Source organism: Centroberyx gerrardi, chromosome 10, assembly GCF_048128805.1.
Source record: "Centroberyx gerrardi isolate f3 chromosome 10, fCenGer3.hap1.cur.20231027, whole genome shotgun sequence".
NCBI classification, from domain to species: domain Eukaryota; kingdom Metazoa; phylum Chordata; class Actinopteri; order Beryciformes; family Berycidae; genus Centroberyx; species Centroberyx gerrardi.
Genome location: NC_136006.1, coordinates 16012686 through 16156864, shown reverse-complemented (window position 1 = coordinate 16156864; position 144179 = coordinate 16012686). Strand labels below are relative to the sequence as shown.

The following is a 144179-nucleotide window of genomic DNA, read 5'->3' as shown; positions in this document are numbered from 1 at the left end:
CTACTATAAGCTTTCACCTCCCGTATACCCCGACGCTCTGCCAACGACCTCCTCTCCACATGGGAGATGCACCATCTAACAAATGACCAGTAGGATTACACACTTTGAACAAGAGGGAAAATTGTTTTGTAACCACATGTTGGGCAGGCTCCACTAGAAGAAAAAAAAAAACATTTGCTTTTTCACTGTTTGGCCTCCATAATCCTTATCTAAACAAGGGATACAGTGCTCAAATCTAACTACTTCTGTACATACACAGTACATTTCTTTCCTCATGCATTACAGAATGGTCGTACACTCATTGGTGCTGCTGTTTAGCTGTCCGACACATGTGTGAGAGGGGATATTCATCTTGAGGCCCAGTAATATGATGAACTGATGCTGCCCCGGCTTTTAGAAGTTACCTTTTTGAGTTGACATCAGTGCAGTACAAGAGATATGAGGAAACAATGTAACATAAAGGGGCCCTAGGTGGCCTTCAGTATGAGTGATTGTATTTGAATAGGCTCCACATCTGTTTTTGTAAGGGGAATGGGAGAATAACATTTGCTAATGTCCCGCTCCCAATCCTGACCCAGTGCCCTCCTAACTCCGCCCTGAGCTCAAACTCTCACGTACATGTTTGACAGCTGAGATGAACTTAGGAAACCATCGTCCTGCATGCAAAATTACTGTCCACTGCCCCAATGAAAATAATCTTTTTACATCACGAGTCATATCGGAATCTAATAAGAGCGGCAATTTTTGGCCCACCTTAACCCACTGGTGAACTCTATAGTTAATACGGAGCGGTTATTATTTTACCATCAATCAACAGCCAGGCAGGCAGGGTGCTCTCTCACCTCACAGCACTGCCTTGCAATCTAATTGTGCCCGAGCTTCATCAGTTTCCAGAACAATCAATTCCTGCTCTCTCTGGATGCAGGCAGCCGTGCCCCGGACCGCTACACAGCCTTTAATATGAGCTCCATCTTCCAGGCCTCCTAACCAGAGAGCCAGGAGGCAGCTTTGTTGGCCTGCCGGGCCCTGGCTCCCATCCTGTGTTCCGTCATCCTTTTTTGTGGTATCTCTCTTGACAGGTCGAGTCTCTCCATAAAGCTTTGAAAATCAAGATGTGGTGAGAATGTGATGAGACCCTTGAGGAAGTGGCTGAACTTTTGAACTGGCGTGTGGGGACAGTCAGGGCTACACAGACAATATTAAGTGGCCTACTGCCTTGGAGCTGTCACTAATGGGGTAAACATTGACATACGAGCACCATCTCAAACAACCATTCATCTGACCAACTTCGCTAACCTTGAGAGGGTAGCAGAGAAACATCCTCCTGTCTGTGACAATTCAAAACAAACATAGAATAGATTATTTCCATAAACACATTTCCAAGAGGAATAACGCTTCACTAAGATGCATGGGGCCTGAAACCACATACTGTGTTTGTAGCATCAAGCTGCACTGTAAAGCTCATAATTGTTTTATTATATTGTATTTATTGCAATATAATAAAAACACACCTGTCTAATATGGAGTTCATTTGTATTTCAGTAACATACTCTTCCCCTCTGTTATTTATGGATGTGCTTGTCAGGAAAAAGGTTTATATTCATTTATTTTGCTAATTCATGCATGAATCGGACTATAATGACACTAGATGTAATGAAGTAACCCTGTGATGTGTATCAGAACCCTGAAATGTTGCCTTCGGGTTTTCAGCTTACACAATGTAGTAGTAGTAAACTTATTTGTTATACATATGTCATTGCTGAAGATGAAGACATATGGCTCTTTTAAAGCTGCTAACAATACCAATCAATAATCATGACTGTCTCAGTATTGTCATATTTCATAAATCAAGTCCATTGTTTTGAGATGACAGTGATCATTCTCTACAGAGTCGCAGCATGAATGCATGCAAATAATCCTTATCTTAATCACAGTCATCTGAACTGACCACAGGGAAATCAATTATTGTATGAGCGCACTGATGTTCCAAAGAAAACTGCATCTAATCCTGTACCTAGTCCAAGATTTTAGGATGTCAGACCTGCAGACCTTAATATGTATACAATAAAGAAAACCTTCATAATGTGTGACAGGAACAGTAAAGAATGGTAAATAACATGCAGGTTAAGATACATTACCGGTTCACGTGCAGCTAAGAGATTTTCTGGACCTCAACATTAAATAAATGTGTATTTCATTCAGGCTACATAGACCAAATTGTCTGAATTTCTAGCAGTTCGTATTTAACAGTAGATTTATGTTTAAGAGCACAGCAGGCTAACCTGCTTGGCAAACTGAGCTGGTTCCCAGCCAAGGCTATCTGTAGCAGTCACTTGGAATCAGAGGAATAGGTTGAGCAGGAAAACAAGCCAGAAAAAAAATATCACAATACTGTCACAAAGCGTGTATTTTTTGTACTAAATGAAGGAAATGTTCGTAGGGACACAAACTGGCCCCCGAGCTCGATGAAAGGTGTACTTCCTCTCGAATACAGTAGGCGATGATGGACAAAAGTGAAATGAATAGGCCTGTCCCAAACAGACAACACCTCACGGACACATTCATACACAAAAATAACAGAGAGGCTCTTCCTTGTGCTGCTACACAAAGCACAATTGAGAGTGATGTGTGCTGCAGTCAGGCAAAGGTTGAAGTACGTGGGAAAAAGCACAAGCGCATAAGTGCCGAGAGGCATTCAGTAGGAGAACTATCCGTCACTGGACTTCGCAGCGCTGTGACAGAGCAGCTAAAAATGACAATCTAATAGCTGAGATGACATTTTGTTTAAAAACGTGATGACAGAATGATCCCATGTCTCTGTAACTGTAGCTGCTGCTAGGCCAAGAGTCAGCCATTATTCTCTACTCAGCCGCTGTCTGTCTTGGTGGTCACCGTGAGTGCTGCTTGTAATGGGCTATGATGAGTTTGTATGACTTATGATAGGATCTCCCATGTCAACCCATGTCATGCAAATATTTATGTCAAGTAGGAGCAATTCGGTTTGTGAGCACAGCGGAGGCAAATGCCCTGATAGATGTCTATTCCCTGTTGGCGCTGGAATGATAGAATGTTTCTGAGGCAGTGGCCTACTTCCTCTTCCACTCCCCAGGCATGGCCACCAGCATTGTGCCAGGGCACTGCCCCCGCTTCCTCTGAGAGATCCTGTGATTGAGAACACTGAACACGGTGTTTACATTGGCCGCACCTCAGAGAGGAGCAGATGGAGAGAGAGAGAGAGAGAGAGGGAGGGAGAGAGAGACAGAGGAAAGAGATGAACGTAGAGAGAGAGAAAAAGAAAAAGATAGAGAAACAGGCAGGCAGGCAGACAGACAGGCAGACAGGACTCATTTCAATATGTCATTTCTCAACAATAAGTGCCTTCTCAGTGCGTACTTATGCCTTGATGCAGTGTTGTTGCAAATCAACATGTCATGAAAGCTTCACTCAAACAGCAGGCAACTAGCCAAAAAAAAAGACAGTGATATTATACACAGTGATATTATACAATGGCAGTCTGAAATCAAACCCACTGTTGGTTGGTGGGATTCTATGAGTCAGCTTTATTCATTCGCTGTTGGAAGCGGCAGTTAAAGGGAGTAATTTGAAGTGTAAGAGCTGATAAATACTAGTTGTATCCCCCCATTGTGAGGGAGCGGTCTAAGTGGTGAACTCTCTCTTTCATCCTCTTCCATTGCCTGTGGCTTTCTCAAGCGTCAACATTCTTCCACTTATCTTTATAGCCATTAGCGCTGTCAGCTTCCCCGCGTCTCTGCTTAGCCTCACTGCGAAGCCCTCGCCGAAATTCCATGAATATCAGTTGACAAGCGGATGCCTAAGATGTAAGGTGCAAACAAATTGAGTTATTTGTGTTCTTGAGGAGTAAACAATACAGAACATGATCTGGAGGGATGAGTGTGCTGGCCTTTTGCCACACCCCTGGTCCACCAGCACAAACACACACACACACACACACACACACACACACACACACACACACACACACACACACATAAACAAACAATCCAGCCTGAGCTGCTTCAGAGTGAAGTAGCTTCTCAGTGTATCTGCAGTGTGGATGTGTGTGAGGGACGTTCAGCAACTAGCCAGGGGCCTCGGGGCGGTGTGTGTGTGTGTGTGTGTGTCTGTGTGTGTGGGAGGGGATCCTAATGTGATGATTCATGTGATAACTGTTGACCTCTGCATACACTCTACTAGGTATTACAGTTATCAACTGTCACCCTAAACCTATATTATGTGTTCACTGGCAAAAGTTCATCCAAGAAAAACATGATTCTAAAGGAACAACATTTTGATACATTTAGATTTAACCCTTTACTTGCATATACAGTATAAATATATATATATACTGTATATAATATATAATACAGTATAAATACATTGCGGACCAGGCTAACAATACAGACCAAAACAAAACGAAAAATACTTAAAATATGAACTTAATAACAAAATAAGTATACTAACCAAAAAAAAAAAAAAAAAAAAAGTTCAAGAGGTGGTCACATTGTGGATCTCCCTGACAGTATCAGTGAGGACTGCTGTTTGCTGTTTTCCAGCCCCTCTCCTCTGTGTTGTGCAGTACCGGCGGCGTCCTATAGGGGGAGTCTGGCATCACCTCTGTGTGTCAGCAGAGAGACACAGAGGAGAAACACACACTGTGGACCACACACTGATGGAATGTGGATTCCTGTCATCAGCTGGTAATTACAGACTTTAACCACAATTCTCAGTCAAATGCAACCTTCAGAAGTAAAAAAATAAATTTAAAAAATGCATTCTTCTAAAGTGATGTCATCCGCACCTTCCCAATGTTCATTGATTACAATAGGAAGTGGCATACAGCCTCTTCATTTTAGACAATGTTGTGATGCTTACAATCAATTTAACTCCAATTACAATGAGAGAACCAGCATGTATTTTACAAAACCCCCTTACCTCAGCTGCCGTCAGCTATTGTTGATTGTCTAATCCCCTGGTGTAATAGAATTTGGAGCAGACAACATGAGGATTTGGCTAATCCCCTATTAAGGACCTCCCTAATCCTCTTGAAAATCCTTGTGTATACACCAGGTTAAGTACTTGTACTGTAATAACAACAAAGGTCGAAGGGATTAACCTTGACTGAAATCTATCCTATGGTGTTTTGAAAAAGACGTTAGAGCTAGTTCAAAGTTGATTCTTGGCTATAGTACATGTACAAAATTGTATAGATTTCATAGCAATCATAGATGTAAGTGATTCAATAATACAATTGCATATAAATTGACATATAAAACATTTTTTTTGGCACAGTATTACACCTTGTATTACCCATGTTAATTTCCTACAGATAAAATGGCACTACTCCAAAATTAGATAATTATTATAAGGGACAAAGAAGAATGTGATCCAACATAAAAAAGGAAATATAATGACAATAGTGAATATTTCGCTTTATAGATGTGTATTTTTTGCTATTACTGATCTTTCCCCTCTCTTAATCCACTACCATTAAGCAATCTTTTTTCCCAGTAATATAAATCCCTGTGCAATGTTAAAGTCCCTGTGAAATCCTCGGTGGATGGAAAATGTACATGCCCCATATGCTTTCTGGCTACTGATGTCAAGGTAGAGTGATTAGGTGGAAGTCGAGTTTATGTAAGCAATGGTGAGCGCAAATCGGCCCCAGATCTCCCCACAAGATGCTCACACTCGCTGAGCTCACAGCACTACATGGAGCATTGAGATATGCGATATTAAGTAGAAGGCCATAAAACCTTGTCTGGACCCATGTGGTTGACTACAAGTAATAGGGAACAGTCAAATATGTATTCAAGTTTTCAATGAAAGCCTGTTGAAAGTGTAATGATGTTAAAGTGCTGTCAGGGGAGCCCCAGCCTGATGTTTTATTGGCTGTTTATTTTATTGGAGGACTAGCCATGAATCTAGGTAGCCTTCAGTGATATTGCCACACTGTGGTTGAGCCCCTCAGTCTGCATGAGAGATTTTATTAGCCAAACATTTGTTTCTCCATACTAAAGCACCCAGGACCACATCTCTCCAGTTCAGTGGTGAAAATAGCAAACAGATGTGTGTTCAGTCTTTACTCTCCTCTACACATCAGTGTGTTACTTAAATTGTGCTTTTATGATGTTTCACTTACAACGCTAAATTTCATTTTTATTACCAAAAATATAGGCTACTACTTTTGGCTGCATTTGTAGCAAAGTTTTTTTTTTACAACAAAAAAAAAAAAGTAAAAGTAAAATGTATGGTTTAGTACAGCAAACACTTACTGTATGTATTGGGTGTAATTAATTCTTATAGAATAACTGTACTGTAGGCTGCTTTGAAGCCCAACCGAGCCTGAGTTAGTATCATAGCCAACATGAATTTCTGCTTGCATGGAAGACTGTATTATTATTTACGAGTGTTTCAAAGCCCCAGGGATAAAATAATCATTTTTCTCACAGTGCAGAATGCACAGTTCCACAAATGTGGATGGGAGGTTGGGCAATTTCTGTTTCATTTTCTCAGCTCACTAACTGTTGGCTACACTGCAATATGTGATAACTATGCCAGTAATATTTGGTCTATGGGACTAAATCCATTAGAATAAGCATTTGCATAATACAGTATTCTCATTGAACAAATGAGGAATATGTAATGATCCAATCTGTGTGAAAGAGAATGTATGCTGCAAGTAAATATAATGGTTTCCACATGGCTGCACATCCGGCAAGAGGACTGAAAGCCCTCCCTGTGCCTTTTGCGTGACCCTGATCATACAAGTACCAGTGTGGTCACCAGTATCTGTATCACCTCAGTACGGCTATTGGCAGGAGGTGGGGCGAATTAAGTAAGCGTCAGGTGTGCATCTTGAGAGAATAGCCCTTGGCAAGGCAGTGCAGGACAAGTAATCAGTACAATAAATACATCGCTGTTTGTGCAAACTGACAGGCAGATGACTGATGTGGTTCTAAGAGAGTGGGCTGAATGGATGGCACAGATCAGACCTATGAGGTCAGAAAGCAAAGCTCTTGCTGCATTTGGCCCAGCTGATCTCCAATTAAACAGGGTGATGACATCACACAACAGAGCAGACCATGTGAGCCACCTCTGGATCACTAGCCAAGACATGTCACACACACCTCTTAGCTTTCCCCACAAGCCCAGGAAGGGAAAAAAAAACACACACATAGAGCAGCCTGTACAGAAATGAGTCATGGTCATTCCTAATTTTGTCTTTAGATTCAGACTTGGTTTACAAAAGAGAGACAAAGCCACTGGAAACATGATGGAAGTTCATCCCAGGAGTCGTCTGCTCTGATGTTGGGAACATGATCTAGTTTCTGTGCAGGTCTGTGCTGTTCAGGCAGTTCCTGTGGGGAGGGAATAGAGAAACCCCTTTAAAGGCTTCCTTGGCTATCACATTTCTGGCCTCAAAATATGGAGGCCCCAGTCAATATATCTATGACTATTATCTATCAATTAATACATCTGTCTCCATTGTAGGGGTCCACTGCCCTGCTAGCGGCCTGACCAGGCAGTGAACTCTTGCATTCCTAAAAAACACGGTCATCCAGCCTCTGCAATTTGTCATGTTGGAAGTTGACAGTAAAAGGTCATCCACTCCCATCGCTGGAGGCAAGAAAAAGCACCAGGATGAAAGTGCGCGTTCAGACGATGGCTATTGCTGGGCTCTCCCTATTTGTATAAGACTGGGAAGACACACACACACAGCTTTATCTAATCTAGGCCACCTATCTGTCTTATACTTCCCAGACTATCTGAAAGCAGAAGCACTAGAGGGTGCATGAAAAAAAGCACTCCAGCTCCTAATAATCCAACTATAATAGGCCTTAAACAGAATTTTCTAAGAAGGCAATGGCCTTGAAAAATAACGAGTGTAACAGCATTTATAACAAACAAATGGTGCAGACATGGAACGATGTTTCTCTTTGCTGCAAGTCACATTGTGTCTTCTATTTACAAATTATATATTTACTTCCCTATTTTTTCACATTTAAATGTAGGATTTCAAGGTTCTAGACATGAGACAGTCCAAGACAAACATCCCTCTTGAGAGTAGTTTGAGTTGTGGAGGGGGCTACGTAACACCACTCATCTTGTTCATGTACAGTAGATATGTGTAGATATCATGACATATCACTAAGCGAACAACACCTTCCGCGAGCTGTATGTTTTATGTTGCAGTATAGTTACACATTTAGGTTTGAAGCCGACAAGCTATCCATTAAATTGGGCCACCTCTGACACCACTCCAAAGAGAGGGCAGGTCTGCCAACAGCTCATCCATCATGCACAATATCAATTGATTTCCAAACATAAACAGAGCATCTTTGATATAAGGGACAGCTGGATCGGGGGGGCACGGCAGAGGAAACAGACTTTACGCATCGCGGGCAAATTGTCAAGCTCCTGTCTGCTGCCCTCTCTCCCCCAGACTGGCATGATTTAGCCGGGTCCCTCGCTTCCTGCAATTATTTTACTTCCGAAGCACAACACTGCCGGAGTCTAGTGCCATGACACTGTGAGGTTGACTCTAATGACTCCTCCAGTTCATCTATGCCTGGACAACTATTAACCCATTACCTTCACTTGAGCACCTATAAAACAGCATAGCTATGCAAAACCAAGTTGGCCGCTAATAGCATGGAGGTTAAAAAGGGCATGTCTTCCAGACACCAGTAAAGACATATAGCAGTGCATTATATATGTATGGAGAGACCCAGTAGGTGCAACTGTGAGCACTCAGGAGCTGTGGTTGAACATGCTGCAAGAAGCATCCTTAGGTGAGAGTCATGTAATCACGCTGCCTTTGTGGTAGTAGTAGGGAACATGTAGGGAAACAGACAGGTTGGACAGATGGATTATGGACAGATTGTAACATTGCAATCCATCATAACCAGTTCATAACATAAATAACTTTCAATTTATTATACAGCAAACTAAAGCGATCAATTTGTCATCATCAGTGAATAGCCTGTGAATAGCCTGCACTCAAACAGCTTATACTTAGGGTATTACTTTCATAGTCTGCATTTGAACATTTAATACTTTGGCCATTACTCCCACAGTCCGCACTCCAGCATCTAATACTCATTTCTTTCAATTATGAAAAATGTGTACGTTTTATCAATTATTCATTGATAATCCTCTTGAACATGATATGGAGCAATTCCGTTAAGCTACACTGAAATATTATCAATTATCATGTTTTAATTTTTACTCAAGTGATTCCCCCATCTCCACTTACATTACCCTCCTCTGCTCTTCTATGCGGCATTAGAGAGGTATCATTAGCGAGGACCAGTGGGAAGGCTGCCCGCACTGGAGCAAATGGAAGTCGTAAAGCAGCACTACTCATCGCATGGACATTACACATTGACCCTCCCAATCCCTCAGCCACTGCAATTGGCTGACAGTGTGCACCAATGACACGGTAAACCACAGGCTTTTCAAACTCAATTTAGCCCAGCATTAATTATTCCACTAAGTATTCTATGCCCCCGCTCGTATTGAAATTCATAAATGTATAAGGTTAGGGGGGAACATGTTGTGGTACACTTACCAATGTGATGATACAATTCCCATTTGATGGTAGCTACCTAATTAAGACTAGCGAGCTGTGTACTCCAAGACTCATATATCTCTGTTATACCAGACAAATGCTCCCCTTGGTTCATGACCAGAGCAAGTTCAGAGAGTTTTTTGATGACTGAGACTTCCATTAACTTTCATTTAAAATTCACTAGCTATGAGAAACTGCCATACCTCCATGTCCATCTATATCTCTACATGCCGGGTAAAAAAATGCATTACCCATGGTACCCTAAATTGAATTTGTTGCTGCACAGCCTCAAATACTCAGAATGTTTGGAGCCATAATTTGGTTAAAATCTTCCCATGATGTACAAATATTCAATACAAATACTGGGACTCTCAGTTGCAAGGAAATACTGCACTGCCGATGCACTTCAGCCTCTGTCATCTTAGGTGAGAAGGGTTGAGATTTTCTGCCCTAGGGTCCAGTTGTCCATTTGAACCCCTGACCTTTGGTCAAGGGTTCAGATGTGCAGACTGTGCTCCATCTTACACGTTCACCCCACTGCTCTGTACTCCCATGACCTGATCTGGGGTCTGCTGTGGCTGCCATACTAGTATATAATAAATATTAGTGTATAGGCTATCTGTTTATATTCTAAATCAAAATGAAATAGAAAATTATAATATGTCTTAAAGCACTGTTGTCTTTGTGGTATGCTCACTGTTTAGATGAATACTCAGCCTGCAGTTGGAATGAGCCTCAGCTGGTCCCAAACATGTCGCAGTCACAGCAAAGAGGCTGTTATTTATAGCCATAATAGAGCCGGTTCCTCTTACATGACCTTTTTTAGAATGGTTGAAGTAGATGACACAGAAGCTGCCTCGCGCTATGACAACACTGACTTGAGTTCAGTCAGATCCAAGCCATGACTGCTCAACGCTATATGAGAAGATTGCAGCGCACACATCCTGATACTGTTGTGAAGCATACTTTTGTGCTTAAAATGGGCCAAGTGTTTATTTTTTTTAGTGATTGTGCATTTTATTTTGTGAAGCCCTTTGAGGCATGCTTTGCGATAAATAACATTTTTACTACATTAATATTGTTTTGTTTAATTGCCTTGTTTCATACAATAGGCAGGTAGCTAAAGATAAAGATAATTTTTACACATCTGTTGTACATTCAAGATATTAGATGCATCATATGGCATTAAAACTCTGCCCTTGTGTTGAATTAGTATATTTCCAGTATGTAGAGGAGGGAATGAGGCAAATGAGGGACGAAAAAGATGTTGAATTCCTTTCCTTCCATACAGTCTGTGGGGATCCTATTCTGCAATAATGGTGTAAGCTTTGTGACATTCAGTGCTGATAGAGGACATCATTTCACAGGAGACCTCACAGAGCAGCTAGACCAGGAAGAATGTGGCCAGATGGAACTGGGCTGAATTGTCAACATTTCCCTGTTGACTAGCCAGCTAAGCAAGTTCTACAATGCAGGCAGATTTTTACATTTAAGAGGCAGCAGAACCCCAAAAAAGACCCAAAACCAAAACTAAAGTGAGTATACACGGCCTCCTGAGTATCTTGCCTGAGAGGGAGAGGACAAAGGTGAGAACTGGCTGTAATAAAGCCATATGCCCGCTGTTAAGAAATGAAATGTAAAGCCATCGCCATGATCCATCTTCATTAAACAATTTCCCTCTCCCTTGCTTGTGAGGGTATCAGTTTCAAGGGGTCAGGTGCTATTTCTCCCCCTCTTGAGTGTCAGTGTGTGTTTAAATATACTGTAGAGCGCAGCAGCAATGCAATGCAGTGCAGCGGAGGAATGGGAGGCCAGCGCTTGGTCCCGTGCCGATTGGCTGCCATTCAAGGTTACTCTTGGAGGGTTTCCCATCACCCCCCTCTAAGTGATACATTGCAATCTGACAAATGCAAACTGTGACATTTAGGAAAGCACTGGGAGAATAACTACTGTTGTGTTGCTAATATGGTTCCTCACTGCCAAACTAGATTGTTGGGCAGGCGGTTTTACAACCCTGATGTCCATTACACAACAGAATCATTTCATAATACTGCATTAGCTTCTCTGTTTTTTTTCCAGTCGACTGTCCTCAAGCATTTTATACGTTTTTATTAGCCAGTGTTGAAAGATGTTAACCCATGTGGTCGCAAGTGCACGGTATTGAGAAATTGCAGTAAACCATCAAGAGACACCCTGCATTAAAGTTTAAATATTACACTGTGCAGATACTGGTTATTAGACTGTATTTTTGTACATTATATTGGTCATAAAAAGTTCCAGAGACCCACATCAAAAACTGGCTTAACATCTGTGAAGGCAACAGATTATTTGTTTTGGATGCAAAGTTCATGTTCTGCTTATAAGTCAGGGAGCGTGTGGCGAGTATGAAAACTAGATTAATTAGGAACTTCTAAGCAGAGCATAAAGATGAAAGTATTTTTTATATGCAAACAAAAGTGTGTGTGTGCAAAGATCAGATGCTGTTTTGACAATATAATTACATGATTTATGTAGTTTTTCTATTCTAAGGCAAGGATGGCCTCACTATATTTTGCTGATTCATAGGGAAAATACATCAGGACAGATCAGATGAATTGCCTTTTTCTGAAAACAATGTTTGTCTAAATAAAAACTCTGTGATCAATCTTCAGTTCTTCAGTTAAGTTTATTGTCTTGACTGGCTCCTTGTTGTCTGAGTAATAGCTAGGTATTTTAGGATAGCTGATTACCTCATCACTCCAGGGCAAATCTGTTCTAATATGAGTAAGCAGGTACATATCTCATTGCCTTGTGCAGCCAAAATAAACAAAGAAGATAAGACCTGCAAAAGCTTTTTGAATCTCAGTATATTTCAGTATGCATATTTTTCAAATCTAGAAAATCCATGGCAGCAAAATTGCATTGTATATTATACTGGAGAATTTAGGCTATATAGGCAAGAGAGAACTGGAAGCGTGGTGGGACAAATTTCTGTCTTTTCTCCCCAAATCTACTGAGCTGTTCTCCCTGCATGGTTGTAAGGCATACATTAATTATACTGCTCATAGGAATTACCCCGCTGCCATTGTCTCCGAATTACTGCCTTTCGCTTCAGATTGGCTTCCTCCTCTTTAATGTGCCGTTTAATGCAGTTTCTCCTAATCCAGTTCATAGATAGAGGTGAATGGAAATGGTACTGTGTGTTTTATGCAAATTGCAAGACTAGGTGATTAATTTATAATGGGTTTCAGTGCAATTGAAGGCAGCGGGAACTGATCAAGGGCAAGGACATTATAGAATGGTACAGGCTGCATAGGGGTGGCTCTGCTTGTTCTGTGCTGTACCACAGCATGACAGTATCTCATTGCATCTAGACAAAACGCCTCCCCCACTGATAATGAGCATTTTTCATGAGGAGGGACCATTTTTGTCTGTTGCTGTATTTTCCTGTGCTAGACTGCACATCATTCTTCATCTAGCTAAATCATGTATTGATCCAGTGCTATATCTCATATCCATACACTATAATGTGTTGTACATGTAGTGTGCCTGAACTCATACCGTTGTAAAATAAAGCCACTCTGAGGTTTTCATATTTACTGTATATGCTACATATGAAGTGCAATGCATCACCATCCTCTATCTAATTAAAATATGTGCTAAATCATTACACCGCCTAACTAAAATGTGTTTCACACTGACATAGGCAAGCTCTTGGAAAATAAACCAAGAACTCACATGCACATAAACTATTTCTCTCTCTCTCGTGCTCTCTCTCTCTCGCTCTCTCTCGCTCTCTCTCTCTCTCTTTCTCTCTCACACACCCACACCCACAGACAAATAGGCACACGCATGCAGGCACCATTATTAATGGAATAGCAGAGACCTGCCTGAGTATTATTTCCTTGCCCGGGGAAATAAGGCTGGAAAACTCTATCTGTTAGTATGTTTGATGTCATTCAATGCTGATTCTGAACTGCTGAGCGGGCCTGAACACAGCCAGCAGTGTCAGTTGTGATTTTGGCTTTAATTTGGTGGTGCTGAACTGTTAAGTAGACATTTTCAACCCAGCTCTGTCACTTATCCCAAAAGCGTTGGTATTATGTTTGTAACCATTTGTCTTTGTTTTCTTTGTAATTATCTCTCTTATAACTCTTTGGAGTTATAATACTGTTACAGAGTCTAATGCTATTTCAACCAGCAGCCAGCAGTATGCTAGTTGTCCCTGTGCTGTTTATTGTTAGTTGATCATGAGTATTTTTGTATTTCAAATAAAATTGCTTTGCTCCTTTTATTTAAAAGCATTCTACAACTTGAAGAAAATTGCCAAACAAATAGGGTTATTTTATTATCACCTGGAAGAATAAAAGCAACCTTTGATTGAAATCTTTTGCTATCTGTATCTGTTGTTTCCCTTGTTGTTTCCCATGTTGTTTAGAAGATAAGTAATATGCATTTATTTTGTTTGTGCTTTTGAAAACAGTGTAACTCTCGTGCTCGTTGAGAAATTGAGCGAACTATGTGTCAGTCATTAATCAATAAGGTGAGGCACTGCTCTCTGTTCTACTACAGTAGAGTTCCCACCATGGTTTAAATGCTGGACTGGCCTTGGATTGGTTTTTACACATGTGCAAATGCCAACACAGAAGCTCCGCAATTTGAAGCATGATGGGATTCATTCGACCATCCTCCCAGCCATGCTGCTCGGTAGAAAGGTGCGTTGTGTACTTACTGAAGGGAACAGGAGCCCGCAAGAGCCCAGGAGGCTTAGCAGAGAGACACAAAGCAGCAGTGGCAGCATTCATACCTTCAGCTGACAGAGTGCTGATGATTATAGCAAGGACAATGCCCTGCATGTGTCAAACAATTGGCAAATAATTTATGTCATCTTTTCCACTGTTATTTCCGTGGAGGGCACTAACTGTGTTGCCAATATCAAACCTCCTGCAGAGGAGAGGCAAAAAAGGGACGTGCTACAAAAGACTGATGGAGGGAGAGAGGAAGAGGGAGCAAGAGGAGTGGATTGGGGGAGGGGAATAAGTGCCAGGCTCAGCTTTTTCCTGACTGAAGATGCACAGCCATCTGTGAGGAGACAAACACGCGTATGGCCATCATTTGTCCAACATCTTACGTGATGTGAAGGCTTTTCACTCGCCATGCCAACCTGTGTGGCAGATGATGTATGTGTTTCTTCAGTCCCGTGATTACTAGCATGGAGCTGCAGAGCAATGCTCTTCACCTCATCAGTTCCACAGGCTGCGCTCCAAGGTGGGTGAGGGATTCGCTGCAAGATGGCTTCTGACACACAGCACAACCAAGGCGTACCAGCATGAATATTATACAGTGCATTTCACCACAGCCACCCACTGTGAACAGATCAATCGAGGTGGATGAGGAGAATTAGAATTTTAATAGAGTGCCTAGGTGCAGTAATTAAAAAGAATGATTATATTTTCGCTAAATGTATGAAAAAAGTGGACGGTTCATTGGGGTGGGGCTAGATGCTTTGGTCTTATAGAGAGTACATCGCCTATTTGTTCCTCATGAGTTCTTTGACGGAAACTTTTGACTCTTGACACTGGAATAACAATAAATATGGTAATGTTTAAGAATTATCTGTATTCTTTCTTTTCCTGATTATTGCTTGCTACCATGTGACAGTGGTTAATGTTATAGTTATTTTTATACACAGTGCCAAAAAAAGTTGTGTGATTATTGTGCTGAAAATAATGCGTGGTTCATGTGCAAAACAGCTGACTTGTTTGCACATAATATTTTTGCCTAATCTCCCCACAGCCATTAATCAATGAAAGGATTTAGGTGAGTCTTATTAAGTTTCACTTAATTTGGAACATCGGGCCCTTTGCTCCTCTTGGCCCAGAATTACCTTTCAGGACCAGTGGGTGATACATAGCAGGTTTGCATATGATTAATACAGCACAACCAAAAAGGTAAATAAAAAGACGAACAGGAGGAGGAGGAGGAGGAGGGGGGGGAAAGTAGAGAAAAGAAGCCGAAACAACAACATGGTGTTATCAAACAAGCTGAGAGACAAGTGGGTGATAATTGTTGTGGGAGCCGCGGGAGCAATAGGCTCTTTGAGAGAAGGGTAACAAACCAGCAGAACAATAGAGATGAATCACACTGGATCTGCTGCTGCAGTCTACCTTCCATTGAGGCCCTATTAGACTCGGCTCACAAGCTTTATGTTACAGCTTTGAAACCCCAGGCTCCGACTGACAAACTGTAACAGATAATATAAAAGGAATCACACTTTTTGAAGGTTTCAGTTAATGTAGCGATATTTTGTATGTTTTCTTGTTGTTTATTTTTTGTTTTCAGTAAAAGTCAAAGAGCTGACTTTTGTTTGGGAAACTGTGTTATTATTGTAATTTTAATTTCGGCATTCAATTACTTCTACAGAATAACTGAGTGCTAATGATGAGAAAAAATGGACAAATGTGGAGATCAGTGGTATTTCATACTCTGGCTGACCTGGTGACACAGACCGAGACTCTTGCTAAGTTGAATAACGGGGCAGGAAGGATGTTAATTGCTTCAAAGTTCATTGCAAAATATTACTAAGTGAGCCAAGTGAGCTTAGCCTCAATCAGAGCACCATGGGTTGTCTGTCAACAAAAATACCTCCATTGTTTGGTGGCTACATCCAGACAGAGAGCAATGTTTTTGTAGGGTGACCTGGGCAACCATCCTGTGTCAATTGGTGTCAGGCTACATGTGCGATATACCAGCTTGCCTGCGGGCTAAACCCCAAACGAGGCCCATTGTGTCCCAAACAACCCGGCCAAAGATAAGGTTCCAAGTCTCCTCCTTACCAAATACTTCTGGTTGAAAGGGCCAGAAGAGGTGACGAAGCCGCAGTGACTAGACAGGAAACTGGTCAGCCAAGCTCTCAGACTTTGAGAGGAGAGCCTGCATGAGGATGGTCATGCACGACAAGGATCTCCTAATCTCCTTGTAATCTCTGCACTTTTCTTAAGGAGTATCTAGTCCTGGGAAAGAAGCGGTTATACTAGTTTAGGGTGACATCAGCTAACATGATAGTCCTCTAATGTATGCTGCAAACGCTTCGCTCTTTTGTTCCTCCAGGGCAGAAGTTGAGGGCCTTACACCACAGAGGAAGCTTTGTCTCTCATCAAAGAAGAGGAAGTTCTCCGCTGCTTTGCTGTAACTACGTTGCTGTAACTCTGAGGGGCCTCAGAGTGCACGTTACAGACGGCCCAGCATCTTTCATGTTCCAATTAAGGGGAAAAGGGACAAGTGAACAACCCAACCTTTAACCCTCACATGACTTTTCAGAGCATGTGGTAATTTGTCTAGAGTTTTAGCCTTCAGAAACAATGACCAATCATTCACTGTCCAGGGCAGCAGACCATAATGAATTCTTTTGCTTGAATTTGGAATTGGGTGGATTTTTAGAGGGGCTAATTAATTTCCCATGAACAATGCAAGTTCTTATTTTTGCCTTTCAGATACAAACCAGGCCATCCAGTTCAGTGGTTCTTGAAATGGGACGCAGAAAAACCCATTAGGTTCCCCCTAACCTCCCTCAGCTGTGGGTGAGCTACAGCAGGTTAAGTGTCACTCAGAAATTAGCGTTCTCCTGGTAGAGCGGTGGACGCCACATCAGCTGCTACCATTTTTGTAACTACATTAAACAAACCCTCTGAAGGCCTCAATGATGCATGCAATCTTAATTTTTATTACAGCAATTTATTATACACTCCCCAAGCTTATGACAGCCCCGACTGTCATTAACAGATTAATTATAATTTCCCCCTGCGCTCAGAGTTAAAGAGAAACGTGAACGCATACAGACACCCCTTAAAAAAACAATGAGAGTTGGGTAACGGTGTTTCATCATTCCAGCGGCTTTACCCTTCACCCTTCTTGAAAGTAAATGAAATAAAGGAACCAGGGGTCTGCTCCTGAGGTCCTCCCTGCAGCCACAGTGCATAACAAAGCACTGAGAGAGACTGATGCACTTCAAAAGGGGAGTATCTCCTCCCAGTTTATCAGGTGCCGAGGAGCTCCAAAAGGACAGACATGAAAGCCGCCTCCTTTGTGTCACGGTACTAACAAATGGAAATAAACATGATAGCAAAATCAGTAGAGAGTGGAGATCAGACAAATGCCTCACCTGCATCTATAGGGGCCCCTACCTTCCATGAAGGGCCATAGCCAGACCCAAAGTTTTGGTGAGGTTGAAAAATCCAAACCCTTAGTAAAGGGTAAAGGACCCCTTTACCCTTACTAGCTCCCCCAGAAAAAATGTGGCAATTTGAAATTAATTTCTCGCAATTCTACAACATATTTGTATAATTTATGTCCATGAAAGTGCAAAAATTACTTACTGTCCTGCAATTCCAAGGATCACAACACCTCAGTTATTATTATGTTAAAATCAGGTCTGGAAATTTGCCAGGAAAACCAGCGCCTGAAGATCTACTGGGTATTCAGTGTTTTAAGCCCTGTTGAAGTCAGCTTACGAAGCATGTCTGTATTTGCAGGCACAGCAGAGGAATCTTTTAGAAGGTATAATTGTATTATTGTACTTATTGCAACAATTTATTGCTCCAATTGGTCACAATTGCTTTGTTACAAGCCTGAACACTGAAACACTGATGAAGTGCTGTACTTGAACAAGATATCATATTTCCCTGTCAATCCTCAGTAGGCCTATCCTATATGATCAAGTCCTATTTACATTATAGAAAGTCACAACTGGACTCTATTGGCACAGAAAGCATGTCAAGAAGACATACTGGGTGAACAGTCCTGTTTGACATGAACTCTGGAAACTGCTTACATTTTGCACAGTGTATGGAAATCGTTTTTAGTTATGCTAGCTAGCTATACCTCTAATGTTAGCTATGCTAGTTACACAAGCTAAAGGCTCTGTTGCATTACATGGCTTTACCAATGCTTGCAGCAGAGTGACCATTTGCAAATTTAGCCTACAGGAAAAAAATTACTGAGGTGTCCTGATATGTGGCTATGTCTTTGCTTCCATTGGTACTATGCTGCAGATACTCTGCTGAACTGAATTTGCTTCTCCCTGACCCCTTGACAGTCTATAGCCACATGATCTCATTTTAAACTGCTCCATCCACATTGCTTAAAATGTCAAATACAAACATACAAAAGCCTATGGTAAAGAACCAAGCTAGCATAGCATTAACATAACTAATGTAACTATGGAAAATAATGCAGCACTAATGTAGCTAAAAGTGTATAACTGCTGTAGGCTAATCAGCAATGTCTACAGTGATTGAATGTAAACATCATGTTGCATGTATGTTACAAGGATGCAAAGGTGCTAAGGTCAGCCAGCTAGCAGCTATAACTTACAGCTGCTATTCATTCAAGGTCCGATTGAGGTTAAAGCAAGTAAAAAAGCCTTCCACAGGTTAAGGTAAGGCAAGAATACAGAGCTGTTGGGGGAGGTTTAACTGTCAAAGTCTGAGGTTAGGCGAGATTCAGAACATCAATATGATTAGGGTAAGTCAAAATATTAGGCCAATATTAGTGAAAGGTGGGCATTAGACTCAGAACTTTCTTGTTTGCAGGCAAGAGCTCTTAATCCCCCTAATCATCCCCAACTCACACTCACTGGTAATTTGCACCTCATAAACTTTCCCCCAACAAATTTAACTGAGAATATCGTCATCTTGGGTCACATGGACATGGATGTCAAAATACAGCAAGATGAGGCGGGGTGTAGATGTGAGTGTGCGTCTATAACAAACATTTGCAATTAATAATATCAAATAGATAAATAATTACTAAAATGTTAAATATTTCAGAAATCCTGTTTGGATGATGCCTAGAAACAGGGTAGTGTCCTATTCTTCAGTGACAGAATTTTACAAATCTAATTCCCACCAGAGAACAGGGAAGGTAACAAAGGTCTACCACAACACTTATGGAAGCAATATGCTATATGTTCAACAACAGGCGATAAAGTCTACTGATCTGTTCCAGGCTGCTTCCTACCCAAATGATATCTTACACTTGGTCTGTAACCTTCAGTTGCACACTTCAGGCTGCAAGAGTGCTTGCTAGCAGTCTGGGAGATTTCTGTCGAACACAAATACCGTATCTCTCACATGCATAACTCACTGCAACATCAGTGCAACAATCCTAAAAACATATACCTCTACTTCAAAAGCCTCGTTTTAAGAGGCCAGCAGTTTTTTCAAGGGTATTGATTGGGCCCATACTATTGTAACTGGCGTTACTATTTGTTCCAGGATGTGTGTGCAGCAGGCTTAAATGAACAGTGTATGGAGCACTGTGTGACTAATGCTGCAAAGTACAATGTTTCATTTATGAGCTGCAAGACACAATAGTAAAGAGGGCCACATTTCATTAAATTTTAATTAAGATAAATGATCTGAGAGAGCATACCATCTCTTAGGTGGCTCTCCCACATCACATGGTAACTGGCTGGACACAGCTGCAGAGGACAGAAAGAGGAGATGAGCATTCAAACATACAGAGAAAGAACAGAGAATGATGGCGACCAGCAAACGGACGACAATGAATGTGTGAGTTTCCTATTAAGTTACACATAGACACCGGGACCAAAAACAGCAAAAGCAGGGATGATGGTGACAATTGTGTGTGAGGCAATATCTCACTGGCAGGTGGTTTGATTTATGATGGGATGACTGCAATGATAAAAGGTTAGCAACATGTCATTAATGAGATTCCACAGTGGCACAGTAAATGGGCATCCTAAATTATTGTTCCCAATTTGTACATACTGTAGGTACGTCTTTATATTGATTACCAATGGCCGGTATCACCTGAATTTCCCTGTAACTATGATAGGTTTGCGTTGCCATATACAGTATGTATATGGTGTACTGTCTGTTTTTTCAGGATTCATTACCTATTCAAGTAAAATACACTAATGAAGGTCACTCAGAGGCAAGTATACAAAATATTTTTGCTGATTTGGCTTTTTCGTTTCATTTGGATTGTCTGAAACAAAACACATAGCTGGGCTCGATGAGACAAAATAATGTGATATTGCTCTGTGCATGGATTCACTATGAAGAAAGAAGTAGAAGAAAGAGTTCTGAACATGAGTCACATTATCACAAAATCACATCCCTCCAACCCTTGACTAAAGAAGTCTAGTGTCAGCACTGCTCACAAGGAGAAAATCGTATCATTTATTTTCCTGTCAGTCAGGCCTGAGTACAGTTCTGTCAATCACCATAAGCAAAAGAGCCATGAACACACTGCTCTGCTACATACCATTAGGATCTCAAACGGTCACGTTTTTAAGAGCTACTGCACCCAGGTTGTCAGCAACACATTTTTCATGAGAGAGCTGCTCTTAGCCTTTTGGACACAATCCAGCCCTCAACATGTTGCTTTGGGACCGGCAGTCTGGGGACATAACACCATGTGGACTCCATGATTTGTTTAAGATACTGAAGATGAAAGAGCGAAGAGCTAGAGGCATTTTCAAACACAGCAGTAATAGTAAGTAATTCTGTATATATAGCAACTTATATACATTACTTAATGCAACATAAGCATGGAAAATAAAGAAATTACACCAAATATTCCAAGGAAACGCTGAATTTCATATCTAAGCACAACTCTTAGAGAGAGAAGGTGGTTGCGTTATGCAGCCATTAAGTCCTGCAGTGTGGGAGGAGATTGATGGAGTTGTGTAGCCATGTGCGGTCTCTGCTGCCTGATCATACTGAGGCGGGTTTCTCACAGTGCTTTTGCCCAAGTAAGCGAGAGTATTGGTCGAAGTTCAGATACAACTTTATTTTCTATGTGGATGAAATGCACCTTAAGGGCAGAGGCAGTGGGTGCAGGAAAGGAAGGGGGCGGGCAGAAAGTGGGTTTCTAGCTCAGAGAGATGCTCAGTGCGAGTCAGAGGCTAGGGCATAAAAGAAATCCATTGTAGCTGTGGAGCCTGACTGCTGACAGAAATTAAATTGTGTCCAATGACTTTTCATATAGCAACACAGGGTCTATGTCAATATTGCCAGAGTCTCGGTACCATTACTGAGCAGGCAAAAAAAAAGCCTTTCTGTTTGTACTCAACATGTCGACTTTTCAGTTTCCTTTATCTCTCTCTGAACAGAAATCTGTAATAAACAGCAAAATCTGAAGCAAAAACATCACAATTTCAACTAGTAAACATCCCTTTAACGCAGTCAAAATACTAACCTTGCTGTTAAACTGTAATTAATGCTCCATAGCTAGTAATAAAGGCGTATTTTATGTGTATGTAGTCTGTATTTTTCTACTCTGTATTTTTAACAACAGTACAGTTTGGTGCGCAGAGTCATAGTCAGTGTCTAGAGGAGTCTTTCTATAGCCACCCTCTGTGTTAGTGCTCTATCTACTCATCAGTCATCAGCATGTCTGATGGTCTACAGCTCATTAAAGGAAAAATCCAACCTCAAATACTCTTACACTGTTAGATATCATCGATTTGTGATGTTCATGGCATTTCAGGAGTTATTTTTTGATGAAATGTTGCAATTTACTTTTTCGGTGTACCCACTTTCCCTAAAACTGTCTTGTCTACTTCTACTTCAGTTTGCGATTTCCTACATTTCTCAAATTGACTTTCGACAAACCGCAGAGAAGGGGGTTTTCTGTGCTGTAGATGTGTTGGTGGAGAGAGCGATAGTGCTAACGATAGTGTTGAAAGCTTTTCTAGTTGAGAAAAAGTGAGAGAGGAGAGAGAACAATGCCATGGTGTGCTGTGCCCGGTTGTTCAAATTAGGAAAAAAAAGCTGTCAAAGAGGGCGTTGTATTTCACACGCTGCCGACGACAGATCCACAGCGATGCAAGCTGTGGCTGCATTGCATTCTGGTCTATTGAGGCTACTGTTGGTGGAGAAATTGGTTTCTCTGCCTCTTCTACGATGGATTTCTCCCTGTATGATTGTTGAACATTGGAGCAAAATGATGAGTCTAGAAAGAAGCCCTCGCTCTTTGATTCTGAGGGACTGACACCAGATTTTTTGATTGTTTAACATTTTTCTGCTATTAAACTCCATTGTAGTTGCACTGTAAATATCTCGACGTGACATCATGTCGTCCATGTTTGGTCACTTATCTGATAAGAAAAATACACCACGAAACAATAAAATGGGCCCAGGAATGCAAGGCATAAGGTACTATCACTGATAGCCTGTCTGATCATCTAGCTGTAGAGCAGATGTCCTTTCTCTTCAGGAGAAATGAATATGATTCCAGCAGAAAACAATGATCTATCCTGTGTGAGTATGTAAAGATAATGTGCCTGTTGTTTTTGAATATCAAATGAAAGCACTGCCTCTTGCAGAATCTGGCCTACATCACTGAAGACAGAGCGTACTATGACTGCCATTAGAATTTGTTTTATTTTTATTAATATCATAACAGACTGCAGTGAAATCTCCATTCAACAAGACAAGAAAGCCACAAAATCCCCAGCTCACGCTTACCGCTCGATGGAATCTGCTGAGACAGATACAGTGCTCAAACAAGTATCAGATTGACAGATTGATACATGAGGATGTTGAACGTGTTGATAGTAGCAATCTGTATGGAACACAGGCCAGAGCAGTGAAGAGAAATTACTTATTTTTTTGATGCATGGACCCTGCTGTTGAGCCTAGTTCACGGAAAGTTCACTTGAGCAGCAGGCTCTGTCATGGTCCTTTTGAATGGATTCACTCTCCACTATCTCTCTGGCAGGCCGAGGGTAATGGATGAGGTGCAAGGTTCCAACAAAAAGCACATCTGCATCCACACGATAAAGTGTATTACAAAGGAGAGGCAGGTTTCTTTGAACAAGGACCCTCTTGGAGCTTCCCACACATGGTCCTTATAAACAGTTACGGTCCAGAAGTAACCAAAATGTTCATCCTCTGAGCTAGACTGTAGAAGATATATGCAACTACGACTTAAAAGAAACATGTATCCTGTGGATTCTCTAGGTATAGATACCAATTCTCACTATATTACAAACACACATACTCACATGTGTTCACACAGACGCACAATTATTTTCAGAACTGACCACATCACTGCATGATTTAATGTTAATATTTAGCTACATCATAATGACTGTGTATGCCAATATACTGGCAACATAAAGCATGAATATGTGGTGGTGTGACCATCAATATGAACCGTTGTGAGATGTGTTTTCCTCTTTGCCTTTGGTCTGTTACTGAGTACATATCGTTGCTCAGGGTAGACAGTATTGTGTAATTGACTGGCTGGCCCTGAGGCAACTGAGAGATGTTAGGCATCTCTGTGGTCACACCTCAGTGCCTCACAGTTGGCAAGGCTGGGCTTGCAACAAATCACACTCCACTGACAGCCATGCTCTTCTTTAGCTGTTCCCATCCTGTGGAACAACAGCAACAGCAACAAAAAGGCCTGGAAGCCAAGGACAGCACATTTAAATATTACTCAGCTTCAGAATTTAGCCCAACTATGTCCGCAAATAAGGGACTAACCGGTCCAAATCAGGAGCTGTGAACACACAGCGGTAGCAGTTACCCTGCCTGTAACCTTAGAAATGGCTACGAAACCTCTGCTCCAGCAAATAGGAAGGTCTGGCAGTGGCAAGGTGGAAATGTATTGTCCCGACACTCGGGGGAGAGAACAGATGGGGATGTGCTCTCGTTGTTGGGCCAACAGGACACTTGAACAGGCAGATTGCACATATACATTTACGCCTCGCAACTGGAGACATTAAGAGCCGTCGCTCGATACAGGCAGGAGCGGCATGCATCATCGCATCCAACATATAGTCCACTACATTCGCAGCAGACAGTGCTGTTACTGCATGAATATAAACTAGGGTCAGTCATTCACTGACGCAGGCATTAAACATGGCCGTTCATGCAAAATCAAAATTGAAATGTTGGTGTAGTGAATGTGACAACAACCATCATCATTTAGAAGGAGGACACACTCAAAATGTGTGCCATTTTAAATGAATAAATATTTTTTGGCATTATTTCACAAAATAAAATAATTTGTCCCATCTGGCACAGACAAGATGCAGGTCACAGACTAAAAAAAAAAAAGGAAAATGATTGCCAGTGTTGTTCCTGGGGGTAAAAATGTATTCAGATTATGCCTGGTGGCCAGAGTGCATCTCAAAATCCTCCAGTTTGATTTTATCCCATCTATCATTATTCTCTTTGGCAAACACAATGCCATTGGTTCCCAGAAGAATTATAGGGCAGCACTGCAGAAGACAAACAATTTACTGGCACTTTGCCTCACTGAACAGCACTGTCAGCCTGCCAGGAACCATCCATTTTAAACAATACATGTTTTAGTCACCAAGCCCACACATTGTTTGGATGCAGTAAGTCACAGCATTCATAGATCCATTTAAGTTATATCAGCTATTTAAAATAATGGAAGCTATTCATATACTGGGAAAGTTGATTCTCATCAAGCATATGTCTGATTCCATTTTCTGCATAATGAATTTGGACAAGCACAAATGACATAGCATCCAATGATATGATCCACTGAGCAGACAAGAAGTGTTGGAAAAATACCTTCTACACCTTTATTTGATATGTGTGCTCTAAACTACCTCGCCCGAAAAGAGGGAGAGCAGATAAGATTCTTCTTGGCAGGCTTTTCCGCATTAACTCCCTCTCCAACAGGAGTGTAAATTAAGTGGGGAGCTAGTGCAGTGTGCCGAAGGAGGAATGTGGGCCTGAGGCAGGCAGAACAGAGCAGCCGGATGCTCCAGGGGAGCCGGAGGCCACATTATGCTGCAGCAGGGCCAGAGAGCTCACTGTCTGACAGCCCCGCGCCCTCGGTGGACACGCCAGGACCACTGCCACCGTATTCTCAGGACATTTACATTATTCAAAGATAAATGCATTGTCAATTTTGTGTCTCCGAACACTAGATATGTGTGCCGCTTCACTCCTCCCGCAGCCAAAGGTGGGCTCACCTCCGCCCGCCGCAAGACACACTACAAATGAAATCAAATGTCTTTCTCAATGGTGCAGAATTACTTAACCCTGCATGCTGCCACTGTGCTCTTGGATTTCAGATTCTAATGCAGAGGCCTATAGGTAAGGAGAACAATGGCGGTAGGGACTGTGCCTTTGCATTTAGGTCTGACTGTCTGCTTTTGGCCAGAAATACTTTAAACTGTAAGCTTCACACTGTGGTTCAGCACATTGTGATTCAAGCATTACTCTAATCTTACACTGAACATAATAACTGGCATGAATCTGACCATTTAAGTTTATTGGTCATTGAGATAATTAAGACTCACTTGGCATATGAGATTATTATGACTGTGCTCAATGTGATGGAAGATGCTTGAGATTTAAAGGAGAATAGCACCTAGTTGAAATATTCATATGCATATGGGACAGTCCATGTATATGTGAATAGAAATAACGGTAACACTTTACAATAAGGGTCACTAAGTTAAGGGTTAGTTAATGCTTAATAAGCATTAACTAACCCTTAATTAACAGTTAACTAATGTGTCTGGTAATCATTTACTAATGGTGTTCATGTTAACTAAGGTATTAATTTATACATTATTTAAGTCATCTTTATAAACTATTAAATAATGTATAAATGAATACCTTAGTTAACATGAACACCATTAGTAAATTACACATTAGTTAACTGTTAATTAAGGGTTAGTTCATGCTAATTAAGCATGAACTAACCCTTATTAAGCATTAACTAACCCTTAACTTAGTGACCCTTATTGTAAAGTGTTACCGAAATAACACTCCCTCAAAACCAGAAATCAGATTACCAAAACTGCAGTCTGTGTGAATGGGAGACAAGTTAGACTTGGTTGAAAACGTGTGTCTAAATTTTATAGTGAAGTAGTCGTACCATCGGTTCCAAACAAGAAATGCAACCCTACTTCCAGAAAATCACCTTCTATTCTGTCACATTTACTACTTTACTTTACTACTATGAAGTGAGAAACCACAGATTAAGGACCAGAACAAACTTTCCTCTCCTGTTTCTGACTACTGTGTGTTCACAGAAACAGGCTGGAAGGTCCCAAACAAATGTATATAAAAAAAAACATGATTCAAAGTTGAAACTCAGAGGGGGGAATTTTGGGGGAATAGTGGACAGCCTGTGTTGGTTTATGATAGGAAAATAATATGGATACTAAATTCACAATGGGTACCTTGTATTAAGTTAGTAAACAACAACCAGATGTAGTATTAGGCCTGCAGAAACACAAGTAAATGGCTAATAACATAGATACAACTTTGGCACTAGCTTACCTTTCCATCTTCAACTAGATAGTAACTCACACTGTATCACATTATATAGTCCTGTATTATAGAAACTGTATTATTTTAATGTGTTGTATAGTGAATTGATGTTTATTCTAGTCATCTGTTGTTAATGGCAAATACTAAAAACTTAAGTAAACTGGCTTGTTCTCTGATTTAATTCAATACAACAAGTGAATAGCCTCAAGCTGATTTGGTATTAATTAAACAAGTTTGTCATAATTTCTCATGATCTTTGATGTCCTGTAGTCTGAGTCAGTCTTATTCTATCAGATGTCATTTGTCAAGACAGCAGCTTTTCCTTTAACAACATATTATTTTGGCTTGCCCCCTGTATAGATAGTGTACATTAGACTGATGGAGATCGACAGTACTCCCTGAGCAAAGGTGAGACCTCCAACGAAGGAGCCCAGCTGAAACCTCAAGGCTTCAGTTTCAGAGCTGCAGTAAGTTATACAGGATAAGTCATATGGGACAGGTTGTTGGATTACCCAATGTTAAAACTTGCTTCCTTGGATGAATTGTTAACTTTAAAACTAAAACCTATGAATATCGTTATTCATACAACAATCCATCTCTCATATCTAAAAGTCACAGACTATTTTACTGAAATAATGTGTCTAGGATTACAAATGAAAACCACACAGGATCATTCTTTATCCAGCAGACAGATTAAATTCCAAACCCTGTTACTGTAATAGGCACACTTGTAGCTTGCCATGAATTAGAACTCTAATTATATTAGGTACTATTTTAAACAAAATAACACATTTCTTATGATCCATAGGTGTAATTTATAGCAAAGCCAGGTTCATTTTCCTGGGCAATCAATTTCTTGGTGTAGCAGAAGACTAATATAATTATGTAAAGCGCTGAGAGCTGAGTATCGCAGTCAGCACAGAAGGGTTTTTCGAAGATAAATGAAGATGCAATTTATTCAGTCATAATTTCATATAGAAAATGCCATGAAAGAAATCCATATGAGCATCAGTAAAGGGGAGAGGCACTAATACTTTTTGATATAGACTACCAGAGCATTACAGTCAAGGCTCGGGTAATATATGGCTTACTTCAGGTTTCCACATATCAGTAAGCTATCTTTCACACAAGTCAGGGGGAGATGAGCCTTCTGGTCAAGCCCTCTAAATCATACTCAGAGAAGTGAGTCGTTTATTATAGTTACAATTATATCAATATCACTAACACATAAGAGCCTCAATAAATCCACGCACATCAAGTTCTGTGACAATACACATGATCAATGTTGGGAAGTAATTCAGCTACATAGTAGTTATTTACAGTAGTTTGGTGGTAGGTTACTTGCAGTTAAAGCAGTGTTTTCACAAAATAACTGCATGCCAGCTAGCTGACGACAGAAACTAGATATTTTATCAAAAGAAAAGTATGAGATCCAAGTCTCAGAGTCATCCCTATTTTGCATCACTTCTCACCTTTCTCCTTGGTTCCACCTCATCTTTTCCACGTTCTGATTTTTTCTCCCAAAACCCAAAGCCGGGTATCCATGACCCTGCTGTTATGCAGAGCTGTCAGGCTACACTGAGTGTGCGAAACATTAGGACCACCTGCTCTTTCCAGGAAATCCACTTCAATCATGAAAGGCCAGTGGCAGATGAATAGGAGGAGACAAGTTAAACAATGATTTTTCAGCCTTAAGACAGTTGAGATATGGACCGTGCAAAAGGGAGAGCAGCCCGACTTTAGTCAGGTGTTCCTGAGTGTATCGCGCCGTGTCCTGCAAAGTCATCTGAATTTTTAATGTCTTTTTCACAGTTCTTGTAATTTAACAAACTATTCTTATGGCAGATGAAGGTTGGTTTAAGTCGATGTCAAGTAGAGGCAGAGGTTTGACAAACTACATTTTCAGAGTAGCTTCTTCAACACTGTGTGTAATGATGACACATTCACACGTCAAAATACTCAACTGCAATATGCCTACCATAATAATATACTCACAGAAAGACAAATGTAGCCTAATGCAATCTATAGATAATTAGGCCTAAAACACGAATTTACATGGACTTCATCTAACCCCGAAGAGCTGGGTACCTTCTGAAGAAGAAATACTATGTAGACTTTATGTGTTGAACAGAAAGAGTGCTGTCTGCCTACTCTGCTTCAAGTACAGTGTGGTGAATCTCTAATGACAACAGAGGCTGGAGAAGAGGTAGGACTTATGACAACAGTGTCCTCTAACATTCACATCCTGTGTCACTGTTTACAGTTGGTCAGGCTGTGGTGCAGCTCATGTTTCCTTGTCCAAGTCCAAGTCCAAAGGCTGAACTGAGCTACTCCGGACAGGCTTCTGCATAATAAAACTGAAGAGAAAGAGCTGAAATCCTGTCCCTAACTGAATGGGCTGATACAAAAAATATTGATTGGGATATTAAACCCTTTTACATCAGAAACAAGAAAATGTATAATGCATAAACATTGGTTAGAGATGTGCAGGATACAGTGTGGGGAGGGACGGTTCCTTCTTCAGAAAATAAACCATTAAGGCTGCAGCTGTCTTGTATTTTGTGTGAATAGCCTAGATAAGAGAAATGGCAAGTGGATGAGAATCAGATGAAAAAGAAATACATCATCTCAAGTCAAATAAAGTGCTGTTTTATTTGGAAAAATGACGGTTTAGTAGATATGCATAAATTCTGTTTGGTATCAGAATACATACATAGATTCAAGGTGGTCTTTGGTATTTTGTTTTATCAACATAATACATGAGATATACAAAATAAATTTAGGTACTCCTTTTGGTCCACATGAATAAAAGCATCACCTTATCCTGAGAAATAAGTGCACTTTGAAGACACAAGCCACAAAATAAATATAATATACTGTATAACATAATAAATAAATAAACATTGATTTCACATTTTAAATATTTTGGTGGTTCATATCAGAATAGACATCAGAGTGAGTTATCATCACACCTTAAAAAACAAAACAAAAACAAAACTGTAAACATGAGCAATGTAATCAAGTAACTCTCCCATCATTATACAGATATAACATAACAGGGCAGTTTAGTCTAGAGAGAAATCTCCTGAAACTTGATTCCATTTAAGCCAGTTGCCGTGGAATATTATCTGCTCTCTTTGGTTTAATGTTTGCAGACAACAGCTGAGTCACAGGTCAACAACATACAACAATGAATACGCTGCTGACAGATTCATCAAACGCATAGTCTAAACTCACAGGGTATAAACTTAATACACCAGCGCCTAATATACAGTTTAAATAAACGTGGAAAATGCAGTTATGTGAAAAAGACTGTAGATCCCACTGGCTGCCTGACAACCTGCAGACTATATTCCTCCATTACCGACTATTAATTGTAATCGTGGTGGGAAGCTGTGATGAAGCCAAGTCTGTTTTACTTGGCCAGGCAGACAGTAGGGCCTTTCTTTCTCTCTCTCTCCTCTTCTGCTTCATTCTTCAGTTTTGAAACCAAATCCTCACCTGACTGTCGGTGAAGTTTAAACTATACGAGCCACGCCAAGCCTTCTAGTTTTCTTGTGGTGTTTGTTCAGGTGAAAATCCTTTTCCCCGGTTCCGTTAATTGCTTTGTTGTGAAATTCAATCTTGATCCGATGCTTGATAATCCATAATCAATTGATTCGGTGCCTGTAAAGCAACAGGATACATTTAGTAGATGCAAATGGTAAAGCAGGTGAAATGCAAAAGTAATGATATACGTTTTCTTACTGATTTTGAGGCTGTTTCTTCTGCTTTCCGTCCGCTGCCATGTATTCACAGCTGCTGTTCCCTCGTGTCTCTCGAGCTAGCGCGTGCAAAAAAACAAAACCCTCTTGGGATGGAGATGAATCCTGTTCACTTGCAGAGAGGAATCATCGCGATATGTTCTGCCAGTGCCGTCGTGCAGCAGACCAACTCCGAGGGTTGATTAAAGCCATGTGATGCGTGCATTGTGTTCATGCACTGGGTATGTATCTTGCCTCCATCACTTTACAGCAGCATCTAAATGTCAAGTGAAATGCTGGATTTTTATTTTTTACATTATATTAGGAGGAGATATGCCTGCAGCCTATCACATTCTGCTTCAAACACACCTTGATGCATTCCTGATAGGGAAAGGCTGGCGCTGTCCCGGTGGTCCACCATACCTGATGATGAAATCCCCCCTGCTATATCTTTCCATCACAGACGCCTGGGAAAAAGAATTGCTTTTCATGCTATCATGTTGCCTGTCAGGGATAAAAAAGGTGAATTCAAATTCCGGTCGTGTCCAGTTAGGTCCTCAGGAGAGATGAGCCTAATGATTGTTAGCACCTCTTGTTCTCATTAGTTAGCCTACTGTAGGCTACTTCCCCATATGTAAATATTACCCTCCAATGAGCAGGCGTGGTCTGCTCCGCTTTCATCCAATCAGCAGCACAAAATGAGCACACAGCTGCTCTGGCTATTCCCCAGCAGAGCTTTCTTGGTTTAAGTGTGACTTTATACTTCATATTCCTGGTTGTATTTTCGATATTTTTAACCCATTTTTCTGTTTTGTTAATCAAAACAACACATTTAAAGCGTTGGCTAAGCAATTGCCCCATGATTTAATTGCCAGCCACTGACACTGGCAAATTTTGTTCTACCTATGCACAAATTTACACTCAAACCCACAACCCAGTAATGTAACATAGCCTACATATGAATATCTAGTTGCCTAACCATTCCTCAACTCATTGGGTATAGGCTTCTCTGTAGGCCCGCTCTAACCAAAGGGACTATCCCCCGTTATTTGAAACCTCCTTCTGACCTCAGCTACACCCACATCCAATTTACACAGAGTTATAGGTGAGATAAATTGCCCGCTTTCCAAACGAAATGACAAAGGATAAAATGTATAAACCCGTTTGAATGGTCAACTCATCGCTTCAACAGTGAGAATTTGACTGTTATTTCCCAGCCGGCGTTGATGGGCGCTTTAGTCAAGCGGCCTATCTTCGTCATCACGATCAGGAGTCGCACTGCAAAAAATGTCCACCTTAACAAGTCATTTATGCGCATATTCACTCTTCAAATAATAATTAATAATTTTCTTAAATATTAATATGCCATGAATAGGGTGAAATTATTCATCTTGTTTCCAATGCAGTTTCATGAACTTTAGAAGCAAGTGTCAGTATCTTGAAACGAGGCACAATGAGGCAGAAAATGTCACAATTCTCTAAACAAGATTAGTCTTAATTGGAAATAAATGAAATTAGTCTTTCTCATCAAATTGGGTTTTTTTTCAAAATAGTTTTTACGGGAAAATAGATCTTACGACTCAGTATTAAATGACTTGTTATGGATATTTTTTGCAGTGCAGAAAGCGGCGGTGGGGAAGATGAAAGAAAGAGCTCATCCAGGGTTAAAATGGCCGCCATCCACTGAATACTGAGATGATTTGTAGGCTATATTGTCAGCCTCTGATAAATGGAATCAGTACAAGATTAATTTAATACAGAACTACTTAGGAAAAGGTGAAATAAACTTGGGAGCTATTATTAAAGGAGCTATAAGATAATACCTTTGTCTTGAGAGGCTTGAATCACATTCAGATGAAACTTTTTGTGCTCACTGTGACTTGTGCGGATTTAAAGTCCCTGCTTATTTCTTTTTGAGATGCGGTTCGTTTGCCTCGCCGTGCTTTTAAACCCGAGGATATCATCTCAAAACATTTGAACACAGTAGGTTTTCTGGCTCTCGCCCAAAAGATTGGCCTGCCCGGTTTGAAATGTGTTACTTGGATTTGGAATGCAAATGCTTTGTTCACAAGGAGGAGGGATCAGCGAGGAGTCTGAAAGCGACGAGTTTTTGATTAATGAGCTTTGAAATGGCTCTCCAGGAGCAATAAAGGATGAACTGCTCTCTCTCTCTCTCTCTCTCTCTCTCTCTCTCTCTCTCTCTCTCTCACACACACACACACACACACACACGCACGCACGCACGCACATCTATCGTTGCATCATTTCCAATGTCAAAGCAGCAGGTTTTTTCTTCCTATATTTTATTTCACCAATCGCACTGCCTTGCCCATCACTGGATTTTACCTAGGGCCTGTTTCTGTATCACTCCGCCAAATCATTGGAAGAAGATTTTGGTAATCCGTCTCACAACGCACAAATCAATTAGACGACTAGTGATTAGGCTTTGGCCTACCGGTAAATGGCGCTTATTCCCTTGTCCCAAAAGAGTAGGCAACATGAAAAGTAATCATGTTGCCGAGTCTAAAAAATGATACTGAGGTAACGTGGAAGATGTAATAAGCCCGTGGACTCACTTCCCCCATACCAATAATACATCAATAACCTTCATATTGTAGCATTTTTCCTATTCAAATGCACATTGCATTGAAAGCATAGAGCCTTCTGATTAGTTTTAGATATCCCGGTGCCTAATTATCGATTTGTTCTCCCTCTTTGGACTGTACAGTATAGCTGTAAGTCAATAAAACCTTGTTACTGTTCAGTTTCATCCGGAGCAGCAGGCTGCATGTGTTCTCCACCGGTCTGAAACAGAGGCATTAAAACAGTCAGATGATGCTGATGATTCACTGCAGTGCTGTGGAGTTTTATGGCTGCTTGAAACAAACAAATAAATACAATAAAAAAAATACAACATTAAATTTGAGCACTTTATTTACAAAATGTTAAACACAATAAAATATAACATTTCAATATCATTAGGGTTTCATAAATTTATGGATATCCAACCGACTGAAATAACAATGACAGTCAAATTAAAATTAGCAATGGACTACACAAAATGACATGCTGGTGTGTTAAAGTTGTATAATATTCGATACTTCGATAGTCTACGTTTTGCTTAGCATAGAGGTTTTGACACAAGATTAACCATGGACATATAGTGGTGTTTATACACTATAAAATGCCCCATTTATCCCAGATTTACAATTAGAAATGCTCTTTTCCAACAATACACTGCGAGTCATAGCATTTACCAAACCCTGTATTGCCTACCCTTCGAAGTGCATTGATCTGTCCAATCTTACAAAAAATCCACACTTATAAATACTCGCATATAAACGATAAATAATGTGCAATACAAAAGTAGTTAAATAATAAATAGGCTATATGCTAGTAAGAGAGATAATGCAAAATAATACAAATAAATAAATAAGATGCTCGTGAGGAAAATGTGATACTGACAAACAGACGAAATTTTCCCTAAAAGTCCTTCTCTCTAAAGATGAGCATCTACTGTCGTGATCTACAAGACTTACCTTCAAGTAATGGCATGACATATTCAGTCCCCAAAATTGCGCATTGCACTTGAAAAAAAAAAGGAACAACTGACAACCAGGCTAGTCTGCCTTTGCGCATCCCCAAATAGTCAAGAGAAATGGACAAAGCTGTATTATTTAGAAAATAATTACACAATAGCATTAATAGTAATATCAATAATACTGTAATAATACACACGACTCGCTTGGAGTGTAGTTATTAGACTAGTGAGGTAATAAAAAGAGCGCAACATAATTTTGGCACACACACACACACACGGGAACCACATATTACAAATGCGTAAGTTTAGGCGCTTCCTGAATCCTTCCCTGAGACGCTTGGTGAGAGGTGAGGTCTGTGTATGTGGGATGGGGATCACAGGGTCCATGATGGTGGTTTCCTGGGATCTGAGCGGCACAGCTGTAGTCCACGCTGGTGGATGAGGGATGGGGAAGATGGCCGAGGTTGAACATGGGGCCCGAGGCTGGCATGGAATCAACAAAATTTCCACCCACATAAACAGGGCTGCCTTGCAAATTGGCGTTGGCAAAGCTGCCATTGCTTTGCATGCTGTGGTGTTCGTACTCGGAGCCCGGGTACCTTTTCTGTTGCGGGATGCAGCCACCTAAGGGCGCCGTGTACGCGGCCAAGCCGTACATGTTTTGCTGGGGTTTGGCGAATGACGGGGGCGAGGGCGCGTCGTAGCTGAGGCTGTTCACATTTGGGAGCTGACCAGAGTATCCAATGTGATTTGGGCCACTCAGCGGTGGGCTTCTATCTGGGGAGTGTCCCAGGGGAGAGTGCATGATCCCCTTCGACTTCTGGTCCTTCTTGTATTTCATCCTTCTGTTTTGAAACCAGATCTTTATTTGGCGCTCGGTGAGATTCAATAGATTTGCCATTTCCACTCTTCGAGGGCGACAGAGGTACCGGTTGAAATGAAACTCCTTCTCCAGCTCGACAAGTTGTGCGCTGGTGTAAGCAGTTCTGACCCGTTTAGAGGCCGGTCCCGGCGGGCTCTTCTCATCACTAACCTCACCTGTGAATGAATGAACAACAGCACATTAGGCCACGGTTGCTTTTCAGATATGCCACAAAAAACACACATTCAGTGCAATGATCACCTCAATGTATAAGCGCACGAGTTGAGTAAGATAAGGCAAAGGTTAGGAAAACTACAAGCATGATAGGGCCCTGTACCCCATCCCCCCCACCCCTCCCACACACACACACACACACACACACACACACACACACACACACACACACACACACACCTATTACTACTAGTATTATTATTATTACTACCTGCAGGTGTGCAGCTGTTGCCTTTCTGCTTTGCATTCTGCCGGCTCTCTTTCATCCAGGGGAAGATCTGCTTAGTGATGACTGGTGTGGCAGTGTTTGAAGCGCTGTTGGACGGGGATTTCTTCTTCTGGGGAGCAGAGCTGTTGGAAGTGGGAGAGGATGCGGACAGTGGAGGTGCTTGCTGCTCCCCAATACTCGATGCCTGGCTGTTGCTTTGACTGCTGCTTTGCCGCATGCAGTCTCCATTCAGGTCATTGTCTTTCAGAGTTGGTGGCCGGACAGCGGAGGTCTGTATGGGACAGACTGTGCCCTGATAATCATTCTCGATGTTAGACGTGGGGTAGGATTGATGACTGGGGCCGTAATTGTACGAGTCTGGTTTGGGGTAAGTGTAGCCTCCAAAAAGTCCAGAGTTATCGTAGTAAGTAGCTTTCTGCATTTTGTGGATTCAAAGCCAAGAAGCCAGTGCAACTCTATCCAATGGCATGGGTGTTGTTTTTTCACGTGATTGGTGTTTCCCACCGTCGCTCTAGTCTGTGACCTATAAAGAGAAGAATATAAGACTCATTGGGCACATGAATGAATGAATAAGGCCTACTCATTATAGCTTAGGCTACACCTTCCCTAATATGACTCCAATGACTCTTCTATCCAGGGTTTAAGAGGAAAACTAACGACTCCAAAATACACCAAAGGAGGCATTTGCAGATTTTTTTAAGCATTAAAAAAACGCTACTCCAACTGTTCCCAGTCCAAACTCAAATTGCTATGGGCTGTAGTGTCAAATTATAAAATTACCAGCTGTCTATAACAAGCTGTCTACAACAGTAGTACACCTCCCAGCTCCAGTTTCAAACACTTCTGACTCATTTCTTGGCACAAAACAGTTAAAGTTTAACTTGTGCTAAAAGGGCCCTTTGGGAGGCTGTAGGAATCCCTCAGAAATAAGCTGAATCAGCATTTGACACACACAATACCCTTTTCACTAATCACAAGACCTGACAAACCCCATCATGCATTGTTCCCCATAGCAGAAATATAGCCCACCAAGGCTGGATCACATGTTTATGGACACACGAGCCCTGTACCTACTCGTTTTACACACTCTTTGATGCAGAACAAGTTATTAATTTTGATGGATGTAAATTTCCAAATTTGTTGTAGCCTTCCTTGTTTCACAGTTCACACAAAAGGTATATGGCATAGGTTGGTCGCGGGTGGTGTGTGTGTGTGTGTGTGTGTGTGTGTGTGTGTGTGTGTGTGAGAGAGAGAGAGAGAGAGAGAGAGAGAGAGAGAGAGAGAGAGTTGTGTTTAGTTGGGTGGGGGTTGGGTGGGATTGGGTGCTACATATGATATTTCATTATGCTTACCCATTTCTCAACCCAGTATTTGGCTGGTTGGCCTGTTTCCCCAATAAGCTTACCCGCTCTGTCCCAGTATAAATGCATTAAGTTGCTTCTTACACTCTGAAAACTCTCTATAGCAATTTTAGATCGAGACAGAAATTATCAAATATTCTGGTGAATAATTCAGAAAATAATTGTTTATACTGAAGAAAGCGTGTAAACATTTTAACTGAGTGGAGAAAAAATATGAAGAGGCCTATAGGCTACTGTATGTTGGTGGCTTAAGGAGGTGCAGTCTGCGTCGTGCATAACAATTGCACCTGTCATTGTGGACCGCAGCAAAATTTATGACCGCAAATGTTATGGTTGTAAACGGCCTCAGAGAGGAATGAAAAGCAAAACACTGCTCAAGACTCGAAGCCCTCAGAAGTGTAAAACTAAGCGTAGGTGGAAGGCAAGGGAAAGAATTTCATACTCGGCGACTTCTCCCATATAGAGGCTCCGTTTATAAATGATGCCTCCATTCTGGCAAAGCGCAAGTTTGCAGCCATACCGAAGTAAATGACTGGAGCTATTTTGCTGGTTAAAACAAACGGGAATATTGGCGATGGCGCATCTGGTAACCCGGTTAAAATGTGGAAAATCGTGGGATAAAGTGGTGAAATTCTGTCTTATTTTACGTTTTATAATATGCATGTATTTCAGTAATGTATGAGAATATGTAAAAAAAAAAAAAATGCAAGAATGTAAAAAATTATGTTTCTAATTTTATCTGTTTAAAAACGATTGTTTGGTGTGATCCAACTCATTGCCTTTTATTCAGTCCGCACTGTTGCAAACAAAAAAGGGCATTGCAATGGGATTTCTGATCTGCAGTGGATTGGCCTGCGCAAATAATTGCATGTTGCAGCCTAAGTTACACGTTAATCATCCCTCAAGCCTTTTTTTTGTGATTTAGGTCTAGATCCTCACGTGAAACAGAGAGCGTTAATATGTAGCCTAACGCCCAATCAGCCTTCCACCTTGTTATCAGTTTGCTCTGCTGTCCATTGCCTTCATTAAAGAAATGTTACTCACCGAAATTTGCGTAAATCTGTTTTGTATCCCTCACGCATTCATCACTGCTTCCACCTCGACCTGAGAGAGAAACCAAATGTGTTACACAAGCCAATTTTCTTCCCATTCAAAAAACAAAAAAACAAAAAACAAACAAATAAACAACACAACGTTTTTTATTTAGTTTAAATACAGTTTGAACAAAGCATGGACCTAGTATTAGTAGTAGTACTAGTAAGTCTACACAAAATAGCTGTTAGGCAACATTATTATATTATTCAACATTACACTTAATTTCTTGATTAAAAAAAGTTCCTCTTGGCAGGACAAAAACACAATCCAATTCAAATGATTTCTCAGCTATGATAAACTGTTTATTTTTCTTATTCTTATTTAGGCCTATTTATTTTGCAAAATGGGGACATTTAACATTGTCACTGCTATGACTAAGATATGAGATACAGATTTTTTTTTTTAAAGTCACTGCTTGCAATGCTTTAGAGTGAAAAGTCCTACATGTGCACTTTTACACAAAGAGCTAGTCAAAATATTTAGCAGTCATAAGCTTTTTAGGTGACCTTTGGGTCATTTAGCATTAAGTCAAAGTTTAATGAACAACGAGCAGTTTGGGTTCAAGTAAGCCTCAAGGAAAGCCCAAGCAGCTTTTCAGCGCTGCTCTCAGCCTGAAACAGAGAAGATGCTCGACCAGCGGCTGGATCAGACACTAAAGTAGAAATTAAACCTGAAATGTTTGCTAAATTGCCTTTAACGCGAACTTGAAAAGCTGCATCATTTTCTCGTTTTAATTTGAGGATAATGCCTCCCAATATGAATATGGAGATGGAGATATGGAGATTTAAGTTTAAGTGCCTTCGATGTGGAATATTTGGGATCTGCTAAAACTGCTCGCATTAGGAGTCTCAAGTGCTTTTGAGCACACAGTGTTACTAGTACCAGACATGGTCCTCTTTTCAAACCACAATGTTTTTCGCCTACGCATTGTTACGGTAAGTTTGGTTCATACAATGGGCCGGACTCTATGTGGATAAGTGTTATTATCTCACTTCATCATTTGTCCTGCTTATCCCTGCGAATCCTGTAATCTTTAAATTTAAAACATTTTTTATTTAATAATTTGGCAGGCGTTATTGCTAGAAAATGTTTGTCACATTCAAGAAATAGCCTAATAGAAGCTAACAATAGTCTAGTCTACCCTACGCACGGCAGTAAAATGTTGGTCTATAATATTATTTTTTTTCTCTGCCGAAAATAGAAGCTATTCAGAAAATGTAGGATTCCCAATGGCACCAAGGTTTTCTAATAAGTGAATGTTTTTGCCATATTGCCATATTGCTCATTTTAGTGGATTCCTATTCAGTAGCTTGTAAGCATTCTTCAAAAATGTAATAGACGCACAGTCATAAATAATGTTTAGTCTCCTCAATGTTTGTAAAACATGTAGGCGGGTATAAATCAAGACTTATTCCACCATCAAACACTGTTCAAACATTGTTAGAATATGAAGAAAAACGGGAATAATCAACTTAAATATAATATTGTATTTGAGAGTTAGGCCTATTGTTAATTCCTATAGCCAACACTCAATGACAAAATATTGATATAGGATAGAATTAACAAAATAAAAATAAAAAGAAGATAAAATATATAGAATTCAAATAGTGTTTCAATAAAATAAAGGATTTGCCTTTGTCGTATTTCATTATCCAGCACGGTAAATCCTCCCAAATATCCAACATGAATACATGTATAATATAACGTTGCAGGTTAACAAAGCCATATAGTTGAAACCACATAAATCATGGCTAACGCCACTGTGACGATAAGACAACAAATTAATGTGATTTACGATCCAAGAGACAAAATGAAAAGTTCCTCTACTACTTCTTCCTTTGAGTCAGTTTTCATCGAAATGCAAAATCAACTTAAAACCCATGGCAGCATAGACTGAATCTGTCGATAATATTTGAAAGTGGTTACTCAAAATTATGAACCTGCTTTTGGAAAGGTAGCTGTGGTGTCCATGTCCGCACAGTTACCGGCGAGAGCGACATTAATAAGCATCACCTTCTTGAATGGAATAAATCATATTTATTCCCTTGCATTATATGAAGCCATGGTTAAAGGTTGCATTTTGCCATGCATTTGCTTACCTGTGAATCAATTCATCATATACCAGTTCCCCTCAGTCTCAATTCCTTTCCACGCAGTCTCTAGAATAAATCCTTCACCCTTTGTCTGTAGACAATGCTGTCCTAAACCTGATCTTGCTGTTTTTCAGACATTTCCATATACCAATGCAGACAGTATTCCCGAAAGAGTGGAAGGACTCGCATTCAACTACCAATAAAAAGCGAACAAGGTATCCTTATTCCAAAAAAAAAAAAAAAAAGAAAAAAATCCCTGGCAATCAATCACCCATTGAAATATACAGGAATTCAGAAACGGATAGGCCTACAGATTTGGAGCTAACATTAGGATTTTTGGTGTTTCGGAAGCTTTATGATGACAAATAAAGGCGCTGCCTTAAGATACAAGCATATTTGTTCACGTGATTGTTCTCTTTCAGGCTGCTTCTTCAACCAAGCCTTACCTCACCAATCCATTTTGATAAAGGGTGGCGTTTATTTCCTCATCTGAACTGTGTGAAAATGTTCCACTGCCTATGATTTCTTTTCATCTCTTCCTATTGCGAGCATTGCAACTACACTTTAACATTTAAACATAGGCCAATATCACATTGTTTAGCCATTAATAAAGCTTTACAGATTCTTATAGCCTACTCCATCAGGGCAACACTTAGAATAGTACAGTTTATTTGCGTATGTTATTGTATTGCTCTGTGCATTTTTTATATCTTGATATAGCAATTTCCAACAATTTTTGGGAGATTTTGAGGTCACCATGGCCATAAACAGGAACTGTAACAGATATTTCACAATAAAACACGCAGGCTACAGTGGGCCTATAAAGCACCACACAGGAATATTATACACCGGCATGGTTTTTTGTAGTATGCTTATTATAATGCAGAATGATACTACTTTCTACTGAGGTTCTATTTAGTCGCCAATCACTGCAGAGGCCTGAGATCTACATTTTAGGATGATTTATGAAACAATGGACGTTTGGGATATTTTCCTACTGAGACTGGAATTGTATTCAAATAAACCAGCTAACCCTCTTTTGTTTGCTGTGTCTGTCTTCACACATTGTTGAAACATACGGTAGGCTACTTTCCACAGAAACACAAAGAAGCACAAAGAGTGAGAGCCGTGTTTTGCCCTGCATTGTGTTCAATATAAATTGAAGACGTGGCACGGTTTAAGAATAAAATATAAATGAATTGGAAATCTCAGAATGGATTGGAAGAGGAAGATTTGGAGGCACGAAGATCGCTGGCTGTCCAGAAGAGGCTTATCTTCGCTGCGAGGAGGGGATGCAGGACTGGTAGCGTCGCAGCATATGTTCAGAGGGTAATAAAAGTGAAAGATTTACAGTTTTCGCCCGGCCCCCCAACAGCCTCACACCCTTTCAGGAATTACTGAGAATGATTTACAAGGAGGCAGAACTGTCAGCCTGCCCAAAACTTCCACGACTCTTCGAAATAAAAATCAAATAATCTCCCACTAACAATAAAAAAACAACACCGTTAGAAATCGACTGGACGCTGAGCAAAGATAAACAACCTGTTATTTATCTTATTTTCCAAAGATTCGACTACAAACTAGGTATGTTTTTAGTCTACTTAACAGACAGGACACGGCAATTCATTATTTTAATGCTGTCATTTTAGAAATATTTTGTTCCGATTTTCTTTTTGGTCTCATTAAAAAAGCATTTTAGTATTCTTACAAACTTCAGTCTGAATTAAAGTGAGAATAAGGAATCAGTGGGCCCTAATGTGCAAGCGGCCAGACCGAGCTATGTGTCCGACAGGCTGGATTTATTCAATACGAGCGTCCATAAATACATGTCACTGGCCTTGCCTCTAGTAAAAGTGACTGTTAGTTTTTTACGATTTATTCTATGGATCATTTCAAGGGCTATACTTAGGCTGCAAACCCCCCAAAATCCTGCATTACCAAAGCATTTCATTAAAAAAAAGAAACCCACACAGCGACTAGTCCCATACAGCCTATATAGGCTACAAGTCTGTTTAGAGCGCACACATCAAAGGGTGCAATTCATCAAATATCACGACACTTGATATCGTCATTTACCAGCTCGGTCAAAAAGAAAAATGCTGAAATATTTACCTACCAAAGCATCCATCGGTTCGGATGTGTTGCTAAAGTGCAGGGCTACGGTTGCGCCGGGTATCGGATATTATTTTCTTGGGGGATCTCTTCAGTTTTCAAGTCTGATAGAGTCCTTGCGATTAATGACGACGCCGTGTTTCTAGGGGGACGTGCTGCATTAATTATTTAGACAATCACGTGGTCGAGAATAGAGAGCGGAGTGGTATAGTCTCTGGATTATATCTCTGAATGCAGACAGCGCACTTTAATATATCTTAGGGGGGTTGTCTGGCTCGGAGAGGCTTCTGCGAAAACAGCTGGAAATCAAATATGGCCGTATAGAGAGCCACGACGTTGTATTCCTACATCGGGTGCAGTGTCATTGAAAATGGCACTGCCTTTGGCTCTCATTTATTGCTGTTCAGACATGTAGGTCAACGTGGCTACACACTGCACGTTTTAGGGCTGCTCTGACCTGATTGCATTGGGCACCCTGTGTTATAAAAATATATTTTTCAATTCAAGTTTTCATGTCAGAGGGGGGATAAAACCCGAGCAGGCATGATATGAAATGACTCTTTGAATATGATATAAGGAACAAGAATCACTAGTTGTGCAAAAGGAATGATGCATATAAGGTAGGTTAGTTTTGTGCCCCCCCACCCCCCACCCCCACCCTCCTCCTCCTCCTCCCCTCTTTCTCTCTGCCTCTCCCTCTCTCTCTCTCCCTCTCTTCAGCATCTATGTGGAAATCGAGTGTACATTTATGGCAGAATGGGGGATTGGTAGCATCACTTTGTCTAGGCTTCCCTCTCTGAATCCATATGGCACACGCTTGTATTTTCACTGTTGCCTTACACACACACACAAACACAAACGCTTGTGCAAGCCTAGGCCTGTGCTCAGTGGAACAGTGGCCATGGAGATGGAAACACTGCTGAGCAACTGATTGAAGATTGTCTTTCCACATGTCTGTTTATTCCAAGTATTAGCATATTTCTATCAGAACTGATTTTGTGATGTGGAAAGTCGAGGGCCATGCAGTGCTACAGTGGGTCATTCAGAAATAACTTCTCTCAGTGAGGCACAAAGAGGTTTAACACTAAGCCAAAGTGATCCATGTCCGACTGTCGTATTATTTATGTGCTTACATGCTAAATCAGCCATTGATGAGTTTGTGGTGCTCGGTTGTTGGAGCAGGAAAACCACTTATGAAAAGTTTTATATATGAAGCAATTTAATCTGACTTTGTCAAATTGGGTGGTTCTATGCCTATAAACTGCATTTGTGGCTCTATTTCATAATAAAGCATGAATGTTAAAAGTTTCTCGGAGCCCAAACGTGGTTTTCCACAAATAAAAAACCTCCAAACGATTCACTGGCCGCTTTGGAACAATTTTCTCCAAGGATGCGTGTTTTTGGGCAAACCACGCGCTCATGTCCGAGAGCTTGTCAGTGGAAATTAAGATAGGCCAGAGTAAAGCCTCCGTCTTTATCATTTTTTTTTTTTTTAAGTTGCACTCATCCTAGACTAATAGCTAATTTATTCTCTCAAATTTCCAACCTGCCGTGAGAAAAGGCTGAATTTCCCCCTGCATGGAACATTTGGTGCAATTGTGTATCGTTTGTTTAAAGGTGTTAGATCCATATGGCTCCATATGCTATTGCCACTATAATAACAACAAAAAAAACTCTTCTGCCACCAAAACTGATCCTCTTATAAATGCGTAAAATACTAGTGATTTTTGTAAGGATTAACATAAAACATCTAGGCTACAAAAAGCCAGAGAAAATATTAGAGCCTCAGTGGATCTGTGAATATTAAATTCCTGTTAATCCAAATGTTCCTCGAGTACCAGAGAAAAGCATCTCGCGACAAAGTGTCTTTTGCAGCCATTTAAATGCATAATCGGTAGAAATCTTTATTTTGTTTTTTTCAATATACTTCTCACATCTGGATGCACAATACAAGGTAAAAAGCATGTACAAAAATAAAACCAAAGAGATTGCATATTGACATGAGACAAATGCACAAATCAGAACTTTTTGGGGGCTGCTCCTAATATAATAAATACTGTTCTAACACGTGTAAAAATATGGCATTTACGCATTGACTATTTTCCTCAATGCTTTAGCTTTTAAGTGGGGAAAAATCCTCCAAACCAAAGCGAATAGCGCCTGGGAGAGAAAATGCTGTAGGTCCGGCGGGTCAGGGGTGTAGGGGTCAGTCCTTGCGGCTGAAATGTGTCCCCTGGATGAACCTGCCACTGCTGCTTTGTCGACCTTCAGTTGAAATACCTTTTCAACCCTCTCATCGTGAAGACTTCAGAGAGAAGACCCCTTCGTATTGGAAGAGCTTCTTGGCTTTTTTGTTTTGTTTTTTTTGTCCGGGGACAATGAAGGAATAAAACAAGAAATATCTGTCTTGAAACGTGACGTGAAAGCCCCCCTGGTTAGTTTGGTGTAAATGAATGCCTATGATAAGATTCCGACATTAACTAAGAACACTGACTAAAACCTTGCATAAAGCCATGCTAATAAATGCACAAGAGTTCAAACTTATTTTAGATTAATAAAGTTAATCGAATAGTTTTAAACTCGTATGTGTGCTATACGAAAATGTACAAATTTTTCGATCAAATAAATAATGACGAGAAACAATTCATATCAAGAAAAAAAATAAACAATTATACTCCTAAATATTCTGGATTAGATTATTTCCTTTGAGAAACATCTAACCAATATCAATTTGATGCCATGCAGAAACAAATGATCTTTCATATAAGGGTTTCAAATGGCATGAGAGAGCCTCTGAAAATGTACACTGTTTACAAAGATGTCAAGAGAGATTTATAACCGAATAAGGGCACTCAGAATAGTATGCACACAGGAATGTCTTGCTTTTGGGAATAATATTTAGGCTAAGCAAATTTCAAAGCTTTATTGTACAAAATAAGTTAAAACATATACAAGTCACAAAGAAACGTATAACTGAATATTTCAACGGGGTATTTGCAACTTACGAAAGTAGGTTACTGAGTTGTGTTAGGCGTGCTATATGCAAATAATGTTTCTTTCAAGTATATTTTGTGCATGTAATGTGTAATTTCAGTATGAAGAAAAAAAAAACTCTTAACCAATTTTCTTTTGTGTGTAATTTGGACGAAGGGCTTCCCCCCGCTTTGAATAAAGACATTTCATCTTTAAACCAGCGTGAATCCACGTGAGAAGAACAGAGAGACTTTCATTAAATCCATGAAATCAGTGGAGGTCGGTCAGAAAATGTCTTCAGTGGGTATTGTCCAAAAAAAAGTTTGTTTCGATGTGTTGTGTCTCTTTGAGGAATTAAACGAGAGGCTTAACGTGTACACCTCTCAGTTATAGAGACTGATTGATTTTCTGACTCAGTCGTGAGTCAACACTTCTTGGGTCATTTTTTTGTTAAATAGAAATGGCTAAAAACGACATCAGTCCATGCAAAAGTCAAATGCAACCTTTGTCTTTTTATGTACAGTTAATTTGTAGAGGTGAGACACCTTCCTCCCCTATAAAGTTGTGATATCAGTCTGGTTATCCTTCTGAATACTCTGCAGATGGCTGGAGGCTGGTGCCGACCTGCCCTTGGTGTTGGGCAGTTTGTGATCTTTCTTCCATTTCATCCTTCTGTTTTGAAACCAGATTTTGATCTGCCTTTCGGAGAGACAAAGAGTGTGGGCAATCTCAATCCGTCGCCGCCTGGTCAGATACCTGTTAAAATGAAACTCCTTTTCAAGCTCCAAAACCTGCTGCCGGGTGTAAGCTGTTCTGGACCGTTTGGGTTCAGGTCCTGTGTAATCCGGGTTCACTGTGAGAAACAAAACAACAAAAAAAGTGACCAAATGTGACCAATATAGCAGGAAAATCAACAGAGCAGCACAACAGCAGAGCAGCTCTCTACACGGGGCGCTCAAACTTTAAGACAATCCACATGAAAACGAGATCATGGAACAAATGTGGATGAGCGTCCACGGATTCTCAATGAATTTAAGCAGATTTTGCTGCAACATATAAGCAGCATTACAGTCGGTCAAGAGGTGTTTTCAAGAGCTTTGAGACGCTCACCTAGCGGCCTATTTCCTGAGCAATAAAAATTTATGACTTGTGTAATTGGCGAGGCCTTTCAAAGACTCCCATAAATATTACACTGAATGATTTCGTGCTAGACTAAAACAGTAGCAGTCACCTGGTCCCATAAGACAAGAAGCAGAAGAAGAAGAAATCTTACCAGTAGTTACGTGGACTTTCTTCATCCAGGGGTAAACTACTGCAGGCTGCTTGGCTTGTATCCCATTTTGGCTCTTTGTGTTTTGCTGCTGTCCACAAGTCCGGGGTCCGGCCATTTGGACCGGGGGGGCCTGCTCAGTCTGTGCGGTAAAAGGGCTGGATCTCTCCTGCACATGACCCCGTGGCTGCACTGTGGAGTCCTGCACAGTGTTGCAGCTGAAGGGCTGCTCCGTGTAGTTTGACCGTGGGTAGATCCCTGGATGCTGAAAGTCTGTGTCCTGCGATGGACTGTAGTAGTCCGAGCCCTGATCAGGTATATAGTTATTCTGTGAATATTCCTCACAGGGAGGAAATTTTGGATCCACATACTTAGAGTTCACCAAATACGAACTCATGGCCATTAATTTCTGAAGGTAGAAAATACTAATTTTTCTCGAGTTGTCTTTTTTTCCTCCCTCCATAAAGCCCTCCTACTTGGTGTCAACTGAATAAAGTTAGCGAACCATGTGACCAGATTGGCCAATAGAGGTGATGCTGGTCCATAAACGGGTAAACATACACCTAAAAGCAATTTCATCTAACTTCAGATATGCCCAAATTAAACCCATGTTGAAAAACAAATATTGCCCTAGTTCCAGCAAAGCATTCGAGTGAAAATTTGAAAAAGAAGAAGTCACGTTGAGAAAGAAAGAAAAAACAACATCATGCAATATCTTACTTGAATATCTTGCTTTATCAATATCTAAGAAAATAAAACCAGGGCATTGTGAAGCCTTGATTGGACATTTTTTGATTGTTTTATGCAACAAAATGTCAATGCTTAAGTTTCTAAAGCACTAGTCCAACTTAAAGGCATGGAGTTCGACAGAGAAACAAACAAAAGATACAAAAAGCCCCTTGGCATAAAAGAAGGGAATAATGACGGAGGACAATTGATGGAGACTGTCTTTGTCAAGAAGGGGTCATCCAAAAGTTACACGAATCTCATCACTTCATCTGCTCCATCCCTTTCAAAAGTGTCTAAGAAGCCTATTGGCCAGCAGCCGGTCTGGGAATCAATAATGTAGAGACAGAAACGACTCACGAGTGAAAATGCTGGGTCTACAACGGCGATATGCTGTTGTTTTGTTTGTTTGTTTTTGGTAAATACATTTGGATATTTGATCCACTCATACTTATATGAAAATGTAGACCACTTGCCAATGATGGCGTTCATTTTCAAGCTGCTAAACATTTTCCATCAGATTTCCTCTAAGCCTACACATTTGGTGTTATTTTTCAATATTTATCATCTCATGTGGCCCTGTTAATGAGAATTTTGGTGTTCTCAGATTCACTCTCTCGTTCATTCAATCTCACATTCATTCAATATATGAAGGCTGATAAACACTTTAAATGTCACTGTAGCACTTGACAGCTAGGCTATATCAAGCAAGAAATGCCTAATAAGACGGCAAAAAGTCAATATATCGAAGTTTTTTCATCGACCATATACTCCCCTAGAATCGAATCTGTGACTGTGGTTTTATCACACAAATTCGGTTCTACAGGGTATATATAGACGACGGGATGCAAGACTCCCCACTTTTAGTCTCAAATCATAACTTTATTTGTACAGTACTTTTCCAAAATCAAGTTTACAAGGTGCTTCGCAATCAAGACAAAGAAAAGAAGAGAAAAAATAAATCACAGAAATAAGGTTACACAAGAAATGAAGAGGCATATCACATCTGGCACCCATGTGGGGTAAAACAAACCTTCAAAGGTATTTTTTTTTATAATATTTGACTCAGGTTATTAGTTAGCCTATATTTCCATATTAATTCAGTCTTAACCTATTCTGTTCTCATTGAAGCAGGAAGTGTTCATTTCATTGCGTCACAATTCGTCCTTTATCATGTATCTCTGTTACAAGCTGAATATTGACTTTTATGTTTTTATATCATCTTTGTGTTGTTTGACGCAAAAACTGATCATTCCTTTAAATCAAAACGTGATGTCAGATGCAGCTTCTCAAACAAAAAAACCTGTACAGGCCACCTCTGCACAGGATGATCCTATCAATTTCAGCAGTAAATGACAAGCATAAGCCATAAAATATCAGAGTCAGGTAGGCTAACTCAGGTCACCTCAAGTTTCTGCAGGCTATTCCACTTCCATCAATCACAGTTCAAGTTCACAACAAGAATAATTCTCTTTCTGACTAAGAATAGAAACCACTTTTGCAAGTTGTCAGGTCAAAATCAAAGATATGCCAAACTGGAGGAGCAACCCTAACCCAGCAACAGATCCCGGTACATGCTAGTTTACCAGCCGGGTGCTGAGATAGACTATCACCACTGCCCAAAAGATGAGGCTAAAGGCCATGGGGGTCAAACCAAATCATTTACAAACATATCAAAAAGTTCAATTATTTTCTGTCCTGTTGACAGCTCAAAGGGTGCAAAAGTTTACCAATTCCTCATGATCCATTAACTAACCACCACGGCGGCCATTGCAAATCCTTCTGAAACAGCCTTTACAAGCGCATTAATATTGAGAATACTTGGTTTGTTTTATTACAAATGCCGGACCAGCAAAAGTTCCCTCTGGTCGTCATTTTTTCCCTTTAGATCAAGGGCATACGGGCAAAAGTCGAATAAAAATATAGCGTGTATGGGTCGACAAAAGCCTATAGGCCTATATGAAGGGAAACAATAGGCCTACACAAATTCAGCAGTTTATTTTTTATATTTACCTATATATTTCTAACAAAGCTGTACGTCAATGCGACAGACGCTCAACAGTGTCAGTTTTAATGTCTTATGGGACCTACATGATATTTTGTCAGCATAGAGGACAACTAGACCCATACAGCTTTCAGTGAATTTCTGTTATTATAACAGAATTAAACGATAGGACAATCTCAGGTTTGATTTAATATAATTTTGGGTTTGAAGCACACTTGGCTATATGTGAGACTGGGTTCATAGCACATTGTTAAACAAGTTCAAGCTGAAAAAGTTTGAGCTGGGCCTACAGACCACTCTTCCTTAATAAGAGGAATTAATTGGATAGGAAAGCAATTTCTTTGCATGTGGTTATTTATTAACTGGTTTAAGTGATGTTAGTTTGGTGTTCTGTAACATTTTGGCTACAGTGTAACAGTTTCAGCTTGATACATATTGTACAATTGTGAGTTCCAGTACAGGCCTAAAACAGCATGTGAATGTATATCACATTTAAACTGAAAGCAGGATTATTTGTGCAATACTCTGCTGTAGACTTGACGCTTTTTGTTGATCCTCCTTGTACAAAGGTCTCTGCAATCTAGAAAATAATTGAAATTTCAACAAAAACATACAATTTTCGTTATTTAGCTTTGGCCGCAGTTAAAATATAGATGAAAGTAGGCCTATTTGTAAAAATTCGTTCCTGCACATCACATTTTAATATTTGTTAGACAGCCTGACCTGTCTTTCACCTTGCCCTGCTACTCGTTCAGACGGGTCAAAGCCGAGATTCAGGCTTCTGGAGAACAAAAGAATGATAAAGTCAGCGTTTCCTCGCTGCTTGTGTTAATTGAAAGGCTAACTCGTTTAGCTTGTGTCTTTTTACAAAATTATTCTACAAAAATGTCCCGTTTTGTCCCGATTGAATATTTGAGATCAAAACCAACATCGAGAATAATTTTACTAATAAATACCCTCATGTTCGGGTCAGGTGAAGGAGAGTTTATCTGACTGACAATAATGGAAATTAAATTCTTAGTCCCTTCTCTACTCTGAATGAAGATATTCATTGACTATTAGTAGGCCACATTTATTACAGGACTGCTGACGCAATAAATTATTTATAGGCCCAGAGGAAATGCATTAGGCCTAGTGAATGGAAGGAAAGGAGTAAAGGCAAATATGAAAAAAGAGCAAATGTGGCCTATTTTGTTGGCAGCCCAACGCTAATCCCATATCCTATTTCTGGTTTGTGTGCTTAATTCACATCATTATGGATCAAACTGTACTGTAGCCTAACTATATTTTACTACAAATGAATTGTGATTTATAGGAATTATAGCGAACGGATACAACAGACATCTGCAGATTCGTAATTGGACAAAAATGTGCATTACTTTAACCCAGTATAGACCTATAATCCAGTACACCAAGCACTTCAGAAAACTGCAAAAAGATGAGTCTGGAGACAACAGGTTGAATTGTCACCCCCAAGCAAATATGCTGCCTCCTAAAGCCACTATAGCTACCACGTTTCTATTCATGGAGCAGTCAATCAAACCAACAAATTGAATAACATGAGTAGGTGCAAACTTATCAGCCACCCAGAAATGCATTGATAAAGTCTTAACCTTGCAAGATCGTCGTACATCCAGTTGAAACCAAAGGCAGATATAATAATAAGATTAACTTCCCCCACCCCTCAGCAGCCCATCTACACGTACAGCTATAACTTTCTGTCCTGAGCAGCACTGGCCCTGTTTGGAGGCAGGGGAACAGTATATTCGATAGCACCATGCATGTGACATCACACGCCCATACCACCGGCAAAGGATAAAACACAGCTTACCACCAAGACCGCAACACATCGGACAGCGTCGAACAAATGCGTCCATATTGAGGAAAAAGTCAGCTTAGGCTACAGCTCCCTGCCAATTCAAGCTCTATTCCAACCCATCTGGACGGTCTTACTAATACACAATGAGAATTATATTTTGGCTTGTCAAGTCCCAGGCCATAAAACAAACTTTAATGGCATCACGTGTTCCCCCACAGCCATTCACAACACCGCACAGGTCCATAAATAACCCTCAAAGTTGCACTTATTCAATAACGACGATTACACTGATGTCACTGAGGAAAAGGCGCCTAACCTGAAATGTAGAAGCTGATAGGGTGGTTGTAACTTTGTCAATCTACACATAGAAAACACTTTGTATTTTTTTTTGTATTGTATTGGTTTTGAATAACTTAAGCCTACTTTGCAATGGTTAAGCAAAAAACAGTCCAGGATAAGCCGATACTTTTCCTGTTTCTCTAAGCAATAATAGGCCTATTACTGGCAATAAAACGGTATGACTTGTCCTACAAAACACAACTTGTAAGTTTTTCCTTTCTTTTATTTTCCACTGAAACATTTCCATTTCTTCTACCTATTATTTAAAATGAGGACAGGCCTGATTAAGCTCCCTCTTCACTGAGGCCTTGTGACTTCTATAGCCTAATTACAAAAACATCGAGCGTGCATCAACATCTTGTGCTCAAATACATTTTTCTCCCGAGTGGACCAGCCACTAGGATTGATGTCATTCAGTCTTCCCGGCCAATCCCAGAGTGCAAAGCATATTTTTGCTCCACCTCTCCCTCCCTGTCCAAACTAGTAAGGGATGATGTTGACATTTGGGTGGTTATCATTGTGGGACAGGTATGAAAAATGGAAGGACATCAAAGGGGCTTGTCGTTTTTACATGCATGGCCCATAAAAAAAAGTTATTTCCCCGGAGATGCTTTGAGGGCAAAAATCCTGTGTGGCCTCCTGGGTGTTCAGCCATCACTAAGTATCAGTCTACTACATGACTGCTGTTTGAAGAACCATTAATGGGCACTTACTGTTTTTCTTTCAGTGGTTTAATGGTTTGTACATGGTCTTTTGCCTACATAAATGCAGTATACAGTATAGTCATTGTTCTTCCTGGTCCACCTATGATTATTGGTCTGTTTGTATCTGTTATGGTTTCCTTAAGACCCCTTTCATTGACATCATCATCCCAGTGAAAAGGAGGTTCAAATCACAGGCTCAAACTATGTCACGTGGGGTGTTTAAGAATCAGCTTGTGTAAAAATATTCAAATTGTTGTTGTAGTTGGAGAGCAACTTCTTAAGAACTTGCACAGTATGCTGAAGTTGGCATCTTCAACCAGTTTAACCAGAACTGGCGTTAGATGACCCAGATTCACATTGCAAAGTATCCACAGTGCTTGAGATTAATAAATAACAATAATCAACGGCTTGGTTTTAAACTGATGCTATATAGTATAGCCTGGCATATGAGTGTGGTTCTGTATAGTACCTGAAGACACAAACATCCCACATAGCACCAAACGCGCCTATTAAGCCTCATTAAATAGAATAGTAACACATTTTGTCATCCCAACAACAGCCCAAAAACAGTGAATTGAGCCCTATCTGCCATTTAAACAGTGGCTCGCCTTCATATGTCACATCCGGAGCCACACACCCAATAATTCTCCAGAACCACTTCCAAAAATGAGCTTGATCACATGACCACATGTTTCAGCCAATCACACTGTTCAGTCAGAGGCCGCTGAATGAGAGCAGAGGGACTGACTGTTGGGCAATAGCGCCTTCTGCTGGCATTTTAACAGCTTCCCCATCCCACTGCAAAAAGTGTCCATTTTATTAAGTAATTTAACTTAATATTGAGTATTCAAATCGTATGTTTCTTAAAACAAAGTGATAAAAACCTGTCAGTGGGCTGGAATAATCCATCACGTTTCATATGCAAATCAACTCGTTTCGTTTTTGCTTATTCAAGTGTAATTTTCTTGATAGACATTCTCACTTGTTTTAAAAAAAAATCTCGAATTAGGTGAAACTGCGTTGGAAACGAGGAGAATTATCTCACCCCTTTTGAAGATTTTTTTTCTTGTTTTGGGGAAAACAAGATTTTAAGACTGAATATGAGACTAACTGACTTGTTAAGATGGACATGTTTTGCAGTGTGGATGTTATTCATTTAGGAGCAAGACAAACTTGTTGCTCCTAAAATTAATCAAAGAATGAATCAATTTCTCCATCTGAGAAACCAAACAGTAAGTAACCTAACCAAACAAAAAGAACATGTATTTTGTCTTTTGTGGGTTTAAAGAAATAAAGTAGCTTATTAGGTTTTATACAGTTTGATATGAAGAGATATTAGTCTGCAAAAGGTCTCATGTGCCTTGACATACGATAATCCCAAATAACCGAATATCTGAATAGACTACATCCTTGTTTAGATTTAAACAAACAAGGATGACCAGGGGAAGCCACAGTCCATTCAAGGGAAATATCTATTAAATAGTGTGCAGGGCCTGTAGCCATCTTACTGACATTGCTCGATTTAATTAAATATACCAAACACATGTAGAATATGTAAGCTATGGGTATTGTTGACAGGAATAACACAAAGCCAGTCCTTTCTAATTCTCTCAGGCTCCCACTTGTGCCTGTCTTCCAGGATCCATTTTGTCGCATTGCAGTAAGGCTGTAAATACTTTCGCAGCTGCCTGTCAGGCAACAGTGAAATACTGTCTTTGTTCAGTTGGCCCCTTCTCCAAGCAGCTGAAAACAGCTATGAAAACTGAAGTTCTATTGGCAAGCTTGCATTTCATTTCAAAATAGTGAAGCAGATTTGTTTTTTTTGTTTGTTATATTGCAGCATTTATGCATGTGCATACTAGGATAAAAAATATACAGTGGGTTCATCACTGCAGATTTTCTTGTTTGTTAAGAAATCCAAAATAAGATAATGTGAAGTTAGGTTTGTTCACTGCTCACTCTGACAAGCTGCTCCTGAATACAGAACCGTTTAAAATAAATGTTGTAATCAAGCAACTCTATGCTGCCTCAGACTGACGGTGAAAGTTCAGTACAAAAGATGGGATTCATTTCACAGCTATGAGAAAATGAGTGCACACAATTATCTGCATGTCAAACTGCTGCTCAGAACTCTCTGACTCCATCATCAATGAACAAATACATACTACATTTCTGCAGATGAAAGCTTGAGGTACAAGGTAGAATGTCATCATTGTTTTTAGGCAGGCCACGTAAAACATTAAATGCATTTCCAAGAAACAACATTGAACATTTTGATGTCAATTTGAAAATCAAGCTGATAAAATTAAAAATGTCTTTCTTAAAAGGTTTATGATTCTTACATTATAACTACAATCAAAGCAAATTTGCAACAATACTCAGTAGATTATCACCTATTTTAAATAAGTTTGCTTGTTAAGTATGCAAACAATTTATTTCAATACATCCGGCAACATGTCGAATCAATATGCCTGAAAGTTACTAAGCTGCTGCTCATTTACATGACGAATGAAACAGGAAGCTATCGATCAAACTGCACAGGCAAACACAGAAATGTTGAAAATGCATTATCACACAGAAAGCTTACCTATAGGCGGTAGGTAATCCATGTTTATTGTTTTAGCTTCACCTATGTATTGCATGCTGATAGAGCTGTGAAGAGCCGATGCTCCTCTCTGAGGTCAGATATGCAGAAAGTGGAATCGATCCTCTGGCCATCCAGGAGAATGAGCAGTCTAGTGCCGCAAACTTGTGCTGACCAGACTTTTATGAAACGAAAGACTGGCAATTTTTAAGAAAGGAGACCGGGGCGTATTGGTTTGAACGCCATAGAGGCAGAATGCAGTGGGAAAAAATCGCCTGGGAAATCAGGAAAAGGGCCATGAAGACGTTTGCCTCTCACACATGACCAGTGGCATCCAATGACAGGCGATGGAGGCACATAAAAAGGTCTATTACCAAGTTGTAAATTGTCCTCTTACAAAAAGGAATTTCGACTGCAGCAATTCTTCCCATCTTTGCGCATAATAGCTGAGGCCCTTCCAAGTCCTCTGGAGAAAAACAAGAGCTTTTCTTGTTTCTGAAATCCTACCAGGAATCGGGAATTCTGCCATTATTAAATCAACAAATGCAGTATCTTGCAAAAGTGCAGTTAGACTACATCCTTTGCATAACTGTTTTGCCCTTTAGCTGCATTTCCTATATAAGCCATGGTAATTATTCACATAAAAAAATATAGGCTATATTCTGTTTTACAATAAAACAGAAAACAGAATATTAGGGGTAGATGCATTTTACCCATTTTCGTTTTAGTTGAGGCAAAATGATGATAGCAGTTTTGCTGATAAATGCTGAATGAAACATATTTATGTCCAGCAATCAATTCAAAAACAAAACACCTAATCTGGATGAATTAAAGCCTTTGTCATCCACCTTTTACAGTGGTTGTTGCGTCGACCAGTATTGCACCAATGGTCGGACGAGATTCATGTTTTTGTTATTGTCGTTGTTGTTTTTCGAACAATAACATTGAAATATGTGCACCAACTGTTGACAGGATATTGCATAAACCAGATTAAGTGGTTATTATTGATGTGGAAAAAAAAGAAAAAAAGAAAATTAAATCTCAATCAAAAACAGTATTGTTACCATGGCCTTCTCTGTCTTGTTGCTTAATTCTAGATGAGAGAAGAGGTTTATTGTGTGTCTAGTGTCTGTCTGTGTCTCTTAGTGTGTGTGCGTGTGCGTGTGCGTGTGCGTGTGCGTGTGCGTGTGCGTGTGCTCACCGTTGAACATAGCCTATTGCATATGTGCAGGCTCGTGTGAAGCAGAGATTCTATGAACCCTCTGCTTGGAAACTATAATTTATCTCTCTATATGGACACAGTGTTATTCCAAAATATCCAAATTGGGGAAAACGTATTAGTATTAGTAAGTATTTTGATATGATAATGTGTGAGGTTTTGACCCACGAGAAGAGCCAAAATTCAAGTTCCAGCCATGTGATTATATGAGAAGGGATTGCTTTCATTTCATTCTCGTTCATTTGGTCGCATGCCAGACTCACCGCTGGGCGATTTATAGTCCGGCCACTGTGGCCCGGTCTCTGGTTTCCTATCTTATTGTCTGTGTGTGATGCAAGCGATCTGGAATTGCTGCATTACACCGGAACTATGAAACTATTGTAACCTGATTCACTATAGTCCATCAGTACAAGGTCATATTGTAAAACAATCTCAGGATGAAGTTCACAGTAGAATTGGTTTTAGTGTCAGTGTTAAAATGCAGGATTATTTCTCTGGACATCCTTTACTGCATGATGTTACTGCCTTTTAATTAAGATGTCTAAAAAAAATAAAAAACGCTTGCACTGGAAAGGAATCCAGTAGCCCCAGTATGTGATATGCTGGTGAACCAGCCCACGGTAAGTGAATGGTGGAGGGCTGAAAATGAATCTAGCACACTCACACATATTGGCCTTTTCCTTTGATCAGGGAAAGCAAAGGGTCTCTGCTACAGGTTTACAAGCTAATAATAAAGCTAAGGATCATATAATTAAACTGTGCTAAAGCGACTTAAGCTTTTTTAAATGTGAATATGGACTGATGGGCTGTAACACAAACTGAACTCCTGAAGTAAAATTAGGGGAAATGAATAATCTGACTTTCCTTGAAGCCATCACGAGTCTGTAAGAAAGGAAAACTAAACAGGAAATTATTTTTCATAATAGGCATATTACGATTAAGGTTCTTCAATCTGTTCCACCTATTGGTTTGATATTAGCCCAATTTCTAACTGATAGAACAAGAAACTCTTAACTAATAGAATATAGGACGTTTGTGGTAGCTTAGCACCCTAGCTGGTTTCCATGACTTCATTATTGACATCAATTAGTCTGATTGCCTCTCTCATAGTCAACAACTTATTCCATTCAAGCACTCCGCCAAATGTTCCTTTCCATATAACCTTTCAAACGTAAAGTAAATCCAGTTCAGTAAATTAGCCATTGATTGTGTGTGTGTGTGTGTGTGTGTGTGTGTGTGTGCGTGTGTGTGTGTGTGTGTGTGTGTGTGTGTGTGTGTGTGTGTGTGTGTGTGTTAAATACGTTTTCATATTTTATATTTTGAGTTCCAGAACATTGGCCTATTAAAAAAAATCCAAGCTAAAATTGTCACTGCAACTTTTAAATACAGCGAATTCCACTCACTAGGCCTATATGGAATACTGTCATTATTAGAACTTCTGCCTAGAAAATAGTAACATTTAACATTTTAGAGCATTCATTAAATATCTCATTCAAATGTCGTTACAATTTATTTATTTTCATTACGGAGCTTTATTTGTCCTTTCTGCACGGCCCACACGGATTAATTCTTCACCCAATCAACCAAGCGATGCAGAAATTGTTTACTAAGTTGAGAATGTATTCTTAAAGCACTTTATGATTTGCACTAATAATTTTAGGACCAAAGAGTTTGATATACCTCTGCTTTTGCCAACCATAACATTCATTGGTCTATATCAGATTAACAACCTTGACTCAAGTATACTGAATAGTACTGTAGCCTATATATAGGCCTATAGTAGATAGCATTGTATCATCAAGAAAATAAATGGCTGCTTATTAGAAATATTGTTTACATGCACACCAACACCTTTGGTGTCAGATTATTGCGATCTAGATGTGACAACAGTTCACTCAGTGGGCCAGCACACTCATTCTATTCCCACTGTTCATTCTAACAATATATAACATCTTCTCTCTCTTTATGTGCTATCTACCCCTGAATTCTTTATAACGTCCCAGTGTATAGCCACTATATACTTTACTGATCCAATTTTTATTTTATACTTCAGCCATACTTTTGTATTCACGTCTTTAACACTCCATCTAATGTTTCGTTTTTTTTCTTTCTAATCATTGTTCCATAGAAATGAATGGTAGAATGTTCAGGCATGTTAAGAGTGTGAGGGGCCGCTGACGTCACAATTCACTCTAGGATGTACAGGATACCTGCTGTTCAAAGTGCATCATACACTTCCGTTGTATTGCAATTCTGTTGCTTTTTTAATGAACAAAAACAAATAGTAGACAATGGGAGACTTGACCTTTTTCAAGCTTCATGCTAGAAATCCCATTCCAGTTCCATACCACCTTGTATGTCAATATTGTAAAATCGCACAGTCACTGGATGTATATGCTGAGCCACTTTAGCAATCCGTCCATGGGCTTCTATTTATAACTAACTCTTACACTAGAAGCTCCATTGAAATTGCAAACTACTCAGCAATGTAAGTTGATCCACTGTGTAATGTCTCATGATGGTACTATTTCACTGTGGGAGCTATAAAATACATGGTGGTCAAGGTGCTTCCCAGACCTTCTTTAATTCAGTCAATGATTACAAAATAAATAAACAAATAAAAAACTTGCAGGCTATTCCAAAAACTCGCAAACTATCAAATTAGGCCACTCAATGGGATACTGATTGAGGGCACTGATCTAAGGCAGTGATGCTCATCATGCTGCCATTTCCACTATCTGAACTAAATTAAAAGTCATTGTTTTCCAGGAAGGCAGTATACTCTAAAATGGTTTCTACTCACAAACTCATATTCTCTGAAATATGTCTCACTTCAGACTTCATCCTTACTTTAGGTGCTTTCAGTTAGTATTCCTCCAGTTAGCCTACACATTTTCCCTAAAAATGTATTTTATATTGTAATTATGCTACTTTGAAGGACATTCATATTATTAACAGTTTTTCCACATTATTGAGGAACTGTTTGAACATGTTAACCACGTTCCGTGAAAGCCTGTTTTTTGCGACGCATGTCAAACATCTTTAGTTGTTTATTTTTACAGTTACAGTCTTTGCCTGGCTATACGCCCAGCCTCCCTGACACAAGTCTCAGCACTGGGTAAAGCGCTTGAAGTTACATGGGAGCAACAGCAAATCCATGGGAGCGACATGACTGCAGTTCGTGAGAGGAGGGAAATAGTTGACCTCACTGATGACCTATAGGGGAAGAGGCACATGACGATGTATTCTATCAATAATCAAGCAGTGTGTATGATTGCATGGAAATTAGGATATTAACAGAACATAGCTCCTTTATGCATGACGAACATCTTAATCGAATCACTCTCATTATCAAAGAAAGAGCTATAGTAGTATTGCGTGTAAACGGAGTCAGCCTCATCATTGGCTTTGTTTCAAATGACGACAAGTTGAACATCGTCACTCGTGGGTCAAGTTTTCAGCCGTGACAGCCACCACACAGTCACCAGTCTTACAGCTGAGTTCTATGTACACACGTTAATTCATCAAGGACTCAGTGGATCATGAAGCAAACTATCACTTTAGCTCATCTTTGGTATATCCATCTTGTGCTGACTGAGTGCTGCCATATAGGCTTCCAGTGCATCTGAAAATCTACATTTAACAGCTCGAAACCTCATGACAACCATCACATTTAATGAAGATGACATGCTAAACCCAGTAATGATCACTTTGTACTGCTCGGGAAATAGGATATACACTGAGGAGGCGACTCATCTTCTTCCTCTGCAGACAATGGATCAAAACACAACGGAGCAACTTCTGAGAAACAAAATAATACCTATGCGGTTCGCATGGCATTTTCATCAAATGTCTCAAATGGACTCGTAAGCTGTTTAAACCTCTTTAAAGCGGGTTTTCCCTTGTACCAGAAATGTAAAAAACACTTAGTGGATATCAAATAGCCTACCTCAATACACCGGTATTAATTCCAGTCAATATGCCCCACATGGGAACCCTAGCGGAAAATCACTATATTCTTATAATACAGGGATGTATAGAGTGTCTGTGAAACTCACTTGTGGGTTTACAATGACATTATTGTGACATTCATTGCATTTTAAATCGTTTTATTCCTTTTTATTGTACTTAATTGTATTCGTATAATGTTCATGTAGGCTATTATAGTTAATGTTACAGTTTTACTGTGATATTTGTATAGTATCTTTCTAAAATTCATTATATAGTTCCTTTTGGTGAGGGAAAAAAACTCTAGTAGGCTATTTTTTTATTTTTTTTCAAGGCCCAATGTGCAGTCAGAATATAGCGCCACCTCTGGTGCCACAGTCGCTCCACTATGCACGCTTTGTTTATTTCAGTGGATTGGAATAAAAAACATCCACGCTGAATTTGAGCGACAATGCGCAAAATATTCCTGTTAAACATGGGGTTTACCTGTGTTTTGATGCTGTAAAATCCTGGGAAAACTAGCAGGCTCCATAGTGTCGGCTTAATGTTTCCACAGCCCCGGAAACACTACTGAGTTTACACATGAAATATGCTGTCATTATCATTATCTCGCAGGGAGAATAGGCCTATGATGTATTTTTCTACGGGAACGCACTTACACTTATCCAAAAGATAAGGTGGGCAGCTGAGTGTGGCTTTGAATGGGTTTTGCCGGAAATTAGACGAGGACTTTCTTATAGTTAACTGTTCATGTTGGTCTTGTCTTTAAACAGGGATGCTGGAGGGTAAATCCACCTAGACCCAGTTTACCCACCTTTTTGTGTCCTGAATAGAGTTTGCCCACCTTTTTAGACTGACTTAAATATCTGAATTCATAGTAGGCTATATGAGGATAGGCTATTTTAGGGAAAAACGAAATAAATGAATGCATTTCTGAAAGTATCTATTTGTTGTTGTTCGCCTTGACTGTAAGTTTAGCCTCCTCGCCTTTTTATTTACCCATCACTGTAACCATGAGATGAAAATGGACTGGTATTTTGAGTAAAGGTGGGGTCTGAAAGTTGTGACGAGACTTAAGAATCTGTATGTACCAGCATCTAAGACACTTCAAAATTCCTGGATTGGGACTTTAATGCTTTCTACTGGTTATAGAAGTTCCTTGTTCGAACTTTTGAACAGTTTTACAATCATGACGAAATCTATCATGATTATTATTATGGATGCTGTTGTAAAAGACACTTAAAATAAACCCATTAGACTGTTGAGTACATTTTCTTTGAGGATGACAATTTGAAAGATTGCTCCAGTTTTATGAAGGATCCTCAGGGTTTGTTTGTTTGTTTGTTTGTTGTCGCTTTACATGATTGTCCATAGGCTATAGTTATATAGGCTATGAATTAATGGATTACGGTATGGTCCATAGATCTGTTATGTATCTCCAACTGTGAGTAGATAGCAAACTGACTCTAAAAGAACAACATCGCCCTCTAGCGCTCTCGTGACTTTTCTAATAAGGTGACTGCTTTTGGAGATGAAGTAAATGGATAAGACTTCTACCGACTTCAGTAGCTTTGGCCTGTATGTGTTTAGGAAAAAATGTCGCAGCTAATTAATTTGATTCTGCAGGATTTAGATGTATCAGAAATTTGCAAAGTATTTCACCCTATAATTAACATTTTTTCGGGTCTAGTCTGCAGGGTAAAACTAGGACACATAGCCGAGTTCTTCATGAATTATTTAAACAAAAATGAAATTGATTTGAAGGTAAGATGTCATCGGACTGCAGTCAAAGTTAAGTTTTGTCCCATCAATGGGAAATGGAGTTGATGAATAAACGTGACCATTAAGGTGGGGGTGATTTCCTCTCAGACCATTCATCGACCAGACACCCTGTAGAAAAGTGTCTACATTTCTGTTTGTCAGCAACAGACGCAAACACCCAAGAAAGAGAGTTTCAAAGGAGAGTGTAATTACTGGCCTGGCCCATAAACTCATTTAGGCCAGACGTCTAGCCATTTCTATAGCTTTATTGGACCGCGTTTCTTCCTGCTTTAAAGTAATTATACGTACAAGTTGGACAATAAATTCGAAATCCGCGCAACACCTCTCCCAATCGTAAACACTTTATTACTAGTTCCTCTACATTTCAAATGAAATCCACTATTTTGAACTTACAGGACCAGTGCAATTCAAAAACAGTAGCCTTCTTCAATAAAGAGGCTTCAATGCAGTTTTGGATTGCATTTTAAATTCCTTGAGTCTCCAAACAGATTAATTTGTTTCCTTTGCAAATAAGAAGATGTAAAAACTCAACAGTTTAAGTCTAATAATGATTCTAATTAGCTTAGATTTTGCGTTGTGCGTCCCCGTTTACAGGGAATTTATTTTAATAAATTGGGAATGTTATTCTGGAGTCTGGCACGATTTTGTCAGTGAAATGTCAGTGAACATTTTTTTTAAATTACATAAAATAACTTTGTACCAGCGATTGCCATGCATAGTAAAAACAGTAGAAATAAACTAATAAAAGAATAGCACCTTAGTGTATTTATTGATGCTTAGAGTAAAATCAACATTTTCCTATCCCCAGATCTGACACTGACTTAATGTGGTCTCTGAGCAAAACGCAGGCGTATGTAGCAGCAAGCTTTTTAGCCTTACAAACATCTCATGGACAACAATTTCTTCACAATTACAAGTCTTAAAAACACTTGTGAAAATAGGTCAATGTACAGCCTACTGATGCAGTAACTCCGTCTTTTCATATGACACAAAAAGCAGTCAAAGTAGTTTGGCTGAGAAACAGTTTATATACATTTCCAAATTCTAAACAGCTAGAAAAGCAATGTACACACAGGCATATTCCCTACTGTGGGGATACTTAACAAATGGTTATCAATGAAGTTGCTTGAATACCCCCAATATGTAATGAAGGCAAGTTTCTTGTGTAAAAAAAAAAAAAAAGAAGCCAGAGAGAAAATCAGATAGCTGGAGACATAAGGTTCTCGGCTGGTGTCTGCACCAATTTCACCAATACAAATTCCAGTACATTTAATGCACTTGGCCAATGAATTGATTCTGACATTTCCACTCATATAGGCTACCTAGGACGTCTAGAAAAATAAAATAAGTTTGTCTACTTAAACTCCTACCAAAAAAAACGACCAAAATTTCATTATGTTGATGGTTTCTTTAGTACAAAGATCAGATGGGTGAAATGGCACCAGCAGGTAATTCATAGCTGGTCTTTGCTGCTCCTCTCTCTGTTCATCTTCTTCATTTTCATCCTCCTATTTTGGAACCATATTTTCACCTGTCTCTCGGTTAAACCGAGTATGCGGGCAACTTCATAGCGTCGGTCTCTTGTCAAATACATGTTGTAGAGGAACTCCTTTTCTAGCTCTAAAGTCTGATATTTTGTGTACGGGCACCGCTTCTTTCTCGTTGAACGTGCATGAATCCAGTTTGCTGCAGGGTTGTCTGAAAAAAGGGGGAGATACAGAACATATAAAGTAAAAACAAATGTGAGAGGGATTGTGCATTGTGTTTTTGAACCACTGACTTTGCAATTTGGGGGTATTTGACTTCCTATGCTATAGGCCAGCGGTTCCCAAAGTGGGGTCCGGGGACCTCCAGGGGTCTTTAAATGGGTTCTAGGGGATCCTCAGCAAAATTAGGAATAGTTTGATTTCAACATCATTTCATTTGAAGAAGGTACAATGAGAGAATGCATAAGGATTACTAGTTCGATCATAGGTTTTACTGTAGACACTGATACCTCCCCACCAAGAGTATAGACAGTTATATAATTCTGTATAAATTAGGCCTATATCGAACAACAAAATCTTCTCAGACAAAATCGTATCGAATAGGGGTCGAATGTGTATCTATTTTAAGGGTTCGTGACATTAAAAAGTTTGGCAACCCCTGCAATAACCCGTATAGGGCGGGTTTTTTTCCTCTTCCGAGCCGTGGTATAGTACGAGACACTTTTATAGGTTAGTAAAACCTCCAGTTTTACACACCCAGCTCGTACAGTTCTTAGGGTTGTAAATCAGGGCTGGCTATTTCCTTTACTTACTTGGGTCAAGTTGTTGTTGTTTCTCTTCTTTGGGCTCGCTGTGGCTCGAAAGATCACTTCCAATGTGCTCTTTAGCCGCTTTTTCTGCACACTCGGATACTCCACACGCAAAATCACCGGCGACCGGTCGAGCCCCCGGTTCCAACGTGTCACACTCGGTGCTTTTCGGTGGCAAAACCTCGGGCTTTGTCCCATATTGGCGACCGCTGGAGTGAAAGCCGGAAAAAGAAACGTGGTTGGAAATAGGGTCCATCCAGGAGCGGACGCCTACATATCTGCCGTCCGAGGCGGAGAGATGGGACTGGTGGTGGTGGTGGTGGTGGTGCACGTACGGATGATAAATCCCCTGCGGATGAACCGAGGACCAAGACGACGGGAAAACGGCGGACTTTGGTGCAAAATTGCAAGAGGAGAAATCTGCGTTGTCCCCAGCACCTGATGGCCTTGGGGTCACCGTGTGTGGAGCCTGAATAAAGCGAGCACCGTACACATCCTCTGGCTCCTGCCCCATTATAGAGTCCACATAGCAGTTACTGAGAGTGCCACTGGTAGACATTTTTTGATCTCTTCCTACTCATATAATAAGGGTTACACTGTTACGGGAAGCGTCCCTCTATGAACAATCATAGTATTTTTGCTGGCCTGCATCTACAGGGATTGGTTACATAGATCACGTGGTCATATTTACCAATACAGCGAGTAAATCAGTCCTGCCCTTGCTGATTTTTTTTTTTTCCTGAGGTTTAATTTAGCTTTTCATTTCAGAAATAATAAAAAAGCCCCATCAGGCGTGACTGGAGGGAGAAAACAATCGCCCAAATGAATGTTAATGCTTTGTTTCCGTTTTGCATACATGTGCGTGTGGCTGCAGGACGATGCCGGACTAGTTCACACAGGATTATTACACATTTCCCCCACACATCCTATCAACATGGATGCCCTGTATCTTGATGTTTCAGAAAACTCTTATAATATCGTCATGATACCCCTAATGCTAGTAAAATGGTTTATAGACTACGGAGTCCTCGTAAAATAAATGTAATAACATGTTGTAAAATAACAGACGCCATTTCCGTTCACACTGCGGTGTATCCATTGTTAATTTCTATCCAGTGAAGAATCATATTTTCTGGATTAGGTTTCATTTTTTAAACTTAACCAGGAAATAGCATTTGTGAAATGATTGTATTCACTCAAAGCAGAGCAATAAGCTTTATGTATCAATAAATTTTTTATGAGGTGCGTGTGATTATACATGCCGTTAATAAAACAGACTCGGAGAAACAAAGTCCAGATAGCTGTCTGAAAGGTGGGATTTAAGAGTAATAAGAGTAATGTAGCCTATGTTATTTCATTTTTTAGTAAAAATGACAACTTTATTTTTTGCGTGTTATAACTGCGCAGAATTTGGTGACCTTCAGTTGATCTAAACAACCATTTTCAGGTGAAATAGCCAAGATATCGGCCAAACCTGCAAGCTAGATCGGACTGACGATTCTATTTTACCTTATAATAGATAATGACCAAACATTATGTTATCTTATATTAACAGATACTGAAAAAGAAAAAAAAAACAACTAAACGGCCATTGCAACAGGCCTATATTGCGCAGAGGGAAGGGAGAGCTAATTCTTGCAATACCTGTGAATTTGTGCTTGAACATCAAAATTTACATTGAATTCTGCACACCGCCATGTAGCCTACAGGCTATCGATTTTGTTACGGGCAGGCCAGAAAATAAAGCAACATGTTTATTTGATTAAGCCTCTCTCTCTCTCCCCCTCTCTCTCTCTCTGTTTTTCTCTGTCACTATGCACAAAAGTAGGCCTGTGCACAGAAACTCTAAACAATCTTCAATGTAGACCCATGTTATGCGAAAACATTGGAAGATGGGAGACGGACGGCGGAGGAGACTGGACATTGTCCGTTATCCTACTCTTATTATTACTGATTAGGCCTACTGATTCCTACGTGATTCTCAGACGGTAACATATTTTTGCGTTCAATAGGCTAAAAAATATTAGCCTGTAATATTCAATTGGACTACTCGTTTTGGGGAGCTGGAGTGCAGTTAACAATAGGCAAACCAATTCACACCATCTTACAACTAAAAAATTAACTAATTGCTGGTAGTCCGTACCCAAAATGTACCCAAAATACGCACAGGCTCATCCTCAAATGAAGACAAACAATAGCTGTAAATATTCATTGAAATAATTTTATAAGAGACACATAAGGAACATTATTAGAATTATTATTATTATCATTTTGCAATACCATTACCTTCTTACACTGAAGTACAACTCTCCATTCTTGCTTTTTCCTGCTCTTATAACTCCATATGAACTAGGGATACCAAGACAAATAGCGCCTATACACAATGCTATGATGTAGGTGTAGCATTTGAAAGCGTAAGGCTGGTAGCTGTAGAGATAATTATAGACTTAGGCAGGATGAACAAATACAAAACATGATAGTTTGACAATCTATTTATTGCAGGATACATGCCACAAACATGCAATAGATTCACAGATTAACATTGGTTGCCGCCACTTAAAGGCCCATAGAAACATGTTCACTATTGAGCAACTGGCTTGCGCTCACTGTAGAACAAATTTTGCACTATATGACACCAAATGTGCTTTCATGTCTGAGATAGACTAATGCTTTCCAAATAGGTCGTCATTGCGACATCTTCAGACACAATAAAACAGCAATGTCTACTGGCAGAGGGAAACATATCTACTACTCCAATAATTTAAGACCTAAGTGTTACCCTGTGATAAAATAAAACAAATACACAATGCCACACAAAGTAATAAAAAAAATGGCATACAGTCACAGTTTCGTTGAAATTGAAGATAAACGTCCAATGCCACTATAGCATCAAACTGAACAGGGGAGGAAAAAGACAACAAAACACTAATACATGCAAGCTCACGAAAAGGTGAGATTTGAGGTCAGTTCCCGGATGCGGTTTTCCCTGCTCATTTTCTTCAGTTTCATCCTGCGGTTCTGAAACCAGATCTTGACCTGCCTGTCAGTCAGGTTGACGCTTCTGCTGATCTCTAGGCGGCGCTCTCGGGTCAGATACATATTGAACAGAAACTCCTTCTCCAACTCTAAGGTTTGGTGCTTTGTGTAAGGGCATCTTTTCTTTCTCCCACTTTTTGCAGTTAACCAGTTGCTTGTTGGCGTGTCAGTCTTGCAGTCTGTAAAATTCAGAGCAGATACATTTTCAGAATGGCAGTGAGCATCATGTGAACACATCTCACCTGGTGCTATGGATTTCACCTTTGGGAAATAACACACAATATAGGCTACTAAATGCTTCCCCAAAATAAATGCTATACAGGGGGTGTTATTACACGGGTTACATGCAATCAGCAGGAAAATAAAATTGAAATTAGGCCCCAAACAGCCAAACCGCACACCAGGACGAAACCTTTATGCAGCTTGAAACCTTATATGAATTCTACTTATCTTTATAGCAGATAACAATGGCTTTTAAGGGAATTATGAAGCCTAGTTTAGTTGCTTACGTTGCCAATGTTAAATTTAACCTGAAATGTAGTTACCTATGTCATATTATAGCTTACAGCGTTCCCTAACTTGTTAACATGCAGACCAAACTATCCAGTGTTACACAGCAGGTATAAAGGGCAGCTTCAAATGTAGGCTAAATGTAAGGAACATTAGAAAGATTGCAATTTGTATTTCTGCAACAATTTGCAAAATTTTAGAATAATTTGAGCTACTTATATTAACTTTTTGGAGTCTGAAAACGGTGCAATACTTTGCTAAAAATAAAGCAATAGAAGAATATCATTTCAAGAAAGGCAAATTATTCTAATTAAAAAATATCAGGGAAAAAAGACACCTAATGTCTGTTGCGTGGTAAAACCATTCTCTATTGCCTATTACTGCAACCTGAGAAAGGCTCTCATTAAACATTACGACTTTAGGGTTGTTTGTGTTTTATACTGGGTTTTATGATGCTGGAGCCTTCGCATTACAGCGCCACACGATAAAAACCTTTTATTGTAGGCAACCCACCTTTCCCTTCCTTCTGTGGCAACTCTGGGCTGGAGACAGAGGCTTCAATGGAGCAGATTTTCTCCTCCGAGCTGGACTTGGGATCTGGACTTTCTACGGGCACGGGTGTCCTTGAGGTCTCGGGGTTTTGCGGAACATCTTCAGCTTTCTTTTCCACCTCTGCAAAATTAGAAGATGACGACGACTGCGATTTGGGAGTGACCCGGTTGAGCTGCATCAGTGTTGGGTTTGGGCTCGGCGTCTCATGGCAGTAGTTTTCCTGATGCTTCCCACTCGCATAAGTTTGGCTCAGTCTGAAATAGCCCGGAACAGGTATCTCAGGGCCATCGACTGGACAAGACTCAGGAATAATGTTAGGATATGCGGGGACTTCTGACGAGCTGACTTTTTGTACTCTCTTATCGGAGTACATGCAGCAGTTACTCTCTTCCTTAATGCTCTGTGAAAATGTACAATTTGACATCTGGCTGGGCGGCTCTATTCTGCAGGGTCTATTCGGATCAGTCCAGTTATCTATTTGAGGTATGTACGAGTGGACATTCATGCCCATATTTTGGTGGTTGACCTCCCCTCTTTTGCCGAAAGACGGCAGGAGTCCACAGGTTTGCATTCCGTAAGTTCCCATTTCTGAGCCAGACGGCATGTACATGTTGCTGTTGGAGTAAAAGCTGTCCGTCCTGCAAGCACCAATTAAAGAGTCCACTAAAAAGGTGTTTGCCGCAGGAGAGCTACTGGGAAAGGACATTTTGGGGGGTTAAGTTCTATAGAGGAGAGAGATGTCCTTTGTAAGCTGACATATCTAGGAAAAACAATCTCCGTGTAAGTCAGGATGCCTCCCGACCACATGACAAGCCCACCAATGAGATTTGAAAATGGCCTTGAGACGCAGCCTCCTCTCCCTGCACACACAGACGCACTGACTCATACCTCGGATGCAGACGTGGTCAACAGCGACACCTACAACACGGACTTGAAATTGGTTTAGAGACTCACAAAGAGGCATCGCGAGCACATATAGGCTATACTTAGAGTTTCCCAAAATAAAAGGAATCAGATCTAAATGACACCCAGCATATCCGAAAATAGTTCACTTTCAACTGCACCTTTCACAGAAGGGCTATTCAACAGCCAAAACTGTGAAATGTATCCGCACAACATGCCTTTCGTGTGTGTGTGTGTGTGTGTGTGTGTGTGTGTGTGTGTGTGTGTGTGTGTGTGTGAGTGTGTATATGTGTGTGTGTCTGTGTGTATGGGCGCGCGCGTGTGTGCAGCCTACATTGCGCATAGGCGACAACTGCAGCCTATTTAAAAGAATGTAACCAGCTCGATTTAATTTAATGCCATTTCTTTTTTTGATGATGAAATGAACTATTCACATGACTTTATGCCCATATGAACTGTATTTTGGAATTACTCTCCCAAATATCTTTGAATAAAAAAATAATTACTGATGATTAGGCCTATATTTAAATGTATTGGTTTCACTATTAATTCTGCACTGATTGCATTTCCGTTTTTTACAATTTGCATAGGAATTTAGCTGAACTAAGCTTCATTGTCGTAATTATACAGGACCAAACCAGTCGATAGCCGGACAACACCTAGGCCTATTTAGATTTCCTGAAAGATATCAACAATCAAATAAGGCAACTGTAGAAAGTAAAATGTGGGTCAACATTTCACAAATCTAAATGAACAGGCTTTGCCATAAACTCTGTGTATGCATATAGGCTAAAATGAATTGTTCTTGCAAGACTTCTTTTGTCAAATAAATTCACCTTAAGACAGACATGGAAAATCGTCCTTTATTATTTGCACAAATCATAAAGCACAATATCTTTATTTGCATGTTGTAGTCACTGGTGTATTTCAGATAAGATGTTCAAGTGTAAAGTTCAAAATAATGCCTTTTTTTAGCAGGGGTTATTTTGCTCGGGGCTCCATTGTGTTAGCCTGCAAGGTATGGAAATGTGTGCAAGGGAAACACCTAGTGTGCCTGCTAAACCCAGGAACAAAAACACTTTGTGCCTCAAAATATCAATCGACCCAAAATCAGAGGCCCACAATCAGAGCCAATGATTGCTGTGGCAGAGATTGGCGCTATACAGGTCTTTACAAACAAACAATTAAATACAGAAAAACGCAGTTTGCAATCATTATATCTTTGGTATTTAGGCAATTTGAGAGCATGTGTATATAGTTATTACATGTTTTCATGGTTGTCAGATCAAATATTTACAACTGGCTGTAAGTAAACATATATGCAGATTCTCCCAATGACACATGATTTACAAAGACTAAAATATATTACAACCTGCTTTTGGTTATGGCAGAAATAGCTAAATAATGTGGAAATTACGCTTGTCCATTATCCATATCTCATTATTTAAATGCAGAAAAATAACATTTAACTAAAAGGCATGCGACATCAAATTTTACTTATGCTATATGAATAATTGGTTACAAAATATTCTCAGTATTCTGAATAGCCTGTGACGTATGAAATTTAAAACAAAATCCTTAATATATTTTATTAATCAGGTGTAATTAACCAATCACACACACACACACACACACACACACACACACACACACACACACACACACACTCACACACACACACACACACACACACACACACACATAAAAAAAAAAAAAAAAAAAAAATAGGCTGCACAATTCAACAAATCCTGCAAATCCTGGCTCAGATTGTGAGATGTGTCTGATATTTTGCCAAATGAAATAGTCTAAAACAGGAAAACAAACAGACTGCGGGATGGCTATAAAATTAACTACTACCGGGTACAACTCAATTGCATAATAATAATAATAATGATAATAATAATAATAATAATAATAATGCACTGCATAGAAAAAAATATTAAAACAGGTAAAAATGAAACAGGTAAAAAAAACAGGTGAAATACGAAGCAGATCTTTGCCAATAATAACAGTCTCCTGCCATCATATGTTGAATACAAAGAAAGAAATGTAAGCTTGTGTGGCCTACAGGTAAAGATCGCAGTCTGGAAATTAAAGGTTCAGATGACAAAACTTTTTACATGTTATTCCATCGCCTCATCTAAAGGGTCTTATGAAAAAAGACTAAAATTATCTTATGTAAATTTCCCAAGTCATGTCGAAATCATTTAAACATGACTTTCAAACCCAATTACTGCCTGCAACTAGGATGCTGCAACTACAGGACACCAGAAAAAACAACTATTATATCAGTTCAACTGAAAACCATGTAGGCCTAGTCCTCAACGCTGAAAAATAATGTTTATGTTCAGTTGGCTATTGCCTGTGTTTGTACTGTCAAATAAAATAAACCGCCCATTACATGCTTTTAAATTAGGCAATAGCCCATGTATATAGGCCTACCTTGGAAGTATAATGAAATATGAGATACTGTAGAAAACCAATAGCGACAAACTCATCAGAGGAACTGTTTAATGAGTGGTTTGATATAAAACCACCATGAGATAGTTTGGGACATTTTTAAAGATTTCAAAAAGTTGCCACGTTTAAGACAACAGAATTCAGGCTAGTAGATGGAGTTACCATTAAAATAAAAAAAATAAAAGAACAAAACCTCTGTTAAACGGATTATCCCTACACCCACTGACTGATTTTCAAGACAAGGATACATGCTAAATTTGGCTGAAGTATGCATTTTACCCTGTTAACCAAAGCTGCAAGTCTGCCCTCATGTGGATAGAATGAGAAGGAAACTACTCTGTAATTTCTCTATGGGCCTGATATATTCCATTAATGACAACACATTTAAACGGTTGCTTAATGAAATCTCAGTTTTGTAATCGTTTTTTTGGGTAGGGGAATAATTGTACATTTGATTGCTCACGAATCAAATTAACATAATTAAACCCCCTCCCCCTTTTTTTCATAAAGGACATCGAAACGAGAGGTGAACTTGTTACTGCACAGGCCCAAAGCGAAAATAATCATCTAGTCGTCACATGAATTATCAATAAAGTAACTAGCTTAGTGGAACCGATGCATTTAATCTGTCTTTTTATTGATCCAAAAATTGCTTACAAAAATAAGAGAGAGGAAAACAGAGTATTGAAATTAAAGCATCGCGCACTGATTATTTCACTTTTTGCGGTACCAGTTTGGGGTTTTAATCCCCGCTAGACAGCAATGGAAACTTTTCACCTGCTTTAATTCAACAAAGAAAACCAACTTTTCCACTGCCTTTTAGAAACCTTTGTCCTTGCAGATTTAGACGGCGTCTAAGGTTAACGTAAGGGCGCGTAGTACTGCAGCAGATCTACCTGAAAGACTTACTTATTCAATTAGATGAGAGGTGACGGTCCTGGCTTGTAGGCCTGATATGAAAATATATCTCCCATTGTTTTCCAGCTGACACTGGCAGCGTTACAAATGCCCCAAGATGTCAGATAGAGCTAAATAGGGAGGGAATGCGTTGAAATGAGTACAATTCTCCAAAACATTTGTAGCCTGGAGTCAAACTACTTTCAGACAGGAAAAAGACTCAGTCCTCTTGTAGTCTGGGGGATGGGACACCAAAGGTCCAATAGCCCCCTATTTAGACATTTACAGCTACTTTTATTATACTGTCTAGACGGTTCAAGGTTTAGTAAACAATCCAGTGTTAGAAAGCAAAGGAAATAACGGGACCATATAGGCCTGTATGCGCCAAACTTCCTCACCGATGAATCCTCGCACAATTTCCAATATAATTTCAGTTTTCTGTGGACAGGCAACATTTGCGGCCTAACAGACTTTGACGAGCTCATGTAAGATAAAGGTTTCGTGACTAAAATGATACACCATTTGTCGTGTCTACTTTATTTCACACCACAATGTACATCACATGCGTCTTATAAATGCACATACACAAGGAAGCCTACTTTTATAAATAATTCCATAGCATAGCTTGTACTGTGCTGAAATACGTGTTGCTAATAACGCGAAGAGGTATGAACACAAATAAATAAAAGCAGACTTGTATATTGTTCACAAAAATATGGCACGTTGATTATACAAACGCAAGAGATCTTTGTAAATTAAATTGTTTCAGCTGAATGATAAAAATGCTTGACAGGGTTCAAAAAATGCTGAAGGGTCCAGTCTGTAAAAAATATTGGGTTTAGCTCCCATTTTACTCGCACATCGTGTGTGTGTCTATCTGTTCCACCATGTCAGATATATCAGAATAAGGGATTCCCAGTGAAATACTGTAGGCGGTCGCGGTTGAGCTTTTTCTCTTTCATTCTTCTATTTTGAAACCAAATCTTCACCTGCCGATCAGACAGATTTAACATCCTGGACAGCTGAAGTCGCTTCTCCTTGTTAATATACACGTTGAAGAAAAACTCTCGTTCAAGTTCTCGGATCTGGTATTTGGAGTAGGGGCACCTCTTCTTTCTGGACTTTGTTGTTGAACCTGCAAAGGAAAAAAATATGAAAAGGTTTTTTTTATTGAAAGGAAAACCAGGTGATAACAGTTGTTGTGGTAAAAAGTATGATACAGTTAACAGGTTGACAAATAAACTGATTTATTCCAGCACAAAGGCTCTCTGTCTCTGTCACACACACACACACACACACACACACACACACACACACGCACACTCATGCACACGCGCGCCCAACAATGCAACAACTGAGAGATTTGCATTGAAATGAACTTCACTGAACTGATTTTTATGAATAAGGTAGGGTTTGAAGGTAGGCTATCAAATTACATATTTTTCTTTCACAATGCTGATATATCCGCATAGAATGCACTACAATAGCCTATATAAGTTTCTCTAATAAAACCTTATCTGATTCTCTTTAATTGTCTGCGTCTTTGCCAGTGTAGCTTAAGAAACCTATCAATAGCTATCAATTTCCGTGATTAAACAAACTATCAATACTATTAACACACAAGGAAAACAACAACTTCAGGTTACTTAAACTGTTTCCCATTGTAAATACCTTTACAACCGTAAAGTAAATCTTATAGGGATATAAAAGCTTTTGCATGCTTATAAAGAGGCACATAAACCTAGACGGACATGCTAGTGGACATATAGTGCTATCTAGCCACTCCATTGTCTATAATGGTTTACCTTACACACCTTATCCCCTGTACAATGAGAAAAACACCTACTCTGTTGGTTGTTCTTGTCGCCGCAGTTGGAGGATGAATCCTCGTCGATGCTCTCGGTTGGGTCTGGTTTGGACTCTTCTGGTTTGGTTGAAGTCTGATTGTTATTTGCAGCATCTCCCGGGACAGCAGAGTCTGTCTTTTGTTTGGGGAGCTCAGGGTTGGGCTTGTCCGTGGTGATAGTCTCAAAAAACTGGTCGAAGCCCTGAGGAAGAACTCCATTTCGGCCAACATTGGTGAAGAAATTGCACGGCGAGCTCGTCCCTCCGTGGTGGCCGTACAAGGACTCGTTTTTGAATATCACATCCGCCCTGCTGCTCGAGGACTGGATTAAGTCCCGATGCATTATCTCGTCCGCTGAGTAGTAAGACGCGTAATTGCCCCTGTAGTGCCATTTGCTGGGATGGTCCAGTCCATAATCCCTGAAAGCGACTTCTCGAACAGGTTGGACTTGGGCTATGTTGGGAGAATAAGGGAAATTGATCTGACACGAAGTAGTCTGCGGTAAAAAGGAGGAGACTGATGTAAAATCAGGCGCCGAAACGTAATAAGTACAACTCGGTAAATACATATTTGACGCACAGTTGCTGCGATCATCGTATTCCGTCATATCTCTCCCCTTTTCCCCTTAGCAATAGAGGAAAGGAATTGGCAGCTTGACTGTGTTAAACTTTGTCCATCTATTGCACCATAGGCGTGTGGAAAGACCCCGCCAGGGAGAAAAAATCGGAAACGTAGGCAGACCTGCAATTCATCTTGATCGATTCTTGAGGTAATTGTGTCATGTGATCCGGCAAAGAAATTACCATACATCAATATCAGTCATTAAAAACTGTCCAGAGAAACTCATGTGGGCGCATGCAAGAGACTTCATTGGTTCTCAGGCTGCAGAGGCAACTCCTCTCTAGTCGTCTTGTCCTATAGCTCACGGAAAAGAAATTTGTGAACCACCGCTGGAATATTTATCATTGAAAGGTTTACTGCAACATAATCTTCATCATGCAGTGGCAGCCACACACGCTCATATGTATTCATCCGTGTATTTTGCGCTGTTTGGAGTATAAGAATCGTGAGTTTTTAGCAACAGTTAGGTTGGAAGCATTGAAGTTGACCTCCACACTTAAAACAGAACTTGGAGGAATGGCCACCAAGGCCACCGTGCCTGCACTGCTACTACACGGTTAAATGGGCAGCTGATCATAACTTTACATCAATCTAATCTCATTCACAGTTTTGAATGCAAATTAAAATTATATCATCACTGCCTATAATCACTAGATAGAAAATTGAAGGTGGAGAGAATTAAACCCATGCAAACAAAAGCCAGTGTGGAAGATGCTTGAATTCACTGCCAGATATACAAGCCTCGAGGCCTACAGCCTGGTGGAAAAAGCTCAAACGCCACAGTTTAGGTAACCCAGGCTATAAGAAATTCTGTATACTAAAAAGCATCCAAACTAATTCACTTTTGGATTAGAAACCTAGCAAAATAGAAACTCGTGGCAATTTGGATTAGAAATGTAAATCTTAATTGCTGCGTGTTCCAACTTGTTGTAATTTGACCCACCTTAATATCCCCTGCAGAAGCACGGGTTTTAAAATATCCAAATAAAACAGCCCACGGTGTTGCAGCATCGTTGATTTTAGATGGCACATAATCTTCACAAAAATATAGGCGAAAAATCAGCTGCACATATGATTGACCAAGCAAACCGATGCACTGCATTGCCAAGTACAAAACAACTGGCTTTGACCGTCTGTGGTCTAGGTGATGTCCACCAAGCATTCACCAACAAGCCTCTGCACCCAAATCATTTTATTGCACAAACAAAGGCAGCCATCCTGCTGAAGTGTACGCCTGTAGTGTGTGGGCCTTCCTCGGCGGGGAAAAACGGAGTTAAAACACTGGTGAAAGGATACCTCATGTCTTCAAGCCTTGAGCAATATTTTTGTTTGCCTCCGTGAGTATGTTTTTTGTTGTTTATTATTCGCAACCAAGTAGAAGAAAAACTCAAAAGCTTACATTTCAAGAAAAATGGCAACGCATAGGCTTTAAGGCCTGACTACACTAGACACAACTATCTGAAAGCATCACTGCAAATTATGCATTAAATCCATTAAATCCATTAAATGCAACATTTGTGAATGGTTCATTTCGAGGATTAAGTAAATTGTCTATTCATGCAAGCTTGTAGGCCATAGGCATTGCAAAAGTACTGTCATGAAAAGTGTCTCAACGCCGACTAAGCTTATTATTATTGGAACTATGGTTAACTCGTGTTCTCTGTCTAAAACTAGTTTCTTCACCCTTGAAGTTGAAACACGTCAGGCAGTGAACAAAGCTAGACGCAAAGAAAATGTAGTCTTGGTTAACTAGGCTGCTACTAAAAAAAAACTAGGGAAATAAAAACAAACCACTCTGATTCATGCGAAGCATTTGCCCATATAAAGATTGCAAATTTACCTATAACTTTATCTATTACCAACAGTATTGCATTTTCGTAGAATACGGTGGACATAAACTTCTTAACTTCTCGAATAGATGCGCTCATGGGCAGACCTGTTGCTCATTGTATTCACTCTCAAAAGTCAACAGGATCCTAGCTTACTGATATAATGCTTCTTCTTCTTTCATTATTATTATTATTATTATTATTATTATTATCATTATTATTATTATTATTATTGCAAATGTTTCGTTTATACTACGTCTGCGATCACCTGTCCACCCATTTTTGGTTGCACTTTGAGCATCCATGTGAATGTTGCATATGAAAACTTGTGTAATGTGCACTGTTGCAAGGTGTTGAGCATGTTAACTGTTACATTCTTTGCTCATGCGACGTGTTTGGCAAATAAAGTTGTCTGGTGAGTCTGAGGTACATTTTCCCAGGATAAAAGCTAACTACTTTACTCCGCAGGCAAGAGGTTTTGAGGAACTAAACTTTAATTGGCGCGTTGCTGAGATTGTTTTGTTGTGCGTAATTATACCTTACCATTTTGCCAAGCCTAAATGACTATTAGCTATTTTAAAGTTCTTAAAATGGGTTAGAAAAACAGACATTTAAGGTAATGATGGAAATGTTATATACTCATAACCGAGTAACCTTGTGCTAATATTTTGGGAAGCAGCATTACATAGCCTACTAACTTGACCTTAACTTTGCTTTGGCGCCCCCACTATCTGGGAGAGCCTGAGCTATAACGCTGTCTGGTTTGAGAAAGAGAGTTTGGCAGAAAGGACATTGGGCAAAAAAACAACATAAATACTGAGGGGAAAAATGTTGCTTATTGCATGTTGAGAACTCGAGGTAGCCATTCCAAATAGTCTATACCCAATAAAAACTAAGAGTAGGCTAGGTGAAACATGCTGCGTGGTAAGGGTTTTAAGACGAGTAAAACCAGACAAACCTTGTGGTGAACTGCAACAGGCCTACATCATATATGTATGAAATGGCACATGTAGCCTAATCATCCCTATTCAAAACCCAGCTAGATGTATATTGTCACTACCCAAAGGTTGGAAAATTGTGTTTCCTATGGCCATTAATAATGGAAGAACCACTTACAACTCTAAACGTTTCTTCACTACAAATTGTGAGCTTGAAGGTTCTATCTGACTTTTTTGATCAAAATTCAGTTTTCCACACACATTCATGATCTTTGAATGCTACCCTATGCTTGTGTGGTGTTATTTTATTTTCTTAAAGAACCTTTTGGGGTTACATATTTAAAACAGATAGAAAGTAAATAACAATATGTATGTCAAATTGTCCATGCTCAATATCTCACAACTGCACTCTACCCAGATAGAACCTCAAGCTCACAAAATAGTGAAACTGATTGGTTTGTTTTGAGAAACCTCAACATGGTTCTTTATTGTTTATGGTTCTTCACTGCTCTTCACAAATAGATATAAAGAGAAACATCAGTAGTTAGTAGTAATGATGTGATGTGATGATGATGTGATGATGTAATGAGAGGAACCATGAATAGATCCTCTTCTGTAATGCTTCATGTGTAACCACTACTGCTTGCAATCATCTGCTATGGTGCTTTGAGGATTCTTTGATAGTGTTGAACCCCACCAGGCCAAGAAACTGTGCAGCATGTGTGAGTGAAGAGGTCAAAGGATCTGCCTTTAGAATCAGGCTCACACGTTATGACCTAGGCTTGAACTTTACACTCTCCACAAAAATGTCAAAACAGCAATTCCATATTTCTGGTAAATATGAACAGTTAACCTTTTGGATGCTAGATGGTGCTATGCAGTGCACATGTGGATAACATGTGTATATAACATGTATAACACCAACAGCAATTCTCTTATATGCACAGAGGATTCTCTATTTGGTATAAGAACATTCGTAGAATTCATACATGTATCACTATGAAATGAGTGATTACTTATATGGGGTCTAAATTGGACCAAACCTTTTGGTTACAACCACAGAAACCTCCAATGGCTCTGTGGACTTTTCCTTAGGGTGTAAACTGCTGCTGTGCTGTGAATATTTATTATGAAGCCAGGAGTTAGGCCTGTCATGCCTCTGCTAGGAGAACCCACATTTGGCCAAAGGTGGAGGAGTGCACAAATCCTCTCCCTAAGTAATAATAAAACTTACTTACGATTAAAAGTAGATTGTTCAAAATTAAATTTGATTTGTATTGAATGTGCTGAGGAAGTAAAAGTGGATGTTCAGATTGTTCTATATAATATTGCAGCGATGTAGCACTAAAGGGGTCGGTGGTCCTGTTATGCTGGCTGTGAATGCCTACTGTTTAAATTCCCTCATTTGTAGCTGTTTGTTAAAGGCAAAATAAAAAATGTGCCAGATTAATATAGGTGAATGAAGAGTAGGCTGTTTCGAAAATAGTGGGGAATAGTCGCTAAGAATAACGTTACTAAAGCGCCTATAATCTGCATAAAATAGAAATAATTATTCTCCATCAACGCCTAAGTAGCCTATAAGAATTTGAAACTATCCAATTCATCTTAATTGGAAGGTAACAAAAATCAGTTTCTGACGTTTTTCCACCAATCCTCTCAGTTTACGTCTCCCTTAAAATCATCAGTAGACTTTGGTGTGTTGAGGAGTTCGTAGTGCAGACTAACAACGTCTGACCTACAACGTAGGCTAATTGTCAGTTTCTACACAAACAGTTTGCTATTACTTATTCCACGGCCTGGCTGAATGTCTGAAAACAAAAATTAAACTGACTCAAATGATGCACAGTAACTCAGCTATATATTATTTATAAATGATTTTTATTTACAAATGTACTGATTTGTAGGGTTCGTCCACGTTACAAAACTCCTTACTGTCTGTGCGTAAAAGGATGGCTGTGCCAAAGCATTGGGCGTCCTCTCATTTCCCAATAACGTAACCTGTTTTCTGTAATAAACTTAAAATTAATCAAATCCGAATTGAAGTATTCTTTAATCATATATGTACATGTAGAGACTGGATCTACAGGCCAAAATAGACTGTAGTCTGATGCAACTAATTTCATCTGTGATGTTTGTAGACACAGCACAAGGTTTGGCTATAAAATCCATGCTCCATTTAACGTAGTTATAGGCCTATCTAATGTCATCTGAATGTTTCATATCCACATACTAATAGGTCTACTTTTGGAAACATTTGAAATTAACATGTTGTAGCGTTGGACACACTGGTTGCGGCGCAAATCTCTTCTTCCGCAGACCGATATAGCAAGGCAAGGTAACTTTACCTTTTTAATTAAGATGCAAAATAACTTGGAAAAAAATAGCGTTGGACATTTTATTGAACTACAGCAGTCAGGCAATAGGCATGCAATTATCATTATAATTTTTATAATATTGATTTTTGTCAATGTTTAATTCTACCGTCGATAAACATGAACTTGAGCTCAGACTGGCTGTTTCCACACAAACAAATTAGGCCTACGTTATACATGGGCAGGCCATCATACAGAATATACAAAAACGTATACAGCCATACTGTCAGTTTAAATAGGTCCATCATTCATGTTGGTATGGAAAAGAAAGAAATAGGCCCACAAATTTATAATTTCCCGCAGCCAAGGCCTACAAACAGCCAAGGCCTGTTGTATTTGAGTTTCGCAATGTCAGAAACGACCAACTGCATGTGTCAAACTCATTATATACAGGCTAGCAGGCCTACAGGTTTAATTTAATCTGAGTTGCACTGTTTCATTTGCTTTGATTATTCTTTCATGTCTCATGGCTGGGCAACGAATCAAAAACGGTATCACTTTAACAGGGTTTAACAGGAATATCAACATTTTACACAAATCTATAAATACATTTCAATGCCAGAAACCCGATTCGTGCAAAAGGACGTGATGTGCTGCAAGATTTTTGATAAAATACAACATCTTCTGTTCTGAAAGGGTTGCGCTGCTCTGCGCAGTGTAGGTAACGTGGTGGAGATCAAGGCCATCAGTATGTGGAGAATGCTTGTTCGCGCATCATCAGACGTTTTTTCTTCATCCTGCGGTTCTGAAACCATATTTTCACTTGTTGGTCACTCAGGTCCAGTCTATCTGACAACTCTTTCCTTTTCTGTCTGTTTATGAATTCATTCATCATGAATTCATTCTCAAGTTCAGCAAGCTGTGGCTTCGAGTAAGGTTTTCTCTTCTTTCTGGTTTTCACTTGTGACGAGCACCATGGGACACCTGGAGGGAAAATACGTAGAAACTAGTTTTATACATCAAATTAACACCAACAACCAAAACTTAAATATATGAAATAGCTGCTCACAATGCCTCACGATGTTGCCCACACCTTTTAAGAAAAAGAATTGGACTATAGCTACCCTATAATGCATTTTAGAAGACTACTATAGGCCTACAAATATCACAGTAAAATTAGGGTTAAAGTACCCTGTAACACAGACACACTAGGAGCCCCTATAAGAATATTATGGGGATATCATAAGAATATTATAGAGATGCAACAGGAGATAGAAAAAGACCATAAAATACGACAAGGTCCGTATAAACCCATTACTGAGTCCCACAGACAAACTATAAGTCCCTATAAGAACATTATGGGAATGTTATAGGAACATTATAGTGATACCATAGGAGATGGAAACACCATAAAATACGATAATGTTATTATAAACCCCACAACTGAGTACTAGAGATCCACTAAAAGTCTATATAGGAACACTATAGTGATTTTTATAGGGCTGAAAACAAAGCATAAACCATGGAAAAAGCTGATTCTGATTACAAGTACTGGACATTGTTCAAAATGCAGTACTGTAGGTTACTTAACCTTCAGCAAAAGTCGTCCTGGAACATGTGTTACTGGATGATGGCTGGACGGGGTTCTGCGCCTGTTTGGTGCCGTTCACACTGCGTGGACCTGCTGCACTGGGATCCAGTTGGGCTGCAGAACCGTGCGACCGACTTTCCAGATTTGAGTATTCATATTTCGAGCTGCGGGCGCCGCTGGCTCCATGCTCTCCAGCGTAAACTTGAGCTTGTTTACCAGAGTCTTCAGTCTTGTGGTTTGCGTCCTGAAAACAGTATCGAGCCGACTCCTCCAAATGCGCCTTACCATGGCTGATGGAGGGATTAGTATTTATAGACACCGAGTTGGACAGAAACGGCGGACAGTAGCCTCCAAAGGCGCGGCTCTGTGGTGGTGCTGGCGGTGGCGACGTGCACGAACTTGAGGAAGTCCACGGGAGCGTGCACACCTCTCTCCTATTGTATGGGATCTGATGAAGCCCGGGTATATGGGCTCCATTGCCCCGCAAGTTGGAGAAATACAGCGACTCTGATGGAGCAAAATTCAGCAGCGAACCAACATAGCCGGCATTTAAAGGATTCCGTTCACACATTTCCATGGAGCTTTCCTCAAACGCTTCTTGCAAGCCTTTTAGCAACTCCTAAAGAATAAAGGGTAGGTAATTGTTGATTTGTTAATACAGTGTCACGTGATATGCAAAATATGTTGTTCCTCCCACCCTTGCTCCCAATACTGCAAAGCAAAATATTCCATAAGGAAATATTGGGCTGCTGGATGGGGGTGGGGGATGAAGGTAAATTCTAACATTTTATTTCGTGGCTCAAAACCTTAAGCTGCTGATGGTGTTACGCCTTATTAATTAATCTAGTTCAGAGATTCGTCAGAAATTGCTGAAGATTATGTCTATTCCAGAGTCAGGGGCTTTTTATTAGAAAATACACATGTGCAGGGAATTTGTTTTGGTATCATGGTGCTGTGACATGACAACAAATAAGGTGATGCTGTCTGACCCATATGGCACAAAGGAAAATACAGGACCTCAAGTATACTGCAACATGTATTTCCGCAACATGTAGGCTATTTCTGCAAGTCATACATACGCTTTACAAAATAGGTATTGACCCACACCTACATAAAATACTCCCAATGCACAAATATATGGTTTACAAACAAATCACATAGGCCTACATAATTATGTAGCTAAAATAGTTTTCACACAACGACAAAGTTATTCCTTTGGAATACAAGACAAGTCCATCAAAGTACATTGCTCTTAGAATATTCAACAACATCCTTATAATAACGTGTAGCCTATAGCAAAAAAATCTCAATGAATTGTGAAAATTAGAAAGAAAAAACAGCAAATGTCGCAATGAGCTGAGACCTTAGGCTTACAAAGTCTTTATGTAATGTAGCCTAATGTAGCCCTACCTTATGGATAAACTATGAAACTCGGCCTCGATGGTACATATAATAGACTGAAAACAACTTTGGGAAACATATGACCCATATCCATATTTTTACATTTCAATTTGGCTTTTATAGCAAACCAGTTCCAGTTTCTGTGCCACATTTTGCAGCTCTTGGTTATTTAAATAAACATTTCTTCGATTGTTTAGAGTAATTCCTCCGCCAAGATGATACAGTTTATCCTTCTCCTTCTCCCTTCTCTAAATGAACTTCACCATAAACCACTTAAAAGCTCACAGGGCAGTCCTGTAGCATTAGATTCAATTTGAAAACATTTGTTTTCACAGCCTCGTGTTTACCGCCTGCAGGCTTCTATTCTAGAAAGGCCAATTTTCCTCGTAATTTCTGCAATGTACCTAAAACTAAACCTGACCTACAATCTCAGTTTATGGCATTGTGGATAAACTAACTTTCCTCGTTTCTGGAGTAAAACAAAAAGACCATTACAAACAGTCTGCCGCCATAAAAGCTCCCGCATGGCCTCCCTGTTGCACAATTAGGCTACATTCGTGAATCTCCAGCCAAATGTTAGGACGTTAGAATCATCCATAGCCTACTAGAAAAAAATAAAGTTCTCCAAATAGCCTACAAAAAGGCAAGAAATATCGTGCGCATTTTAAACCAAGTCAAATCCATTGTAGTTCAAGGTCAAAACCTATTGTGCCTAAATTTAGTGAACCAAGTCCAAGTGCATATTATCAACACTGTATAGCTTACGTTTCCCATCAAAGATGATAATCGCTATCCTAATGAAAAATCACTATAATACGCATAACATTCCTATAGGGACTTACAGTGTGTCTCTGGTAGTCAGTGGTGAGTTTATAGTGACCTTACTGCTTTATGGTAGTCTATTTTTTAAATCTCCTACGGTATCTCTATAAAATTCCTATAATATTCACATAACATTCTTATGGGGATTTATAGTGTGTCTGTGGTAGCCTACGCTGTAAGTTTATAGTGACTTTAGTACTCTATGGTATTTTTCTCTCCTGGTATCACTGTAATATTCCTCTGAATCTTTAGGGACTTATATTTTTTCTGTGACGTTTGTATATTATCCTTCTAAAATTTATTATAGGCTAGGATTACTATAAGCTTTTCTTATTTTACTTTATTTTTTTCTAAAGGGTAGCCCTTTCAAAAATAATAGCCTAAACTGTCACTGAGGACTTGGAGCAGTTAGTGTTTCAGGGGATCTCCAGCAAAAGGAGGGGTGTAGTTTACTTTTACTATTTCGTTAACTAGAAATGAGTAGGCCTACAGTGGGATAATGTGGCCTATATGTAAAGGATGACTGCTTTGGTTACAGGTTTCACTGCGATCCCTGTTACCTCCCCACCTACAACATAGACAGTGACGTAATTATACACTAAATCATAACTAACAACACAAATCTTGCCAATTTTTGTTCTAAGGACAAAATCCAGTCCGTGGTCAAATACGTAGAATTTTTCTCTACAAGGACAAAGTTTGGGAACGTCTGGCATAGAATAACTAATGACACTTATCTTGACATTTCAACTAGACTGCTAATAGTAGTTCATAAGAAATTATTATGTACAATAAAACGCATTACAATTGCGTTTCTCAAAAACATTTTAGTGATATAATCTTACAGTTTGAGTTGTTGCGCCAATAATCCAGTAGGTGGCGGTACAAGTCCACAAATACCAGCTGTCTGATGTTGCAGTCCAGTGTCTTTCCACTGCTGAGCAGCTTTCTGGAAGAGCACGGACTAATTGTACCAATGGTCATCATCAGTAATTACAATGATCATATCCAACCTGAACTGTGTTGACTTGCTCAATAAAATGTGTTTGGGGCATAATGATGAACCAAAGTATCCTGATGTGACCTATGCCTGTGTTATATAGGCCTGTTGTAGCATGGCCCCGTCAACGTTAAGACTTAGTTTATGGAAATAAAAAGTCCCATATGCTTTATTTATTGTAACGCACTGTCACAAAGAATGTTATAGTGAATCAAACAAGACAAGCAAACATTTAAATCTTTCATTGATAGTCCTTTAGCTATACACATTTATATTATCAAAATATTTAAAAGAAGGCTACTAGAAAACTAAATGATAAAAAACTAAAGCAAGATTTCAAATCATAAACAACGGGCTATGCTATAACAGGCCTATACGATGAAGTGAATCCAAAATGAGCACAGACACATTATAGCCTAACAGCTACACATTAACAACTACTATAAAGTGCACGCTCATGAAATCAGTATTTAAAATAGTCTACGAGGCAGTAGCTATAGTAAAGTACAGAGGCCTTGGTTGCAAAAATGTTTGGCTTTAGATTAATTTGGTTTTGGTTAGGACGGAAGGCTGCATGCGCTTTTAATCATATGATGTTCGAAAGCTTCTCCTATAAAGTTGATGTGTCTGTTCACTGAAATTCGTGCTAATCAAATAAGATTTTTTACCCAAAGACAACAACATCCTATAGCAAAAAAAAGCCATTTAACTGGCAAAAGTGAGCAGCATTAAGAAATAAGAAAAGAACATGCACGGTCAATTTTCTCAGATCAGTGAATAGAGTATCCCTTAACTCAAATATTTTGAGTAACGTGAATTTACTTTAAGGGGCCTGGGCTAGCGTGCAAATTGCAAATGTAACTTTCCACAGAGCTCCCAAGCCAATCTTGCAAACCAAGAATATACTCACTTTAGTTTGTGTTTGAGCTTTTAAATACCTTTCAAGTTTTCACGAAAAAGTTCTCGTTTCATCACAAATTGTGCTGAGCAATTGTAGGCCAACAACAAATTGGTCGCGAGTAAAGGCCACGGATTGCACTCTTCAATCAGAATACATTTTATTTCTAAAATGTTAACTATCGAGACAGGTTTTACGTCTAGCCTTGGAACATAAAATTGAAATTTTGCATTTTGAAGTTAGGCCTGTGCTACTAGATCTTACCAACTATAGAATAAAAAGAAAAATAGTCAAAGGATTTGACGCCAACCTTGGGTGAGAATTAGAAAATTAAGACAAGTGCCAGTTTTAGTGTCATTTACTGTTCTTCCTCTTCCAGGTTTGACACGGCGGCTGGAGCCAAATTGTTGATCAGAGAAGCGACAGGCTGGCTGTTTTCAGGCCCTTTGAAGGAAGCTATCCGCCGTCTTTTGTCCTTGGTAATAAACTTGCTGCTTTACCCTCGTTCAAGTTCTCTGGGCTGAAGGAAATGTTGGGTAGCTTCTTCCAAGTGTTAAAAACCCACTAGTTTATTAGGGTAGTGGGTTTCAAAGTGGGGTCCGGGGATTACAGCAAGTTTAGGAACACTTTAATTCCACTATAACTGAATTCACTAGAAGGTCATCCCAGTTAGAAAATATATAAGACTGACTATTCTGGTCATAAGTTTCACTGTCTCCCCACGTACAATGTAGACGGTTAGGCTAATTCAATCCAAAACTACAAAAATCTTCTCATATGGTCCCTGGGACAAGAAAATCATCAAATGGGAGTCTGTACCCTAATTATGTCTATTTTGGGGTCAGTGACATGAAAACATTTGAACCTCCCTGTGTTAGGGTAATCCTTTTTCAAGTATCGAAAAGTATTAGGTTACAGGACATACATACAGACATACATACATACATACAGACTAACCTTAATTATTGAGTTGAAATTAAAACTAGTAGTCATGTGTTCAGGTCCAAGTATTGAGCTTGAGGTCGCTTGTTTAAACTTATTCCTGAATTTGTCCGCTACACTGTTCAATTAAGTTGAAGAGCCTTGAAACAGTGAAATTGAAACTTTGTGTCGCTAAAAGCTGCGGAGATTTTGACAAGCTGATGGAAACGGAATTATTCGAAATAAACAAAATCAGGTTGGTAGAAAAATTAAATTAGGCAAATCATTTTACCTGGGACATTTGTCGGATTTGCAGCCTCCCTGGTATTAACCAAATCCCACGGTCGTTTTCCATAAGATGCCTCAATAAGCTTCTATATGTCAGCCTTAAAAGTAAAGATCCAGGGCTGAAACCTGCAGTACGGAGCCTGCTGATCAAACTAATGGGACTTGACTGAAAAGGATATTCTACTTTAAAGAAAGAAGCATTTGGCCTTTATCACTGGGTGGAGATTTAGACACGTAGAGACGTAGACAGATATTGTTCATATGTTAACATTTTAAGCAAACCACTGTTTATTTAAACCGCATTGTAATTCTTATGGTGTCTTATTCTTAAATACTTAGGTTTGCACCAACGTGCACCAGCTGACAGACATTATCAACCAAATCATCTATTTTAAAATTATCATAATGCCATTTTCTTATCATCAAGCTCAACGTTAATCATATTGCAATGAGGTTCGTGAAACGAGGCAAGGATGAAGCCGATCACCATTACAGAAGTGGTGGTTGTCGGGGTTCTCGTAGCGGCCAAATAATCCAGCACTAATGTAATAACTCAAAAACATACTCGTTTTAGTCAAATCAGTCTTGTCTATTAGAATGTAGTCAAGTGTCAAATAATGAGCAGCATCAAGGAACATCGAGCGTAACGACATATGCATAATGTTTCTCGAATCATAAGTGAAGCGAGACAGTGGAGAAAGACTTTCATGACATGTATATAGTCAAATAGACTATATTAGGCATAAGGAAATAGAGTTATGTGCCACTTAATTTCAATATCAAAAAATCAAAACTCAAACTAAATGATAGAATTATGAAAAAAGGCAAAGATAATAGTTCTGAATGAAATGAGGCATTTGTGATGGTTGAAAATCTAATATAGTATTACCATAAACCAGTGTAGTTCTGCTCCATGCCAATCTGAATTAAGAATGAATCTGATATTCAGAAGACTGGAACTTGGAGGCTATTGTCCCCTGTTGGTGTTTTTTCGGTTGTCTGCATTCACTACAAATTGCCACTAGATGGACCTCTCACTTAAGATAAGGACAGAAGTCTGCAAAAGAGCAAGGGCCCAGATTTATTGAGAGTACACAACCTTGAGAATGGCATGCATAATACAATGACAGTGGCCAGATACAAATTAATTCAATCTTAAATGTTTAAACATATGGTTACAGCATTTGCTACTGAGTTTGTTCGGCTCTTTAATATTTAGCAAGGAGAACAGGTTCATGTGACAAACTAAAGCTACTGATTTCCTTTTCTCTTCCCTGCTACCAGGGAATGACACCAGGAGATTCAGAGGAGACGGGTAGGAAAAACTGAGACAGCATATGTTTCAGCATCATTCATTACAGATCTACATCAATAACCTCATGGTAATAGTGTGCTCTAAAAAAAAGTTATTTAGCATGATTTGAAATGCAAATTGTCATCAACATTTAATCAATTGACTCTTGAAGTTGGATATTCAAGATATATTATTATTCTTATAGTTAAGGTTAATTTTTGATTGGCATATCAGCTCTCCTTTGAGCAGCATGCTATAGGTTCTCATGCAGTTTACTTCCTGAATAGAAATCTGGGCAGGGAAAATGAGTGATTAACATCCATAATGATTAACTCCCCCACTCAACAAGTACCATTATAGTGCCCTTGAGCAAGGCACATAACCTTAAATTGCTCCAGTGGAGCCGCTCAGTGGAAGACAGGGTTGTACTGGACAGCGGGCAGGTATAATGTGTATAACTGCAGGATTATGAAGCAGGACAGTGCTGAAAAAGAGCAGATATGCTCAGCAAAAACCTTGGTTTCTAAATACATGACAAGCGAATAAAGAATCAATCTGCTAATCACATTTGTTTTCTTTTTAAATCATATTTATACAAAATTCTACATATCTTTTTACAAGTATGTTTGAAACATAGGCCTATAATTACACACATGTAAAGTAAATTTGCTATACTTTTGAGTATTGAATGAGTATGAATATAGATGCTTTGTTCATCATGGAATAGTGTGGTGGTGGTGCATCCTTGTGATTCATTAGTCAACTGGCTCTTAATGTGGAAGATGGAGTTCATGGTCACTAAAGTCATTAAAAGTAATATTACTTAATATATAATATATAAGCTTCTTTCAGCTCAAACCCCTGCTCTTTGCCAATTAGTTTCTTGATGACTTTCACTTTAAATTAGTCGACACATTGTGGAGTGTAGATTACAGAGTATATGGCCACTGACCGATGCAAAAAGTACTTCACATGCAAAGAAATGGTATATGACAAGTCTCAGATGAGATTTCTTGTTTTATTACTTCAAATTGCTCAGGGAAACCATTTTAAAAAGAACAAAAACCACAGAGTTGTTTCAAGATTGTTTCAAGATTCAAGTGTTAAGAGGTCTTTCAGACACAATAACAGACACAGAGCATGATTTCCACCATTTGTCTTTATTAGAGTAACCAGACACAAAGGAAAATCAATAAATATAATAGACATACACTGAGCATACAAATTATTAGAAACACCTAAGCCATGTATAATTTGTCTCAAAGTCCAACAATCCTTCTTTAATATGTCTCCTCTCCTTCATCCATATCTCTGCTTCATGATTGAAGTGTATCTACACTAACAGGTGAAATCAATAAAAGCTTGTAGCTTTCACCTGAATTCCCCTGATAGTCCATTTCATGGAAAGACCAAGTGATTCTTGCTAAAATTATTACCTATGGTATACTACTAATTGGGTGGCAGCACTCTCTTTGATGTTTTAGCTCCATAAGCTTGTTGCTTTGGATGTGAAATGGCACAATGACTATGAGGTTTAAGTTCAGACTGTCTGCTTCAATTTCAACCAAACCATATTAAATTAGCAGAGGAATTACAACAGATTTTGTATACATGGTTTCCCAGTTTCAGGATGCCAAAATTATTTGGACAGTCATTTTTCATATGAAGTCAAAACCAATTTATGTGCAATGACTTCTAAAAGCTTGCAACCCATAGGAGATTCATGACAATTTATTGTATTTTCTTTCTAGACGTTTTGATTTGGATGCACATCTGTGAGGATTAAGCTATGATGGCGCTTGGCAATGGCAGGCAATGTGAAAACATGATTGGGGCGTTTGAGAACCGGTAAATAAAAGGAACTGGAGGCCCCATTCAGACCTTTACTCAAGCGCCGCACATTGGTGAGTCGGTTTTTACACGCGCGTCCATTCCACCAATTCCAACCTTGGAGTTATGCGCGGGGAAACGCACCTTCTTGCAAGATGAGTACTTCAGGTGATGAATAGTATTCCTCTGACCCATTCATTCCTATACACCTTCATCCCACACAAGTTGACTGAATTATTAAGTCAAAGAGACAATACTGCAGCCTGCAGGACGGGCGGAGGGTGCAAAGAAATGTAAATGTGCTGAGTTTTACAGATACCTATCTTTTACGCATGTGTTGAGCCTCAGTCATTGACCTCTGACGTCTTTTGAACGGTGGAGGGCCAGACACACAGCCGCATCCCCTCCCGTGTTACTCCAGGTAACTTGCGCCATTTCCATTCCGGCTACAGGTGCTGCATCAGCCGTGTAGGAATACTGTATATCCGGCCCCCGTTTCCCGCTGCCTGCCGCAGTCGTTAATGGTAATGAGCGGACACATGAAAGAGCATGTTGGCCACACACTGACGCGCAAAGACGCACAACCAAGGACAAATTCCGTTGTCATCGGTGCCATCAGCTGCACACATGTGGCCATTAGGGCGCCAAGCGCACAAGAACAAAGTTATAGTAACAAGAAAAGCCAACAGTCCAGGAGCATTCCGCTGGTATGTGATGCAGAAGTGACCATAACACGTGTGCGTAAAGTTTCAATGCATTTCACATTTGGAGAGTGACTTGGTGACTTGAGTATAAATTGACGGAGTTGAGTAGGAAGCATTAAGAAACTCATCGTTAGATATAAAACGTTATATATAGCCTACACACAAAATATTTCAATGATTTATTATAAGCAAAGATGCAGACTGGCCAAATCGTTTCACATTTTGTAAAATATATTTTATTATGTTTTTATCCAAATAACGTCCCAAGTTTACAGTATGTTACCAATTCAATCTTCGTGCGCTGGCGTCCTAAACAACGCTATCTAAAGGCAGTGCTTCGGCAGAAACGCATGAAAAGGTGAGAAGTCCATGGCCTTATTTTCCACGATATCGATGGGATGGACAGAGAAGCCACGTTTTTAAATAGAACTGTGGACAAGGGAAGGCACGCCCAAAACTCAGTGCATACATCGACTAGGCTAGTCAAGTCTGAATATGAACAGTTAAAACATGCAGATCTCAATCCGCTTAAGTAAATTCTGAGTAAATCTATTTAAAAGTTCAGTGTGGTCCTGTGTAAATAGTAGCTACTTGTGAACATTCACTAAATCACTTGATGTTGTCTCTTGTGGCTATAGTGGCTTGAGGTAAGATGTATAGGTCTGGTTCTCTCCTGCTTAGGAGAGATTTGAAAAAATGTTTATTTAAAATTATATTTTGGAAATAATTTGATCATGTAAATAATTAATTGAACCTTAGACACAAAAGGTCTATCATATGGAGGGTCACTCCTGTCTGGTATGTGTATCACCACTTTTTGTACAATTTAGAGTCTTCATTTAACTTAACACTGAACTTACTGAACTCCTAACTCCATTCTTCTTCATTGCTCTTATGTTTTGATATTGTTGGATATGTCTATTGTTTTTGTGTGTTGTATTGTATTTTATTTCTTGTAGTGTCACATTTTAACCAACCTGTGAAGCCAAAGGCAAATTTCCACTGCGATGGACAATAAAGTTCTGTTCAATTCTATTCTATTCTATTTTATTCTATTCTAACATCGATCATGCAATGAATAGCCTTGCTGGTCTAACTATCTAATGTTAGTTATACTCTGTCTGTCCCTTTTGAAAGTTCAGTGTTGGTATTGCCAACATAGGCTAGCTAGGCCCTGACAAGCTTGCAAGCGAGTTTGCTAAAGTTTGAACACGTTACCTTTGACTTTTTGTTTCTTGTTGTCCCTCTAATTTCTCTTCTCTGTGACTAATTTGAAGTCATTTTTACTTGTCTTTCCAGATGACAAGAATCACAACGGCGAAATAGAGATGATCGCTTAAGCACATGGATCAATTCACCCTGCCTGCACTCTTTCCACTAGCTTCATATATGGCTACTCACACCAAATTCAAAACTCTGCTGCTGGCATACACGGCTGTTAGTGGGGCTCAGCCCCATACCTTCAAGCCATGGTCCTGCCCTACACTCACATGTTCCCTGCACTCTGCTACTACCAGAGTGCCGTACAATCAGCTCTCACTTCCCTGCAGCAACCTTGCCATTGCTCCATCCCGCCTTGATTCGTGTAACTCCTGGCTACTCAATGGTGAAATGAGTTTCCCATTGTTAACACTTTTTCTGCCTGGATCTTATATCTCTACCTTGCACATTAACATTTGTTACTTCCTCTGGCTAGGTGCTGCTCTTTTGATCCTGCCACTCACTATTAGCTGCTTGTGGTCCTAAGAATTTAAACTTAGTCTACTGTTGCACTTTTTGCAAATCACTTTGGACAAGAACTTCGGCTAAAGGCATAGAATGTAAAACATTCCTCACCCTCAAAAAAGCTTACTGCGAGTAGGTTGGGGGATAAGAGAGCTTTCAGGTGGGCTCCAAGCTGGTGGGGTCCCAAGCTGGAGGGGGCCCTTCGGAGAGGCGAGGTGCTACTGTCAGGGGCCCCAGAATTCCTAGCAGGACCCCTGTACAGACCCACAGGGTCAATGACGACACTTAAGGATAATTCACCTGTTTTATAGTTTATGGTGCTACAGTAGCTTCTGCGATTGTACCTGAGTTGTGTGTGCTTAGTTGATACTGTGTTTGCCTGCTTATTTGCCCAAATATGGGCTTGGTTAGCGCACTTATCTCCTGTGATGCTAAATTCCTGTGGGTTTACTGTAGTTTGCTTCTTATGCTTACAAATGTCAATGAGGAATAAAAAAAACTTGGTATTTATCAAATGTGAATTTCAGTATGTTTGAATTCAGTTTAGCTCATGTTAATTTTATTACACATGTAAACAAATATTACCACATATGCATGTGCAACTTCAACTTCACATCATAAAAGTGTTATAGGTATACTTCCACATGTGAAATTATAGTCACAGAAACCCTGGAATCACGTGGCAAACGGGCTAGATGTTGTCAGCTGAAATTCCATGTGACATAATTTTCTGTTTACATTTAAATGCCAAATTTTAGCAAACAAAGTTAACCTCTGGCTAACAACTTAGATTATGCTAACTTACTGTCCACTGGATTTATTCCACCACTTTTTGATTGGTTGATGAAGGACTGTAATAGCTCTCTATCTAGACTCAGTTAATTAACATTTTATTAATTGTTTTATACACAGTTTTATTAATTGTATCGGTTAATTGTCAGTTCAATGAATCATATTATAAATATTTTTTTCAATAAATAATTACTGAACTAGTCTACCGCCTATTGCAGTGGCACAGAAACACCGCCATAGAAACCCTTTTCATCAGAGCTTACTTCCTCCCCTTCCCCACTACCACTTGTCTCCAACCAGCAAGCAACTTGTTGGCCTAAATGCTGTGGCCTGTAAGCATTTTGTTAGCATCTTTGAAGAGTGCGGTCATTTGAAAATAACCACCACCCCCATGCCCTGACTAAGTGTGCTTCCTACTTAGCCCAGTTGTCAGAGTATGTAGACCCTGATGTAAGCATGTAGGCAGAGCCGGCCCATTCTGTGCCATCGCTTGGGTCTACAACCAGTAAGAAGGGCCACATAATGGAATTATTATTATTGTTTGTGGTGGGAGTAATTTGGTGGTTATGGTTGGAGTGTTTAAGGCCACTAAAAGGCTAGGGCCGGCTCTGCATGTAGATCAAAAGCTACAATAGGCACCTTCGCACGTTGGTGCCTCCAAATGGTAGCGAGAGGTAATTGTGTGGAAAATTTGAACTTCAATACACAGAAATCGTGGGACATGACATCGGTAAACTGTACACAGCACGCTTGTAAGTTGTGTCCATGGTGTGCTACACACTAATTTTCCAAACTAGCCCTAACCCTATTTCACCTTCCTCCAAACCAGGGTTTGATGACTAGTCATTGAAGGGGCAGAGGGAGGGGAGAATTGGGATTAACCCCCATGCCTACCAGTGACACCTATTCAACTGTTGTAGAGGAAAGGTCATGAGTGCATGTTAAACTGTTCTTCTATTCTCTACTATTCTATCCTATCCTGTATGAATACTTAAATTGTAGGTTCATCCTTGTAAACCTTAGCAATGTTGCTGTTCACCTGTGTATTTAGTTGCTTGTATTCAGTGTGTATGGTTAGGGTTCATCAGTGCAACTGTGCTGCTAAATTGAAGGGCACAAGTAACCTAGTGGGCACAATGCACGCATCTTCTGTACCAGGCATGGATTTGTGAACAAAACCATAACAGCTAAGAGGCTGAACAGTGTTCATTTTCATTCACATGAATTACTTCACAGCCAAGTATAAATCCAGCCTATTGACCAATAAGGTGAGGCAAGGACTCCCCTATGTAATGGCATGCAATAGTTTGGCCCTGAAGCTTGCAATTAGAAAATACCACAGTTTTCATTTGCATTTTTTGCATTTGTTTTTTTGCATTTTCAATTTCTGAAAATCTGAATCAATGAATATGCATGTCACTGAAAAGTCAACTTTAAAATATCAATTATGGCATATTTTATCAAGCAAAGGAGGTAATGGAATACATAATTTACACTTCATATCTGCCCAAGAAAAGAGCTCTGGACAAAGAAGGGTGCTTTATGTAGTGTCACCGAGCAGAAATGTGGCATTTGGCCTACAGATTATGAATGTTTGCACTGTAAAAATATCTTTGTTTAGTAATAACTCTCGTCAAAGGAAGATGTGTCCAGAGTCCACTACACAGATTATCCAACATAATTATACAAATTACCTAATTACACTCAATGAAAGATCTCAAGTATTCCAACGCTCTTAGAGGAGCTCAGAATTCCAAACAACTGAAAAAGTGTAGAGGGGTTAAAATGCATACCAATGTCTTCCTTGAATGTCAGAGCAATTTTATTTTAAAAAAAAAACAAAAAAAAAACACATTGCGTTCACTAATGTAGTAGCCTAAAACAAATGAAAAGAATATTTTTAAGTTACTGATGTATGTGGTGTAATATGCTAATGAGTTCATTATAACAATTTAAGCTTAATTTATAACATGCCAAGTTTAGTGAAAATTTCATTAATTACTCTTATCCTGTGACTAGAAGTTGTAAAACATGATTCTTCCAAGACATTAAGATCTGATTTAAACAGGCAATTTTAAAGCCAAATAACTAAGCTGATTGAAATAGTATATTATTTTATGCAGTAAGTTGTTATTGCAAATTCAAGATTTATAGGTTCTGGTATCCATGTGGCAGTTGGCTCTACAGCCCTGTATTTGGCACGTGTCATCACACACAGTATTGCAGATGGTTGACTGTTGTTCCAATATAAACACTCTTTTATCCTTTACTAGTAGCCTGCTACAAAGAAGTCAGGTTGGGTATTAGGCACTTTTCTTTTAATGGTTCGGACTTGATCTACAGCAGTTCCTGACTCCTCTAACGTGGCTGTGTAGTAATTAAAAAAGATTCAAGATTCAATAGTTTATTTTAGTTTTAGTTTACTAGGAATTGGTCCCAGTCAGCTCAGGACAGACACAAGACAGGACATCAGGTACACTGTACACCTACACATTAGCAATAAAAAATAAAACCTGCAGGAGGCGCCAGAGAACGCACAGATGATTTTCTGATAGCGCCTTCTACTCATCTCATATCGAGAATCCTGGGGTCCGCGGCTTTTATGTCTTTACAGATCGACTATCATTTCATATTCTCCGTTAAGGCAGCTAGTATGAAGCTCGTTCCTTTAAGAGTTAATGTGATGAACACATGAACCAATCATTTTCCTATAGATAGCCCAACTACCATGAAATAACGGGTTCGACATACAGACAGATACAGGTTGAGGAAAATGATGCTGTGATAACCTCCTCAAAGAGATAAAGAGAGATGCGGTTGAAAAGATAAATGAGCCATAAAAGTATACTAAATTTTTGTAGTTCATATACACTCATGAAGACCAAAAGACTGGCAAAAGGTAAAGGACTGGCAGTGTTGAAATTACATTTGAAATTCCAACAGAAACTATTGATTGTTAAATAAAAAGATGACTAAAACGCTCATTGTTATTAGCCATGCTCCAAGTTATATTCCGAGTATTTGCAATTTATTCTCCAAGTAGCCTACTTAAGTGTATAAATATAGACTTGGGCTAAATAAATATATAAGTGTGTACAGTTGTAGTTATGCTGGAAATGTGTAATAATGCGCGCATTATCACCACCTCAAAATGTGCCTTTGACGACTAAAGAAGGGTGGAACAAAATCTAAAAAGAACATACACAAAATATTCAACAACACCACTTCAAAAAATAAGACAATAATGTTAATCTCTTATCGCAGTCAGCATAACGAATATACTTGCACCTTAATGTTAATGCGTTTCTGCAAACTGATTAAAAAGTCGCGGAAATGATAAAAAGGAAAAAAAATAGGAAGATATAACGAGAATAAAGAGAAGAACGACGATTACAAAGGGGGAGGGCGAACAGGAGGAGAGAAACAATAGAGAATCAAAGCATAATAATATTCCTAAATGAAGAGGGAAATGTTGCCCCGCTCATTTTATTAATCAGACTGTCAATTTCACCCAAGAGGCCAAACCCAAGAGCAATCTAAAGCAGACTCAGAGATCAACCCAGGGACAAGCACCTCGCTCCTCACTTCTCCTCTCTTCCCCTCCACTTGGATATTATTCGTCTGACCGAAGGCCGCCTCCATCATCAAGTGACAGCCCTCTCCTATTTATTTGCTTATAAACCTGTTACAATAAATGATCATTGGAGCAACGTCAGCCGAGCATTTTAACAACGAACAGCAACCACTTTTGATGAATGACATTTTGGCGCTATAGGGAGGATGCTCGGCTCATTTTGAGCAGTCGTTCGTCGATTGCATTCAGATTCTTTCATTTTTGCGTCTTGCTTATAAAAAGGTTTAGAGACAGTTATTTAGAGGACAGTTGCTGAGTTGCATGCGGATTTAGCTCCGACACAACTCATTGGTGCTCCAGCCCCCTGGACAAGTGTTGTTGTTTTTTTTTTCTTCTTGCTCGGCTTAATGATGGAGAGGATAAGAAAAGAGATGATATTGATGGAGAGAGGTCTGCACAGTCCCGTTGCAGGGAAAAGGCTTTCAGACGCGGCTGGAAATTCAGTGCTGGAGGCCCTGGAAAACTCTCAGCACAGTGGACGGCTAAGCCCGAGAATAACTTCGGCCTCTCTCCATGGAAATCTCGGGGACATCCCGAGCAAAGGCAAATTTGAAATTGACAGTCTTTTCGGTACTCATCACAACAGCGAAAATACCTCTTCAGCGGACATTTCATCCTCAGAAAACAGGAAGAAAATGAGCCTATACGCTGAAGTTTCGCAAGACTCAGATATGAACAGTGATGTGGAGGTGGGATGCCCAGCGCATCGCTCCCCGAGCCAGCACAAGGAGAATAACAAAGGTATGTGATTTTCTGCCTAAAATCGGATATTTATTTTGTAATTTTTTTCTTTTACCAAAATATAGCGACGGGGAATACGGTGAATTATTATTATTATTATTGTTGTTATTATTATGACTATTATTAATATTATTGTTGTTATTCTGATGATTATTATTATTATGTATTAATAATATAACAAGTACTAAAATATAAAAAATAACAATAGGCTACCAATATTATTTTGTTTTGGCATCATGGCATAAACTTAACATCAATTGAATTTATTTTTTCTTATTATTAGACTGTCAAATATATTGTAGCCTAGGCCTATAAACAAGAGCATTATTTCAACAAGGCCAACATCGATAACTATTTGTTTCTTTTTTTTAGGATTTTCAGACAGTAATTCTGGATCTTCCAATGCAAGCTCAACCTCCCTCTCCAATATGAACGGTAATTCAATGGGAGGATCAAACAGTTCAAATGCCGATCAAGTCAGAAGGTATCGGACTGCTTTCACCAGAGAACAAATTGGAAGACTGGAAAAAGAATTTTATAGGGAAAATTACGTTTCGAGACCAAGAAGATGTGAATTAGCCGCTGCGTTAAATCTGCCTGAAACTACAATTAAGGTAAGGAATAATCTTCGTTATTATTCTTAATATCCAGTGTGTGCTGGACAGGTGTGTGTGTGTATGCGTGTGTGTATGTGTGTGAGTGAGAGAGAAAGCAAAATAATTCCATCTATAATAGCAATATTACTCTGAACTAGAAAAATATACATCATATAATCATTATTTTTCTGCTCATGAGTAACGCTGTAATGTACATGCACTCGCGCGCAAAAACACACACACACACATACACACAAACACACACTTCTATTTTCTGATCACCTATGCAAAACAATACAACCATCAACTACACAATTAATGTATAAAATCCGGTCTCTCCTTTAAAATTGACTGGGAAAGATAAAATATTTGAACAGACTTTTTTAAGTCTGCATGTTTCATTTTAATTGCTGCAGCATGTGATTACTGATCACTTGAGTCCATTGGCCTACAGGCGTTTATCAATATCTTCCCTAGTTTAGTACAGTTTACCTATAGCCCCAAACAGTAGCCTCCTCCACAAACTTGCAGAGGTCTAAATTTAGAGCTTGGAAACAGCATGGCAGCCTCAATATGGGCCTTGTTTTGACTGTGTCTGCAGGTGTGGTTCCAGAACAGGCGGATGAAGGATAAAAGGCAGCGTTTGGCGATGTCCTGGCCCCATCCAGCAGACCCCAGCTTTTACACCTACATGATGACGCACGCGGCAGCTACCGGAAGTCTACCTTACCCTTTCCACTCGCACATGCCTCTACACTACTACCCGCACGTCGGTGTCACAGCAGCAGCCGCCGCCGCCGCAGCCACGGGTGCCGCCTCGTCACCTTTCGCCACCTCCATCCGCCCTCTCGATACTTTCCGCGCACTTTCCCACCCTTACTCACGGCCGGAGCTCCTGTGCAGCTTCAGGCACCCGGGACTTTACCAGTCACCCGCAGGCCTGAATAGTTCGGCGGCGGCATCGGCGGCGGCAGCGGCTGCGGCGGCGGCAGCGGCGGTCAGCGCCCCGTCGGCCGCCGGGCCTTGTTCGTGCCTCAGCTGCCACAGCAGCCAGGCGGCGAGCGCACTGGGCGCCAGGAGTGCCAGCGCTGACTTTACCTGCACGGCATCGGGGCAAAGGTCCGAGAGTGGATTTTTGCCTTATTCTGCCGCTGTTCTCAGCAAGACCTCAGTCCCGTCACCAGACCAACGAGAAGAAACTTCACTTAACAGATAACTCATCACGCACCCTACACGTTATTACACGTTCGTAAATTTTGCTCTTGCCCTAGTTTAGGGGATAGGCCTACTTTAAATATCATCGGGGGTAAAGCATTCGTTAATTAGGCAGCATTCAAAACACACACATACACACAGATTTATTTCTCTACAGTCCAAAAGATTGCTTCGTAGCAAAAAAAGAAATTAATAAGCACATCAAGTGCTATTTCTAACACCGAAAATTCTGCAATTCACAATAAAAGAAGTTTCTATACCTAGGCTATTTACCCTTGGTGTTGTGCCGGTTTAGACCCATTTTTATGGGCTGTGCTGGATTAGCTTGTAACTTGCATACATACAACAAGGAATTTGGAAAAGAAACACCGTTTGTTGACTGCTTTCCCCATGTCTCACTCAATGTTTCATCCAAAATACATTTTGGCTTATTTTGTTTGTTTCTACAAATCCCTATCTTAAAATCGAGGAACTGAATCAATAGGAAACTGAAATGGAGCCACAATTCATATTTATCAGGCATAATTCTTCAATCATCAAAATCTCAAACCCAGCCTGGCTGTCTTGACTATAAGACACAAATTATGCTATCTAAATTTAGATAGCACATGGGTTTGCTTTTCTTCCCAGCAGCATATCTTTCTTCACTAAGCCTAATAGACTGAGATTTTGGCAGCAATAGCCTCTCCAACACCCAGTCACCGCTCCAGGGACGTCCCTAATCAGCTAGAAGGTGCATGTAATTTTGCACCGCGTCTATCGTGTCAATTTTTATGTTAATAATGAGAGGATCATGACAAAAATTGCCAATCATGTACCTAGATGGAGCTCCTTTGAATACATGACTGTAAGAAAGTTCTTCGTTTTGAGACCCGCTGTCAAGTGCTAACAACCCGCGGAGGGAAGTCATTAGATATATAAAAGACCTGGAACAAACCGATATTCCTGGTACACAGAATGCACAGTATATTAGGCTAATATTTGACACATGAAGGGTTTCAAAAACATTAAATAACGAAATACCAAGAGCCCTTAAAAATGTGTTTACTGATATGGGAAAACACCTCGACACATATCTTTTATTTGCATTGCTGAACCTCATTATATCAAATCCGGTATTTCCATATGTAATCCCTATAGGACTTCTTCACTCAGCACACACAGTTACGGGACTGAAAGTTCAGACAAAATAGCCTGGCTTTACAATCTGTCTGCGCCTGTAAAAATTGGCTACGTGCTATTTTATTCGTTCCTGTTGGGACATCACCAATATGTTAATTATAAAACATGTGAACTGTAAATCGTGAAATATTTTGCAAATATCATGAATAGTCCTACTGATAGTTGAAAACTGAAATTTTGACCGCCCTGGAAAATGCTTCATGATATGTGGATGGTAGGTTATTTTTTAACACCTTTTTTTTGTTTTTGTTTATGTGACTTGCTGAATGTTTTCAATGTTAAAACACTGGATGTACACGCCAATAGGACCATCACATAGCCTACAATTGGCCTGTGAACTCACCAATAATCCAAATTCATGATCTATATTTCGTGCAAATTAAGAATGAATTATGGAGATGGAGAACATTTTTATGGTCCACTCAAAAGAGGCTTTAAAGGGCTGATAAACGAGCACTGAAATTAAATGATGAAAATAGTATTGGCCTTTGTCCCTAGGGTCTCTGTGATAACTGTACATTAGTCTATATCTCTGTATTTAAAATATCAATGACTGTATGAATTTAAATATTTTAACTTGAAAAAAAAATGTGCAATATGAAATGTAAATCATGTTATTTATTGATCGTGTTTGTTCTTGGAAAATAAATAATAAACATCTTTACACATTTCCGCCTCTTTACATTAATGACACAAACACGTTGCAAAATGAACAAAATCAACTCTATTTGGCTTCAAGAAATCTTGGGGTTTTTGTCTCTGTGTCTCAGATTATTTTCTAATTTCACTTTCTTTAACTTCACTGCCTGAGAGTCTAAACACTAATATCAGATGCTGTTTATCGACGTGCTGAACAATCGTCTAAAATTATATACATATAGAAATAAATTAATTTAATTTGTATCCACAATAAAAAATCAACTATATTGCATAGGCTCCGACAATGAAGACGTCTCACCGATTAGGCTTACTTAGGTGCTGTGACACCATTTCTACAAGGAAACTCTGTCTAACATTAATTAAAAATACGTAGAGAACTACTGGGAATATGAGGCCTGCCATCACGGGTCATTCCGGCCCTATAATTTACCATTATTTTTACATTACCTCTAAATGATACAAGCTGATACTGTCGTTAATTGCAGTTGGTTAAAATATAGCCTACACTAGAATGCCCCCAAGGGACTTTAAGATAAGTTGCTTTTTTGAACGTCCCCATTAAAGAAATAGGATTAGGGCAGCAAATATGGGCGTGATATATCACCATGTTTCCTTGCTCTTTACTAAAGCGAGGGTTGCAACCCATACAACAAAGGCATTGAGATAGATGGAGGTGCAAAGAGGAAAAGACAGAGGCCAGAAAAACACTGCCCACAATAACACGATTAGTTTTGTATCCAATGTGCAAGACTGAAAAAAGAATTCATCATAAAATGCAGAAGACTGTCTGTCACCTTCGCTGAATGGTTTTTGACAAGAAAATAAATCTTTGGGTTGTTTAATATATTTTATATTTTCTTTATTTCGGTGCTAATAGAAAAACCAAATTAAATGTCCACCAGCGAGATAGAAATGCAAAGATCGATGATCCTGCCCCTACTGTCCAATCACCCCTATTTAATTGACTGTATTTTCAGGGTAATTGAACTGCTTGTTGTAAATTGAGGATTTTATAGAAACGACATGAAAACTACATTTACTGACATTCATCGCATCTTTGACATTGATTATCTGATCAGCGCCGTGTCATGCTAACCTCCAATTCTTCATTACACACTGTTTATGAGCTGTTACAGAACAACTTGCTTGTTCCAGAGTGATTGATTGCCTTATTAACGCGTGTTCTTGTAAGTGTGACCGGACTGATTACGATGCATATGTTTAGAATAATGTTTCATTTAGCTGACTGCGAGTAATGCAGGGTGACAGCTGCTGCGGGAGGACAAAAAACCTAAACTACAGGGAGCAAGCGGGGCCAAAACGCATTTAAGGTGGAACTACAAGACAAAACACACTCCTATGGTCAAATAGAGTCACTCAGCGCCAGATCAGGGAATTGAATGATAAAGTTTAGTATGGTCGATCGAATAATAGTAGACTATACCATATAAATATAATTAAAGTCACAAATTATGTATTTATTTTGTCCCTATTTAGGACTTAAAAAACATCAACATGATTCCGTCTGACTGGGAGATTTCTCCATCACATTTCTAAAAGCATATTGTCCTCACATTTGAATCTGATGCAGTATAGTATTTACAAATGACATACCAGCTGTTGCCTCATTTGTCTGGCAAAATGCATTGCATAGCCTTAGCCAATCAAAACTCATCAAAATATTATACTGCATCACATCATATTGCCAAAAAGCACACCACTGTAAACCTAAAACCTTCTTTAGGTTAATCTCAACTTGCATTTTAACATCTAGTTAACTAGAATAGTCCTCCAAAATGTTAGGAAAGCGGGCAACATGGGCCCTGCAGTCTGATGAGGAGATTTATGCCACCATTATGCTTCTGAAGTAGTCTCTACTCTGTTTGTCTCAAATCATTGCCTCTGTTCAAATGTTACTTTCATATATTACATGACATTAATTCAACTATAGCTCATTAAGACAGAATGAAATGGTTAAATTAACTTATCAACTCATAATGATGATGAATGAGGTATTAATTCAGATACAAGCTGGGCAATTTGCAATTTTGCGCGTTTTGATGGTTCTCAAATAACATTTAATATAACGGGTCATCCCCTCAATCAATTACATGAGCATATGAGTCGGTCGTATGGAAAATCCTTTTTTCATGCATATGTATTGAAACATGTTCTCAATTATCTTTGGAAATTGCTTTCATTGGTTTAAAGACTAATTCTTCCACTGGTCCTTCGCTCTGGATATGGTTAAGGTGGTACAAATTAAATTGTTATTCTTCTGTCTTGTTCTTGAAACACAGCCTGAAGATTACAGCCTACATTACAATCAGTAGTGATTTTTTTGTTGCAATATGTTTGGGGTATTACTTAAAACGTCATTATAGATGATAAAGTGCCAAAAAGCAATCTTTTGAGAAATACAGTATGGTTGCAAAGATTATGCCAATGAATCCTGATTGACTCAATGTCTTTTATAAACACATGCTGTTCTTGACTTTGCAGCAAGTGTTTTAGAAGCCATGCAGTTCAGCCTTTTTTCTAGTCCAGTAAAACACATTTCAGAATATAATACTTGACCACTTAAGCAACACACTAAGTTTCAATGTCACTCTTGCGCATTACTGTTGTAAAGTATTTACACAGCACAGTTCTTTTCAAGGATGGGGTTGCATGGGGACGGGCTGGGGGTCCAAGTTTCTGGTGCAACACTTTTAGTTCTACAATAAAGTGATTAGGTAACATTTAAAATAAATTGTTGCAAAAATGTTTTGTGAAATGTGAGTTTTAATAATTTTTAGACTGATTTCAAAATATATGAAAGAAGTCTTGAGTGTTATTGGAAGCTACAGATCCCCAAAGCAGTTCATGAAATCATGCAGATGTATGTGCGCTAAATAAGATAAAGCTCTGATGAAATATGGTTTTGAGTGAAACTCACAGCTACAAATTCTCAGTAATACTGATGGGAAATTTGCTCACTCTCTTGAAGGTCTCATATTGATTTCCATTCTATTCCAATGTATTTTTTTTTTTTACAATTTTGGGTCCCAAGTTCATTGATATCTTGATCTCATTGAGAACCAAATACCAATGTTCACTTTGCCCCTCTTCACTGGAATCGGTGTAGAGTATTGTAGTGCTCTATGGGAAATTATGACTGTCTTTTTAAGTCTTTGCTCACACATCATAGCAGAGGTTCTTGACTTCTAAACCCTGCCCAACTGGAAATTGTTACAATATACTGTATGTGCAGTATTGATATTGGCTGCCACAAGTATCAAAGTCACCAAAAATAAAAGTCATAAGTTGATTTTGGGGTAATTGTTCCCTTAACAATTGAGTTCATTATCATGACGTGATAATCATATTGATTCAGATGAAGAGTGACAAAGTAAAAAAAATTTTTCTTTGAGTGTCCAGTGATTTTGATAAAATGTTTGCCTGTATAAATCATACTATGGACTTTATAGCTTTTTCAACTATGGGTCAAAAATAACAATAGGCTGTGGACTTATCTCTGGTGGATCCATGTATGACGACAGCAGTAGCGGTAATGCTTTAATGAGCCTGGGTCCCAAGATGACAGATTTCTCATTTCCCATGTTAGATAAACAAGAACATAATCGCATGGACATGAACATGCACAGGTTAAGTCAACGCATTATTTAAGGACTGCGTAAAATTAACAATTTGGTGATTTCTGTAGCAATAAGACTAAAACCCAAAAATAGTGAAATTAATATTTTGGGGTAAGAACAGAAGGGCTATGAACTTAATGTACCTTATTTATTTAAGTAATTGAATATTAAACATGTATATTCCATGTACATGTAATTACATTGTGTCAGCTCACTACAAAAGTTTGCACTTGTTCAACCCTTTTTTTTTTTTTTTTTAAAGGCCTCACTGCACTAAGAATATCTTGAAATCATCCTTCAAGACATTTGTGCATTTGTGTTTCCCAAATTCAGTCACAAAGTAACATTGTACATCGCAACTCATTCATTCACAGTCACCTTAGTCATGAAAATTCAACTCTCTCTATGTGTAGGCGACCATTTTTCTACAGACAGTGGTCACTGTTTAACTCCCCAACACTGATTAGGCTAATTTCAGCTGAAAGTAAAGAGAGAGTACACACCTTGTCGTTCATCACGTGATGAATTTGGTGTTTTTTATCCTTGGATAACAAACAGATTGTAGTTGTATCTGGTGTAATGCATTTTGATTAATAAATACTTTTGGGAGTATATGATGGCAGATTGTCAATTACACACCATCCAGATACTTGCAAATTCATGCAGTTAAACAAAACAACAACAACATAACACTTCAGCACACTAAACTGGGAAGGGCAGAATAAACTGTTCCCAATTAAGAAAGTGGGCTGCTCTGTCAAAGACGACCATCATCTGATGACACTACATGCCATGCTTTTAAAAATAAGGAATGTAGTGAACATAAATGTTTTTCAAAAATGCTTTTTGAGCTTGACAACCCTCATGGCTGCATTTGATTTTGAAATTACAGAAATATCCAGGCACAGTATAAAAGCTACATATGAGATTCAACATCTTTGGTGATAAGCGATCCCTGCTGTGGTGTTTTTGCACTGCACTTCCCAGAGATCGTGTGGCAATCAAACAGTGTTTCCAGTAATGTGACGTCTTTTTCCTTGGATTTTCACTACATTCCACTACATTTTCTTTGTCTGTTCAGCTCGGTTCAGCCATGGTGGCTGTCACTGGTCATATTAACTACTGCAATCTTCTTCTGTTTATTCCAAACAAACCGCTGTTGCTGCTTCCAGTAACGTAAAACACATCACTTCCTGTGCGGCAGAGAATTTCTGTATAGGGCCAAACTTTATATCCCCCAAGGAAACTATCATGAGGGAAATGCACTTAATAAATGACAAGTAGACTAATGTATAGCCTAACAACTTCTTTGTAAAATCAATGGACACCTATGATTTGAGATAAGATCACAAAGAAGGGTGATCTCCATTCATTACAAGGCTACTATGTAGGTCACTTCTGGTAGGCTACTTTAGTTCTTTGTAATACCGTGAAATGTTTTTAAAATGTTGCTTTGCCATTTGAAAAGCCAGCGGTAGGAATTTTCTTCACCTATCTAAAATGAAGCCGGAGACACGCTGCCATGGGGAAACAATTTTTTTGGGGAAAACAAATTTTGACACAACACCGGGAAAGAGCTGCCCGACACCGGGTGTTTAGAGCAGCAAATGTAAATGGTTTACATGAACTAGGTATATGTTGAATCACTATCAGGGTTGCCAGGTCTGTGTGACAAAACCAGCACAATGGCCAATCAAAACCAGCCCAAAACCAGCCCAACGGCCAATAAAACCAGCTCAAAAACCAGCCCAATACCAGAACTCAAAATATGCCTCTGCCAAACCATATACACTGCTTTTAAAGTCCAACAGCATTGCTATCATTGCCAAATGTATTGTAACATCTACAAAGTAACACCATAAATGTTTAGTGCGCCAGCATTAAAAGCAGTTTTCCCTAAACAGTTCTTTTACCTAGGTCCTAAAATGGCCTTGTGTAGTTAGATACAGTATATTATCATAAATAAAATATAGCTCTGTGGTGTAGACCAGTGGTTCTCAACCTTTTTGTAGTCTCAGGGATCCCGTCTGATAAGATTTAGTTATTCCATAACTGTCTATACTGTAGATTGGCAGATTAACAGTGAAGAGTGTGAAACCTATGAACAGAATAGTCATTATTATACATTCTCTCATTGGGCTAACTTCTAGTCAATGAAGACCCATCACTTCGCTAACTAGCAGAGTTGGGATCGAGAGGCGGGCGCCGGGCGGCGGAGAGCATTACAGCGTGTGTGTGCTGTGTGTGTGTCATAGACTGTGTGTGTGTGTGTGTACGTGCTGATCTGGAGTCAGTTTGGTAGGATTTGGGTATAAATTAATTATTTCATTTAAAATATGGATTTTTATTTATAGATATTATTCATGTAATTTGCATGCAAAATAGGTCTACCCAACCAGCCGACAAAAAATTCAACCCGCAGCAACACTTCAAAAGTAGCCCAATTCCACGGGAAAACCGCGGACCTGGCAACCCTGATCACTATTGTCGATAGAGAGTAGCAAAATGTATTTTTATTTCTATGAAAATGTCACAGATTATTACTTTAAACTAGTTTTCTCATCAAGTCATGCCAACCAACTGATTATTCCATACATGAGCTTCTTTACCAAATCGGATCACGTCTCACACAAGCTGGCAAACCCAGCAGTTAACATTACAATATTCAAATTTCTAGAAAGAAAAGCTGGAGCAGACAGTATAATTACATGACGACTCTGGGATTTCATTGATCTGGGTTTCCAGTTTAGGATTCCCACAATTGTCTGTGAGATGATGTTTTCTCCTGTTTTTTATTTTTTCCTCTTTCCCCTCTCTTTGTTTACAGCCTTGTCATTTGCCTTTTGTTGTTGTGATTGATGTTGTTGATTTTGTTAATTATCGGTTATAATATATTGGGATAAGTGAAAGTATAGGTGTAGGTGCAGTGTAGTGCAAGTGCAGTGTAGGCTTGATTAGTGTTGAGAGCGTGTATAGAGACGGGTGGTTCTGGGACACTGGAATTTACTAATGAGTCTCTTGGAGGTGTTGTGGGCCCAATTTAATGAAACATTGGTGATGTGGGATGCCCACTTGATAACAATAGAATTAGCAAGAAATGTTGTTATAGGTTTCAAAATTACAGACAATGTAACTAACAGCTAGCTGTTTACATAAGCCAGTTTGTGGCTGCAGTTGAAGCTAGCTAGTTAAATTAAAGAAAAAAGTGGTTACCTACCATTTTGAAAAGTTAGGAAATTGACAATCGTGGATAAAAGAAGGATAAAAGAAGGGAAATTCTTCTTCTTTTAGCGACTCCACTAGTGATGGTTTGATTCACGTATCAATAATTCATTTGAACGACATGGTACAAATGTGAGTGCTTCATTCGTTCAGCTCTTCAGTGGTTCAGTCGCTGGCTCAACAAACCATTCAGTTGCTGTATTGGACTGAACAAATGAATTGATTTGTGTTCGAAATGACTTGTTTACTTAGTGGGCAGTTCACTTATTGCAGTAGTTCACAAACCTGGACCTCAGGACCCCGAGTACTGCTATACCCTTTTTACACCAAAATTAGCGTGTATATGCAGGTTTTTTAAACGCGGGTAAACCCGCCAAAAATAGGTGATTGACTCCTTTCCCATTGCCAGTAGAAGAGTTAGCCTTTCTGTTTTTTTTCTGGTGTGTCACATTCGACGTCACGAACGCGCCGGAAAACAGGGTTAGCAAACAGTAGAAAGCAGCATGGAGGCCAGTGACAATGTTACGGTGGTTACTTTTTTATATCTTTAACTTCAGTTTCTCTTTCAAACTCAACGCTGACTGAACGATGTTCGAGCGCTGCTTGAACGGAGACGGATGGAATTTGTGGCTGAGATGACAAAGAGTCAAGAGTAGAGAAGTTACCAACGGAGGCGACAAGCCTTCATTGCCTCCATGATAGCTATTGTAGATAGTGGGGCCCCGACCGGTCGTCGTATGTGGGTCCGAGATCGAGCACACAGTTTTTGGTCAACTATAGAACGTTTCGACGACGATCAATGGAAAGCCCACTTTCGAATGTCACGGGCAACATTTGACTATTTGGTCGAACTGCTTGCCCCAGCTATAACACGGCAAACGCCAAACTTTCGGAGTCCTATAGAACCACGCCGGAGACTCGCCATAGTTCTGTGGTGGTTCGCAACCCCGGGAGAATACCGCACGATTTCTTGTTTGTTTGGAGTTGGAATAGCAACTTTGTGCATGCTGGTGCGTCAAGTTACAAATGCATTGGTGAATACCTTGTATCAGCGTTTCATTTCCCTTCCGACTGGACAGCGCCTTGACGATACCATTACAGGATTTCAAGAGCGTGGTTACCCTCAGTGCGCTGGTGCCATAGATGGGACACACATTCCAATTATTGCTCCCAGGGACAACCCTGCAGACTACTACAATAGGAAGGGATGGCATTCGATTATCCTACAGGCTGTGGTGGACCACAATTTCTGGTAAGCATGACTCAGCTCACTCTCAGCGGGCCTGCACGGAGGCTAGCAGCTACTTCATGTGATGTCATGTGATATGCTACTTCAGTACACTTTAACAACTAATATTACTGGGACCACTACAGAAAATTGCAGATGAACATTTAATATCCAGGAATTCACAATATAGACACTACCACTGACTATCCCTGTAACAAATTGGCCACAATTTCGCACATTGACCATACACTGTCCAGCCATATACTAGGTTTTGAGCTAGTCTTGTTTTATCCTCATTTTTATTGTCACTTATCTAAGCTATTCTATTCTATTCTATTCTATGTAGTTTCACAGATGTCTACATAGGCTGGCCTGGACGTACCCATGATGCCAGGGTGCTTGCCAATTCAGACCTTTTCATCACTGCAGAGGAGCGCCAAAATGGCTACCTTTTCCCCAGAGAGGTAAATGTATATATTGGTTTATTGTATTGGACAAGGTGGGTGTTCTTCAAACTATAAACTGTTATCTAACCGTCTGTGTCAATGTAATGTTCTTTCCTTACAGAAATCAAAGATGGTGGATGGGGTGGAGATCCCTGTGCATATCATTGGAGATGCTGCCTACCCATTGAAGCAATGGTTGATGAAAGGATTCACCCAGCATCATCAACTTTCGCAAGAACAAGCCCGCTTCACCCACGCCCTAAGCTCAGCCAGGATGGCCGTTGAGAATGCCTCTGGGCGACTGAAAGGATGTTGGAGATGCTTAATGAAGAGGAATGACATTGACCTTAATCTAATGCCCAATGTTGTCGCTGCTTGTTGCATTTTGCATAATGTATGTGAAATACAGAAAGACACTTTTTTGCCAGAGTGGAACATTGAGGTGGATCAACCGGAGGGTCTGGGTCAACCACATGCTGTGGTGTATGAGGGAGAGAGACCTAACACTGCCCAACTCATCCGCAACACTATTACAGATAACCTAACAGCAATGCTATCAGAGTGAACAGTGTTGATGCTGTATCAGAGTGCCTTTTTGAGTCATGATTGTTACTGTTATGCTGTGTTTATTTATAACAAAGGCCTTATAACAAAGGCCTCAGCCAGTATTCAAGTGTCCAAAAATAGAACAATTTTAAAACAATAGAAGAGTGACCAAGTATTCCAGCACTCAAGATATAAAACAAAAAACTGGAATAGCATTCAAGTATATCAAGTTAAACATAATAAAATATATGAAATGTATATAACATGTAAAATATAAACTATCAAGTTCAACACAAAGTAGAACAGTGTGCAAGTAGAAGTAGAATTACAGAGAAATGTAATAAGTACTAAATTGCAACACAAACTGACATTTGACACAAATCCTGTCGGTGTGAAAAGGCCTTTATACAGTTATACTATAACTGCCTGTAGGTAGTGTGGTCATCAGGTTTCGTTGGAGTGCTTGAATAAGCTGGTTGAGACTGATAAAAAGAGTTTTGCACATACTGGCTCTGTTCATACTGGTACATGGCATGTGGTGGTCGCTGTGGAGTCTGTGGTGCAGGGCCTGGGAGCCTGGAAAGCAGCAGCTCAAAGAGTGACCTCTGATTCTCCCGATCTTCCCTGCTTATCCTCTCCTGCCTCTCCCAAAGACTCCTCTCGCTCCATGAACATCTGCATGCGTGCATCGTTGCGTGCCGCTGCAGCTCTGTCCATTTCCTTCAGCTCTGCCATGGCGGTAGTTATTGCAGCAGAAGCGTGTTCCATCCTCGTCCTCTTCCGTCTTCTGGCCAGAACACTGTAGCCTAATAATAATGATGATAATAATAATAAATCAGTAGGACGACTCACAACAACAAACTGTGGCAGGCAAGTTGCCTTTGTGTACACCAGGGGTCTCAAACTCATATCAGCATGGGCCGAGTGTATGCATGCTTTTGTTTAAACCATTCCATACAGCAGCTGATCTCACTCCCTCTTCAACCAAGAAGGACTTACCGCTTGATTGTAAAGGCTGTGTCCTGGTGGTCTCCAGTCCACCTTCCTCAGCTGGTCCAGCCTCGATCAGACCCTCCGTACCTTCATCTGCTTCCAGACCCTGCGTAGCCTCTGCTGTTGCTTCGCCTTCGGTGTCCCGTTCTATTTCGCAATCTTCTTCCACAGCCGACGAACATGAAGACAACGTGAATGCCGCTGAAGAACTAGTCTCTAAAGAACTAGAGAGCCTAACACCTAACAGGGTTGGCTAGTGCAGAGTTGCCAAATATATTTTGGCAAAGCTCGTAGAATGGCCAATCCACACGGCCCATTCCACTTCTGTTCTTCTGGTCATTAATGGCAAGATATTTTTTCTTCAGCGCCTTTAATTTGTTTATTACTTGCCTTGGGCTGCGAGCAATGCCTCTTTCACTCAGCATTTTCGATATGTTGTTGTATATCGCAGTGTCTCTCACAGTGCCAGTAACCTGTCTCCTTATTTCCTCTTCCCCTTGAATCAGGAGAAGCTCTCACCTTGCTGTCTTGCCAGTGTTGCATCTTGCACGATACGAAGAACAAAATCACCGTTGCACGTTGTTCCCAAACAATAAATAATGTTCCTGCCTGGCTATTTACGCGCCAACGTCCGGAACTTCAACGCGCGTCATAGCATCGCGCCGGAAAAGGGGCGAAAATTAGCATGTCCACCCAGGTGTCATGTTTCCGATCGGAGCTGGAGCCAATAAATACCCGTGACTACTGCAGAGTCATTTGACCCGGGAATGAATGCCGATTGTACCCTTTCACACTGAAGACAAAAGCCAGATGTTAGTGGGTTTCCTGTCCAGTGTGAAAGGGGCTCTAGTGTCCACACTAAATTTGAAAACGGTGTTTTCGCGTCATTTGCGTTTCCGTCCACACTAGCGTTTCCATGCCGTTTTCTAAAAGTTTCCCGTCCACACTAATATGCAAAAAATATAGGAAAATGGTGAAATCTACCCTATTGGGCATGCGCAAGCCTCCGATGGCTGCAGTAGCAGAGACTTAACAAGATGTCCAAATCACGACAAAAGACGGACAAAAGCAAGCCAGACTTCTTTGTCTGGACAGACGACGAAGTTGAGCTGCTTTTGAAAGTAACGAATGACTACAAGACCACCAAAGCCACGGAGAATATAGACTCTATTGGGAGTGTGACTACCGCCTGAGATCACATGACAATCCCATGTCAACGTTTTTGAAAAGCTCAGTTTTCGCCGTCCACACTACAAGACGAAGCCAGCGTTTTCAGATTTATCCACTTTGGAGAGCGTTTTCAGAAAGCTCCGTTTTCGGTGGTCGAAAATGCCATCTTGGTGTGGATGGAAGGCCAAAACGGGAGAAATAAAGATGCGTTTTCAAATTTACCCGGCTTAGTGTGGACAAGGCACTAGATAGGTAGGATAGGTAGTTAATTGCATTCACCTGGCATCCCAGGTGTAAATCAGTCCCTGATTAAATGGCACAAATGAAAACCAGACTGTGGGTACCAAGGACCAGGTTGAGAACCACTGACTTAATGAAACAATTCTGCATATCGGTCAGTAAGCGTTTAATCCATTTCTGTTTATTTATATGAGACAATTGAATGGACACGATAGCAAGTTAGCAATGGCTGCACTGAGCTGAACTGAGTTTGTACAGCTGTAAATTAGTCCAAATTCACGGCGGTAGATATAGTTTACCAAATTTATCATTATCTGAGAGTGGACCTGACCAAGTCTAACATTAGTTGGAACAATTGCTGAAAGTGTTGTGGGCTACAAAATGGTAATTTTTACGAATTAAATTGAACGGGTCCTGAATCGTTAGACAGGCTGTTAGACAGCCCAAAACAATCGAGCTAGTCAAAAGTCTTCCCACCACTACATTACACTTGCTTGACACGGAACAAAGGGATGCACTTCTCCAATTAAGAGTAATAAATCTTTGACTCATCTAGTCATTAGTTTAACTGCTTAATGAGCTTTCTGGAGTTTGAGATTGTATTTCTGAATTAGCAAGCTAGCAAAGGTTACTGCCAGTTAGCGTAGCTGGCAGTTGCACAGGTACAAAACTGGACGGCTAACCGGTGGTTGCAGAGTTATTACTTTCACCTGTGCCTACTTTAAACGACAATTTAACCAGTTATGATAATCTATATTAATGGAGATCGGTAGGCAATAATTGAGTTTGTGGTTTGCATCACATACCTTGGCCCCATCACCCTGAATAACAGGATCCAGAAGGACATCAAGGAGAGACAGGTGAACATGCTGTCTGCATTTCAGCATTTCAGTCTTGTTCCATCTGGAACTAAAAGCAGAAAATACTGTTTAAAAACCAAATTCCATCCAAACTACAAATTAAGAATCACTTCAATTTGCAGAGTACAATACATTTATAGGGATTTGTATGGATCTTGCTTATTTAGTAGGAATGTCAACAAAATGGAATTTCACACACAGTTCAAAAGAGGTAGTTCAAGATGTACTGTAATTAGACAACACAGACATGCTATTTGGAAAAAAAAAAAGTGACACCAAGACTTTTGCCTACAAAATGTATAAATGTGAAAACCCTTCAAATACTGAATAGAGGTGAATAGCCATTATTTATTTATAGTTTATTAATTGGTGTTGAACATAGATGAGGTTGAAACGGAATGGTTGACTGCAAAGACTAAGTGGCACATGAATGTGCAAAGTGTACAATACAGCTTGCACAAAGACAGCATGGTAATAAATAACATAATTATCAATATCCAATTTCACGCAGTCACTCTGTCAATGGTCCAGAGATTGGGGGATTAAGGGCTGTTTGAGTAGGGACACAACCGTTAGGTGAAAGCTAGATGGAGGGTGGAGTTAGTTTTAATGAACTATCACCATTTCCAAGAGGAAAGTTTAAATCCTGGCTTTGGCTATTTCAATACCTCTCTAAAATTGGAAATTCTTGTAAAACCAAGCTATGAACAAGCAAATCTTCAGGTAAAATTTCAGCTAGGAAGTTGGTTTCGTTCTGATCGGAGCACCTTCTTTGTGACTTTACCATTTGCGGGTCACTTGCCACTGATTACATTTGATTATTTACCAGCTAATTTGTTATACAGTTCCAGCAGATGGAATACAATTTGGTGAAGTTGTATTTCAAATCTCTCCTCCCTTATGGACGCTTAATTTGCTTGCTAGACTAACTTATTTATAATATATAATAGTTATAAAAATCATAACGCTTAAAATTCTTACAGAACTGCATGCTTGAGTTTCCTGACCCTTGCTCGAGTTTTCCAATTACACCTTTAAGCCTTTCAAATAAACAGCACATTTACATGCACACTAATAAACTGATCCAAGTCCAACAAAGGCAATTCCCCAATTATTCAAGTGATCATGTAAACCGCATAGTGCAATTTCCTTAATCGGATAACTGTTATTGCATTATGAGAAAACCAATTAACACAGCTAGGTTTTTACCCAATCTTTCGAATTATTCGGCGCATGTATACCCTTAGTCTTTTGTTTTTTTACATCTGTGCATGAGCGCAAATGTAACCAGAGAGAGAACAATGTCCCCAGAAGCTGTCAACATCTAACAGCATGGCAACCGGCAAGACTCACGTTTGGACTGATGAGGAAACTCTTTTAATTCTTGCTGAAATTAAGAATATGAACATCCTTCATCTCCTAGATAGCGAAAATGTAGAAATGGTGACATGCTTAAGAAGGTGTCTTTGAAAATGGCGAGGCGGGATTTACGAGGCAGGAAGTTTGAGTTTTACGTCACTTCCTAGAGAGAAATCCAACTATGACTGAATCATATAAACCGGGGGTTTCCCCATTATCGCATTACTAGAGTGCATGTCAACGTATCAATCAAATTATTGCCATAACCTGATTATTCCCAGTTACCTGGTTATTAGTGTGCAAACACACTCAGTAACTTAAGCTGTGCAACTTTTGGGACTATTGTCACATGTGTTAACTACTCATTTTTATAATTCATAAACTCTACTTCCAACAATCATTCATTCCATTATACAGTAATTGGATAATAGTCTGAGAAACATAACGCAAGCTAAGGTTACCTAGCTTGGCAGGGCATTCCAGTGACATTTTTACCAGTGAGCACAGGAAAGAAATTAAGGAGCATTATCCATTAAAGTTATTGAAAATGCTTATCCCTTCATTGGAATCTCAAGGAGCAAATGCACCCCTTGTCAATGCCTAGTCTAAATTTATTTTAGTTGTATGTGTTTCTCAAATGGTAAGTTAGCACTGAACAAATCTACTTTGAGCAATTATTGAATAAAACCAAATTCTGCCTCTGTCACCTACAGCAGTGGTTCTCAAAGTGGGGTCAGGGGACCACCAGCTTCCAGCTTCCCCACCTACAGTATAGACAGTTACGTAATTCTGTACAAAGTCATATCAAACAACAAGATGACAAAATCTTATCAAATGGTGGTCTGTGGTCTAATGTGTAGAAATCTGGGGTCCTTGACATACAAAACTTTGGGAACCCCTGACCTACAGTACACTGGCGCTAGCTAACTTGCTTTAGACATTAGTCAGTACAAGCTAGCATCAATTGCAAAGGTCTGAGGGACAGAAACTAAAAAGATAGTGAACAGTTTTAATCTGACCATGGTGGTGAACTGAAGTTTTCAGTGTTTGATCACACTTTTCCCAATACAATTCTCAGAAATTACCACCTGTTGGAAAAACAAGACTAACCATTATTGTCAGCAACATATTGTATTTCAAACGTTTGAAAATGCACTCTTCCCAAATGGTATGATAAACGTACAGCTTGGATATTCAGTTCTGATTGGATTATTAACATGCAAACCCTAACTCTAACCTTACCGAAAATCATCAGTTACCGGTTTTTATGTGCTGCTCAGCAATCGTGTTGTTTAGTTACTGTACATGTTCAAGGACTATATTGTTATCTGGAAATATTTCATTATTATTGATAAAAAATAAATTATTTCTTGAACATTTGCATTATTTTTTATTACAATGGTGTTACCGCTGTTTTATAAAAAAAATTGATGTCAATGTGTAATTCATGTCATGGCTAACAGTGTCTCTTACCCTGCCTTCAAGTTGTCAGAAATACCATAATTACAAACTGAGCACACATGAACGATGCAACATAGTGGGAAAGTCACTGGGATGGGAGAGTGAGAAGACCTGAGTTGCCGAGATGTGACGGTCAGGGGGCGGAACAAGCCAGGTCAGTATTGTTGTATATTTATATGTTCACTCTTTAACTTATTATGCATTTTTGTTTAATAAATTAAGACATTCATTACATACCTGACATGGATTTTCTCATCTTCATTTTGGCACTGCAGCATAAAGTGGCACTGTGTTGCTTGATTCCTAAAGTAAAACATCAGCCACCAAAAAACAATACTAAATAAAAATAATAACAAAATGGACCCCATAACAAAAGTTGTTATGGGGTCCATTTTGTTATTATTTTTGACCAAAAGCACTTGAAGTCATTTTTACTTTTACTAAAGAGTGAGCTTACAAGGAGCACTTGAAGGCAGCATTAACCATAAGCTCCCATACGCAGCCATCAGGTGTCAGCACTGTTGCCAACTGCTACCAATGCTAGATTTAGGCCTAATGATTTTTCAGACACCCTGGCTGACTTTATTTCTCAAAACTGACTAGTGACAAATCTAGTGACTTTTTCCAACCATGGGGAACAATGTTAATGTGTTGACTTCCAAAGCATTTGGCGACAAATCTGTATGGGTGACGCTGTTTTGCGCTACTTGCTTGTCTAATCCAAACATGTCTGATGATTGCAGTGTTTCCCATAAACAGTGTAGCCCCTCCTGCCGCTATGAGCGCTGATTGTAGAAAATATATTGATATACAAATTAACGCATGATGTCATCTGGCGACTTTTTGAGTGACTTTTTGAGCAGCCAGTACTTTCCTTGGAAGAGAGTTGGCAACACTGGGTGTCAGGCCTTGCCACCAGACAGCAGCCGTTGAGGGTGTGCTTCCTTTGAAATTAATGAAAGCTGCTCTACTGCCCACTTTGCGTTTGCATTGTGTTGCATCCAGTGGAAATGTCCAAGCTCAGAAATCACATCACTAATCACCATCACTCAATGACTGATGCACACATTCGTCTTCATATAGTGCACTGAAATAACAAGAAAGAAAAATTGTATATTCGTTTTTTTCTGGTGTATTGATGTGTATATTGAAAGCGGATAATTGTAATCTACTATAGAGGTTTTATCACAAACAAGCCTGGCAGTCCAATGGAGAATTGGCTTTGAGCTAATGCCCTTGTCCCCTGGTCCTAGTCTCTACTTCAAAACACTCATTCACTCACTCAGCTCATTTAACCTAAACAAGGCTGTTTTTTGGCATTGTTAGCACCCAATGTTAATGTTAACATGCGACTACTAGCCACTGCTAGTGCTAACATTTTCTTCTACTAGATATGTTAGCTACTGTGCAAATCCGATGTGTTTATAACAAGATAGTGATGTTTAGCTGCTAGCTAACTAGCTGACATTAAACACAAAATGGATCAGATGTATCAGTGGGGAAATTATCAGTTCCCTGTCAAAAACAGCACAAAAGTTAACCACATCTTTTAATTTACTTTGAGACGGCCAAGTTGTACATGTAGAAACACAATCAGCTGCTCTGAGCTGTTGTTGCCCAAGAGCTGAAGAAATCCACTATGGCCGCCGGAGGATGCGTGACGTCACTTGAAAGCCCTGTATACTAGTGTCTGGCTGTAGTTTGTATACTGTGTTGTAGTTTGTTTCAGCTCAGCTTTTGTTTACACTTGTGAATATAGCAAAACAATACCAAAGCTATACTTACGCATATTGACGAATGAATACAGATGTTTTTCCACTCTGTTCCTCTTTCAAAACATTGTGCTCTGTGGAGCAGGGGAAAAGGCCACATTGACATGACACTGATGACAACACATACAGTGGAGTTTGACAAGTAGTTCATCTATAATCACTGCAAAACCCAAGTTCTCTTGCGGCTTATTGCCTGAGTCTGAACCAAGGGGCCTGAAACTGGCCCGGGCTTTTGAAGCAAACACAGAAGATCAAGACAGGCCCTCGATCATCTCTACTAGCTGGCTACAGCGCAACTTGAAACTCCACCCACCTCAATATGAGCGGAGACTTTTAATTTTTCTGGCCTCCGGTTCCTGTCCTTCGTCACATGGTTTCTGTCAGCGTCCCCGCACCTTAGGAGACAAAAAGCAGCTGAGGCTCTATATGGGGTCACTATGGGAGCAGTCTATCTCCACGAAGACTAAGACAAGTGCTTGGGCTTTTCATGAATATCCAAAGGTATTCCAAACATTTTGACACCAAAATTATATCTATAGGATAATTCTATCTGGTTAAAAGCCATAACATATTATAGCATAGGGAATGTTGCCAGGCAACCAAATAAACAGAAATTTAAAGGGACATCAAACTAGATATGGTGCATCAAATCACGTTAGGAGCATGAGAGACGTACGATTACATGAAGTCAGCTTGGAGATCACAAAATCTGACTTTGCACTTCTATGACAAATTTGCCACTTACTGGCGGCAAATTTGAGGGCAAAATAATTTCTATTGTTGTACAGTGTTGTTGACTACCAAGAAATAGCTAATACATTAGTTTACTTATTTTAAAATGCCGAAACTCTGTGCAGCGTTTGGCTGCAATAATAGGAACTAAAATGTTTCTCTTTTCCACACCCACTTAAGAGACAAGAGAAGACCATTTTCCTTCCATTGAGTGAATACATCATGTTTCATCTCTCTCACAAATCTCTGATACGAGTCAATGAGAACAAAGCCCATTCTTTATGTAGAAACATACAAGATGTCAGTGCCCAGAAATCTTCCGCTTCCCGGGCTTTAAACAGGCCAGCAGTAGGCCTATTTTCTACAGTCTATTGGCTGAACCCTGCAGGCTAACCTTGATTGAATACTAAGGTTAAAACTTGGTTCTTTGAGAAAATCCTGAAATATATTATTCCACACAAGTTTGGCTACTTTGAAAACACACTCATTTACAAACTAGGCTTGTTAAGTGTAGGGCCTAAAAGTTAGCCTACTTTATCACACCCACCTAAAAGAAGTAGAGCTACAAGTGCTACTGAAACATTGGAGATGAATTGTTTTCTTCGGCTGCTATGTAAGTAGTCATTTTGTATTTTTATGCCTAATTTGTTACACCTGCAATAATCACAAGGCATAAAGGGCAGATTACAATGATATGGGAGATTATGGCTGTTACAAAGGCAGCACTGTGGCTGTTAGGTATGTACGAAGACGTGTTGCATTTTGTGTCCAAGGTCCAAACCCGTCCAAACCGAAGAAAAGCTTTTGCACCAACTAACAGACCAGAGACAGCATCCTCGACTGCAGTTGATGGCAATTTTAGGCAGAAAAAAAGATTATGCTTTTCAGAGATATGTGTGTGTGACAGCGCGACATTTACCAATAATAATCATACTATTAATAACAATATTCAATAACAGTACTAAAACATCTCAGTTCACTCACCAGCAGACTATTCTTTGTCGTGTGGGACCCACCAGAAACTAATTTTGAGTCCAAAACCAAACTGCTTGTAAAGGCCCAATGCTCATGTTCCACGCTGGTCCTGGTGGACAGACACTCCCCCTCTTGGCCCCAACACGCCCTCCGTGAAAAGTCAGGAGGAGTGGAGCCCTGCGGAGACTGGATAAGTTAGCTGCCAAGGTAAATACCATACCCCCTAGCACTTTTTGAAAAATTATGCTAACGGTAGTATTCATTCACTTGCCGTGTGTGTTGTTAGCTTTTGCTACTTCGCGCAAAGCCGGGACAAACATGGTCGAGCGTAGCAGTAACGTTAGCTAACTTAGTTAACGTGGTGAAGAATTGCCGAGTGCAATAATGTTACTAGCTAGCTAGCCACTGGCTAGTATCCAGCTATCGTACGGGAATGCTAACAGTTTACTGATGGGTAGGTTTAGTAGGCAACGTTCGCTGTACATAGCGACATAACGAACCTTCCCTGTGAGGTTATTGTTAACTTTAAGGTTACGTCTGTTTGTAGTTTACGAGATATCGGTTGCCGCCATAAACTAGCAATGGTAATCTAAATTCTGCTAACTTAGCGAAGGCAGTCAGTAAAGCCTGGATAAGTATGCATCCGCAAACTTGAGACGTAATGTTCCGCTAAATTCCTTAGATCATCTATCGACACTATACACAGTAAGGTCAGGTCACCGAAATATTATTTGTAGCTTTATGTAATGCCCATCGTTAAAAAGCTTGGTGGGACTTGTCGGTGTATGGCTGCCTACCCGCTGTGTGTTGACAGTTTCTGTAAGAAAGTTGATAACCACAATTTTTGTCAACAGGTGGAGAGGTTGTCTGTGTTTGATATCCAGTGAAGGGTCCCAGAAACAGAGTAGCCAAGGCTACATTGTAGGATCATCAACATGGGGGCTGTTGTCTCGCGGTGGAGGGTTTGTATCATATTTCTGGTCATGGCTGTTTACCATGTAGTATTTGCTCCTGCACTACTAACGTACTTTCTTTCATGTACATTAGCTACTCAAAGGGGACATTTTTAGTTGGCCAAATAGAATAAGTGTTTGTCACATTTATTTTGTAATTAGTTTTTTCTTTGTAGGCTTTCAGTTTTGGACTGTATTTAGGACAGATACTTAAAGTAATATTTCTTGTAGCACACCATGCTCCAGTGGGAGAGGGTGTCCACATGCTGAGATAGAGGTGCACAAATTATCAGAATTAAGATGCCAAGTTTAGGTTAGAACATATTATCTAACAGTCATTCTTTGCCTGCCTGGCTTAAGCCATTCCCTGCCCTCTCCTGTTTGAGACTGGCATGTAGAAAGTAAAGCTGATTGGACCAAAGCAGGCACACTAATTGAAGTGCATATGTTGCACAAGTCAAAACAGCTACAAGCAGAGCCTCTTTCCCACTTCACAGTCTGCTATAGGCACACCTGAAAATGTAGCCTAATTGATTGTGCCAGCAACTCAAACTACAGACTACAACACACTCGCACATACACAATATAGGATATGCAAAAAATGGGAATATAAAACAGGAAGCTTCTAGTACCCAGAGAGAACTCTCATAGCACAAACATAGCACCTTTCTTGTGGCAAATGTTATGTTTTTTTGAATTTGAAAATGTTTTTGTCTTGCAGGCTAAACCATCCACTGTGGAGGTTTTGGAAGGAATTGATAAGGTATGTTTTACCCAAAGCCTTCCCAAAGATAGATTGCCTGACGTGTCGGTGTGATATTATATAATACATTTAGCTTTCACAGTATAGCCTACTTCTGGAAGTGTTTCCTCTTTCCATTTGCAGATATGTGCTATGAGATAATGTACTATAAAATGACCTACTAAAGCAATACAAATCCATGTCCTAAACATTTTGTAGCCTGTGCTGCATCACCTAATGTGCATTGTGGGACTCATGCAAATTAAGCCAGGCCATTAAGTATGGCCATCTCATAAGAAGCACAGGTAGACACAGCCAGCATGAACTTGAAACATTCTTGCTCATGCAGTGTGCAAAAACGGAGCCCAAGAGCCAGTGCTGATTGATTGATTGATTTAAATTTATTTTACAAATTCCAGTTGATAACACATGTACAGTTCTTAAGGCAGAAGATATACATGAATTTAAAGGGTCAGGATTCATAGTAAAGCTCAAGAGTTTATTTATATTGTGGTCCTTTGGGGAAGATAGAAAGGAGGAGGACGTGTGAGAAATTAAACAAAAAAGAGTTTTAGCCTCAAATATTTTCAGCAGCATAACAATGGAGAATTGTATGTATGCATTGCACACATCAGCAATAAATTACACTTACTTATCCTGCATAGGCTTGGGAATAGTGATAAAGGTTAAACCTGGGTGAAAATTGACAATAGGCTAGAGAAGACTTGCATTGGTCAATTACCAATACTGAAGTTGTCTTGATATAAAGGGAGTGTGCTGTTTATCCTTTTCCCACACTCAAAAAATTAGGCAATTTCTTGATTCTCAAAATTGAAAAAGTTACCATGACGTGCTATTCATAGTATTCCCATGATGTCACATGCATTTCCTACCTGTATGGCCACTTTACAATACACACAGCTTATTGGATGTGTTTGTCATTTGATTGTAATCACCTGTTAATTTATTACAATCACCTGCTATTTTCCTACCAAGATGGCCATGTGGTGATGTAACAGAATACTATGAATATAGGCCCTGTCTTTGGAGCAGGTACCTACACATATACTTAGGAGGTTAGGTGGCATTGCTCATAGGCACTTTGGCAGTAATGGGCATTGATAGTACCAGGATTAAACCAGCAATCATGAGCTACTGGGCTGGCCTTTCATTCCATTCTTTCAACCAAGGCACTGGTTGGTCCCTGTTTCCAAACAAACCTTTGTGTATAATAGAACCCTGTCATGTGAAGACATGGAGAGATGGGTGTTGGCCTGTTAGTCTTCCTCTAGAGTTTGCATCAATCAAGAGGAAGTATTTTGGCTTCTTGTTTTTTATTTGCCTGGTTACACACTGAGCCTGTGGTGTGGCTGGGTTTGAGATCTGTTTATGCAATGCTCAGAGTGACAGACACACATGCTACTGCAGCACCACTTTATCCACAGTGACTAAGACTGGGTCCCATTCTGTCCACCAACTATTTTTGGAGGGGATTATCAACACTTTTAAAGCACCGGGGTTGCATTTCCTTCTTTATAAAAAGGAAAGATGAATGAGTCGCTTGTTAAGAGCAAAATGAAAGTGAATTGAACTGAATGAGTTGGCTTTTTTGCCAGAACGGAAATTTTCACATGATTTGATCAAGCCTTCCTGTATGACATGCTCCCTTTTGCTAAAGCCAAGTTTGAATAATGCTGCTCTGATATGCTGCATGTTTGCATTTTAATTATCAATCCTACTAAAGAAATTGGTATTGATTGTAAAAATTCAACAGTTAAGCCTAATAGATTATTATAGAATTTTGCTTTCAAAAATTCAGCAACACACTTATTAGGTCTTTGAAGGGTTATAGTCTGATAAAATTGGTTAAGTTAACAAAGTGGATACTTGAATGCTTCACCATAGACATCTTAATCTGTCCTAGTATCTTTAAGTTTTTGAAATGAAAAATATTTAAATGTTTTCATCTGCCAAAAGACAGTGTCATGTTATCATGCTGTGTTAATGTACTGATTTGTAATTGCTTTCACAGGATATACAGACTCTTGAGGAATATAGTGAGAAGTACCAGAGGCAGTTGAAGATATGGGTTGGGCGTCTGCTTCTTTACTCGTCTCTCCTCTACCTGATCACATGTCTAGTTGTGTATTTCTGGTACCTGCCTGAACAGCTGATGGGACGGCTTATATTGTCCCTTCCGTTTGTAGTATTTCCTTTATTGTAAGTATACAAAATAATTGATCACATTTTCACTATGTAGTAACTAAAACCTATTAACCAGTTTGTTTTTTACTTTGCCCTTTAGAGTGTGGTTACTTCGAAAAATGCTTATTATTCTTTTTTCACGGAGAACTGAAAAAAATAGTAAGATTCTATTTATTGTTGATACATAACATACCACATAATAATCATTTTTTTATATGAAGTCTTTAAATATAAATTCTAAAAATGTTTTGTTTCAGATGAAAAATTAGAAGAACTTAGAGCACAAAAAAGGAAAATAGTAAGTGGCTTTCTGGTACTTGTTTGATATTTTTCATGATTTAATGGAAGCATCAGGATTTTTGGATCTATTTTCCTCACTTTCCACTCTGTAGCCTATAGTGTCAAAGAACACTGTTACCCATGACACTTGTGGTTTGAAACGGCCCAAGGCTGGTGTTGGCCTCTTGATGCTTCTAAAACAAAGATGCTGTGTTAAGACAGGCATGGACAAAGTTGCCTCAAAATGCCTTTAATACACAAAGAAAAGAATTGATGAACTGAAAAGACGGATAGCGTATGTGAAAATGAAAATCGAGATACAAGAGTGGGGGAGAAGAAATGCAAACAAAATATACTTTGAGTAACACATTTGAAGTTGATAGGCGTAAACATGAAAAGAATTTGAATGAAAAATGCAAAGTGTAGTGAAAATAACTCACTGTTGCTGTATTATAATCACGTGTTCGTGTCATGATATAGGCCTCAAGGGTCAAACAATAATACAAGACATAAAATCCTGCAGTCAAAAACGGATTGAGGCAATGAATTCCCTATGTGACTTATATGTTGACGGATGACTGAGTGAAGGCAGGCTGTCAATCTTTCTACACTGCGTTGGTCCGTAGCTTCGTACAACAAAAGTTGAAACCATTTGAACTTTTGTTGAACTGCACTATACGTAATCATCCGTTAGCTGTTCACTAGACTATCAGAAACGGCGAAGGTGGAGCTTGCCTTTTGTCTCTCGATTTTCAAAACGGAAAAGCAACTTATTTGATTTGTACACAGCTTCCCATAGTTGTATGCACCCACAGCACAGAGTATTTGCTTTTGTCTGTGAACGAGAATGACAATAGCAAGGAGGCTGCGCTTATCGAGATCCATGTTTCTGTTTTTACACAATATCTGCCTTTTTCATAAAACGCTATGCCTCGATTTTGTGTTCCAATTGGACAAAGAGTGGAAAGAACTTGATGCATTTCATCCGTTTCTGTCTGGCCGCCCCCTTATACTCACCAAATCACCCACTAGGTGGGTAGTAGTAGTCATGATAAAGACATTAAGAAGATTGGAGCATATCTTTTAATTGTGGTGGTGATTTTCACCCACTCTAGTTGGTGGTGTTAATTCAAAAGCTCTCTAGGCATCTCTCCCTGAATTGTCTCTCAAATCTCTCTGAAATCAGTACTGCCAGCTTGAGAGAACTGCTTTAAACCACAAGTGTCTGTAGCTAGCAGTATGATCAGATGAGTGAGAGAAACATATATGACTCATAATCTCTAAAGAGGATGTAGAGTGCATTGTAATTTGGATGTGTAGTGTCTCCAGCGAAGTGAAGACTTTCCCTTCATACTGTAAGTCATGTACTAAGCCTGTATGGTGCTCTTATTGATCCTCCTCAGCGTTTTGGAGCAAGATAATTGCTACTCTTAATAAATAATCTAATATCAATGCAGACAGCACTTGATTAGTACAGTGACTTAACTCAGTAAAGCACTGTGCTAATGTCATTTTAATTAATAGCATTTAGTGCCGGAAAGAAATAAATCTGAGAAATTGCTTGTCATCCTCTGTCAAGTCTAATAACTTTCAATAATTAGGGCTGATGGATTTTCACACTCTCCATTATCGAAGTAGTGAATGTAATTATTCTTCATATTATATGTAAACAATTAGAAATGTTTGGTACTTGTTTTAAATGAAGATGTACAATTTAGGGAGGTAACTTACTGGTGCCCTTTCACGGTCACCTTAACATTTGATGTCATGGTAGATATTTCTGGCAGTCTAAAAAATCAGAAAACATTTATTACTTAAATGAGATGATCATTTAATTGTTCTTTTGATTACTGAGCAATCCAACTTGATACTGTTATTCTAATATTGATTTCCTTGTTGAATCTTTATTGAAAAATAATTCAATTTATACATTTGCCCATAAAATCCTTGTTAATATCTTGTGATTTTTAACAGCTTGAAGAAGTTATGGAGACTGAGACGTATAAAACTGCTAAAATGATTCTGGAGAGATTTGATCCTGAATCCAGGAAAACCGTTGTGAGTTTTCTGTCCTCATAAAATTCCATACTTGGTTGATTGTTTTTGTTTTTTATAACTTGTTAAGGTAAATGGGCCATCCGTTTGATTTATACCATGAATGTTGAAAAAAATCCCCTAACGCTGTTTGTTATTCATATTAAGGAGCTGGAATCTACTCCAGTTGGACCTCACATGACTCCAAAACCAGGACAAGGTAGCTATTATTTCCGAAGATGACACCATTATTTTAAAGGGCCCTACTTTCCTTTGGCATTGCTTACCGGTGTTAAGCAACCTGCAATGTTTCCTGTGTTAGAACTCCGCCAGCGCAATGTCATCCCAAAGACCCCCCCAGTGGTGGTGAATCCTGCAGGCAGTGCCGCAGCCCGTCCCCCTCTCGCCTCGGGGCCCACCTACCCTGGACGATCTCCCCACTCTGCTCCAGGTGGACCCCCAGAGAGGAGCCTGTCGGCTATAGCTGCTCAGCAGAGCTTGATGAGGAAGCCTGTGACCCCTGGCACACCTGTTCTAGGAGTCGGTGAGTTACCTGCACACAGGGGGACCACATCATAATGTGGTCGATTAAGGTGTGATTTACTCTTCCCTGGCTCTGTGTCCCCAGTTGCTCAAGGCTCTGTGGTGTGTGTTGTCAGCAAGGGTGGTATATGTTATAGTTGTAGTGGGTAATTGTATGAATGTAGTTTTCAAATATTTTACTAAAAGGTTAAGCCTTTCTCAAAAAACTGTATAATAGCGAACTAAGTTGAAAAGTAGGCGATTACTTCTGATATAATTGGAAATGTATAATAATTGCCTTGGTATAAGTAATACAAAGTGTGTGTCTTTAGATCTTGTGTTGCTTTTAAAGATTTGAAAAGCGAGCCAGCCAACACACTGAGAAACTCTCCAAAGAACGATTGTTGTATAAGGAAGGTTTCTGTGGAGTGTGGAAGTATTGAATATTCACTATGAATTATTTCTGGACTATGAACACTCCACAGAAGATGCAAATAAGTGCAAACAGTAAAGGAAAATGTGCTCCTAGAGGAAGCAGCATGCTGTAATTGCCATGTGGAATGCCAACTGTGAGGTATGCACGAGGCAAGATTATGTTAACTGTGATTAATTAGCCAGACCTGCGTTTGTTCTCTGGGCATTGGTGGTGGAATCTCACTAAATGTCTCTTAATGCATGGTGAAATTACCTTTGGCATTGGGCACACCTCACAAATGGTTTACATGACTTGATGCTATCAGCTGCTTCTGTTGAAAATTGAAAGTGAAAAGCAATTTGATACAAAGAGTCACCACAGAGTTTCCATATGTTGGTAAATTAATAACCAGCAGGATACTGAGACTCTGCCAAGTCTCACAGAAATGACCAGTCATCTTCCTATGATTGCTCTTGATGTTAGATTATATTAATTACTACTCACCAACACAGCAGGGAATCTGCACGTGCTTTGCAAGTGAGATCCAGTTTCGAGTCATTATGAAAAAGGGCAGGTTTTGTAAAATGTATCATGCCTTGTGCAGCTAACTGTGAATCTCTGCCTCACTATTTCACCAAGCTCTTACTCTTGCTCTAGTCCGGCCCTGTTTACGGTGATTTGTATTCAAGACTGCAGACTGTGTGTAGCTAATGGGCATGGGTGTTGTGCTTTAACAGGGATGCACCCCCCAGGCCCGCCCCTGGCCAGACCTGTGCTCCCGAGGGAGAGAGGCGCTGTGGACAGGGTCATTGAGTATCTTGTTGGAGATGGCCCTCAGAACAGGTACGCAACCTCTGCTTTTAAACAGGGCACCCTCTTTTCAGTAATACACTCATATTTTAACAGTTTACCTTGGAATAATAATTCTTTCTTATAAGTGTGGTTTTGTATTATACACTCTCAGTTCCTTGTCCAAACTTGCAAAAAAATACGACACACTGATACACCGCCTAGAATTATTTAGATGCATTTCATATTCTACATAATTGCCAGATTTACCACCCTCTTGCTATGGAAATTGAGGTTAAAATGCAGATTAATGTCCCAAGATTATTAGTGGATTACTAATACTTGTGCTCCACTTGAGCTGTGGAAAATGTCATCCTATATATCAACAAAATGATCTTTCGGTAATGCCATTCCATGTCTGCACTCTCAACCAGATTGTTTTTCCTCCCTCTTTAGATATGCTCTCATATGCCAGCAGTGTCTGTCCCATAACGGCATGGCATTAAAAGAGGAATTTGAATATGTTGGTAAGATTTAGAGAAACACAACACTCTTTGTCAGTCTCCATCAAACACTGTGCCTTCATTTGCCCTCTAGCATTTGGCAGCATAGTATATCATATGGCTCTTAAATGCCTCTGCCACTACCGACCTCTGTAAGCAAAAACACAAGATTGAATATGCAAACTAGTGCTGCACATCGATCTGAAGTGTTTATGCATCTCAGGCATTTTTTTCTTTTGTCATTGGTTTCATATTCATGTATATTAATCTGTGTCTGTATGAAAATGTATTAGAGTGACTCAGGTGACGTGAACTATATGTACTGTGTTTTATGCGTCTTATTTCAGCCTTCCGATGTGCATATTGTTATTTCCTGAACCCTGCAAGAAAGACCAGGCCTCAAGCCCCTAGACTCCCTGAGATCATTGGTGAGCGGAAGATGTCGCCTGAAGCACCCTTACCATCATCTGGTCCTGACGCAGATGAAAGCCAGCCTATTTTAGGTATGTTTCTGATAATGCCACTCAAATGGGTTTGGTCCACATGATAAGGCACACAACATGCCTCTAAAATTCAGCGCTCATGCTTGTAACCGATTATCAGTACTAAGAGTATAAATTATAAATGTTATTTTCAATTTGTTTTATCTGGGTTGAAATTGAGCTTAAATTGAGCTTGATTTTGTGAAGTCTTTGTTTGATGTTTTGAATGCATGTAAAACTGAAATTGATCTCTGATTCTCAGGAAATGACAAGCTTGCTGACGCCTCTGCTGAATCAGACACCCAAGAGCCGGGAACTCCAACCACAGAAGGCAGCCCCGAATCAGACGAGCAAGGCACCCCGGAGTCACAGGACCCCCCTTCCGAGAAATCTGATGGGGAGCAAGATGTGTCTGCCATGGAAGTGGAATAGAAAGTGATTTCAACACAAGTCATGCTGGAGCTTTATTCTTTTCTGTGAGGAAACTTAATAATGGTTAACGTATAAGTAAATACCGTAAGTTGGAATAGCACATTAACAAGCCAATAGTTAACCCGATTTTCAACTTACAGAAAGTCTTTTCTTTTCAGAATTGCTTTTATAGTTCTAGCAATAAAGATGAATTTAATAATGAAACGCATAGGACTAGCAATTGTTAGCAACAGCCAAACAACCCCATTTTTCAAGTTTGTTTACATGTCCAGTCTATTGTCATAATGGAGAGCAAGAAGAAATATGTGTTTAATTTCATGTCAAATGCATTTCTTTTCTTTATGTTGATATATTTTAGTATAGGAAATGTCTTGTTCCATATTTTCAATGTTTTGTTTGTTTGTGATTTCTTGACTGAATGTATAACATTATTTTATCCAGGTTATATACAGAACTGCAAAAAACATCCTGCTTTGTGGGAAATTACATTTTTATTTATGGAAAATAATATTTATAGATATTTTTCTATAACGCTGTGCCTTTCATGACAGTATTGAATAGCTTGGGTACTCTGTAGCACATTGGAGCTAACATGTTTACACAACTGTGGTACCATTATAGGAATGCACATTTGTATTTATTGCTGAAAAGGAGATGTATGTCAGTAGCTTGCACCTGTCCTGAGTGCCTTTTATATTTGAAGGCTGTGATACACATGCAACATTTTGAGACAATATGGATGGGAAGTTGTGGCCAGCCACGCTTTGTTCCTTTTTTTTGGTTCCGTTTTTTTTTTTTCTCCCCTTACATTTGTTCCTTAACCCACTGTTACGCAATACAATTTACCCCATCTCCACTGCTTCAGGATATTGCCAATGTGTCATATTATAAATAGACAAAGTCATTGGAACTGTTTTTGTCTAAGCTGTTTGCTCAATGTATTAATGCCAGTTTTGTCTGAAAATTATTAAATAAACTTTTGAGAACATCCACATGTGTGCTCCGGATCACAACAGATTCATCAAGATAGTAACTTGTGATTTGTGTGCTGGAGAATCTGCTGAACTGATGTAGATTTGAAAACATGGAATTGCTTATTGCTGGATTTCAAAAGTTATTGTTCATTAACATTTCAAATAGAGAATAGGCACAACATGTAAATTGCCATGATAATAATAGCTCCACTGTATTCTTGGAAATATATTTAGCTATTACCTGTATGTGCAGAATGTTAGTTTTTGTGCTACCTTGGCTCCTCTCTACCCAGCTCCTCACCACAGGACATTTAAAAGAGCATGTTAAAACAGTCCATTTTCATTAGCAGGCCAATTTTAGCTTGTGATCATTTTATTTTGGCTCATTGATCATTTCAGACAGCGTAAGATAATGGTGCTGACACACAGCCCGACCAGTCTTGATTGCTTGACCCTCTTCATTTGCAACAAGAAAGTCATTGCAGCTACAAAGTTGCTCTCTGCCATCACGTGACCCTTTTCCCCTGAAGATACACCGTAAACTATTGGTGAGGTCAACATCCCACATCTTCTATGGGTTTTGATAATGTATGTTTACAGAGACGTGACCTCCTGGGCTTTGTAATGCATCAATGTGACACCAACAGTAACGCCTGATTCCACCGCATGCTGTTTGAGGTTGACCTCTGACAAGAGCCAAACAGGAAAAAAATGGGACATCAATAGGACGATGTTTAGATGTTTTCACACCATTGGGAGGCTGTTCAGTGTATGCCATGGGCTGCACATATGTGCATCATCATAAGTAAACATATCAACAAAGGTCTTTGTGCTATGTGATGGATTGAAAATTCATTTTTGTGTAACATTTTTGATTCCACTGCTTGCATTAAATCATTTTGTCAAATATTTGTTTTTCTTGACAGTTTTTACTGCAGAGTCAGTAGAATTATTATTTGTGTGGAAGGTTTTGAACTCATCAGAGTAACAGCATTCAATCTTTTGTTTTACTGGCAGTTTTTCTCATTCGCAAAACCATATCTCATTTATGGAAGACTTAACACAGGGGCAGATGGAGTGATTAAACAGATTGAGAATGTTGTACAGAAAATAAACAAATAGTTGAGATTTTAATAAAATTGTCTGCTCAGCTGTCGTCAAAAATCTTTGCCTTTAAAATCTATTGTTACTCTGGTGCTATGAACATTTGTACTGTGAGATTATTTTTATTGGATAGCAAGTTTAAGGCCTATTTACGTACAATCGATATTTGAGATCACTCTCCATCTCCCCGATCAGGATGTTTATAGTGATGATAGTCTGCACCTAATTGACCGTCAGCGCGACCTATTACATATCATATGACCAACTCAAAGCAATGCTGTTTACATAATGTAAAGATAAAGGATCCACCCTCAGGGTTTTGTGTCCAATTGTCCAAAAAGTGAAAGGATTACATCTGTGCTGTTATCATAGTATCACTAATTGTTTTTCAAGGATGACAAATGACATACAAAGCCCCAGTGCCAAGGTAATTCTGAGCAAGCGATGAAAATGTACAGTGGGGCTGTCCCAAGGTCCATAGCTCTTTTCATACTCATCTCTCACATGTGCATTCGAGGCCACTTGACTTAAATTTATACTGATCTTTTATTTATACCCAGAAAAAATGGCAGATAAGAAACATAAGTGTTCTTGATATTGTGTTTTGTCATATCTAGCAGCCAAAGATTGAAATCCTGCGAAACAATTTTCTGAAGAAATGAAAGAGCGTGCCCTCCTGAACCCTGGAGGAAAATAACCCCACAGTGCGAAGCAGAATATGAAACAGAGGCACAGAATAAGTAAAATAGACAAGTGCACCAGGCTTGTCACTTTTCCATTTGCTGCCCCCGAGTGTGAGCACTTCAAAATTCTCCTCATCTCAGCGAAGACCTTCATCGTTATCCTCTATCTACTGTACTGAATACAAAAAAGTACCATATCACACCGAGATAATAAAGAAGGGAGTTTTAAAGATTTACCATGTTTCTGTCAATCACAAAGTAGATGGCAAAAGGAGGAACAACAAAGTAATAAATGTACTGCATAACCCATTGTGTATTGGAGGCGATGTGGAAAATGCTGAGATGAGTGTCACAAAAGCAGTTAACATGGCTGGGATATTAGAGATCACCATTGGCTCTTGACAACAGCATCATTACACAGTAATAAGAGCACCATCCCCTTCAGAGAAGCATTAAAATCAAATTAGCTTATACAAGAGCTTGGCTTGATGAGCTATGAGAGGTGATGGTTCCTGAGCAGTAGATCTCTGGTTATTAGTTGTTAGCTACTTGGACTTGAATTGCCACTTGACAAACTTGAGCAGCGTAAAGGGATTTCACAAAAGGTCATCAGCTTCCAAGAAATGAGTTTTTAAAATTCAGGCCATTTGAAGCCGCCGCACCCAGTTAGATGGATGGGTTTCCATTTTTTTCCACATTCTATCTGTCAAATCATGAATGCATGCCATTGAATGCATGATGCTGGCAATAAAGCACTGTGCTGTAGTTTACACCAGAGTGACATTCAGGGATCAGAGAGCATTGTCATTCTCTGTCCTATCCTGAACTCATTACACCACTGAGTAACGACATCTGTTTGAGCAGCAATACAATTCTGGCAATTATTACTGTAAACAATATACTGTTGTACCTTAATTATATATTGAACTCAGAGGGCAAAGTTTTATAAGTCCAGAATGCAGCATATACATACATTGTTTTGGATTTGAAAACTCCTACATTTCCTGATTAAATTAGAACGCATGAAAATATCTATTTAGTCATAGCATTAGTAATCATCTCGCCTAAAATTGATCTACTATTATATACTGGAATGCATATTAGATTTCAACACAGTAATGGAATTTATTTTGACTGTTTCCTTCAGAGGCGCCTTTAGTGCTTCTGTATGTAGAGTATTTTCTGCTTGACCATTGATATATTGATTAATTTAAAATAGTGTTGGGAAAAATGCCCTGGGAATCAATATCAGACAAACGGGATTTACTTAAATTTACAAGTCCCTTCATATGCAGGATAATAAACGTATCAGTTGTACGGCAGACCCAAAGCACAAAACTTGATTCTCTGTTTCAGCTGTTTTACAAAAACAATATTTTTGAGGGGAGGAACGTCTCGTGTTGTGCCCCAGAATCCACCAAAAACAGAATCCTCCATGTTCAGGAGGGGAAACTGAAGGCCAGGACAACACACCCCTGGCACTACCTCATGTGGAAATCATACAAAGCATCCTGCAGGCAGCAGGTTCATTTTATGGCTTCATCTATTACCACACTGTCATTGTTAATTGTCTTCTTTTTACCTCTGCAGGATTCTCCAAATTGGTCCTATCGAATGTGACAGGAGGAAGAGCATTAAGCATCTGACAAGATGATATCTAAGTTCAATTTCCTACTCCTCACCTGATTTATACCTGCAGCAGATCATTTTCCTTTCTGTCATAAAGACCTCTATAAATCAGTGGTGCTTATGGAAGCACTACAGAACAGGGTCCCTGGATTTGTATCCCCTGTGTTCGCTATTAGGAAGCCATTACAGCCGCATTTTCCTCCTTCAAACAAAAATGATCAAATCTAATACTGGCAAGATTAGGGAGATAAAGAGAGAAAGCGCTGGCAGAGCTGTTCAACACAGTCTCCTATCTAAACAATATGCTCTAAACTCAATAAAAACAGGGCTTTTTCCTGGTGACACCATTATCCATCTGTTTGGACAAAATTGCTGTATCATGGTATAAATCTGCGATACAAGTGACATATCCTCTAAAATAAAAGGGAACATTAACTGCTCTATCTTCTAGAGGCCATGGGACTAGCTGGCTATAAGCTCACTCAAGTGTGATGGCAGTTATACTGTGTTTTACTAGACTGCAGACAATTATACTTTGCTCCTCTCCCCTTAGAAGACAAACTGCCATGGCTTCAGCTGAAATGATTTCAAATAGATTTTCCAAAATGTCTGTCGCCAGATTGCTTCCATACATTATTTCACTTAAATGGAGAGAAAAAAAGAGGGAGCAAATCCACAAATCAATCACAACAACCCACTTTACCAGATGGAAAGAAGAAAGCTTTCTCTTCAGTGTGTGTGTGTGTGTGTGTGTGTGTGTGTGTGTGTGTGTGTGTGTGTGTGAGTGAAAGAGAGAGAGAGAGAATTTTGAAGACCTGCGGGGAAGGACAGTTATGGGATGTGCAGAGTCCTGTCTCTTCTATGTGTCTCACTCATCTTGAGGAATGACAAAGGGGAGCTGCTTGCAGTGGGTGAGCCGGCGGAGCTGTAAGAGTGGCATAATGTATAATGAACTGACCTGCTGTCATCTGGCTACAACCAGTTCATTCAACCTATTATGTGTAATCCATTAAGAGGAGTGGGATAAACCATTATTTCACACAGCAGAACAGACGACACACACACACACTACTCTAGCTGTTTGAAAAAGTATTTTATCTACATCCAAAGTATTGGCTGCTACGCGCTGACAGCGATACATGTAAGGCAGGGATGTGAAGGCTTGTTTCTAAAGACAGAAAAAAGAACAGTGAAGGAATTGAGAAGAAAGGTGAGACAGATAGAGACGCAAAAATAGGGAGGACTATGTCTAAAATGTGGATCTTGTTCATAGATTTATTTTTTTACAAAATTGTATTTGTTGTGTGTTGAACTACATACTAAACATTTAACTAACTGCTATTAACTACTAACTACTCTTATATTAACATCTGAAAAAAAGAAATTTGCATCAAGATACTTTCATTTGCGGCTGGACACATATTTAGTACTTGCTTCAACTCCGCCGATCCCCAAACATGTTACATACAGCATCCTGACATGTTATTTTCTAAGGGACAAATCCACCTTCACATTACAATATACAGATTCTGACTATAACTTAAAGGTGATACATGTAGCATTTTAACATTGTGTTGATTTCATGAAATATGTATATATATTATTTTTCTTGTTCTTCAAAACAAACACACGTGGGTCGACACCAGGTAGGGGGAGAGGGGACAAGTAGCAATATCCTCTTTGCGACAGGAAACAACAAGGTTTATGGGAAATGCAGTCTTAATTTTGAGAAACACAAAATGCTACATGTAGCACCTTTAAGTCCATTTGTACACTCCTTTCTGCAATATAGCATTCTCATCGGTTTCCTGATGCAATACAAGCGATTTGCATACTAATAAACACAAGACAAGACAAAGGCAACAAAGAGGATATGAATTTTTGAGTGACAAAAACTTGAAAGAAATGAATTTGACTATACAACACTGTTGTTTGGTCAGCTGACATCCCTCCTGTGTTATCCCAGGTAACACATGCCCTTTCCATTCTGGCTACAGCTGCTGCGTCAGCCGGACAGGGTGTTCGGGATGTTGTGGGAATATCTCAGGCCTCTTTCTCCTGCTGCCTGCCACACTTCTTCATGACAATGAGCAGACGCACCAAAATACTGACGCCCAATCAAGGACAGATTCCATCGTGTTGCTTTCTAAACATCTTCGGTGCCATCAGCTGTGTACATGTGACCATCAGGGCGCCTGGCGCACAAGAGCAAATTTAGAGAATCAGGGAAAGGCAACATTTCATGAATATTGAGTTGGTATGTGATGCAGACGTGACCATAACAAGTGTTGCAGTGTGCAATGAGCGCACTGCAATGCAATGAGCAATGCAATTGGAGAATGGCTTGTCGGTGAGTTCAGCAGAAAGCAGATGCCATTAAGAAACTCATCTTTTGATATAAAAGGTATGTGTGATATAAATGAAACATTTCAGTGATGTTGAAGCAAAAATGGAAAATAGCCTAAATCATTTCAGATTTTCTAAAGTATATTCCACTATGTTTTTATCCAATTAATGTCCCAAGGTGTCCCATGGTGGCTGTGTTCGCCCTGTGATGGACTGGTGTTCCGTCCAATGTGTTTCGCTGCCCTCTGCCCAATGCATGCTGGGATAGGCTCCAGCCGCCCTTGACCCTGAATAGGAATAAGTGTGTAAAGAAAATGAATGAAAGAATGAATAACGTCCCAAAGGACATGTTGCCAATTCAATCTTTGTGCACTGTTGTCCGAACCAAAACAGAAATAAAGGCACATGGTATTTAAAGGCAGTGCCTCAGCAGAAAGACATGAACATGAGAAAAGTTCATGGCCTGAATTTCCAACATATATTTGAAGGACAAAGAAGCCAAGGTTTTGAATAAAGCCATGTGCAAGCAAAGGCACACCCAGAATCCACAGTTCACACACTGAATAGTCTGAATAGAAACAGCTCAAATGTGCATATATCTCAATCTGCATGAGACCCACGCAATTTAACGCAGTCTGAATCACATGGGCACTGCAATGCAAAATATGCAATTAATTGTTGGTAACCTTTTAACTTGAATAAATTATATATTTTGATCTAGGGTTATCTGAGAGTATTATGGGACCGACCTTTTAACTTTAAACAAATATTAAAACACCTTTGATGTTTGTTTTTATTCTGATTTGTGTGGGACTGACAAATTGGGCTTAGTATGGTCAAATCAAGATTTTGACCCAGTGAACCCATATAAAGCCTTCCCTCTAAATTTTAGAAGAACAAGGTGAAAATCCTGTATCAATACTTTTGTTAATAAGATTCTTGTTCTACTCTGATTATTTAAAAAAATGCCAGGGTGGTAACTTTATACTTAAGTAAGAGATGTGCAAGAAATCTTGTTGTGTCTTTCAACCCAGAAGAAAGCAGTCTCACAGATTAAGACACTGCTGCAATTCAGCATTATAGTCATGCACATTTATTACATTTACTCTGGATGGCTCAAACAGCCATGCATGACTCAATCCATCTCTGTTTGGTGCAGATAGAGTTTATGAGATGAGTATATGCAAAAAAACTGCCACAAATGTGCAAAAATTTGTGCTGAATTGAAACAACAGATAAATTAAAGAGCTGCTTCGCTGATTTCCATTTCCTAAATGAAAGAATTACAGCCTCTCATGGTTCTTTATCATAATTTTGACTCCCTTTGTGTCTCCTCCATAATGTGTCTATTTTATTGTAATGTCTAGATGAAAATATACAATAATCTACCTTCATTTTAAACAATCTGTATTTGACCCATGGTTGCTGCAAAGACACAATAACTGAAATGATCCTTGAAAAGAATCAGTTTAACACAGCACAATTACAGAAAAGTGTAGATGCAGGATCCTACCGCTACTGATGCATTTTTTAAACTACACTTAGAACTGCATTACAATGATAGAGAAAATGTCAACTTCCAGTGCTTTGTTCATGGGATTTCCAACATTGGGAAACATGTGATAATATGTATTAACAGTATCAACAATAGCATCAATAATAATTTTTGAATGGCAGTACACAGAGTTTATTAATACACCACAGAAAGAGAAGCATATACAGTCGCTGTCATAGATAGACAACTGAATTCAATTTCGCTTATTTTTATTATTCTTTAGTATAGCCAATGAAAAGCTCTATTTGTACTTTTCTGAACTTGTATTCTTGCATTTCTTCTAAACTGAGGCTGGGCATTTGGCATCAGGTTGGCTCCTTCTCAGAAAGCCTCCCCAAGGAGCTCAGGCTAGCAGAATCAGTACCTTCTTTTAAATCACTTCTTAAGACCTATCTCTACCTACATGCTTTTATGTAATCATGTTTCTCTTTCCACTATTGTTTCTTTGTTTCAACGCTGTCCTCTTCTTTTCTTGTGTAATCTTGTTTCTGTGTCTTTTGTTTGTCTTTATTGTGAAGCACTTTGTAAAACTTCTAGAAAAGTGCTATACAGGTAAAGTTATTACCTGGAACACTTAAGAATATGAATACATGTACAACACATTCATACAAGATAAAAAATATGTAGGAAAAGTACAAAGAGCTTAAAAGGACCTTATACATGTTTGTACATGTTGAACAGTTTCAAGTTTAAGATTATGGGCTTAAATAAATCTGTAAAACTAACAAATAATTTATAATACAGGAGTAAAACATGAGTAGGCTACAGTCCATTAAATACATTTTAAAAACATTTAAGCATTCCTTGTTAATGATCAACAAATAATGTTTACATCATTTGCACATATTAGGTAATGATGAACAAACGATGTATTTGCAATAGTATTCTTCACTTATGACACTTATGAGATACAACATTTTAACTAATGTAATTACTAATGATGCACTACTCAGTTACAAATATCTATAATATATAAATAACTAATTGTTGTAGCTTGTTAAGGCTTATAAGCTTTCAATATTTTAAGGTGTTACCTTATAAAAGTTACTAACTTGAGCCACGGTTTCAGATGGATTGTAGCTTTGATAAGACTTCTTGCACATGTTGCAGCCAGAGCCTCTCAATGGCTCTGGTTGCAGCCAATTCACTCTGTTTTTCCCAAGGCGCAGCCGAGGGCATCACGAGCCAAATTCAGGTCAGGCAGTCAGTCAGTGAGATGTCGCATCACCACGCTGATGACGCTGACGTTTAAAAGGCGCATCAACCGGTGAGTATCTGAGTGGCCAGTTGCATGAAAAACCTTAGGTGTCAAACTTAAGTTTGTCCCTTTAGGCAAATAATTCCCTGAGGTCAGGGTTTCTTCAGGATCACTGCATGAAGCCCCTAAAATGATCTCCTCAGCTAAGGCTTTGTATTTAGTGTTTTACAGTAGTTTCAGCTGTAACAACGCAGTTGAGTTCCTCGTTACTGTGGCAACCGCTCTGCGCGATCTGCAGAGGCTCGCAGAGATCGCTATTATTTTGAAACATCTGCAAAACTCACAACTCCCCTTGCGATTTCATCAAAGTTTACATTTTTGTGACACCAACCCATGTCACAGATACTTATTTCATGCAGACTATGTATCATTTTTGTGTACTGCAACTAGAAACGGGACTGGCTGCAAGCTAGCTAAAGGGGAAATGCATTGAACAAGCTGCTAGCTTGGTGGATTTCAATCTTGCCAACAAGAACGTTGGAAGCATATCTGGCTCGCCAGCGTGAAGCCTCCTACACATAAAACATCATTTTCTTTGACTCTAATATTAATTAATTTAAAAATAATAGCAATAGAAAAATGCACAAATACTTAAGAGACCATGGGAGGCCCTTTAACATTAGGGAAGAAAATTCTAGGGCTTTGTGCAACCCATCAGCAATAAGGATGATTTAAGGATCTTTCCTTATCTGCAGATTTATCTCAGGATATTCCCTGAGGGGGGAGATAAGTGGGTTTTGTGCAACTCACTTGAGTTTAAGGTGAACCTTAAAGAGAACTTAAGACTTAACTACGAGTTTTTGTGCAACAGGGCACAAACTTCTAACTAACTTCACCGCGGTAAGGAACCGGCGTTTGGAAGTCGTTGCTAAATGAAATTCTTATTAATGGTGAGTTGGATAAAGATCTTTGGGACTAGTAAAGAAATAGCCATCTAGCGTCCCTCTGGGGCTAACCGAACCCAACTCTCTGCTGTTCATTTACATACATCCACTTTCGTTGCCCTATAAACTTTGACGTTAGGTAACGTTGTTACCTGGGGTATCTTTAGTGGAATTATTTAACCGATAACCGTGTCCTGATGCTTCAGTGCATTGAATTGAACACACGCCTTGTGTCTGTACAGGATCTGTGCTTGTTATCTACAAGGACACATTCTTTGTAATCAGAAACCAGGCAAATGGCAATATTGCTTGTGTCCTTGACCTCTGGCCGAGATGCTTTCAGGGGCAATGTTCACTGTAAAAGTAAATACAAATGATTAGTCTATACTATGTAGAGTATCTTGTATTGAGCTGCACACTGGATCCTCTTGCAGTATGAAAAAATTAAATAAAAATCAGTGGAGATGGACAATGGAGCATTGAAGATGGCATTTCACAACATTCAACAAAATTTAAATAGCCTCCAGCATTTTGTGTCTGCAGTTTTTCAACAACAGACCTCTTGTTTCATCCCCAACAGTATGACAGCCCCAAGACAACATTCGTGAAAGTAATTATCTCCATAAAGCTTAGGTGGAAAAACAATCCAGTGCATCTTCTTTGTGGACATTTGCCTGTTGGCACTGCTGTGCTGTGACTGTGCGCCAGGTAGTCCTGTAAAGGGATATTCCCTATTGCCAACCATAATTAATTGCTTTACAGTCTTCAAGGCCATAATGCTCATCAGTTATTAATTAGAAATTCATTTCACTGAATAAATAATGCTCATGATTGATGATGAAACTTGTAATTAGGTTCTGGGTGTAATGCACAGGGGAGAAAGCCTTTACACTTGAATCCAGGCTATTAAATACTGCTCAGTTACGGGACTGCTATACCTCTTGTCACAGACCTGGGCTGCCACAGCAGCATCTGGATTCAGCAAGCAGGAACATAAGTTGCAAGCCACATAGGTTACATTAGGCTACTTCAACAACAACTCATGATCCTTCATGCTATTGAGGCTCTTCGTTCTGCAGAGCTGAACCATTCATTCCTAAAGTGTACAGTTAGAACAGCCAAGAACTCCACTGTTATCAAGTTCAAAACAGTGAGCCTGCTGTGTTTCCACGAATGCCAAAACAGATTAGGTATTGCTAATCTGTATCTTACCAAACATATAGTATGGTTGCTACGTTACGAAGGTCTCATGGGTCTTCCCCTACATTGCAGCCTACAGTCTTTTTAAATGACGAGAGAGAACTGTGAAAACTCAAGCCATCTATGGCTCACTATTGATTTTACACAGAAGATCCAACCATTGTTGATAGCCTTTTTGATATATTTTCTTGCAACCACCAGTCCCTTTGGACTTTTGTGGAAAATAAACTGGTCGATATATACCTATTAGGATTTCTTGATCTGAGCCCATAAACCTATAGAGTACAATGCTTCCGATGCTCATTGCATCATAATGGTGGGGAGACCGAAAGCTATTACTTTTGGAGGAGGACCCATCACCAATTTAATGGCTTGCTGTAATATTGAAGTATTAAGCTAATTAATGTGACTGACCAGCAGTAGAGGAGGAGTTGCACCATGATGTGCCTCAACAAAAAATACCAGCTGATGATGGTGTAGCCTCATCAAGCACGAATACTATTACTGGTCCCTTTCACCTGTCATCCCGGGTGGGAGTGAGCAATGGCACCCCCCCACTCCTCCTCCCTTGGTTAGTATCTGCCCTATTAGCAATTTATAATGGAGATCAAAAAGTAGTCAGTGGAGAATGAAGACAACTGTCTGCACCCATTCCTAATTGGCTTGTGTTCACTTTCTGATAAATGGCTCACAACTACTATAGAGTGCCTTGGATTTTATTGCCTTAATAGGACTCAGTAACTGGATTTACCAACAGATAGCAGGTCAAAAAGGAGATAGGGAGCAAAAATGTTAATTAATATCAATAATGGCCAATTATTAGTTTGACAGAGGGATCCAAGCTAGCTGTGTGCTCTAATGACTCTGAGCTAACTTGAAGGGAAACACTGGTGAATTAGCATAACTGTGTATGCACACTCCATGGAGGTGCCCAGCAAACATCTGTTATGTTAGAAATTCAAATAGAATTCCTATTAGTAACCCTGGCTGTGGTTGCATAATCAGTCATTCTTCTCTGGCCATTTTGGAGGCACTAACAATGCCCCTGTGACTGGTGCAGCTCCTCCCTTTGGGCTTTCCAATCAGATCTGGCCCCATGTGGACCAGGTCCTAACAACAGACGTGGCAAAGTGGACTTCTGAGGGGAGCTTTGTGCTGTGACAGGAGCTCATTCTCTCCACCCATGACACTTGACTGAAGAAAGGAAAACAATTATTTATTTAATTTTAAATACAGCAGATACAAGTTAAGGAATTAATTATGAAATATGAGCAAATTTTTGACTCGCTGGGATACAGCTACTTATTTTGCCGCTCTCCGTTGTGTGTTTTTACCCCCATGCAAAGACTTTTTATTTTTTGGATGCGTTGAATTTTGAGCAAGTTGTATTTATGCCATAAATTCTACGTCAATACTGAATAAATACATAGTATAAAAAGGGATGGCAGACAGGGATTTCTTAATTCATTTTGAAGTCATCTGAATGCAGCAGCTTCTTTAGGATATTGCGAACAGAAAAGATTCTGCTAAGGAATTGATTTTCTATTTGGAGAGAATAATGTTGGTTCTCTCTCTACCTTATGGGAATATTATTGTATACTAGAGCTATTGGGCATCTGGCATTGCCATCAGCCATTTGCTGTTGAGGGAACACTCTCTTTGTAATCATTGATTGGTGTTATACTGAATAAATGCAAGCCAAGAATCACCAAGATCCAATTTTTGATGCTTGTACACATACCCATAAACAAAAATGTAAATGAAGTCTACAGTTATCTTGTTAACTTTATTGACAATCCAGAGTAGTTGCCTTGTAAAGCTGATGGGTTGAGCATAACCTGCCATACTGAGGCTTTTTAAAGGCTAAGCCTGGTACTTTAATGTTGGCAAATGATGGGAAGGGAAGGGCTGGAAATACAATTTTCATGGGCCTTATTTTTCAGTCAGCCACCTCAATATTATACTCAAACAATTCAATAGCATCATAAGTTTGTGAACATTACTAACACACCTAAAGTCAGAACTGTTATATCCCAGAAAGTACAGTGTATACGCTGTACTTTAGATAGACCCATCTCAGATCAAAAATATATAGGGCTGGTTTTTATGGACCTGGATTAAGCCATAGTCATAGAGTCATAGACAAAGATTTTTTTTTCCAATGGGGACTTCATTGAAAGACTATTTATTCTATAACTTGGCTTAACTATCTCTGTAAAGTCAGCCCCAAGCTTTGTAGTTTGACAATTTTCATTAACCATTTAAAACTTGCTCCTATGTTTGATATTCAATGTGAGTTTATGCTGGCCTAGCGTACATGTTTTATGAATTCATTTTTTTGTTTGTTTGCTTTTGGATGCTAAATTGTTCTTGGTCTGTCACCTGCTGTGGCAAGAGCATTTAAGTAAAATTACTAATCATTTTATGTCTGAATTGCTGTTGCTGTTTGGTGAGGATATTTCCATTGCAATTTTAATTCCCAGCATGCCTGACGAGGGTAGGAAACTTGTATTGTACTCAGTTTGATGTCATTGCATGAATTCTTAAAGTAATATTACCCTTGCTATCTGCAAAATAGTGTGAGATTGCCATCGTGACTTTACAACACAGTGTGTGACCTTCTCTGTTATAATCTGAGCATGTAATTCCCTCTAGTGGAATGTCATGTTTGATCAGAGAAGTTACCAGTGTCCTGATCTCAGCAGCGCACAGCAGGAGGTGTGGTGAGGCAAATGGACAACCAGAGGTTCCCCTTGAGGGCAAAATTGACATTGTCTGCATATTCTTCCTTCATTGTGCTTGGTTTTGTGCTTGGTTTTTAGAATTCACTGCTCTGGAGCGCTCATTAGTTATAGTCCTAGTTGTGTGCTATTTGAATGTGAATATGTGTTCTGATGATCTGATTGATTCTTTTGACCTAATCTAACAATGTAATGTGGATGCCATCCAAATGAAATCAAAATTCACGTTAGTGTTGAGAGGAAACATTATGCAAAAATGTAGTCACATCAGCTGCCATATTTTTGAGTGTCGAAGAAGTTAGTTATTTTTTATGCAAAAAGCAAAATCTTATTTCAAATTTGAATCAATATCCATTTCCTGTCTTGCATCAATTTTACAACTGTTAAAAAAACAACATATGTTTGGTGCACATTGCTGCATCCAACAGATTTGGGTACAGTATACATGAGTGGGCGAATCCATGGTTGTATATATGAAATAGCTTCAGCTTTACGCTCTTCTCCATTCCGCGGCCTCCGGTGTATAAATTTACTTGATGGTTTTCGTTTCTCTTTCTTAATTCATTGCAGTCGGGTTCCTCTTTGATGCAGTTCTGTTGTCCCCCAAACAATTGAAGTGGAGACAATGGAGGCATAATGATAGATCCGTGTACCCACCATCTGTAAGAGCAGCTGCTCCCTTGCATCTGTACAATATGCTGGAGCGGGGAGCCTCAGTAATCTGCATAATAAGGAGAGGGCTTATCTCAGTCTAGTTAATAATCACAAGCAATCGATGCACTTCATTCCCTCACTCTTGACTG

General features: G+C 39.5%; 8 protein-coding genes across 9 annotated transcripts; 2 read left to right on the top strand and 6 right to left on the bottom strand.

Moving 5' to 3' along the window:
* Window positions 1-34295: 34295 nt before the first annotated feature.
* hoxd3a (homeobox D3a) lies at window positions 34296-40153 on the bottom strand. The gene is made up of 4 exons (XM_071917906.1): window positions 40036-40153; window positions 37886-37945; window positions 35463-36003; window positions 34296-35193 (listed from the first exon to the last, which is right to left on the bottom strand). The coding sequence occupies exons 3-4, from the start codon at window positions 35899-35901 to the stop codon at window positions 34445-34447; spliced, it is 1188 nt and encodes a 395-aa protein (XP_071774007.1). The 5' UTR covers window positions 35902-36003; window positions 37886-37945; window positions 40036-40153; the 3' UTR covers window positions 34296-34444.
* A 3887-nt stretch (window positions 40154-44040) lies between these two features.
* hoxd4a (homeobox D4a) lies at window positions 44041-46847 on the bottom strand. Its single transcript, XM_071917905.2, has 2 exons — window positions 46388-46847; window positions 44041-45967 (listed from the first exon to the last, which is right to left on the bottom strand). The coding sequence occupies exons 1-2, from the start codon at window positions 46845-46847 to the stop codon at window positions 45669-45671; spliced, it is 759 nt and encodes a 252-aa protein (XP_071774006.2). The 3' UTR covers window positions 44041-45668.
* Window positions 46848-62630: 15783 nt separating this feature from the next.
* hoxd9a (homeobox D9a) lies at window positions 62631-64365 on the bottom strand. The gene is made up of 2 exons (XM_071917943.2): window positions 63810-64365; window positions 62631-63208 (listed from the first exon to the last, which is right to left on the bottom strand). Exons 1-2 carry the CDS (start codon window positions 64363-64365, stop codon window positions 62964-62966), a joined length of 801 nt encoding a protein of 266 aa, XP_071774044.2. The 3' UTR covers window positions 62631-62963.
* A 2381-nt stretch (window positions 64366-66746) lies between these two features.
* Window positions 66747-68662, bottom strand: hoxd10a (homeobox D10a). The gene is given in 3 exon segments (XM_071917913.1): window positions 66747-67021; window positions 67866-68616; window positions 68618-68662. Coding segments are annotated over 3 exon segments (1071 nt in total).
* Window positions 68663-72988: 4326 nt separating this feature from the next.
* Window positions 72989-74632, bottom strand: hoxd11a (homeobox D11a). The gene is made up of 2 exons (XM_071917914.2): window positions 74011-74632; window positions 72989-73299 (listed from the first exon to the last, which is right to left on the bottom strand). The coding sequence occupies exons 1-2, from the start codon at window positions 74615-74617 to the stop codon at window positions 73064-73066; spliced, it is 843 nt and encodes a 280-aa protein (XP_071774015.2). The 5' UTR covers window positions 74618-74632; the 3' UTR covers window positions 72989-73063.
* Window positions 74633-80455: 5823 nt separating this feature from the next.
* On the bottom strand, window positions 80456-81878 carry hoxd12a (homeobox D12a). Its single transcript, XM_071917947.1, has 2 exons — window positions 81302-81878; window positions 80456-80694 (listed from the first exon to the last, which is right to left on the bottom strand). Exons 1-2 carry the CDS (start codon window positions 81876-81878, stop codon window positions 80456-80458), a joined length of 816 nt encoding a protein of 271 aa, XP_071774048.1.
* A 15079-nt stretch (window positions 81879-96957) lies between these two features.
* Window positions 96958-99163, top strand: evx2 (even-skipped homeobox 2). Its single transcript, XM_071917958.1, has 3 exons — window positions 96958-97351; window positions 97724-97965; window positions 98549-99163. The coding sequence occupies exons 1-3, from the start codon at window positions 96958-96960 to the stop codon at window positions 99161-99163; spliced, it is 1251 nt and encodes a 416-aa protein (XP_071774059.1).
* A 20648-nt stretch (window positions 99164-119811) lies between these two features.
* lnpa (limb and neural patterns a) lies at window positions 119812-129984 on the top strand. 2 transcript variants are annotated; one of them, XM_071917918.2, is made up of 13 exons: window positions 119812-119853; window positions 120501-120608; window positions 121321-121362; window positions 123374-123561; window positions 123647-123705; window positions 123804-123844; window positions 125800-125883; window positions 126028-126079; window positions 126182-126403; window positions 127534-127639; window positions 128042-128112; window positions 128436-128591; window positions 128833-129984. In XM_071917918.2, exons 2-13 carry the CDS (start codon window positions 120582-120584, stop codon window positions 129000-129002), a joined length of 1218 nt encoding a protein of 405 aa, XP_071774019.1. In that variant the 5' UTR covers window positions 119812-119853; window positions 120501-120581; the 3' UTR covers window positions 129003-129984. The 2 variants fall into 2 exon arrangements, with proteins under 2 accessions (XP_071774019.1, XP_078142171.1); XM_078286045.1 differs by lacking the exons at window positions 119812-119853; window positions 120501-120608 and having other exon boundaries at window positions 120648-121362.
* The last annotated feature ends 14195 nt before the right edge of the window (window positions 129985-144179 follow it).

Coding starts and splice junctions, on each gene's coding strand:
- hoxd11a (XM_071917914.2), bottom strand. CDS start 74,617: ATGACGGAATACGATGATCGCAGCAACTGTGCGTCAAATATGTATTTA. Junction 73,300..74,010: donor CGACAAGAACAACCAACAGA/GTAGGTGTTTTT, acceptor TTTCCTTTGCAG/GTTCAACAACAAAGTCCAGA.
- evx2 (XM_071917958.1), top strand. CDS start 96,958: ATGATGGAGAGGATAAGAAAAGAGATGATATTGATGGAGAGAGGTCTG. Junction 97,352..97,723: donor GCACAAGGAGAATAACAAAG/GTATGTGATTTT, acceptor TCTTTTTTTTAG/GATTTTCAGACAGTAATTCT. Junction 97,966..98,548: donor TGCCTGAAACTACAATTAAG/GTAAGGAATAAT, acceptor CTGTGTCTGCAG/GTGTGGTTCCAGAACAGGCG.
- hoxd4a (XM_071917905.2), bottom strand. CDS start 46,847: ATGGAGGGAGGAAAAAAAGACAACTCGAGAAAAATTAGTATTTTCTAC. Junction 45,968..46,387: donor GAAAGTCCACGTAACTACTG/GTAAGATTTCTT, acceptor TGTTTCTCACAG/TGAACCCGGATTACACAGGA.
- hoxd3a (XM_071917906.1), bottom strand. CDS start 35,901: ATGCAGAAAGCTACTTACTACGATAACTCTGGACTTTTTGGAGGCTAC. Junction 35,194..35,462: donor CAACAGCTGCACACCTGCAG/GTAGTAATAATA, acceptor ATTCATTCACAG/GTGAGGTTAGTGATGAGAAG.
- lnpa (XM_078286045.1), top strand. CDS start 121,279: ATGTTATGTTTTTTTGAATTTGAAAATGTTTTTGTCTTGCAGGCTAAA. Junction 121,363..123,373: donor TTTTGGAAGGAATTGATAAG/GTATGTTTTACC, acceptor TTGCTTTCACAG/GATATACAGACTCTTGAGGA. Junction 127,640..128,041: donor GGAGATGGCCCTCAGAACAG/GTACGCAACCTC, acceptor CTCCCTCTTTAG/ATATGCTCTCATATGCCAGC.
- hoxd9a (XM_071917943.2), bottom strand. CDS start 64,365: ATGTCTACCAGTGGCACTCTCAGTAACTGCTATGTGGACTCTATAATG. Junction 63,209..63,809: donor ACAACAACAACTTGACCCAA/GTAAGTAAAGGA, acceptor CCCTTTTTTCAG/ACAACCCTGCAGCAAACTGG.
- hoxd12a (XM_071917947.1), bottom strand. CDS start 81,878: ATGGAAATGTGTGAACGGAATCCTTTAAATGCCGGCTATGTTGGTTCG. Junction 80,695..81,301: donor CAGGACGACTTTTGCTGAAG/GTTAAGTAACCT, acceptor TTTTCCCTCCAG/GTGTCCCATGGTGCTCGTCA.